Source organism: Carcharodon carcharias (assembly GCF_017639515.1).
Source record: "Carcharodon carcharias isolate sCarCar2 chromosome 36 unlocalized genomic scaffold, sCarCar2.pri SUPER_36_unloc_11, whole genome shotgun sequence".
Taxonomy (NCBI): Eukaryota; Metazoa; Chordata; class Chondrichthyes; order Lamniformes; family Lamnidae; genus Carcharodon; species Carcharodon carcharias.
The window spans coordinates 10,141-153,281 of record NW_024470728.1 but is presented as its reverse complement, the minus strand read 5'-3'; the positions used below and the strand labels follow the sequence as shown (position 1 = coordinate 153,281).

Genomic DNA, 143,141 nt, shown 5'->3' with positions numbered 1-143,141 from the left:
CTGACCCTCCGACAGTGCAGCACTCCCTCAGTACTGACCCTCCGACATTGCAGCACTCCCTCAGTACTGACCCTCCGACATTGCAGCACTCCCTCAGTGCAGTTCCTCCAACAGTGCAGCATTCCCTCTGTTTTGACCCTCCGACAGTGCAGCCCTCCCTCAGTACTGACCCTCTGACAGTGCAGCACTCCCTCAGTACTGACCCTCCGATAGTGCGGCGCTCCCTCCGTACTAAAGCACCGATAATGTGGCGTTCCCTCAGTACAGACGTTCCGACAGTGCGGCACTCCCTCAATACTGACTCGCCGACAGTGCAGCGCTCCCTCAGTAATGACCCGCCAACAGTGCAGCACTCCCTCAGTACTGACCCTCCGACAGTGCGGCGCTCCCTCAGTACTGACACTCCGACAGTTCAGCAATCCTTCAGTACTGACCCTCCAACAGTGCGGCGCTCCCTCAGTACTGACACTCCGATAGTGCAGCACCCCCTCAGTACTGACCCTCTGACAGTGCAGCACTCCCTCAGTAGTGACCCTCCGCGAGTGCGGCACTCCCTCAGTACTGACCCTCTGACAGTACAGCACTCCCTCAGTACTGACCCTCCGACAGTGCGGCTCTCCCTCAGTACTGACCCTCTGACAGTGCAGCACTCCCTCAGTACTGACCCTCCGACAGTGCAGCACTCCCTCAGTACTGACCCTCCGACATTGCAGCACTCCTTCAGTGCAGTTCCTCCAACAGTGCAGCAATCCCTCTGTTTTGACCCTCCGACAGTGCAGCACTCCCTCAGTACTGACCCTCCGATAGTGCGGCGCTCCCTCAGTACTAAAGCACCGATAATGTGGCGTTCCCTCAGTACAGACTTTCCGACAGTGCGGCACTCCATCAATACTGACTCGCCGACAGTGCAGCGCTCCCTCAGTAATGACCCGCCAACAGTGCGGCGCTCCCTCAGTACTGACACTCCGACAGTTCAGCAATCCCTCAGTACTGACCCTCCAACAGTGCGGCGCTCCCTCAGTACTGACACTCCGATAGTGCAGCACCCCCTCAGTACTGACCCTCTGACAGTGCAGCACTCCCTCAGTAGTGACCCTCCGCGAGTGCGGCACTCCCTCAGTACTGACCCTCCGACAGTGCGGCCATCCCTCAGTACTGACCCTCTGACAGTGCAGCACTCCCTCAGTACTGACCCTCCGACAGTGCAGCACTCCCTCAGTACTGACTCTTCGACAGCGCTGTGCTCCCTCAGTACTGAACCGCCGACAGTGCAGCGCTCCCTCAGTACTGACCCTCTGACAGTGCAGCACTCCCTCAGTACTGACTCTCCGACAGTGCAGCACTCCCTCAGTACTGACCCTCCGACAGTGCAGCACTCCCTCAGTACTGACCCTCCGACAGTGCAGCACTCCCTCAGTACTGACGATCCGACAGTGCCGCTCTCCCTTAGTACTGACTCTTCGACAGCGCTGTGCTCCCTCAGTACTGAACCGCCGACAGTGCAGCGCTCCCTCAGTACTGACCCACCGACAGTGCAGCACTCCCTCAGTAGTGACCCTCCGCGAGTGCGGCTCTCCCTCAGTACTGACCCTCCAACAGTGCGGCACTCCTTCAGTACTGACCGTCTGGCAGTGCGGCACTCCCTAAGTTTTGACCCTCCGACAGTGCGGCCGTCCCTCAGTACTGACCCTCCGACAGTGCAGCACTCCCTCAGTACTGACCTTCCGATAGTGCAGCACTCCCTCAGTACTGACCCTCCGACAGTGCAGCACTCCCTCAGTACTGACCATCCGACAGTGCCGCTCTCCCTCAGTACTGACTCTTCTTCAGCGCTGTGCTCCCTCAGTATTGAACCGCCGACAGTGCAGCGCTTCCTCTGCACTGACCCTCCGACAGTGCAGTACTCCCTCAGTACTGACCCTCCAACAGTGCAGCGCTCCCTCAGTACTGACGCTCCGATAGTGCAGCACTCCCTCAGTACTGACCCTCTGACAGTGCAGCACTCCCTCAGTACTGACCCTCAGAGAGTGCGGCTCTCCCTAAGTACTGACCCTCCTACGGTGCAGCACTCCCTCAGTACTGACCCTCCAACAGTGCAGCACTCCCTCAATTTTGACCCTCCGACAGTGCAGCACTCCCTCAGTACTGAACGTCTGACAGTGCAGCACTCCCTCAGTACTGACCTTCCGACAGTGTGGCACTCCCTCAGTATTGACCCTCCGACAGTGCAGCACTCCCTCAGTGCAGTTCCTCCAACAGTGCAGCACTCCCTCAATTTTGACCCTCCGACAGTGCAGCACTCCCTCAGTACTGACCGTCTGACAGTGCAGCACTCCCTCAGTACTGACCCTCAGACAGTGCGGCGCTCCCTCAGTACTAACCCACCGACAATGTGGCGTTCCCTCAGTACTGACTTTCCGACAGTGTGGCACACCCTCAGTACAGACCTGTCGACAGCGCTGTGCTCCCTCAGTACTAACCCACCGACAGTGTGACGTTCCCTGAGTACTGACTTTCCGACAGCGCTGCGCTCCCTCAGTACTGACCCTCCGACAGTGCGGCACTCCCTCAGTACTGACCCTCCGACAGTGCGGCATTCCCTGAGTACTGACCCTCCGACAGGGCGGCACACCCTCAGTACTGACCCTCCGACAGAACGGCACTCCCTGAGTACTGACCCTCCGACAGTGCAGCACTCCCTCAGTACTGACGCTCCGACAGTGCGGCACTCCCTCAGTACTGACCCTCCGACTGTTCCGCACTCCCCCAGAATGACCCTCCAACACTGCAACACTCCCTCAGTGCAGTTCCTCCGACAGTGCGGCAATCCCTCAGTGCAGTTCCTACGATAGTGTGGCACTCCCTCAGTGCAGTTCGTCCGACAGTGCATCAGTCCCTCAGTACTGACCCTCTGACAGTGCCGCATTCCCCAGAATGACCCTCCAACACTGCAGCACTCCCTCAGTGCAGTTCCTCTGACAGTGCGGCACTCCCTCAGTACTGACCCTCCAACAGTGCGACGCTCCCTCAGTACTGACCCTCCAACAGTGCAGCAGTCCCTCAGTACTGACCCTAGAACAGTGCAGCACTCCCTCAGTACTGACCCTCCGACAGTGCGGCGCTCCCTCAGTAGTGACCCTCTGCGAGTGCAGCTCTCCCTCAGTACTGACCCTCCGACAGTGCAGCACTCCCTCAGTACTGACCCTCCGAGAGTGCGGCTCTCCCTCAGTACTGACCCTCCGACTGTGCGGCGCTCCCTCAATACTGACCCTCCGACAGTGCGGCACTCCTTCAGTACTGACCCTCCGACAGTGCGGCGCTCGCTGAGTACTGACCCTCCGACAGTGCGGCACTCCCTTAGTACTGACCCTCCGACAGTGCGGCGCTCCCTCAGTACTGACCCTCCGACAGTGCGGCGCTCCCTCAGTACTGACCCTCGGACATTGCGGCGCTCCCTCAGTACTGACCCTCTGACAGTGCGGCACTCCCTCAGTATTGACCCTCCGACAGTGCGGCACTCCCTCAGTACTGACCCTCCAACAGTGCGGCACTCCCTCAGTACTGATCTTCCGATAGTGCGGCGCTCCCTTAGAACTGACCCTCTGACAGTGCTGCCCTCCCCCAGAGTGACCCTCCAACACTGCAGCACTCCCTCAGTGCAGTTCCTCCGACAGTGCGGCACTCCCTCAGTGCAGATCCTATGACAGTGCGGCACTCCCTCAGTGCAGTTCTTCCGACAGTGCGACGCTCCCTCAGTACTGACCCTCCGACAGTGCAGCAGTCCCTCAGTACTGACCCTCCAACAGTGCAGCACTCCCTCAGTACTGACCCTCCGAGAGTGCGGCTCTTCCTCAGTACTGAACCTCCGACAGTGCAGCACTCCCTCAGTACTGACCCTCCGACTGTGCGGCACTCCCTTAGTACTGTCCCTCCGACAGTGCGGCTCTCCCTCAGTACTGACCCTCCGACAGTGCAGCACCCCCTCAGTACTGACCCTCCGACAGTGCAGTACTCCCTCAGTACTGACCCTCCGACAGTGCGGCTCTCCCTCAGTACTGACCCTCCGACAGTGCAGCTCCCCCCCAGTACTGACCCTCCGACAGTGCAGTACTCCCTCAGTACTGACCCTCCACCAGTGCGGCTCTCCCTCAGTACTGACCCTCCGACAGTGTGGCGCTCCCACAGTACTGACCCTCCGACATTTTGGCGCTCCCTCAGTACTGACCCTCCAACAGTGCGGCACTCCCTCAGTACTGACCCTCCCACAGTGCGGCAATCCCTCAGTACTGACCCTCTGACAGTGCGGCACTCCCTCAGCACTGACCCTCCGACAGTGCGGCACTCCCTCAGTACTGACCCTCCGACAGTGCGGCACTCCCTCAGTACTGACCCTCCGACAGTGCGGCACTCCCTCAGTATTGACCCTCCGACAATGCTGCACTCCCTCCGTACTGACCCTCCGACAATGCAGCGCTCCCTCAGTACTGACCCTCCGACAGTGCGACGCTCCCTCAGTACTGACCCTCCGACATTGCGACGCTCCCTCAGTACTGACCCTCCGACAGTGCGGCTCTCCCTGAGTACTGACCCTCTGACAATGCGGCGCTCCCTTAGTACTGACCCTTCGACAGTGCGGCGCTCCTTCAGTACTGACCCTCCGACAGTGCTGCACTCCCTCAGTACTGACCCTCCGACAATGCAGCAATCCCTCAGTACTGACCCTCTGACAGTGCGGCACTCCCTCAGTACTGACCCTCTGACAGTGCAGCACTCCCTCTGTACTGACAGAATTCACAGAATTGTTATGGTGCAGAAGGAGGCCATTCGGCCCATCATGTCGGCACCGGCTCTCTGAGCGTTGTAATTCCACCGCCATCCATCCGCCCAGGGCTATCAGTTGCCACGGCAACTCGGGCCCCATGGACGGGCTCTGCTGGCTGGTGGGCACCGTTCGATCCCACGGATTCGGCCTGCCCCCTGGCAGAGATCAGGGCAGTGTGAGCCAGTCCCGCTTCTGGGCAGGAAAACTCAAGGAGAAATTCGTGATAGCCGCTAACACGCCAAGTCAAGGATTTCGGAGGAACTCCCCTTCGCACAGAGAGCAGCGAGAACGCAGAAATCGTGGACACGCAGGATACTTTTACTCATTCGCGGGATGTCGGAATTGTTGGCTAGTTCAGCATTTGTTGCCCATCCCTAATTGCCCCCTTCAGAAGGTGGGGGTGAGCTGCCTTCTTGAGCCGCTGCAGTCCCTGTGGTGTAGGTACACCCACCGTGCTGTTAGGGAGGGAGTTCCAGGATTTGGACCCAGCGACAGTGAAGGAACGGCCGATATATTTCCAAGTCAGGATGGAGAGTGACTCGGAGAGGAACTTCCAGGTGGTGGTGTTCCCATGTGTCTGCTGCCCTTGTCCTTCTAGATGGTAGAGGTCGTGGGTTTGGAAGGTGCTGTCGAAGGAGCCTTGGTGAGTTGCTGCAGTGCATCTTGTAGATGGTACACACACTGCTGCTACCGTGTGTCGGTGGTGGAGGGAGTGAATGTTTGTGGATGGGGTGCCGATCAAGCGGGGCTGCTTTGTCCTGGATGGTGTCGAGCTTCTTGAGTGTTGTGGGAGCTGCACTCATCCAGGCAAGTGGGGAGTATTCCATCCCACTCCTGACTTGTGCCTTGTAGATGGTGGACAGGCTTTGGGACTCATCGAGTCATTACGACACAGAAGGAGGCCATTTGACCCATTGAGTCCATTCCAGCTCCTCACAAATCAACCCAGTCAGTCCTATCCCTCCAACAAGAGAGAATCTAACCATCGCCCCTTGACATTCAGTGGCATTACCATCACTGAATCCCCCACTATCAACATCCTGGGCATTACCATTGACCAGAAACTGAACTGGACCAACCATATAAAGACTGTGGCTACAAGAGCAGGTCAGAGGCTGGGAATCCTGTGGTGAGTAACTCATCTGTGGGTGTATCTACACCACAGGGACTGCAGCGGTTCAAGGAAGCAGCTCACCACCACCTTCCCAAGGGGCAATTTAGGGTGGGCAATAAACGCTGGCCTAGCCAAAGATGCCCACATCCCATGAATGGATAAAAAAATGGTGAGGCGAGGGTTGATGAGGGCAGTGCTGTGGATGTGGTGTACGTGGACTTCCAGAAGGCATTTGATACAGTGCCACACAACAGACTTGTGCAAAGTTATAGCTCAACGAATAACATTTAGGACAGTAGCAACGTGGATATGTAATTGGCTGAGCAACAAGGGACAGAGAGTAGCGGTTAATTAAATAGTGACAGAAAATGCTGGAGAAAGGCAGGGGTGGTGGTTAATGGCTGTCTTTCGGACTGAAGGGAGGTTTGCAGGGGAGGTCACTGTTGGGTACCCCTGCCTTTCCCTGATTTATTTCAGTGACTTAGACCTTGGTGTTCAGAGCACAGTTTCAAGGTGTGCGAATGATACAAAACTTGGAAGTATTGTGAACTGTGGAGGGGATAGGACAGAACGTTATGGAATTCATTGCCACAGAAAGCTGTGGAGGCCAGGTCATTGAGTGTATTTAAGACCGAGATAGATAGGTTCTTGATGGATAAGGGGGTCAAAGGTTACGAGGAGAAGGCGGGAGAATGGGGTTGAGAAACTTATCAGCCATGATTGAATGGTGGAGCAGACTCGATGGGCCGAATGGCCTAATTTCTGCTCCTATGTCTTATGGTCTTATAACTTGGAACCCTCTCGTCTCCCTTCTGCCCCCGATCTCCTTTCAGCGTTCCCTGATGGACCCCTTCCCACAACTCCCGATCTCCTCCCGATGGCCCAGCCCCCCAACCCCTGACGACTCTCCGCTCTCCTCCTGTGCCCACACCACCCCCCCCCCCCTCCCCAAAGTACTGGGCCTCAGGCCTCGAGCCTCAGGACCCCTGCTGCTGAACTCCGGGCCCCAGCCCCCGTTAACGACCCTGCCCAGCACCCCACCCCAACCCCCGCCCCACCGCCGGCCCCCCCACCCCTCCCCTGCACCCACCCCCACTTCGCCAACCTGTATGCTACAGGCATCGCCACCCACACCGGCTCAGAAACTGCAGCAGGACAGGCCCCACCGTTACACCCAGTTCAGCCGGGCCTGTGATCTGAACTCTCTGTGGGGAGGAGGGAGGGGCCAAGAGAGAGGCCGGAAAGATGGGGATTTGAAAGAGGGGAGGGGGAAAAGTGGGGAGGGGGAAATGTGGGGAGGGGGAAAAGTGGGGAGGGGGAAATGTGGGGAGGGGGAAATGTGGGGAGGGGGAAAAGTGGGGAGGGGGAAATGTGGGGAGGGGGAAATGTGGGGAGGGGGAAAAGTGGGGAGGGGGAAATGTGGGGAGGGGGAAAAGTGGGGAGGGGGAAAAGTGGGGAGGGGGAAATGTGGGGAGGGGAAAAGTGGGGAGGGGGAAATGTGGGGAGGGGGAAATGTGGGGAGGGGGAAATGTGGGGAGGGGGAAAAGTGGGGAGGGGGAAAAGTGGGGAGGGGGAAATGTGGGGAGGGGGAAAAGTGGGGAGGGGGAAATGTGGGGAGGGGGAAAAGTGGGGAGGGGGAAATGTGGGGAGGGGGAAAAGTGGGGAGGGGGAAATGTGGGCGGGGAATGTGGTGGGGGAATGTGGGGGGGATGGGGGGGAAAGTGTGGGGGGAATGGGGGGGAAGTGGGGAGGGGGAAATGTGGGGGGAGAAATGTGGGGGGGGGAGAAATGTGGGGGGGGGGAAATGTGGGGGGGGGAATGTGGGGGGGGAATGTGGGGGGGGAAATGTGGGGGGGGGGAAATGTGGGGGGGGGGAAATGTGGGGGGGGGAAATGTGGGGGGGAAATGTGGGGGGGGGGAATGTGGGGAGGGGGAAAAAGTGGGGAGGGGGAAATGTGGGGGGGGAATGTGGGGGGGAAATGTGGGGGGGGGAATGTGGGGGGGGGGAAATGTGGGGGGGGAAATGTGGTGAGGGGGAAATGTGGGGGGGGGAAATGTGGGGGGGGAATGTGGGGTGGGAATGTGGGGGGGGAATGTGGGGGGGCGGAATGTGGGGGGGGAATGTGGGGGTGGAATGTGGGGGGGGGAAATGTGGGGGGGGAATGTGGGGGGGGAAATGTGGGGGGGGGAATGTGGGGGGGAAATGTGGGGGGGGGAATGTGGGGGGGGAAATGTGGGTGGGGAATGTGGGGGGGATGGGGGGGGAAAGTGTGAGTGGGGAGGGGGAAATGTGGGGGGAGAAATGTGGGGGGGGAAATGTGGGGGGGGGGAAATGTGGGGGGGAAATGTGGGGGGGGAATGTGGGGTGGGAATGTGGGGAGGGGGAAATGTGGGGGGGGGATGGGAGGGGATGGGGGGGAAGTGTGGGGGGAATGGGGGGGAAGTGGGGAGGGGGAAATGTGGGGGGGGAAATGTGGGGGGGGGGATGGGGGGGGGAATGTGGTGGGGGAATGTGGGTGGGGAATGTGGTGGGGGAATGTGGGGGGGGATGGGGGGGAAAGTGTGGGGGGGAAGTGGGGAGGGGGAAATGTGGGGGGGGAAATGTGGGGGGGGGGAAATGTGGGGGCGGGGAATGTGGGGGGGGGAATGTGGGGGGGGGGTGTGGGGGGGGAATGTGGGGTGGGAATGTGGGGAGGGGGAAATGTGGGGGGGGGATGTGGTGGGGGGAATGGGGGGGGAAATGTGGGGGGGGGGAATGGGGGGGGGAATGTGGAGGGGAAATGTGGGGGGGGAATGTGGGGGGGGAAATGTGGGGTGGGGAATGTGGGGGGGGGAATGTGGAGGGGAAATGTGGGGTGGGGAATGTGGGGGGGGGAATGTGGGGGGGGATGTGGGGGGGGGGAATGTGGGGGGGGGGGAATGTGGGGGGGGAATGTGGGGAGGGGGAAATGTGGGGGGGGGGATATGTGGGGGGGGGATATGTGGGGGGGGGAATGTGGGGGGGGGAATGTGGGGTGGGGGGAATGTGGGGTGGGGAATGTGGGGGGGGGAATGTGGGGGGGGGAAATGTGGGGTGGGGAATGTGGGGGTGGGGAATGTGGGGGGGGGGGGAATGGGGGGGGGGAATGTGGAGGGGGGGAATGTGGGGGGGGAATGGGGGGGGGGAATGTGGAGGGGGGGAATGTCGGGGGGGGAATGTGCGAAAGGGGCAAAGTGTGGGGATTAATGTGGGGAGGGGGAAGTGTGGGATGGGGAAAAGTGGGGACGATGAAAAGTGCAAAGGGGGAAAAGTGGGGAGGGGGCCAGAGGAGGAGAGGGATAGCGGGGGAGGGGTGATAAAGGAGGAGAGGGGAAATGGGTGTAGAGGAGGGAAGAGGGGTGTAGAGGGGGATGGAAAAAGGGGAGGGGGGAAAGAGAGAAGGGGAAAAGGGGAGTGGGAGACGGACAGAAGGGAGCGGTGATAAAGGAGGAGGAGAAAATGGGTGTATAGGGCAGAAGAGGGGGAAAGCAGGGGGAAGTGGAAAGGGGGAGGCGGAAGAGGATAGAGGGGGGATGGGGATAAAGGGGGAGGGGGAAAGAGGTTTAGAGGGGGGTAAGAGGACGATTGGAAAGAGGGGGAGGGGAAAGATGGGCGGTACCAGGGTGAGGAGTGGGAGTGGGGGGCGGTGTATGGAAGAGAAAACTGGGGCAATCTGTGTGGGGCGGGGGTGTGGGGGGCCCTGGGCTGTGATGGACTCGCTAAAGGTTTAGAGGAACAAAGTAAAAACCAGCAAAAAAACATCTCGGTTAAAACCGAGGCTGCTTCTCCTAAAGTTCCCTCAGGTTTTGGATGTCAGAAGCAATAGGAATTCAGAAAGATGGAAAACAAATTCCCTGGGCGGGATTCTTATCTTGGCGCTCAGGTGTGCGGCCAACCGGCTCTAGGGTATAACAGCGCCCGGCGGGTGGGGGGGGGTCAGAAGCGCGCTGGCCGACTGTTAAAAGGGGCAGTGACCCAAAACAAAAACAGAAATAGCTGGAAAAACTCAGCAGGTCTGGCAGCATCGGCGGAGAAGAGCACAGTTGACGTTTCGAGTCCACATGACCCTTCAACAAAACTAAGTAAAAATAGGAAAGGGGTGAAGTATAAGCTGGTTTAAGGGTTGGGGGGGGGGGCGGTGGTGGTGGGTGGTTGTAGGGACAAGCAAGCAGTGATAGGTGGAGATAACCAAAAGACGTCACAGACAAAAGAACAAAGAGGTGTTGAAGGTGGTGATATTATCTAAAGGAATGTGCTCATTAAGATTGGAGAGCAGAACAAGCAACTTAGCTCTAGTGGGGTGGGGTGAAATAAGACTAAAAGGGCATAAAAGGTATAGATTTAAAAATAATGTAAATAGGTGGGAAAAGAAAAATCTATATAAATTATTGGAATAAACCAAAAAGGAGGGGGAAGAATCGGAAAGGGGGTGGGGATGGAGGAGGGAGTTCAAGATCTAAAGTTGTTGAATTCAATATTCAGTCTGGAAGGCTGTAAAGTGCGGAAGATGAGGTGTTGTTCCTCCAGTTTGCGCATACACATGTTTGAACGCTGTTAGTTTGTGGATGTTTGGAGACTACGATCTCAGTTACAGGCGTGTGCAGTGCTGAACGGTAGTCGAATGATTGCTTTGGAGGACAATCGATGTCGACTGAACACTGTTGAACACAAATGATGTCAAAGCCTGGTGGTGTGGAAGGGGTTGGTGGAGTGGGGGGCAAGTGGCTGATGAGATTTAATGCAGGAAAAGGTGAAGTGATTCATTTTTGGCAGGAGGGATGCGGAGAGGCAAGATAAAACTTTACAGCGGGTACAGGAGCAGAGGGACCTGGGTGTCTAGGTCCATAAGTCATTGAAGGTGGCAGGACAGGTTGGGAGAGGCGTTAATAAAGCACACAGCGTCCCGGGCTTCATTAATAGGGGCATAGAGCACAAGAGCAAGGAGGTTATGTTGAATTTGTACAAAACACTGGCTCGGCCTCAGCAAGGACATACTGTCCAGTTCGGGAGGCCACACTTTAGGAAGCATGTGAATGCATTAGGGGAAGTGTCATAAAAATTCACCAGACTGATGTGGAACTTCAGTCATGAAGATAGACTGGAGAGGTTGGGACTGTTCTCCTGGGAGAAGAGGGGATTCGATCGAGGTGTTCAAAATCACGAGGGGTCTGGACAGAGTCGACGGGGAGAAACTGTTCCCATCGAGGGGAAGGATCGAGAAGCAGAGGGACCCAGATTTAAGGGGATTGGTGAAAGGAGCGATGGAGACACGAGGAGAAACTCTTTCACACAGCGAGTGGTTAGGGTCTGGAATGCGCTGCCCGAGAGTGTGGGGGAGGCGGGGTCAATCGAGGCTTTGGATAGGGAATTGGAGAATTATCGGAACAGGGAGAATGTGCAGGGTTAATGGGAGAAGGAAGAGGAGTGGGGAACTGGGTGAAATGCTCCAATGGAGCGCTGGCGCAGACTCAATGGGCCGAATGGCCTCCTTCTGTGCTGTGGTAATTCTGTGCAGACACTTTGGGATGGCCTGAGGGTGAAGGGTTGCTAAAACCCCAGGATTGGCCTGGAGTCTCCAGGAATTGAAGGTCAACCACCAGGAAGGACCCTGTTGTGTGCAAACCTGGAGATAAATTATCCGGACAGTAAAAAAGATTGGGTCTATTTTGTCATTTTCTTTCTACATTTCTCCTCACCAGATATAAAAAATATTGAAAACAGGGGAAAAAATGGGCTGTTTGGCTGCCAGCCAAGCAACATCCAATTGGATAATGAGCCTATTTGATGTTTAAATATGATCTGTTGCAATGGCAGTATAGTCTCGATGGGCTGAATGGCCTCCTCCTGCTCCTATGTCTTTGTGCTTTCCAATTGGCACAAGGATGGAAGCGTTGGCGGCTAATGGCCAGAGTGTGGGGGCAAAAGTCATGCTTTGGAACCTCCAGGAGTACATTTAATTGCACTTGGCAACCTGGCGAGGATGTGAAAGGTGCTATGGAAATGCAATTGCGTTTTTTTTATATTTCAGGGAAATAAACACCGAATTGCGTCCGGAAATATTGGACTTTAAAAACAAGGCCTGAGTTTTTAAAATGCGCAGAAGCCACTGGCAGGAACGCTGCAGGGTGACTGACTCCCTGAAAGGTCCTGGAGACCCACCCTGTCACCAGACAAGATACTCCGAAAGAGACAAGTGGAAATCCCGTCGGAAATCCTATACCCTTTGTCTCCTCTACCCTGTCCACCTTCATTGCTTTCCGTTTCCCCCCTGGTGTTTAACAAGGTGTTGACCAAAACCCGCATTCGCAGCTGTATTTCCTTCCTCAGTGACTGTCTCCGTCTCCGACTTACCCCACGTTCCATCCCTCATGTCTCGAACCCGCCCAGGCTTACAGGATTCTCCGGGACACACGACGCTCCTCGGACCGCTGTTCTCGTCGCATCCTGAGATCCACACTCAGTGCCACGCACCCCCCCCCCTCGACTGTGTACACACTCCACCTCTCCCTCCAGCAGCACCAACTCACGCTGTCTCAAAAGCTGTCCTGGTCCCCAGTTTCATTTTGTGCTTCGTCTCATCCGACGCTTTAACGATAAACCTTTTCTCTTCCTTTCAGGTGTTAAGGAACACGAAGTTCCAACAACTCATTGACACCAACGCCCATCCGGGACCCTCCATCCCTCCCCGTCCCTCTGACCCCATCCCCTCTTCCAATCCCAGCCCCGGCTGTGTATTCACCATACCCCCTGACCTTCCCCTCTCTGATGCTGAACGTTCAGTGCTCAGCAAAGGACTCAGCTTCATGCCTTTACGCCCCTTATCTCAATGAATTCTGGACTCGGCACAATGCTGAACTCTTCTTCCGCCGCCTTCGTCTCTGGGCTCACTTCTTTGGGCAGGAGTCCTCTCCCCATTCAACGGATCCTTTTACCCATCTCCAATATTCTCCCTCCACCTGGACCCCTCCTTCTGGCCTCTTGCCTGGTCCCGATCTGTTCGTTGAGAACTGTCGGCGTGACATCAGCCGCCCCAATTTCTCTGCTCCTCTCACCCACTCTTACTCTCCGACAAGATACTTCTAGAGACATCCAGCAACTAATTGCTCCCTCCAGTAGAGACAATGGGACATAATGGGAGATGAGTATCATCACACTACGAAACCCCGTCAGCAATGCCCAGACAGATTTGTGAATTCGATTCCCACTTGGAATATACAAAAGGAGGGGTTAAAAGGGAGCTGAAAGGTTGACCCAAGTGTCTGTCAGTTGGTGGATGTTCTGAGAGAGAGCAAGTGCTGGAAGTTTGACTCAGAAGTAACGGCCACACCCAGTACCCCTGCGGGTCTCTGCTGGGTCAACAACTTTGGGGAACCTCATCCAGGGGGTGGGTCGTAACAAAATTAAGGAAAAGCCAATTCAAAATTGTCAAATTCTAGTAAAAGTCAGTAACGCTGGAGTTCCGTTATACAAGACCAGTTCTGGCAAATTTTACTGGTAAACCCTTCATTTCCAAGTTGTACTGGTTTGTCTGTTTGGGGATTAGTATGTTTATTCCTCCTTGGATTTATTTTTCTTTATTCTTTCACAGGATGTGGGCCTCGCTGGCAAGACCAGCGTTTGTCGCCTGTCCCTAACTGCCCCTTGAACTGAGGGCCTCGCTCAGCCATTTCAGGGGGGCAGTTAAGAGTCGACCACGTGGCTGTGGGTCTGGAGTCACGTGTAGGCCAGACTGGGTAAGGAGGGCAGATTTCCCTCCCTAAAGGGTCATTAGGCCTTGGACGAAGAATTCCTAAAGCCTTCTGACACTTGTTGCAATTGAAAATGAGGTGGAGGGAAGTGTTTAGTGCTCTGGGCAGCCTTTAAACCCTCTGGTTTTCATGGCTATTGTCCTGCAGAGAGAGGGTTGAGAATTAGTGCATTCTCCTTTACAAAGATGGAGGAGACGGAGACCTTCACCTTGGCTCAACAGAATGGGAGCACCATCCCTAACCAAGATGGCGGTCGCAAGTCCCGCCCTACCCTTGCCAAAACGGCGACGGGAGAAACCCTACCCGTACCAAGATGGTGGTAGCAGGGCCCTAGACGCCCTTACCAAGATGACGGCCGCGGGAGTCCCGCCCTCTCCTTACCAAGATGGCGGCGATATGGCGCCCATGATTCCCTTACTAAGATGTCGGCTGCAGAGCTCTTTTTTCCATCAGTGTTGATCACTCCATTTCTTCCAAATTTAATTTTTGATCAGAAAAGTTAACAACAGAGGGGGCAGCGAAGGAAAATCGGCAGGAAGGGATTTTAAATTTTTTTCACCGGGGAGCGGCAGGAACATGGGCCGCCGTCACGTGGTGTTTAGGCCGGAAGCGGCCGGGAAGGAACTACATTTCCTGGCGTCCCCCGCACGAGCACTTCTGGTATCGGACTTCCGGTGGGTCTGAGCCCAGAGAATGTTGAGGCCCAAAGCCCTGACCCAGGTGCTGAGCCAGGCCAACACGGCCGGGGTCCAGAGCACATTGTGAGTGAGGGGAATGTGAATGGAGGGGGATGTGGAATGGAGGGGAGGGGGAGGGGAGGGGAGGGAGGGGGATGTGGAATGGAGGGGGAGGGGAGGGAGGGGGATGTGGAATGGAGGGGGAGGGGAGGGAGGGGGATGTGGAATGGAGGAGAGGGAGGGGGATGTGGAATGGAGGGGGAGGGGAGGGAGGGGGTGAGGAATGGAGGGGGAGGGGAGGGAGGGGGATGTGGAATGGAGGGGGAGGGAGGGGGTGTGGAATGGAGGGGGAGGGAGGGGGTGAGGAATGGAGGGGGAGGGGAGGGAGGGGGATGTGGAATGGAGGGGGAGGGGAGGGAGGGGGATGTGGAATGGAGGAGAGGGAGGGGGATGTGGAATGGAGGGGGAGGGGAGGGAGGGGGTGAGGAATGGAGGGGGAGGGGAGGGAGGGGGATGTGGAATGGAGGGGGAGGGGAGGGAGGAATGGAGGGGGAGGGGAGGGAGGGGGATGTGGAATGAAGGGGGAGGGGAGGGAGGGGGATGTGGAATGGAGAGGGAGGGGGTGAGGAATGGAGGGGGAGGGGAGGGAGGGGGATGTGGAATGAAGGGGGAGGGGAGGGAGGGGGTGTGGAATGGAGAGGGAGGGGGTGAGGAATGGAGGGGGAGGGGAGGGAGGGGGATGTGGAATGGAGGGGGAGGGGAGGGAGGGGGATGTGGAATGAAGGGGGAGGGGAGGGAGGGGGTGTGGAATGGAGGGGGAGGGGAGGGAGGGGGATGTGGAATGGAGAGGGAGGGGGTGAGGAATGGAGGGGGAGGGGAGGGAGGGGGATGTGGAAGGGAGGGGGAGGGGGTGAGGAATGGAGGGGGAGGGGAGGGAGGGGGATGTGGAATGGAGGAGAGGGAGGGGGTGAGGAATGGAGGGGGAGGGGAGGGAGGGGGATGTGGAATGGAGGGGGATGTGGAATGGAGAGGGAGGGGGTGAGGAATGGAGGGGGAGGGGAGGGAGGGGGATGTGGAATGGAGGAGAGGGAGGGGGTGAGGAATGGAGGGGGAGGGGAGGGAGGGGGATGTGGAATGGAGGAGAGGGAGGGGGTGAGGAATGGAGGGGGAGGGGAGGGAGGGGGATGTGGAATGGAGGGGGATGTGGAATGGAGGAGAGGGAGGGGGTGAGGAATGGAGGGGAGGAGAGGGAGGGGGTGAGGAATGGAGGGGAGGAGAGGGAGGGGGTGAGGAATGGAGGGGGAGGGGAGGGAGGGGGATGTGGAATGGAGGAGAGGGAGGGGGTGAGGAATGGAGGGGGAGGGGAGGGAGGGGGATGTGGAATGGAGGAGAGGGAGGGGGTGAGGAATGGAGGGGGAGGGGAGGGAGGGGGATGTGGAATGGAGAAGAGGGAGGGGGTGAGGAATGGAGGGGGAGGGGAGGGAGGGGGATGTGGAAGGGAGAGGGAGGGGGTGAGGAATGGAGGGGGAGGGGAGGGAGGGGGATGTGGAATGGAGAGGGAGGGGGTGAGGAATGGAGGGGGAGGGGAGGGAGGGGGATGTGGAATGGAGGGGGAGGGGAGGGAGGGGGATGTGGAATGGAGGGGGAGGGAGGTGGATGTGGAATGGAGGGGGAGGGGAGGGAGGGGGATGTGGAATGGAGGGGGAGGGGAGGGAGGGGGATGTGGAATGGAGGGGGAGGGGAGGGAGGGGGATGTGGAATGGAGGGGGAGGGGAGGGAGGGGGATGTGGAATGGAGGGGGAGGGGGTGAGGAATGGAGGGGGAGGGGAGGGAGGGGGATGTGGAATGGAGAGGGAGGGGGTGAGGAATGGAGGGGGAGGAGAGGGAGGGGGTGAGGAATGGAGGGGGAGGGGAGGGAGGGGGATGTGGAATGGAGGAGAGGGAGGGGGTGAGGAATGGAGGGGGAGGGGAGGGAGGGGGTGAGGAATGGAGGGGGAGGGGAGGGAGGGGGATGTGGAATGGAGGAGAGGGAGGGAGTGAGGAATGGAGGGGGAGGGGAGGGAGGGGGTGAGGAATGGAGGGGGAGGGGAGGGAGGGGGATGTGGAATGGAGAGGGAGGGGGTGAGGAATGGAGGGGGAGGAGAGGGAGGGGGTGAGGAATGGAGGGGGAGGGGAGGGAGGGGGATGTGGAATGGAGGAGAGGGAGGGGGTCAGGAATGGAGGGGGAGGGGAGGGAGGGGGATGTGGAATGGAGAGGGAGGGGGTGAGGAATGTAGGGGGAGGGGAGGGAGGGGGATGTGGAATGGAGAGGGAGGGGGTGAGGAATGGAGGGGGAGGGGAGGGAGGGGGATGTGGAATGGAGAGGGAGGGGGTGAGGAATGGAGGGGGAGGGGAGGGAGGGGGATGTGGAATGGAGAGGGAGGGGAGGGAGGGGGATGTGGAATGGAGGGGGAGGGGAGGGAGGGGGATGTGGAATGGAGGGGGAGGGGAGGGAGGGGGATGTGGAATGGAGGGGGGAGGGGAGGGAGGGGGATGTGGAATGGAGGGGGAGGGGAGGGAGGGGGATGTGGAATGGAGGGGGAGGGGAGGGAGGGGGATGTGGAATGGAGGGGGATGTGGAATGGAGGGGGAGGGGAGGGAGGGGGATGTGGAATGGAGGGGGAGGGGAGGGAGGGGGATGTGGAATGGAGGGGGAGGGGAGGGAGGGGGATGTGGAATGGAGGGGGATGTGGAATGGAGGGGGAGGGGAGGGAGGGGGATGTGGAATGGAGGGGGATGTGGAATGGAGGGGGAGGGGAGGGAGGGGGATGTGGAATGGAGGGGGATGTGGAATGGAGGGGGAGGGGAGGGAGGGGGATGTGGAATGGAGGGGGAGGAGAGGGAGGGGGATGTGGAATGGAGGGGGAGGGGAGGGAGGGGGATGTGGAATGGAGGGGGAGGGGAGGGAGGGGGATGTGGAATGGAGGGGGAGGGGAGGGAGGGGGATGTGGAATGGAGGGGGAGGGGAGGGAGGGGGATGTGGAATGGAGGGGGATGTGGAATGGAGGGGGAGGGGAGGGAGGGGGATGTGGAATGGAGGGGGATGTGGAATGGAGGGGGAGGGGAGGGAGGGGGATGTGGAATGGAGGGGGAGGGGAGGGAGGGGGATGTGGAATGGAGGGGGAGGGGAGGGAGGGGGATGTGGAATGGAGGGGGAGGGGAGGGAGGGGGATGTGGAATGGAGGGGGAGGGGAGGGAGGGGGATGTGGAATGGAGGGGGATGTGGAATGGAGGGGGAGGGGAGGGAGGGGGATGTGGAATGGAGGGGGAGGGGAGGGAGGGGGATGTGGAATGGAGGGGGAGGGGAGGGAGGGGGATGTGGAATGGAGGGGGATGTGGAATGGAGGGGGAGGGGAGGGAGGGGGATGTGGAATGGAGGGGGATGTGGAATGGAGGGGGAGGGGAGGGAGGGGGATGTGGAATGGAGGGGGATGTGGAATGGAGGGGGAGGGGAGGGAGGGGGATGTGGAATGGAGGGGGAGGAGAGGGAGGGGGATGTGGAATGGAGGGGGAGGGGAGGGAGGGGGATGTGGAATGGAGGGGGAGGGGAGGGAGGGGGATGTGGAATGGAGGGGGATGTGGAATGGAGGGGGATGTGGAATGGAGGGGGAGGGGAGGGAGGGGGATGTGGAATGGAGGGGGAGGAGAGGGAGGGGGATGTGGAATGGAGGGGAGGGAGGGGGATGTGGAATGGAGGGGGAGGGGAGGGAGGGGGATGTGGAATGGAGGGGGAGGAGAGGGAGGGGGATGTGGAATGGAGGGGGAGGGGAGGGAGGGGGATGTGGAATGGAGGGGGAGGAGAGGGAGGGGGATGTGGAATGGAGGGGAGGGAGGGGGATGTGGAATGGAGGGGGAGGGGAGGGAGGGGGATGTGGAATGGAGGGGGAGGGGAGGGAGGGGGATGTGGAATGGAGGGGGAGGGGAGGGAGGGGGATGTGGAATGGAGGAGAGGGAGGGGGTGAGGAATGGAGGGGGAGGGGAGGGAGGGGGATGTGGAATGGAGGGGGAGGGGAGGGAGGGGGTGAGGAATGGAGGGGGAGGGGAGGGAGTGGGATGTGGAATGGAGGGGGATGTGGAATGGAGGGGGATGTGGAATGGAGGGGGAGGGGAGGGAGGGGGATGTGGAATGGAGGGGGAGGGGAGGGAGGGGGATGTGGAATGGAGGGGGATGTGGAATGGAGGGGGAGGGGAGGGAGGGGGATGTGGAATGGAGGGGGAGGGGAGGGAGGGGTGAGGAATGGAGGGGGAGGGGAGGGAGGGGGAGGGGAGGGAGGGGGAGGGGAGGGAGGGGGATGTGGAATGGAGGGGGATGTGGAATGGAGGGGGATGTGGAATGGAGGGGGATGTGGAATGGAGGGGGAGGGGAGGGAGGGGGATGTGGAATGGAGGGGGATGTGGAATGGAGGGGGATGTGGAATGGAGGGGGATGTGGAATGGAGGGGGATGTGGAATGGAGGGGGAGGGGAGGGAGGGGGATGTGGAATGGAGGGGGATGTGGAATGGAGGGGGATGTGGAATGGAGGGGGAGGGAGGGGGATGTGGAATGGAGGGGGAGGGAGGGGGATGTGGAATGGAGGGGGAGGGGAGGGAGGGGGATGTGGAATGGAGGGGGAGGGGAGGGAGGGGGATGTGGAATGGAGGGGGAGGGGAGGGAGGGGGATGTGGAATGGAGGGGGAGGGGAGGGAGGGGGATGTGGAATGGAGGGGGAGGGGAGGGAGGGGGATGTGGAATGGAGAGGGATGTGGAATGGAGGGGGAGGGGAGGGAGGGGGATGTGGAATGGAGGGGGAGGGGAGGGAGGGGGATGTGGAATGGAGGGGGAGGGGAGGGAGGGGGATGTGGAATGGAGGGGGATGTGGAATGGAGGGGGAGGGGAGGGAGGGGGATGTGGAATGGAGGGGGATGTGGAATGGAGGGGGAGGGGAGGGGAGGGAGGGGGATGTGGAATGGAGGGGGATGTGGAATGGAGGGGGATGTGGAATGGAGGGGGAGGGGAGGGAGGGGGATGTGGAATGGAGGGGGATGTGGAATGGAGGGGGATGTGGAATGGAGGGGGATGTGGAATGGAGGGGGATGTGGAATGGAGGGGGATGTGAATGGAGGGGGATGTGGAATGGAGGGGGATGTGGAATGGAGGGGGATGTGGAATGGAGGGGGAGGGGAGGGAGGGGGATGTGGAATGGAGGGGGATGTGGAATGGAGGGGGATGTGGAATGGAGGGGGATGTGGAATGGAGGGGGAGGAGAGGGAGGGGGATGTGGAATGGAGGGGGAGGAGAGGGAGGGGGATGTGGAATGGAGGGGGAGGAGAGGGAGGGGGATGTGGAATGGAGGGGAGGGAGGGGGATGTGGAATGGAGGGGGAGGGGAGGGAGGGGGATGTGGAATGGAGGGGGATGTGGAATGGAGGGGGAGGGGAGGGAGGGGGATGTGGAATGGAGGGGGAGGGGAGGGAGGGGGATGTGGAATGGAGGGGATGTGGAATGGAGGGGGATGTGGAATGGAGGGGGAGGGGAGGGAGGGGGATGTGGAATGGAGGGGGATGTGGAATGGAGGGGGATGTGGAATGGAGGGGGATGTGGAATGGAGGGGGAGGGGAGGGAGGGGGATGTGGAATGGAGGGGGATGTGGAATGGAGGGGGAGGGGAGGGAGGGGGATGTGGAATGGAGGGGGAGGGGAGGGAGGGGGATGTGGAAGGGAGGGGGATGTGGAATGGAGGGGGATTTGGAATGGAGGGGGAGGGGAGGGAGGGGGATGTGGAATGGAGGAGAGGGAGGGGGATGTGGAATGGAGGGGGAGGGGAGGGAGGGGGATGTGGAATGGAGGGGGAGGGGAGGGAGGGGGATGTGGAATGGAGGGGGAGGGGAGGGAGGGGGATGTGGAATGGAGGGGGAGGGGAGGGAGGGGGATGTGGAATGGAGGGGGAGGGGAGGGAGGGGGATGTGGAATGGAGGGGGATGTGGAATGGAGAGGGATGTGGAATGGAGAGGGATGTGGAATGGAGGGGGATGTGGAATGGAGGGGGAGGGGAGGGAGGGGGATGTGGAATGGAGGGGGATGTGGAATGGAGGGGGAGGGGAGGGAGGGGGATGTGGAATGGAGGGGATGTGGAATGGAGGGGGAGGGGAGGGAGGGGGATGTGGAATGGAGGGGGATGTGGAATGGAGGGGGATGTGGAATGGAGGGGGAGGGGAGGGGGGGGATGTGGAATGGAGGGGGATGTGGAATGGAGGGGGAGGGGAGGGAGGGGGATGTGGAATGGAGGGGGATGTGGAATGGAGGGGGAGGGGAGGGAGGGGGATGTGGAATGGAGGGGGATGTGGAATGGAGGGGGATGTGGAATGGAGGGGGAGGGGAGGGAGGGGGATGTGGAATGGAGGGGGATGTGGAATGGAGGGGGAGGGGAGGGAGGGGGATGTGGAATGGAGGGGGATGTGGAATGGAGGGGGAGGGGAGGGAGGGGGATGTGGAATGGAGGGGGATGTGGAATGGAGGGGGATGTGGAATGGAGGGGGAGGGGAGGGAGGGGGATGTGGAATGGAGGGGGATGTGGAATGGAGGGGGAGGGGAGGGAGGGGGATGTGGAATGGAGGGGGATGTGGAATGGAGGGGGAGGGGAGGGAGGGGGATGTGGAATGGAGGGGGATGTGGAATGGAGGGGGATGTGGAATGGAGGGGGAGGGGAGGGAGGGGGATGTGGAATGGAGGGGGATGTGGAATGGAGGGGGAGGGGAGGGAGGGGGATGTGGAATGGAGGGGGATGTGGAATGGAGGGGGATGTGGAATGGAGGGGGATGTGGAATGGAGGGGGAGGGGAGGGAGGGGGATGTGGAATGGAGGGGGATGTGGAATGGAGGGGGATGTGGAATGGAGGGGGATGTGGAATGGAGGGGGATGTGGAATGGAGGGGGAGGGAGGGAGGGGGATGTGGAATGGAGGGGGATGTGGAATGGAGGGGGATGTGGAATGGAGGGGGATGTGGAATGGAGGGGGATGTGGAATGGAGGGGGAGGAGAGGGAGGGGGATGTGGAATGGAGGGGAGGGAGGGGGATGTGGAATGGAGGGGGAGGGGAGGGAGGGGGATGTGGAATGGAGGGGGAGGGGAGGGAGGGGGATGTGGAATGGAGGGGGATGTGGAATGGAGGGGGATGTGGAATGGAGGGGGAGGGGAGGGAGGGGGATGTGGAATGGAGGGGGATGTGGAATGGAGGGGGATGTGGAATGGAGGGGAGGGGAGGGAGGGGGATGTGGAATGGAGGGGGAGGGGAGGGAGGGGGATGTGGAATGGAGGGGGAGGGGAGGGAGGGGGATGTGGAATGGAGGGGGAGGGAGGGGGATGTGGAATGGAGGGGGAGGGGAGGGAGGGGGATGTGGAATGGAGGGGGAGGGGAGGGAGGGGGATGTGGAATGGAGGGGGAGGGGAGGGAGGGGGATGTGGAATGGAGGGGGATGTGGAATGGAGGGGGAGGGGAGGGAGGGGGATGTGGAATGGAGGGGGATGTGGAATGGAGGGGGAGGGGAGGGGAGGGAGGGGGATGTGGAATGGAGGGGGATGTGGAATGGAGGGGGATGTGGAATGGAGGGGGAGGGGAGGGAGGGGGATGTGGAATGGAGGGGGATGTGGAATGGAGGGGGATGTGGAATGGAGGGGGATGTGGAATGGAGGGGGATGTGGAATGGAGGGGGATGTGGAATGGAGGGGGATGTGGAATGGAGGGGGATGTGGAATGGAGGGGGAGGGGAGGGAGGGGGAGGGGAGGGAGGGGGATGTGGAATGGAGGGGGATGTGGAATGGAGGGGGATGTGGAATGGAGGGGATGTGGAATGGAGGGGGAGGGAGGGAGGGGGATGTGGAATGGAGGGGGATGTGGAATGGAGGGGGAGGGGAGGGAGGGGGATGTGGAATGGAGGGGGATGTGGAATGGAGGGGGATGTGGAATGGAGGGGGAGGGGAGGGAGGGGGATGTGGAATGGAGGGGGATGTGGAATGGAGGGGGAGGGGAGGGAGGGGGATGTGGAATGGAGGGGGATGTGGAATGGAGGGGGAGGGGAGGGAGGGGGATGTGGAATGGAGGGGGATGTGGAATGGAGGGGGAGGGGAGGGAGGGGATGTGGAATGGAAGGGGATGTGGAATGGAGGGGGAGGGGAGGGAGGGGGATGTGGAATGGAGGGGGATGTGGAATGGAGGGGGAGGGGAGGGAGGGGGATGTGGAATGGAGGGGGATGTGGAATGGAGGGGGAGGGGAGGGAGGGGGATGTGGAATGGAGGGGGAGGAGAGGGAGGGGGATGTGGAATGGAGGGGGATGTGGAAAGGAGGGGGATGTGGAATGGAGGGGGAGGAGAGGGAGGGGGATGTGGAATGGAGGGGGATGTGGAATGGAGGGGGAGGAGAGGGAGGGGCATGTGGAATGGAGGGGGATGTGGAATGGAGGGGGATGTGGAATGGAGGGGGAGGAGAGGGAGGGGGATGTGGAATGGAGGGGGATGTGGAATGGAGGGGGATGTGGAAAGGAGGGGGATGTGGAAAGGAGGGGGATGTGGAATGGAGGGGGAGGAGAGGGAGGGGGATGTGGAATGGAGGGGGATGTGGAATGGAGGGGGAGGGGAGGGAGGGGGATGTGGAATGGAGGGGGAGGAGAGGGAGGGGGATGTGGAATGGAGGGGGATGTGGAATGGAGGGGGATGTGGAAAGGAGGGGGATGTGGAATGGAGGGGAGGAGCGGGAGGGGGATGTGGAATGGAGGGGGATGTGGAATGGAGGGGGAGGGGAGGGAGGGGGATGTGGAATGGAGGGGGATGTGGAATGGAGGGGGAGGGGAGGGAGGGGGATGTGGAATGGAGGGGGATGTGGAATGGAGGGGGAGGGGAGGGAGGGGGATGTGGAATGGAGGGGGATGTGGAATGGAGGGGGATGTGGAATGGAGGGGGATGTGGAATGGAGGGGGATGTGGAATGGAGGGGGAGGGGAGGGAGGGGGATGTGGAATGGAGGGGGATGTGGAATGGACGGGGATGTGGAATGGAGGGGGAGGGGAGGGAGGGGGATGTGGAATGGAGGGGGATGTGGAATGGAGGGGGAGGGGAGGGAGGGGGATGTGGAATGGAGGGGGATGTGGAATGGAGGGGGAGGGGAGGGAGGGGGATGTGGAATGGAGGGGGATGTGGAATGGAGGGGGATGTGGAATGGAGGGGGATGTGGAATGGAGGGGGAGGGGAGGGAGGGGGATGTGGAATGGAGGGGGAGGGGAGGGAGGGGGATGTGGAATGGAGGGGGAGGAGAGGGAGGGGGATGTGGAATGGAGGGGGATGTGGAATGGAGGGGGAGGGGAGGGAGGGGGATGTGGATTGGAGGGGGAGGGAGGGGGATGTGGAATGGAGGGGGAGGGGAGGGAGGGGGATGTGGAATGGAGGGGGAGGGGAGGGAGGGGGATGTGGAATGGAGGGGGAGGAGAGGGAGGGGGATGTGGAATGGAGGGGGATGTGGAATGGAGGGGGAGGGGAGGGAGGGGGATGTGGAATGGAGGGGGATGTGGAATGGAGGGGGATGTGGAATGGAGGGGGAGGAGAGGGAGGGGGATGTGGAATGGAGGGGAGGGAGGGGGATGTGGAATGGAGGGGGAGGGGAGGGGAGGGAGGGGGATGTGGAATGGAGGGGGATGTGGAATGGAGGGGAGGGAGGGGGATGTGGAATGGAGGGGAGGGAGGGGGATGTGGAATGGAGGGGAGGGAGGGGGATGTGGAATGGAGGGGGAGGGAATGGAGGGGGAGGGGAGGGAAGGGGATGTGGAATGGAGGAGATGGAGGGGGATGTGGAATGGAGGAGAGGGAGGGGGTGAGGAATGGAGGGGGAGGGGAGGGAGGGGGATGTGGAATGGAGGGGGAGGGGAGGGAGGGGATGTGGAATGGAGGGGGAGGGGAGGGAGTGGGATGTGGAATGGAGGGGGAGGGGAGGGAGGGGGTGAGGAATGGAGGGGGATGTGGAATGGAGGGGGATGTGGAATGGAGGGGGATGTGGAATGGAGGCGGATGTGGAATGGAGGGGGAGGGGAGGGAGGGGGATGTGGAATGGAGGGGGATGTGGAATGGAGGGGGATGTGGAATGGAGGGGGATGTGGAATGGAGGGGGATGTGGAATGGAGGGGGATGTGGAATGGAGGGGGATGTGGAATGGAGGGGGAGGGGAGGGAGGGGGATGTGGAATGGAGGGGGATGTGGAATGGAGGGGGAGGGGAGGGAGGGGGATGTGGAATGGAGGGGGATGTGGAATGGAGGGGGAGGGGAGGGAGGGGGATGTGGAATGGAGGGGGATGTGGAATGGAGGGGGATGTGGAATGGAGGGGGATGTGGAATGGAGGGGGATGTGGAATGGAGGGGGAGGGGAGGGAGGGGGATGTGGAATGGAGGGGGAGGGGAGGGAGGGGGATGTGGAATGGAGGGGGAGGGGAGGGAGGGGGATGTGGAATGGAGGGGGAGGGGAGTGAGGGGTGAGGAATGGAGGGGGAGGGGAGGGAGGGGGATGTGGAATGGAGGGGGAGGGGAGGGAGGGGGATGTGGAATGGAGGAGAGGGAGGGGGTGAGGAATGGAGGGGGAGGGGAGGGAGGGGGTGAGGAATGGAGGGGGAGGGGAGGGAGGGGGATGTGGAATGGAGGAGAGGGAGGGAGTGAGGAATGGAGGGGGAGGGGAGGGAGGGGGTGAGGAATGGAGGGGGAGGGGAGGGAGGGGGATGTGGAATGGAGAGGGAGGGGGTGAGGAATGGAGGGGGAGGAGAGGGAGGGGGTGAGGAATGGAGGGGGAGGGGAGGGAGGGGGATGTGGAATGGAGGAGAGGGAGGGGGTCAGGAATGGAGGGGGAGGGGAGGGAGGGGGATGTGGAATGGAGGGGGAGGGGAGGGAGGGGGATGTGGAAGGGAGGGGGAGGGGGTGAGGAATGGAGGGGGAGGGGAGGGAGGGGGATGTGGAAGGGAGGGGGATGTGGAATGGAGGAGAGGGAGGGGGTGAGGAATGGAGGGGGAGGGGAGGGAGGGGGATGTGGAATGGAGGAGAGGGAGGGGGTGAGGAATGGAGGGGGAGGGGAGGGAGGGGGATGTGGAATGGAGGGGGAGGGGAGGGAGGGGGATGTGGAATGGAGGGGGAGGGGAGGGAGGGGGATGTGGAATGGAGGGGGAGGGGAGGGAGGGGGATGTGGAATGGAGGGGGATGTGGAATGGAGGGGGATGTGGAATGGAGGGGGAGGGGAGGGAGGGGGATGTGGAATGGAGGGGGATGTGGAATGGAGGGGGAGGGGAGGGAGGGGGATGTGGAATGGAGGGGGAGGGGAGGGAGGGGGATGTGGAATGGAGGGGGATGTGGAATGGAGGGGGATGTGGAATGGAGGGGGATGTGGAATGGAGGGGGATGTGGAATGGAGGGGGAGGGGAGGGAGGGGGATGTGGAATGGAGGGGGAGGGGAGGGAGGGGGATGTGGAATGGAGGGGGATGTGGAATGGAGGGGGATGTGGAATGGAGGGGGAGGGGAGGGAGGGGGATGTGGAATGGAGGGGGAGGGGAGGGAGGGGGATGTGGAATGGAGGGGGAGGGGAGGGAGTGGGATGTGGAATGGAGGGGTAGGGGAGGGAGGGGGATGTGGAATGGAGGGGGATGTGGAATGGAGGGGGATGTGGAATGGAGGGGGATGTGGAATGGAGGGGGAGGGGAGGGAGGGGGATGTGGAATGGAGGGGGATGTGGAATGGAGGGGGATGTGGAATGGAGGGGGATGTGGAATGGAGGGGGATGTGGAATGGAGGGGGAGGGGAGGGAGGGGGATGTGGAATGGAGGGGGATGTGGAATGGAGGGGGATGTGGAATGGAGGGGGATGTGGAATGGAGGGGGAGGGGAGGGAGGGGGATGTGGAATGGAGGGGGATGTGGAATGGAGGGGGATGTGGAATGGAGGGGGATGTGGAATGGAGGGGGATGTGGAATGGAGGGGGATGTGGAATGGAGGGGGATGTGGAATGGAGGGGGATGTGGAATGGAGGGGGATGTGGAATGGAGGGGGATGTGGAATGGAGGGGGATGTGGAATGGAGGGGGAGGAGAGGGAGGGGGATGTGGAATGGAGGGGGAGGAGAGGGAGGGGGATGTGGAATGGAGGGGAGGGAGGGGGATGTGGAATGGAGGGGGAGGGGAGGGAGGGGGATGTGGAATGGAGGGGGAGGGGAGGGAGGGGGATGTGGAATGGAGGGGGATGTGGAATGGAGGGGGAGGGGAGGGAGGGGGATGTGGAATGGAGGGGGAGGGGAGGGAGGGGGATGTGGAATGGAGGGGGATGTGGAATGGAGGGGGAGGGGAGGGAGGGGGATTTGGAATGGAGGGGGAGGAGAGGGAGGGGGATGTGGAATGGAGGGGAGGGAGGGGGATGTGGAATGGAGGGGGAGGGGAGGGAGGGGGATGTGGAATGGAGGGGGATGTGGAGGGAGGGGGATGTGGAATGGAGGGGGATGTGGAATGGAGGGGGATGTGGAATGGAGGGGGATGTGGAATGGAGGGGGAGGGGAGGGAGGGGGATGTGGAATGGAGGGGGATGTGGAATGGAGGGGGAGGGGAGGGAGGGGGATGTGGAATGGAGGGGGAGGGGAGGGGGGGGATGTGGAATGGAGGGGGATGTGGAATGGAGGGGGAGGGGAGGGAGGGGGATGTGGAATGGAGGGGGAGGGGAGGGGGGGGATGTGGAATGGAGGGGGATGTGGAATGGAGGGGGAGGGGAGGGAGGGGGATGTGGAATGGAGGGGGAGGGGAGGGGGGGGATGTGGAATGGAGGGGGATGTGGAATGGAGGGGGAGGGGAGGGAGGGGGATGTGGAATGGAGGGCGATGTGGAATGGAGGGGGAGGGGAGGGAGGGGGATGTGGAATGGAGGGGGAGGGGAGGGAGGGGGATGTGGAATGGAGGGGGAGGGGAGGGAGGGGGATGTGGAATGGAGGGGGAGGGGAGGGAGGGGGATGTGGAATGGAGGGGGAGGGGAGGGAGGGGGATGTGGAATGGAGGGGGATGTGGAATGGAGGGGGATGTGGAATGGAGGGGGAGGAGAGGGAGGGGGATGTGGAATGGAGGGGGAGGAGAGGGAGGGGGATGTGGAATGGAGGGGAGGGAGGGGGATGTGGAATGGAGGGGGAGGGGAGGGAGGGGGATGTGGAATGGAGGGGGATGTGGAATGGAGGGGGAGGGGAGGGAGGGGGATGTGGAATGGAGGGGGATGTGGAATGGAGGGGGAGGGGAGGGAGGGGGATGTGGAATGGAGGGGGATGTGGAATGGAGGGGGAGGGGAGGGAGGGGGATGTGGAATGGAGGGGGATTTGGAATGGAGGGGGAGGGGAGGGAGGGGGATGTGGAATGGAGGGGGAGGGGAGGGAGGGGGATGTGGAATGGAGGGGGAGGGGAGGGGGGGGATGTGGAATGGAGGGGGAGGAGAGGGAGGGGGATGTGGAATGGAGGGGGATGTGGAATGGAGGGGGAGGTGGAATGGAGGGGGAGGTGGAATGGAGGGGGAGGTGGAATGGAGGGGGAGGTGGAATGGAGGGGAGGGAGGGGGATGTGGAATGGAGGGGAGGGAGGGGGATGTGGAATGGAGGGGGATGTGGAATGGAGGGGAGGGAGGGGGATGTGGAATGGAGGGGGATGTGGAATGGAGGGGGAGGGGAGGGAGGGGGATGTGGAATGGAGGGGGAGGGGAGGGAGGGGGATGTGGAATGGAGGGGGAGGGGAGGGAGGGGGATGTGGAATGGAGGGGAGGGAGGGGGATGTGGAATGGAGGGGAGGGAGGGGGATGTGGAATGGAGGGGGAGGGGAGGGAGGGGGATGTGGAATGGAGGGGAGGGAGGGGGATGTGGAATGGAGGGGAGGGAGGGGGATGTGGAATGGAGGGGAGGGAGGGGGATGTGGAATGGAGGGGGATGTGGAATGGAGGGGAGGGAGGGGGATGTGGAATGGAGGGGGATGTGGAATGGAGGGGAGGGAGGGGGATGTGGAATGGAGGGGGAGGGGAGGGAGGGGGATGTGGAATGGAGGGGGATGTGGAATGGAGGGGGAGGGGAGGGAGGGGGATGTGGAATGGAGGGGGATGTGGAATGGAGGGGAGGGAGGGGGATGTGGAATGGAGGGGAGGGAGGGGGATGTGGAATGGAGGGGGAGGGGAGGGAGGGGGATGTGGAATGGAGGGGGATGTGGAATGGAGGGGAGGGAGGGGGATGTGGAATGGAGGGGGAGGGGAGGGAGGGGGATGTGGAATGGAGGGGGATGTGGAATGGAGGGGAGGGAGGGGGATGTGGAATGGAGGGTGAGGGGAGGGAGGGGGATGTGGAATGGAGGGGGATGTGGAATGGAGGGGGATGTGGAATGGAGGGGGATGTGGAATGGAGGGGGAGGGGAGGGAGGGGGATGTGGAATGGAGGGGGATGTGGAATGGAGGGGGAGGGGAGGGAGGGGGATGTGGAATGGAGGGGGATTTGGAATGGAGGGGGATGTGGAATGGAGGGGGAGGGGAGGGAGGGGGATGTGGAATGGAGGGGGATTTGGAATGGAGGGGGAGGGGAGGGGGGGGATGTGGAATGGAGGGGGAGGAGAGGGAGGGGGATGTGGAATGGAGGGGGAGGTGGAATGGAGGGGGAGGTGGAATGGAGGGGGAGGTGGAATGGAGGGGGAGGTGGAATGGAGGGGGAGGTGGAATGGAGGGGGAGGTGGAATGGAGGGGAGGGAGGGGGATGTGGAATGGAGGGGAGGGAGGGGGATGTGGAATGGAGGGGGATGTGGAATGGAGGGGAGGGAGGGGGATGTGGAATGGAGGGGAGGGAGGGGGATGTGGAATGGAGGGGGATGTGGAATGGAGGGGGAGGGGAGGGAGGGGGATGTGGAATGGAGGGGGAGGGGAGGGAGGGGGATGTGGAATGGAGGGGGAGGGGAGGGAGGGGGATGTGGAATGGAGGGGGAGGGGAGGGAGGGGGATGTGGAATGGAGGGGAGGGAGGGGGATGTGGAATGGAGGGGGAGGGGAGGGAGGGGGATGTGGAATGGAGGGGGAGGGGAGGGAGGGGGATGTGGAATGGAGGGGAGGGAGGGGGATGTGGAATGGAGGGGAGGGAGGGGGATGTGGAATGGAGGGGAGGGAGGGGGATGTGGAATGGAGGGGGATGTGGAATGGAGGGGAGGGAGGGGGATGTGGAATGGAGGGGGATGTGGAATGGAGGGGAGGGAGGGGGATGTGGAATGGAGGGGGAGGGGAGGGAGGGGGATGTGGAATGGAGGGGGATGTGGAATGGAGGGGGAGGGGAGGGAGGGGGATGTGGAATGGAGGGGGAGGGGAGGGAGGGGGATGTGGAATGGAGGGGGATGTGGAATGGAGGGGGAGGGGAGGGAGGGGGATGTGGAATGGAGGGGGAGGGGAGGGAGGGGGATGTGGAATGGAGGGGGATGTGGAATGGAGGGGGATGTGGAATGGAGGGGGATGTGGAATGGAGGGGGAGGGGAGGGAGGGGGATGTGGAATGGAGGGGGAGGGGAGGGAGGGGGATGTGGAATGGAGGGGGAGGGGAGGGAGGGGGATGTGGAATGGAGGGGGATGTGGAATGGAGGGGGAGGGGAGGGAGGGGGATGTGGAATGGAGGGGGAGGGGAGGGAGGGGGATGTGGAATGGAGGGGAGGGAGGGGGATGTGGAATGGAGGGGAATGTGGAATGGAGGGGAGGGAGGGGGATGTGGAATGGAGGGGGAGGGGAGGGAGGGGGATGTGGAATGGAGGGGGATGTGGAATGGAGGGGGAGGGGAGGGAGGGGGATGTGGAATGGAGGGGGATGTGGAATGGAGGGGGATGTGGAATGGAGGGGGAGGGGAGGGAGGGGGATGTGGAATGGAGGGGGATGTGGAATGGAGGGGGATGTGGAATGGAGGGGGATGTGGAATGGAGGGGAGGGAGGGGGATGTGGAATGGAGGGGGAGGGGAGGGAGGGGGATGTGGAATGGAGGGGGAGGGGAGGGAGGGGGATGTGGAATGGAGGGGGATGTGGAATGGAGGGGAGGGAGGGGGATGTGGAATGGAGGGGGATGTGGAATGGAGGGGGAGGGGAGGGAGGGGGATGTGGAATGGAGGGGGATGTGGAATGGAGGGGGATGTGGAATGGAGGGGGAGGGGAGGGAGGGGGATGTGGAATGGAGGGGGATGTGGAATGGAGGGGGATGTGGAATGGAGGGGGATGTGGAATGGAGGGGGAGGGGAGGGAGGGGGATGTGGAATGGAGGGGGAGGGGAGGGAGGGGGTGAGGAATGGAGGGGGAGGGGAGGGAGGGGGATGTGGAATGGAGGGGGAGGGGAGGGAGGGGGATGTGGAATGGAGGGGGAGGGGAGGGAGGGGGTGAGGAATGGAGGGGGAGGGGAGGGAGGGGGATGTGGAATGGAGGGGGAGAGGGTGAGGAATGGAGGGGGAGGGGAGGGAGGGGGATGTGGAATGGAGAGGGAGGGGGTGAGGAATGGAGGGGGAGGGGAGGGAGGGGGATGTGGAATGGAGGGGGAGGGGAGGGAGGGGGATGTGGAATGGAGGGGGATGTGGAATGGAGGGGGATGTGGAATGGAGGGGGATGTGGAATGGAGGGGGAGGGGAGGGAGGGGGATGTGGAATGGAGGGGGATGTGGAATGGAGGGGGATGTGGAATGGAGGGGGAGGGGAGGGAGGGGGATGTGGAATGGAGGGGGAGGGGAGGGAGGGGGATGTGGAATGGAGGGGGAGGGGAGGGAGGGGGATGTGGAATGGAGGGGGAGGGGAGGGAGGGGGATGTGGAATGGAGGGGGAGGGGAGGGAGGGGGATGTGGAATGGAGGGGGAGGGGAGGGAGGGGGATGTGGAATGGAGGGGGAGGGGAGGGAGGGGGATGTGGAATGGAGGGGGAGGGGAGGGAGGGGGATGTGGAATGGAGGGGGATGTGGAATGGAGGGGGAGGAGAGGGAGGGGGAGGGGAGGGAGGGGGATGTGGAATGGAGGGGGAGGGGAGGGAGGGGGATGTGGAATGGAGGGGGATGTGGAATGGAGGGGGATGTGGAATGGAGGGGGATGTGGAATGGAGGGGGAGGAGGAATGGAGGGGGAGGAGGAATGGAGGGGGAGGAGGAATGGAGGGGGAGGAGGAATGGAGGGGGAGGAGGAATGGAGGGGGAGGAGGAATGGAGGGGGATGTGGAATGGAGGGGGAGGGGGATGTGGAATGGAGGGGGAGGGGAGGGAGGGGATGTGGAATGGAGGGGGAGGGGAGGGAGGGGGATGTGGAATGGAGGGGGAGGGGAGGGAGGGGGATGTGGAATGGAGGGGGATGGGAGGGAGGGGGATGTGGAATGGAGGGGTAGGGGAGGGAGGGGGATGTGGAATGGAGGGGTAGGGGAGGGAGGGGGATGTGGAATGGAGGGGTAGGGGAGGGAGGGGGATGTGGAATGGAGGGGGAGGAGAGGGAGGGGGATGTGGAATGGAGGGGGAGGGGAGGGAGGGGGATGTGGAATGGAGGGGGAGGGGAGGGAGGGGGATGTGGAATGGAGGGGGAGCATTGGGGGTAGAGTAGGGTCAAGGGGGAGGGGGAGAGTGGGTGGAGGGGGGAGGGTGAGAGTGGGGGTAAGGGAGAGGGGACAGTTGGGGTGAGGTGGAGGATGGGGGTTGGGGGCAGGGGGAGTGTGGGGGTGGGGGGAGGGGAGGGTGGGGGCAAGGGGAGAGGGGGAGGGGAGAGTGAGGAGGATTGGAGAGTGGGGGCAGGCAGGAGGGGAGAGTAGGGACAAGAGGGAGGGGTGGGAGGAGGAAGAGGAATAGTGGGGGCAAGGAGGAGTGGGAGAGTGAGGGGGAGAGGGAGGGAGGTGTGAGATTGGGGGGGAGGGGGAGCGGGGGTTGTGTGGGGGCAAGGGGGAGGGGGAATATGGGGGAGGGGTGAGAGTGGGGTTAAGGGGAGAGTGGGTGCGGAGGGAGGGGCGAGAGTGCGGGCTGGGGGAGGGGAGGGTGGGGTGGAGGGGAGTTGGGGGCAGGGGGAGAGAGGGGAGTGGGGAGAGTGGGGGCAAGGAGGAGGGAGAGAGTGAGGGGGGAGTTTGGGGGAAGGAGGAGGGGGAGAGTGGGGGGGTAGAGTAGGTGAGGGGGAGAGTGAGGAGGGAGGTGGGAGAGTCGGGGGAGGGGGAGCCTGGGGGGTAGAGTAGGGACAAGGGGGAGGGGGAGAGTGGGGGGAGGGGGAGAGTGAGGGGCAAGGCGGTGGGGGAGAGTGAGGGGAGGGGAGAATGAGGGGCGGAGAGAGGAGGTGAGAGTAGGGGCAACGGCGAGGGGAGAGTGAGTGCAGGGGAAGGGTGGGGGAAGGGGAGGAGAAGGTGGGGGGAGGGTGGGCGTGGGTGAGAGTGGGGGTTGGGGGGAGGGGAGGGAGGAGGGGGAAGTGGGAGTGCAGGAGGAGAGTTAGTGGTGGGGGAGGGGGAGTTGGGGGAGGGAGAGAATCTGCTTCCACCGCCCTTTCAGGCAGCGCCTTCCAGATCACAACAACTCGCTGCGTAAATAAAAACAAACTCTCCTCATCTCCCCCTCTGGTTCCCTTCCCGATTCTCTTCAATCTGTGTCCCCTCTGGTTACCGACCCTCCTGCCCAGTGGAAACAGTTTCTCCTTATTTACTCTGTCCGAACCCCCCTTCCTGATTTTGAACGCCTCGATTCAATCTCCCCCTTAGCCTTCTCCGCTCTGAGGAGAACAATCCCAGCTTCTCCAGCCTCTCCACACGGACTGAAGTCTCCTCATCCCTGGTCCCATTCGGGGGTCAATCTCCCTCCGCACCCTCTCCGCGGCCCCTTGACGTCCTTCCCAAAGTGCGGGGCCTGGAGCTGGGGACGATTCTCCAGCTGGGGCCTGACCAGGAGGCAAGGCCCAGCGTTCGGTCCTCGCTTTGTGTTCCTTTGTTTACAATGAACGTGATCCTCACTTTGTAACGTCCTTGTCAAAACATCCCGGCTTCCAGCAGGATACCTCACACGCCCGGCTCTCTCTCTCTATCCTCCTGCAGCCTCCCTCAACGTCGTTCTCTGAGTTACCTCCTAACCGACTGCTGGTTTTTCTCTGCTCCCCACCGTCCCCCTCCCCACTCCCCCTCCCCCACGTTTTTAGGCTGCTGAACAATGAGGGCTCGCTCCTCGCCTACTCTGGATACGGGGACACCGATGCCCGGGTCACCGCTGCCATCGCCAGCAACATCTGGGCGGCCTACGCAAAGAACGGGCACCAGGCCTTCAACGAAGACAAGCTGAGGTTCATCCTCATGGACTGCATGGTGAGCGCCAGGCCTGGCACGGTGGGTGAGGGCCACAGGCGCGGCAGTGACGTTTCAGGCTCCATTTGTCTCTGTCGCCCCCCCCATGTGGGGGTGGTGGGTGTTGTCTCTGTCGCCCCCCTGTGGGGGTGGTGGGCATTGCTGCTGTGTGTTGTGTTTTGCTTGGGGGAGGGGGCTGCTGGCAGCCCATGTGTTTAAAACCTCTCCCACTCTGTTCACAGGAGGGCCGAGTGGCCATTACGCGCGTGGCCAACCTTCTACTTTGCATGTACGCCAAAGAAACAGTGGGGTTCGGGATGCTGCAAGCCAAGGTAAGCCTCCCTCGGCAGTGGGGTGGGTGGGGTGGGGTGGGGTGGAAGGGGGAACGAAGGAGGGGGGGTGGTCTGGGACCGGGAGTGGCCAGCCCTTGTCCCGGTGTCAGGCCGTGAGTGGGGTGGGTGGGGGGGTGGGGGTTGCGGGCGGGGAGTCATTGAGCCACAGAAGAGTTTCGGCGCAGGAGGTGGGTTTTGCCCCCATCCCCACCCCGCCGTGGGGGTGGTGAGTTTTGTCTCTGTCGCCCCCCCCCCCCCCCCCCCCCCCCCCTCCCCCCCCCCGTGGACATCGTGTCTGCGCGGGCCAAAAAAAAACGAGGGATTAAAAAGAAACCAGCCGGTCGTTTTAACCCCCCCCCGCCCCCTCTCCAGCAGCCGGTCAGGGTTTACAGCACTTCGGGTGCAAGTCCAGGTCCCTTTTCAATGACCGTTTGAGCCTCAGCTGCTGACTCAGACAGTGAATTCCAGACGCCCACCACCCTCTGGGTGAAAAAGTCTTTCCTCGCGTCCCCTCTAATCCTTCTACCGATCACCTTAAACCTGGGCCCCCTGGTGACTGACCCCTCCTCTCCAGTCTCGGCCCCTCGTAACTTTGCACACCTCAGTTAGCTCACCCCTCAGCCTCCTCTGTTCCAAGGCAAACAACCCCAGCCTGTCCAGTCCCTCCTCATGGCTGCAATTTTCAAGCCCTGGCAGCGTTCTTGCAAATCTCCTCTGTACTCCCTCCAGGGCAAACCAAGGCCCCAAGCTCCCACCGCCCGCTACTGGAAGGTGCTGGGAGGGTGGAGAGGAGTTCTCTCCGGTGTCCTGGGCCCAGCATTTATCCCTCAACCAGCGTCATTTTTAAAGCAGAACGGATGATTGGATCAGTAACCGCTGGGACAGAAAAGCTCTAATACCTGCAGAACATCTTCCCTCTTGTGTGGGGTGTGAGGGGTGGAGAGACCAGAACGAGGGGGGGGTGGGTGGGGGGGCCATCGATATCAGACAGTCGCTGATAAATCCGATGGGTAAAGAAGTTTCTCCTGAATTCCCCAGAGAGCGGGGAGAATGTGGGACCGTAAGACATAGGAGCAGAAATTAGGCCATTCGGCCCATCGAGTCTGCTCCGTCAATCACGGCCGATAAGTTTCTCGATCCCATTCTCCCGCCTTCTCCCCGTAACCTTTGATCCCCCTTACCAATCAAGAACCTATCTATCTCGGACTCGCCCCCACGGGGAGCGTTAGAGGCAAATTGTCGATGTATTTAAGGGCAAACGAGGCAAGAGCGTGAGAGACGGGAACAGAGGGTGACGATGATAGATTTAGATGGGAGGAAGCTGGGAAGAGCGTAAACACCAGCATGGACCCGTCGGGCCGAATGGCCTGTTCCAGCCCCATGCAATCCTAAGCGTTATATTAAAGGCGTGGCCGCTGTAGAGTAAAACAATCTTTGCGGTCCGACGTTTACCAGGGACTGAGTTTTGGAGCCAGATGTGGCTCACCCCATGGTTTTTGCAGCGTGCTACTGGCGAGCTGGGCGGGGTGGACGGGGGTAGGAGAGGTATATGCAATTGGGGTCAGCTGCGATGGCTGGCCTAGTTGAATATCCCCGTTGGCCCTCGTGCACCTGGGCCCAGTGGAGTCGGGGCAGCGGCTGAATTTCAGGACGTCCCTTCTCCCGACGCACAGCAGCACCTGAGTGGGCAGTTGCCGGTTAAGAGGCTGGCAATGGGGGCGATATATTAGGATTCAGGGCGGGAGGGGTGGACTGTGGGCTTAAAGGCCCCGGATTCTGGGAGTTGGGTTGATGGTGGGTGGAAAGTGGGAGCAGGAAGCGATTTCGAGGGAATTCGAGAGTACCAGTGAAAACTCCCGGAAAGCGAGACGCGTTGCTAGGGTTTTTTTTGCCTTACGCTCATTGGGACAAACACAAGAATGCCAAATTTCAAACCCTCACAACAATTTACTCTGCAGGAGAAAAGGGGTGCTGATTGGTTGGCAAGTTGACCCTTCGCCTGAGGCATTGCCACGGAGAATGCAGAATGCCTGGCTTGAGTTCATTATTCACCGTGCACCGTAACTAGAAAGTGCCTGCTCTCCCACTCAAGTTACCCTGAAAAGGCAAAGTATCTTTTGAATCACCTGGGAGCTTATAGTTCCCCGTGGCTTTCTCCATGACAACGCCTCGGCCAGTCAACTTGCCAACCGGTCATCTTTTTCTCCTGTGGTATAAATTGTTGTGAGAGTTTGAAATTTGGCATTCTTGTGTTTGTCCTGATGAGCGCAAGATGGAACAGCTTTGTCGGCGTGTCTCTCTCTTCCGCCATGTTTGGGTTCTGTGCTATCGATGTAACTCTGGTCATTAAAATTACATGTCTGGTCGAAACAGTGCCGTCACTTCTCTCTCTCTCTCTCTCTCTCTCTCTTGTTCTCCACAGGCTGAAGCCCTGGTTCAGTACCTGGAGGAACCCCTCACCCAGGTGGCTGCATCGTAGTAGTGGGGGGGGGGGGAAGTGCTGAAGTGTCGCACTCCAATGGAGGAGGTCCGAGGCCAATTGGTGTTTTGGCTTTGCAATATTTACCTCAGAAAGGGTTTAAAATGAACCTGCACTGCTTCTCAAATCACAACAGATAAAACCTTACTGCAAATTGTGTGACTAACGAGATGGGGACTGAATTTGACAGGTGGGGGGGGGTTGGGGGGGGGGGGGGGTTGGGGGGGGAGCAGGGGTTGGGGGGGGGTGGGTGGAATGCTGGACAAAATGGCTTCCTCTGTCAGCATAGTAGGAGGTCATGACCTTTTAGCCAAGTCCTAAAAGTGGACAGGGGTCAGTGATTAAATTGGGTCAATCAGCTACTGCCGATCGACTTCCGAAGAAGATTCATTCTTTTCTTTTAAAACTAAAAATCCTACGCGGAGAAACTAAAGAAAACGATGGACTCTAGCCTTGGAGATAGCGGTATCCTTTCGGAGAGGAGGGTGTCCTCGTTTTAAAGAGACGCCCCTGAAAGCTTCTGGTCTTGGCTGAATGGCAGTCCTAAACGTAGAGACTAAGGGAGTTCTTTTGTCGGTTCCTTAGCTCGATTATTTTTTTCTCCCTTTAAAAAAGACAGAACAGCGCAGCATCTTTCAGAAAACAAAGGATTCAAAACGATCTCTGCTTTTGTGCAGACTCTTGTTTCTGTCTGGTACTTTGGAAGGTTCCAGCATACGCTTTCCCTCCCCCTTCTGAATGGAAGTGGGGGAGGGTGAGTCGGCTTGCTAGGCGTGGGGTCACGGCGTGGGAGGTTATATCCTCTCGTCTGTTCTCCCCCCTCTCTCTGTGCGAAAGCAAGCTGCCTGAGGGAGAAACAGGGATTTGAGAGGGGAGGGCAGGGGTGGTGGGGGGTGGGGGGGATGTGAGATATAAGTGGGAAATGAAAAGGGCGGGTGGGGGGAGAGGGGAAGGAGGAGGCTGTACAATCCTGCGAGTTAGTGCTCCATATTCTGGCGTCTCTTGTGTTGTGACCCTGGAATAGAAGGCTTGGGGATTGAGCCGCAGAGACAACGATGGCTTTTTACTGTCTACTGAAGCTGAGCCCGTTAATAAAAGTTTTCTGCCTGTCACAGCTGTGTGGCTCAGTTTTGTGCACTCGCTGACTCGTTCGTGTGCGCTGACATTCACTTGCCCCTCTACTGCTACCCCCCACCCCCCCACCCCCTCCAGAATGCCCACGTTCCACCCCTCTGTAACAACCTCCCACCTCTGCTCATCCTCTGCCACCTACCCTTTGGCTGCCGAGTTCCCTATGTGCAGCGGAGCGGGCTGGTGACAGAGGAGGAGAGAGAAGGGAGCCAATCCCGCGCCCCGGATCCCGCTACCTCGTTCGGTGTGGGGGGGGGGGAGGTGGGCCTGTCCCCACAGTGGCCCAAAAGCCCTGCGGGTCGAGGATTGGCCTGTTCAGCCCGTGGGGACCCATGGCGTGCTATTTAAATGCAAGTTCTTTTCCTGGGCGTTCACTGGTACCTGTGGCTTCCTGGTTGCACCCCCCCCCCCCCCACCGGCACCGGCAACCCTGTGATGGGCATGGGTTGTATGTCCGTCGCCCGCTTTCACTGCCAGTGTTCCCTGTGAGTAGCCAGGCCCCAGTTCAGACGGGCTGACTGGACTAGTACCTGGAATTGGCAGGTCCTCTCATGAGGACAGGCTGGGCCTGTGTCCGCTGGAGTTCAGAAGAGTGAGAGGCAACTTGATTGAAGCATATAAGATCCTGAAGGAGTCTTGACGGGGAGGATGTGGGAGAATCTAGAACTAGGGAGTCACTGTTTAAAAACAAGGGGGTCGCTCGTTTAGGACAGAGATGAGGAGAAATGTTTTCTGAGGGTTGGAGGAATTTGGAATTCTCTTCCTCGAAAGGAGGCTGAGGCAGAGGCCTTGAATATCTTTAAGGCAGACGTAGGTAGATTCTTAACCAAAATAAAAATAGCTGGAACAACTCAGCAGCTCTGGCAGCATCTGCGGAGCGGGACACAGTTAACGTTTCGAGTCTGTATGACTCTTCAACAGAACTAAGGAAAAATAGAAAAGAGGTGAAATATAAGCTGGTTTAAGGGCGGGCTGGGACAGGTGGAGCTGGATAGAGGGCCAGTGATAGGTGGAGACAACCAAAGGATGTCACAGACAAAAGGACAAAGCTGCTAAAGGTGGTGATATTATCTAAGGAATGTGCTAATTAAGAATGGAGAGCAGGACGAGCAAGATACAGATAGCCCTAGTGGGGGTGGGGAGAAGGTACAGATAGCTCTAGTGGGGGTGGGGGTGAGGTGAAGGTACAGATAGCCCTAGTGGGGGTGGGGAGAAGGTACAGATAGCTCTAGTGGGGGTGGGGTGGGGTGAAGGTACAGATAGCCCTAGTGGGGGTGGGGAGAAGGTACAGATAGCTCTAGTGGGGGTGGGGGTGCGGTGAAGGTACAGATAGCCTTAGTGGGGGTGGGGGTGGGGTGAAGGTACAGATAGCCCTAGTGGGGGTGGGGGTGCGGTGAAGGTACAGATAGCCTTAGTGGGGGTGGGGGTGCGGTGAAGGTACAGATAGCCTTAGTGGGGGTGGGGGTGCGGTGAAGGTACAGATAGCCTTAGTGGGGGTGGGGGTGGGGTGAAGGTACAGATAGCCCTAGTGGGGGTGGGGAGGGGGGAAGGGATCGAAATAGGCTAAAAGGTAGAGATAAAACAATGGATGGAAATACATTTAAAAATAATGGAAATAGGCAGGAAAAGAAAAATCTAAAATTATTGGAAAAAAGGGGGTGGGGTTGGAGGAGAGAGTTCATGATCTAAAGTTGTTGAACTCAATATTCAGTCCGGAAGGCTGTAAAGTGCCTAGTCAGAAGATGAGGTGTTGTTCCTCCAGTTTGTGTTGGGCTTCACTGGAACAATGCAGCAAGCCAAGGACGGACATATGGGTAAGAGAGCAGGGTGGAGTGTTAAAATGGTAAGCGACAGGGAGGTCTGGGTCGTGCTTGCAGACAGACCGAAGGTGTTCCTCAAAGCGGTCACCCAGTCTGCGTTTGGTCTCTCCAATGTAGAGGAGACCGCATTGGGAGCAGCGAATACAGTAGATTAACTTGAGGGAAGTGCAAGTGAAATGCTGCTTCACTTGAAAGGAGATTCTTGATCAGCAATGGTTACCGGGGGGTAGGTAAAGACTATGAGGTCACAATCAGATCAGCCATGATCTTAGTGAATGGCGGAGCAGGCTCGAGGGGCCGAGTGGCCTCCTGGACCTAATTCACAGGTCCACCTTGCCTGGGGCCTTGGACTTTTGAGCAGGAAGTAGCCATTCAGCCCTCTGAGCCTGCCCTGCAGTTGCATCAGCTGATCTGATTGTGGCCTGGACTCCGCTTTCTTGCCTGCTTCAATCAAGCCTTGACCCCCCCCCCTTATCTACCAAGAATCAGTCTAACTCAGACCTGAATAAATTCAACGGCCTGGTGGGGAGAGACTAACCACCCTCTGAGAGAGAAAAAAAACCTCATTTCCATCTTAAAAGAGAGACCCCTTCTTCAGCCCATTGTCCTATTGCAGCTTTGCCCTCTAATCTTCGCTTCCATTTTACCTGGGCCGGATATGTTCTCACCCCATTGAAGTTGGCCCCACCCCAATTAATAATTTTCCCCCTGGCCCACCTGAACCTTAGGCTCTGAAGAAGAGCCACACGGACTCAAAACGTTAACTCTCTTTCCCTCTCCGCAGATGCTGTCAGAGTTTTTCCAGATTTTATTTCAGATTTCTAGCACCTGCAGTATTTTGCTTTTATCTTAAACCTTATGATCACTGTCCTCTAAATGCTCCCCAAGCGACATTTAGATCCAATTGTCCCACCTCAAGAATCAGATCCACCAATGTCTCCATCCTTACTGGAGTCGATCCATACTGATGTAGAAAATTCTCCTGAACACACTTTTGGAACTCTTGCCCCTCTCTGCCCTTTGCACTATTACTATTCCAGTCTATAATTAAAGTCCCCCATTAGAAATGCATAATCTTAGCACCTCCCCCTTATTCCCTTGCAAACTTATTCCTCCTCGTCCTTCCCGTGAGTTGGTATGCTATAAAAAATGCCCAGTGGTGTAACAGTGTGGCTGGTTTCTTGGGCTGCAGCCTAATAGCTTCAGTCCTTGACCCCCCCCACCGCCCCCTCTCCAGGACGTTCCCTGATTTCTCACGCCGTCACATTATCCTCAATCAATATTGCCACCTGTCCTTTTTATTCCTTCCTTATCTGGGTGTACAAGGTGTAAAGGGAGGCACCTCTCACATGTTGGCTCGCTGCACTCTTTGGGAGTGTCTGATTCATTTGAGGGAGGTGGGCTTCGCTGGCCGGGCCCAGCATTTATTGCCCATCCCTAATTGCCCCTTGAGAAGGTGGTGGGTGAGCTGCCTTCTTGAGCCGCTGCAGTCCCTGTGGTGTAGGTACACCCACCGTGCTGTTAGGGAGGGAGTTCCAGGATTTGGACCCAGCGACGGTGAAGGAACGGCCGATATATTTCCAAGTCAGGATGGGGAGTGGCTCGGAGGGGAACTTCCATGTGTCTTGGAGTGGCTCATCCTGTATTGGTCTTCACCTTCTCTCACCTGTAAGCAGCTATCAGCATGTGACAGCGGCCACGCCCTGGTAAACCATCGAGCCAACCCAGGTGAGGGTAACCACTGGGCCTCCCACCCTGAGTAGCATAGGGATTTGTTGGGTCCAGCATGCGAGGGCTGGTCCTGGCAGACTGGGTGGGTCAGACCAACCTGGGGTCCATTGGGTGGGCCACAGAGCTCGACAGGACACAGAGGACCACTGACACTCGGGTCTACCTCCGGCCTTCTAGGCTCATCGTGCTACTGGACCACGATAGGTCAGGGGTGAGAAAGCGAGGTTGGCGATGCTGCCCTCACTGTAACCCAATTCTCACCGCAGTCACGTCCATCATCTGTCATCCATTATCCATCACGAGCCCTGTGGTCGTAAGTCAACCTCAGGAAGGAAAGGGAGGGTGACACTGCCATCAACGTGTGCATCGTCATGGATAACGCCACAGCCCGACGGGCCTGAGAGAAGGGTTGTTCTTGTTGACAATTGGTTGAGTACACCATCCCGATTGCTGCCCGTTTGTACAGGTGAGGTTTGTACAGGTGAGGTTTGTACAGGTGAGGTTTGTACAGGTGAGGTTTGTACAGGTGAGATCTGTACAGGTGAGATCTGTACAGGTGAGGTCTATACAGGAGTGGTTTATACAGGTGACGTTTATCCAGGTGATGTCTGTACAGGTGTAGTTTGTACAGGTGTGTTGTGTACAGGTGAGCTTTGTACAGGTGAGGTCTGTACAGGTATGTTGTGTACAGATGAGGTTTGTACAGGAGTGGTTTATCCAGGTGGGGTTTATCCAGGTGATGTCTGTACAGGTGTAGCCTGTACAGGTGAGCTGTGTATAGGTGAGGTTTGTACAGGTGTCATTTATCTAGTTGAGGTTTGTACAGGTGAGTTGTGAACAGGTGAGCTGTGTAGATGTGAGGTTTATACAGGAGTGGTTTATACAGGTGAGATTTATCCAGGTGTGGTTTATACAGGTGAAATTTATCCAGGTGTGGTTTGTACAGGTGAGGTTTATCCAGGTGTGGTTTGTACAGGTGAAGTTTATCCAGGGGAGGTCTGTACAGGTGTGTTGTGTACAGGTGTGGTTTATACAGGTGAGGTTTATCTGGGTGTGGTTTATCCAGGTGAGATTTATCCAGGTGTGGTTTGTACAGGTGATGTCTGTACAGGTATAGTCTGTACAGGTGAGGTATGTACAGGTGTCATTTATCCAGTTGAGGTTTGTACAGGTGAGTTGTGAACAGATGAGCTGTGTAGATGTGAAGTTTGTATAGGAGTGGTTTATACAGGTGAGGTTTATCCAGGTGTGATTTGTACAGGTGAAGTTTATCCAGGGGAGGTCTGTACAGGTGTGTTGTGTACAGATGAGGTTTATACAGGTGAGGTTTCTCCGGGTGTGGTTTATCCAGGTGATGTCTGTACAGGTATAGTCTGTACAGGTGAGCTGTGTATAGGTGAAGTTTGTACAGGTGTCATTTATCCAGTTGAGGTTTGTACGGGTGAGTTGTGTACAGGTGAGCTGTGTAGATGTGAGGTTTGTATAGGAGTGGTTGATACAGGAGTGGTTTATACAGGTGAGATTTATTTAGGTGTGATTTGTACAGGTGAGGTTTATCCAGGGGAGGTCCGTACAGGTGTGTTGTGTACAGGTGTGTTGTGTACAGGTGAGGTTTGCACAGGTGTGGTTTATACAGGTGAGGTTTATCTCAGTGTGGTTTATCCAGGTGATGTCTGTACAGGTATAGTCTGTACAGGTGAGCTTTGTACAGGTGAGCTTTGTACAGGTGAGCTTTGTACAGGTGAGGTCTGTACAGGTATGTTGTGTACAGGTGAGGTTTGTACAGGAGTGGTTTATCCAGGAGGGGTTTATCCAGGTAATGTCTGTACAGGTGTAACCTGTACAGGTGAGCTGTGTATAGGTGAGGTTTGTACAGGTGTCATTTATCCAGTTGAGGTTTGTACGGGTGAGTTGTGTACAGGTGAGCTGTGTAGATGTGAGTTTTATACAGGAGTGGTTTATACAGGTGAGATTTATCTAGGTGCGGTTTGTACAGTTGAGATTTATTCAGGTGATGTTTGTACAGGTGTGGTCTGTACAGGTGAGCTGTGTATAGGTGTGGTTTATCCAGGTAAGGTTAGTACAGGTGTGCTTTGTACAGCTGAGGTTTGCACCATTGGGCTTATCCAGGTGAGGTCTGTACAGTTAAGTTGTGTACAGGTGATGTTTAGACAGATGTAGCATGTACAGGCGAGCTGTGTACAGGTATGGTTTATCCAGGTGAGGTTAGTACGTCTGTGGTTTGTACAGCTGTGGTTTATCCAGTGAAGTTAGTACAGGTGTGCCGTGTACAGCTGAGATTTGTACCATATGGTTTATCCAGGTGTGGTCTGTACAAGTGAGCTGTGTACAGGTGTGGTCTGTACATATCAGCTGTGTTCAGGTGTGGTTTATACAGGTGTGGTCTGTACAAGTGAGCTGCACACAGGTGTGGTTTATACAGGTGTGGTCTGTACAAGTGAGCTGCACACAGGTGTGGTTTATACAGGTGTGGTCTGTACAAGTGAGCTGTGTACAGGTGGCTTATACAGATGTGGACTGTAGAGGTGAGCTGTGTACAGGTGTGGTTTTTACAGGTGTGGTTTATCCAGGTGAGGTTAGTACAGATGTGCTTTGTACAGCTGAGGTTTGTACAATGTGGTCTTTCCAAGTGGAGTCTGCACAGGTGAGTTGTGTACAGGTGAGGTTTATGCAGATGTGAACTGTGTACCACTGTGGTTTATACAGCCGTGCTTTATCTGGGTGAGATCTGTGTGAATACAGGTGTGATCTGTACAGGTGAGCTGTGTACAGATGTGGTTTTTACAGGTGTTGGTTCTACAGGTGTGGTTTATCCGAGTGAGGTTTGCACAGGTGAGCTGTGTACAGGTGAGGTTACAGGTGAACTGTGTACAGGTGAGGTTACAGGCGAGCTGTGTACAGGTGAGATCTGTACAGATGAGCTGATTACAGGTACTTTCTATACAGGCGAGGTTACAGCTGAGCTGTGTACAGGTGAGGTTACAGCAGAGCTGTGTACATGTGAGGTCTGTACAGGTGAAGTTACAGTTGAGTTGTGTTCAGGTAAGGTTACAGGTGAGCTGTGTACAGGTGAGCTGTGTTCAAGTGAGCTGTCTTTGGGTGAGGTTACAGATGAGCTGTATACAGGCAAGCTCTGTACAGGCAAAGTTAGAAGTGAGGTTACAGCTGAATTGTGTACAGGTTAGTTGTGTTCAGGTGAGGTTACAAATGAGCTGTGTAGAGGTGATCTGTGTACAGGTGAACTGTGTTCAGGTCAGATGTATTGGGGTGAGGTTACAGGTGAGCTATATGCAGGCAAGATCTGTACAGGTAAAGTACAGGTGAGGTTACGGGTGAGCTGTGCACAGGTGAGCTTTGTTCGAGTGAGATTACAGGTGAGCTGTGTACAGGCAAGCTCTGTACAGGTGAGTTTATGGGTGAGCTGTGCATAGGTGAGCTGTGTACAGGTGAGGTTATGGGTGAGCTGTGTACAGGTGAGGTTACAGATGAGTTGTGTACAGGTGAGTTTGTACAGGTGAGTTTGTACAGGTGAGTTTGTACAGGTGAGGTTACAGGTGAGCTGTGTACAGGTGAGCTGTGTACAGATAAGATTATAGGTGAGTTGTGTACAGGTGAGATTACAGGTGAGCTGTGTACAGGTGAGGTTACAGGTGAGCTGTGGACAGGTGAGTTGTGTACAGGTGAGATTAAAGGTGAGTTGTGTACAGGTGAGGTTACAGGTGAGTTGTGTATAGGTGAGCTGTGTACAGGTGAGATTACAGGTGAGTTGTGTACAGGTGAGGTTACAGGTGAGCTGTGTACAGGTGAGCTGTGTACAGGTGAGGTTACAGGTGAGCTGTGTACAGGTGAGCTGTGTACAGGTGAGATTACAGGTGAGCTGTGTACAGGTGAGGTTACACGTGAGTTGTGTACAGGTTAGATTAAAGATGAGTTGTGTACAGGTGATGTTACAGGTGAGCTGTGTACAGGTGAGTTGTGTACAGGTTAGATTAAAGATGAGCTGTGTACAGGTGAGGTTACAGGTGAGCTGTGTACAGGTGAGCTGTGTACAGGTGAGGTTACAGGTGAGCTGTGTACAGGTGAGTTGTGTACAGGTGAGGTTACAGGTGTGCTGTGTACAGGTGAGCTGTGTACAGGTGAGGTTACAGGTGAGCTGTGTACAGGTGAGCTGTGTACAGGTGAGATTACAGGTGAGCTGTGTACAGGTGAGGTTACACGTGAGTTGTGTACAGGTTAGATTAAAGATGAGTTGTGTACAGGTGATGTTACAGGTGAGCTGTGTACAGGTGAGTTGTGTACAGGTTAGATTAAAGATGAGCTGTGTACAGGTGAGGTTACAGGTGAGCTGTGTACAGGTGAGCTGTGTACAGGTGAGGTTACAGGTGAGCTGTGTACAGGTGAGTTGTGTACAGGTGAGGTTACAGGTGAGTTGTGTACAGGTGAGGTTACAGGTGTGCTGTGTACAGGTGAGGTTACAGGTGAGCTGTGTACAGGTGAACTGTGTACAGGTGAGGTTACAGGTGTGCTGTGTAGAGGTGAGGTTACAGGTGAGTTGTGTACAGCTGAGTTGTGTACAGGTGAGCTGTGTACAGGTGAGATTACAGGTGAGTTGTGTACAGGTGAGCTGTGTACAGGTGTGTTGTGTACCGGTGAGCTGTGTACCGGTGAGCTGTGTACCGGTGAGCTGTGTACCGGTGAGCTGTGTACAGGTGAGCTGTGTACAGGTGAGTTGTGTACAGGTGTGCTGTGTACAGGTGAACTGTGTACAGGTGAGGTTACAGGTGAGCTGTGTACAGGTTAGATTAAAGATGAATTATGTACAGGTGATGCTACAGGTGAGCTGTGTACAGGTGAGCTGTGTACAGGTGAGGTTACAGGTGAGCTGTGTACAGGTGAGCTGTGTACAGGTGAGGTTACAGGTGAGCTATGTACAGGTGAGCTATGTACAGGTGAGCTGTGTACAGGTGAGGTTACAGGTGAGCTGTGTACAGGTGAGCTGTGTACAGGTGAGGTTACAGGTGAGCTGTGTACAGGTGAGGTTACAGGTGAGCTGTGTACAAGTGAGCTGCGTACAGGTGAGGTTACAGATGAGTTGTGTACAGGTGAGCTGTGTACAGGTGAGGTTACAGGTGAGCTGTGTACAGGTGAGCAGTGTACAGATGAGGTTACAGGTGTGTTGTGTACAGGTGAGTTGTGTACAGGTGAGATTAAAGATGAGTTGTGTACAGGTGAGTTGTGTACAGGTGAGATTAAAGGTGAGTTGTGTACAGGTTAGGTTACAGGTGAGTTGTGTACAGGTGAGCTGTGTACAGGTGAAGTTACACGTGAGTTGTGTACAGGTTAGATTAAAGATGAGTTGTGTACAGGTGAGTTGTGTACAGGTGAGGTTACAGGTGAGCTGTGTACAGGTGAGCTGTGTACAGGTGAGGTTACAGGTGAGCTGTGTACAGATGAGCTGTGTACAGGTGAGGTTACAGGTGAGCTGTGTACAGGTGAGCTGTGTACAGGTGAGGTTACAGGTGAGTTGTGTACAGGTGAGGTTACAGTTGAGGTGTGTACAGATGAGCTGTGTACAGGTGAGGTTACAGGTGAGCTGTGTACAGGTGAGGTTACAGGTGAGTTGTGTACAGGTGAGTTGTGTACAGGTTAGATTAAAGATGAGTTGTGTACAGGTGAGGTGTGTACAGATGAGCTGTGTACAGGTGAGGTTACAGGTGAGCTGTGTACAGATGAGCTGTGTACAGGTGAGGTTACAGGTGAGCTGTGTACAGGTGAGCTGTGTACAGGTGAGGTTACAGGTGAGTTTTGTACAGGTGAGTTGTGTACAGGTTAGATTAAAGATGAGTTGTGTTCAGGTGAGCTGTGTACAGGTGAGGTGTGTACAGGTGAGGTTACAGGTGAGCTGTGTACAGGTTAGATTAAAGATGAGTTGTGTACAGGTGAGCTGTGTACAGGTGAGGTGTGTACAGGTGAGGTTACAGGTGAGCTGTGTACAGGTGAGCTGGGTGTGTTCTCCGCCACTTTAAGTCCCTGCGCTGCAGGAACCGGTCAGACCTGAGCTTTTAGTCTAACCGCTCACAAACCCGCCCCCGAAACCAGGAAGACAAGGATCCGGAGGGAAGGAGGGGCAGAGGCGGCCAGATAAAGTAGCTCAAAGCCCAGCTTCCTGAACGTTGCGGAGGGTCTGGGGAACGGACCGTGTCCCGGGACATCGCTACTTTCTGGGGCTGAACTGCAGGATGGGTTCACCCGAAGACGATTACAGTTTTGTTTTTAAAGGTGAGCGGCCGCTTGCTGCGTGAGACAATATGTGATTAACTGGGACTGTTATCAGCAACATAACCTGTAACCACCTCTAATTATTAATCCCCTAACCTCCTGAACATTACCCTTAACCCTGTCCACCGTCCCTAACCTAAACCCTGTTCAGTATTAACAACCTCGAACTCTTAACTCTTTAACCTTCCAATAACCCTACCTCCTAACCACTAACCCTGTCCAACCCTTAACCACACCCCTAACCCTTAATCCTACCCCAACCCTAACCTTGCACCTAACCATTAACCCTTAACCATAACACTTAATCTTACCCCAATCCTTAACCCTTAACCCTAGCCCTTAATGCTTAAGTGTGCCTCCAACCCCTAATCCTTAGCCCTAACCCTTAATCTTAACCCTAATCCTTAACCCTACCCCTTTACCCTACCCCTTAACCCTACTCCTTAATCATTAACCCTACCCCCTAACCATTAACCCTAACCCCTAACCTTTAACCTTACCCCCAACCCTTAACCTTATCCCCAACCCTCAACCTTATCCCCTAACCATTAACCATACCCCTAACCCTTAACCTTACCCACAACCCTTAGAGCTACTCCTAACCCTTAACCTTACCCACAACCCTTAGAGCTACTCCTAACCCTTAAACTTACCCACAACCCTTAGCGCTACCTCCTAACCCTTAATCTTACCCCCTAACCCTAACCCTAACTCTTTACTTCACCCCTAACCATTAACCCTATCCCCTAACTCTTAACCTTAACCCCAAGCCTTAACCCTACCCCATGAACCTACCCCTGTCCTAACCTCTAACCCCTGAACCCTTAATCCTGCCCACCATTCCTAACCCCTAATCCCAGTGACCCTGGTTCGCTATGGTTTTGAGGTATAAAGGACAGCATTGACCAGATGGGCTGAATGGCCTGTTTCACGCGCTGTGTTCTGTAACCGACCCCCGTCCCCAAGCCTGACCGTCCCACATCCTGACCCCCAACCTCACCTCTGACGCCCCCGTGCCTGCAAGCCCAGTTCGAACACCCCCCCAGATCCCACCCCCACCCCCAACCCCGGCTTCTCAAATCCTGAACTCCACCCCCGTGCCCCCAATCCCGAGTCCTGACAGAGCCGCAAAACCCTCATTCCCGAACAATTATCTGAAACTTAGTCCGGACCTAAACCCTAACCTTAACCTTCTTCGAAGAGCCCTAGCCTGACTTACGCCGTCTACAAGCCCATCATTTTAACCCAAACCCTGACCACCACAACCTTAACCTTAACCACGCACCCCCTTCATGTTTGTCGATGACTGTGCACTAGCTACTGGTTCAGCGCTGAACGTGCAAAGTAGCGTGAACGTGTGCGCCAATGCATGCAGCAGCTTTGGCCTTATGGACAGCGGCAGGGAAACTGAGGTCAAGTCCCAGCATGCTCCAGGAAGGCCCCATCTCAAGGCCCAAGCTTTCAGTCCGTGACCCGTCAGCAGTGGATAAGCTCATTGGCCTTGGCAGCACAGCCACTCTATCTCTCTCTCTCTCTCGAGCTGTCTAGATTCACGATGAGATGCCGGCCAAGAATCGGCCTATGCAAGCTCAACCCTTGGCAGGCTTCAAGCGTCCGCCTGGAACGAGCAGGAGCGAGTCTGTCCGCTGAAAATGAAAGCCTACGGGGTAACCTCCCTGCCCGCCCTGCTCTGCGGGGGTGAGACTTGGACTGCGGACCGGGGTCCCCGCCAGGAAACTCAACCCTGGGCTGCCTGCAGAAGCTGCGGGCAGGTCAGTTGGCGGCGCTGAGACAGTCCCAGCCGAGGTGGGCTGGCTGTGGGGGTGCGCTCCCGGCGGAACCGTTACAGGGGGCGCTCTCGCAACGGCTTGGCTTAGGAGTTTTAAACTTTGACCCCGAGCCCTGGCGGAAGGGAGTGGTGGGGGGGGCGGGTGATGGTGGTGTCTGCCCAGGATCGCCATGCCCTGGTGTAACTAGATAAATAAAAAAACGGTGTGGCCTCCAGGAAAAGCCAAGCACACATCAGAGGCGGAGACCTTTAACCCTAACCATCATCACCTCATCTGAACCTTGACCCTGTCCATTCACCCCTCCTGATGACCAACCCTGGCCACCATCGTCTTACCCTCACGCCTGACTACCAACTTCAATGCTCCGTCCCCTAACCCCAACCCCAACCCCAAACCTAAGCACACGAACTCCCATCCCTAACCCTTAACCATAAACCAATAATCTTAATGTCCTCCAAATCTCTAATATTCTCAACTCCAACCTCCAACCCCCCTCATTAACCCCCAAGCCCTATGCTTAAACCTTGTGGTATCAATGGGCATTAGGTGTTTTTGTTTTTGGACGTCAATATTTGTCTTTTAGTAACTTTGCCAATAACTCGCCCGAGAGCAAGGGAGGGGGGAGGTGGAGGTGGGGCGGAAGTGGGGGGATGGGAAATGGAACCGCCTCTTGAGGACCCAAACTTCCCACCACCGACTGCCCAGTCAAGCCCCTACAAGGAAACCAGAGCCACAGGCTTCGAGCTTCAGCTGCAAGCTAGGTGGGGCAAGCAGAGGCCTAGGGTAGGCCTCAGGCCTCATCAATTGGGAGAGCAGAGTTGGGAGAGGACAATACAGGGGAGCTGAGGCCTCTCCTGCAGGTGGAAAGGAGCTGGGAGAGGCCTAGAGGGGACCTCGGCCGATCAGGAGCCGACAGGGAGAGCAGAGGTGGGGGACACTCCGAGAGGAGGGAGGCCTCACACGGAGAGACAGAGCCTGTGAGCAGGCAGGAGGCCCCAGATGGTGGAGCGATGGTCAGGGGAAGGGATGATTCATGTTCGGGTTTAAGACCGGGTTTGAATCGGGAGAGGCCATTCTAAACACGAGATTGGTAAAAGCGAGCCCTGACTTGGGTTGCCTGCCGGACGAACAACGTGCTATTGTGAGCCAGTCTCGGTGGGTGTAGCCCGGGATTGTACAGCTGGTCGTGTTTGACTGAGTCATGGGTAGTGCAGCAAAACAAGCCTGACTCAGCACCAACAAGATAAAGAGAGAGAGAGAGAAAGAGAGAGAGAGAGAGAGAGAGACTAAATCAACAGAAATGGCCCAGTCAAAAACAGTGTGGTACTGGCCTGAGCAGACCAGGAAGATTAAAGTTTAACTCCAAATTATAGTGAAAGCAACTGTCCTCCGTCACACAGCAGCGTTCAGCACAGAACAAAATCAGCGTGTCCAAACTCCATTAGATAAAAACCCAAACTCCCAGATTAGATTCTGGTCTGTAACTCACTCCTGGGTGTCTGTTATTCTATATATAAACCACCCCAAACCCCTCGATTAGATTCCAGTCTGTAATTCAGTCCCTGTTGTCTGTTATTCTGTATATAAACCACACCAAACGCCTCGATTAGATTCCAGTCTGTAACTCACTCCCGGGTATCTGTTATTCTATATATAAACCACCCGAACCCCTCGATTAGATTCCAGTCTGTAACTCACTCCCGGGTATCTGTTATTCTATATATAAACCACCCCAAACCCCTCGATTAGATTCCAGTCTGTAACTCACTCCTGGGTATCAGTTATTCTATATATAAACCACCCCAAACCCCTCGATTAGATTCCAGTCTGTAATTCAGTCCCTGTTGTCTGTTATTCTGTATATAAACCACACCAAACGCCTCGATTAGATTCCAGTTTGTAATTCACTCCCGTGTATCTGTTATTCTATATATATAAACCACCTGAATCCCTCAATTAGATTCCAGTCTGTAACTCACGCTCGGGTATCTGTTATTCTATATATAAACTATCCAAACCCCTCAATTAGATTCCAGTTTATAACTCACTCCCGGGTATCTGTTATTCTATATATAAACCACCCGAACCCCTCGATTAGATTCCAGTCTGTAACTCACTCCCGGGTATATGTTATTCTATATATAAACCAGCCGAACCCCTCGATTAGATTCCAGACTGTAACTCACTCCCGTGTATCTGTTATTCTATATATAAACCCCCTGAACCCCTCGATTAGATTCTAGTCTGTAACTCACTCCCGGGTATCTGTTATTCTATATATAGACCCCCCCGACTCCCTCGATTAGATTCCATTCTGTAACTCACTCCCGGATATCTGTTATTCTATATATAAACCACCCAAACCCCTCAATTAGATTCCAGTCTGTAACTCACTCCCAGGTATCTGTTATTCTATATTTAAACCACCCCGAACCCCTCGATTATATTCCAGTCTGTAACTCACTCCTGGGTATCAGTTATTCTATATATAAACCACCCAAAACCCCTCGATTAGATTCCAGTTACTAATTCATGCCCAGGTACCTGTTATTCTATGTATAAACCACCACGAACATCTTGATTAGATTCCAGCCTGTAACGCTCTCCCCGGGTATCTGGTATTCTATATATAAACACCCCGAACCCCTCGATTAGATTCCAGTCTGTAACTCACTTCAGGCTATCTGTTATTCTATATAAAAACCACGCTGAACCCCTCGATTAGAGTCCGGTCTGTAACTCATTCGCGGGTATCTGTTATTCTATATATAATCCAACACGAATCCCTCAAATAGATTCCAGTCTGTGACTCACTCCCGGGTATCTGTTATTCTATATATAAACCCCCCAAACCCATCGATTTGATTCCAGTCTGTAACTCACTCCCGGGTATCTGTTATTCTATATATAAACCACCCCGAATCCCTCGATTAGCTTCCAGCCTGTAACTCACTCCCAGGTATCTGTTACTCACTCCCGGGTATCTGTTATTCTATATATAAACCACCCTGAACCCCTCGATTAGATTCCAGTCTGTAACTCACTCCCGGGTATTTATTATTCTATATATAAAACACCTGAACCCCTCGATTAGATTCCAGTCTGTAACTCACTCCTGGGTATCTGTTATTCTATATATAAACCACCCAAATCCCTCGATTAGATTCCAGTCTGTAACTCACTCCCAGGTGTCTGTTATTCTATATATAAACCACCCCGAACCACTCGATTATATTCCAGTCTGTAACTCACTCCCGGGTATCTGTTATTCTATATATAAACCACCCAAATCCCTCAATTAGATTCCAGTCTGTAACTCACTCCCGGGTATCTGTTATTCTGTATATAAACCACCTGAAACCCTCGATTAGATTCTTGTTTGTAACCCACTCCCAGGTATCTGTTACTCTATATATAAACCAAGCGAACCCCTCGATTAGATTGCAGTCTGCAACTCACTCCCGGGTATCTGTTATTCCATATAAAAACCATCTCAAGCACCTCAATTAGATTCCAGTCTGTAACGCGCTTCCGGGTATCTGTTATTCTGTATGTCAACCATTCCGAGCCCCTTGATTAGATTCCAGCCTGTAACTCATTCCCTGGTAAATGTTATTCTATATATGAACCCACTGAACCCCTCGATTAGATTCCAGTCTGTAACTCACTCCCGGGTATCTGTCATTGTATATTATAAACCACCCGAACCCCTCAAATAGATTCCAGTCTGTAACTCACTCCCGGGTATCTGTTATTCTATATATAAACCACCCAAACCCATCGATTTGATTCCAGTCAGTAATTCACTAACACGCATCTGTTATTCTATATATAAACTCCCCCGAACCGCTCGATTAGATTCCAGTCTGTAACGCACTCCCAGGCATCTGTTATTCTATACATAAACCACCCAAATCCATCGATGTGATTCCAGTCTGTAACTCACACCCGGGTATCTGTTATTCTATATTATAAAGCACCCGAACCCCTTGATTGGATTCCAATCTGTGACTCACTCCCGGGTATCTGTTATTCTATATATAAACCACCCAAACCCATCGATTAGATTCCAGTCTGTAACTCACTCCCGGGTATCTGTTATTCTATATATAAACCACCCTGAACCACTTGATTTGATTCCAATCTGTAACTCACTCCCGGGTATCTGTTATTCTATACATAATCCACGCCCAAACCTCTCGATTAGATTCCAGTCTGTAACTCACTCCCGGGTATCTGTTATTCTGTATATAAACCACCTGAACCTCTCGATTAGATTCCAGTCTGTAACTCACTCCCGGGTATCTGTTATTCTGTATATAAACCACCTGAATCCCTCGATTAGATTCCAGTCTGTAACTCACTCCCGTGTATCTGTTATTCTATATTTAAACCATCCCGAACCCCTCGATTAGATTCCAGTCTGTAACTCACTCCCTGGTATCCGTTATTCTATATTTAAACCATCCCGAACCCCTCGATTAGATTCCAGTCTGTAACTCACTCCCGGGTATCTGTTATTCTATATTATAAACCACTCGATCCCCTTGATTGGATTTCAGCCTGTAACTCACTCCTGGGTATCTGTTATACTTTATATAAACCACCCTGAACCACTCGATTATATTCCAGTCTGTAACTCACTCCCCGGTATCTGTTATTCTATATATAAACCACCCCGAACACCTCAATTAGATTACAGTCTGTAACTCACTCCCGGGTATCTGTTATTCTGAATATAAACCACCCGAACCCCTTGATTAGATTCCAGTCTCTAACTCACTCCCGGGTATCTGTTAATCTATATATAAACCACGTGAAACGCTCGATTAGATTCCAGTGTGTAACTCACTCCCGTGTATCTGTTATTCTATATATAAACCACCTCGATTGGATTCCAGTCTGTAACTCACTCCCGGGTATCTGTTATTCTCTATATAAACCCCCTGAATCCCTTGATTAGATTCCAGTCTGTAACTCACTTGCGGGTATCTGTTATTCTATATATAAACCACTTGAATACCTCAATTAGATTCCAGTATGTAACTCACTCCCAGGTATCTGTTAATCTATAGATAAACCACCCCGAACACCTCGATTAGATTCCAGCCTGTAACTCACTCCCGTGTATCTGTTATTCTATATATAAATCATCCAAACCCTTCGATTGATTTCCCGTCTGTAACTCACTCCCGGGTATCTGTTATTCTGTATATAAACCACCTGAAAACCTCGATTGGATTCTTGTTTGTAACCCACTCCCGGGTATCTGTTGTTCTATATATAAACCACCTGAATCCCTCGATTAGATTCCTGTCTGTAACTCACTCCCAGGTATTTGTTACTCTATATATAAACCACCCTGAACCACTTGATTTGATTCCAATCTGTTACTCACTCCCGGGTATCTGTTATTCTATACATAAACCACCTGAATCCCTCGATTAGATTCCAGTCTGTAACTCACTCCCGTGTATCTGTTATTCTATATTTAAACCATCCCGAACCCCTCGATTAGATTCCAGTCTGTAACTCACTCCCTGGTATCTGTTATTCTATATTTAAACCATCCCGAACCCCTCGATTAGATTCCAGTCTGTAACTAACTCCCGGGTATCTGTTATTCTATATTATAAACCACTCGATCCCCTTGATTGGATTTCAGCCTGTAACTCACTCCTGGGTATCTGTTATACTTTATATAAACCACCCTGAACCACTCGATTATATTCCAGTCTGTAACTCACTCCCCGGTATCTGTTATTCTATATATAAACCACACCGAACACCTCAATTAGATTACAGTCTTTAACTCACTCCCGGGTATCTGTTAATCTATATATAAACCACGTGAAACGCTCGATTAGATTCCAGTGTGTAACTCACTCCCGGGTATCTGCTATTCTATATATAAACCACACGAAACCCTCGATTGGATTCCAGTCTGTAACTCACTCCCGGGTATCTGTTAGTCTCTATATAAACCCCCTGAATCCCTTGATTAGATTCCAGTCTGTAACTCACTTGCGGGTATCTGTTATTCTATATATAAACCACTTGAATACCTCAATTAGATTCCAGTATGTAACTCACTCCCAGGTATCTGTTATTCTATATATAAACCACCCTGAACCCCTCGATTAGATTCCAGTCTGTAACTCACTCCCGTGTATCTGTTATTCTATATATAAATCACCCAAACCCCTCGATTGATTTCCAGTCTGTAACTCACTCCCGGGTATCTGTTATTCTGTATATAAACCACCTGAAACCCTCGATTAGATTCTTGTTTGTAACCCACTCCCGGGTATCTGTTGTTCTATATATAAACCACCAGAATCCCTCGATTAGATTCCTGTCTGTAACTCACTCCCAGGTATCTGTTACTCTATATATAAACCAAGCGAACCCCTCGATTAGATTGCAGTCTGCAACTCACTCCCGGGTATCTGTTATTCCATATAAAAACCATCTCAAACACCTCAATTAGATTCCAGTCTGTAACGCGCTTCCGGGTATATGTTATTCTGTATGTCAACCACTCCGAGCCCCTTGATTAATGTAACTCATTCCCTGATAAATGTTATTCTATATATAAGCCACCCGAACCCCTCAAATAGATTCCAGTCTGTAACTCACTCCCTGGTATCTGTTATTCTATATATAAACCACCCAAACCCATCGATTTGATTCCAGTCTGTAATTCACTAACAGGCATCTGTTATTCTATATATAAACTCCCCCAAACCCCTCGACTAGATTCCAGTCTGAAACGCACTCCCAGGCATCTGTTATTCTATATATAAATCACACAAACCCATCGATGAGATTCCAGTCTGTAACTCACTCCCGGGTATCTGTCATTCCATATTATAAAGCACCCGAACCCCTCGATTGGATTCCAATCTGTAACTCACTCCCGGGTATCTGTTATTCTATACATAAACCACCCCCGAACCTCTCGATTACATTCCAGTCTGTAACTCACTCCCGGGTATCTGTTATTCTATATTATAAACCACTCAATCCCCTTGATTGGATTTCAGCCTGTAACTCACTCCTGGGTATCTGTTATACTTCATATAAACCACCCTGAACCACTCGATTAGATTCCAGTCTGTAACTCACTCCCCGGTATCTGTTATTCTATATATAAACCACCCCAAACACCTCAATTAGATTACAGTCTGTAACTCATTCCCGGGTATCTGTTATTCTGAATATAAACCACCCGAACCCCTCGATTAGATTCCAGACTCTAACTCATTCCCGGGTATCTGTTATTCTATATATAAACCCCCCGAACCCCTCGATTAGATTCCAGTCTGTAACTCACTACCGGGTATCTGTTATTCTATATTATAAACCACCCGAATCCCTCGATTGGATTCCAATCTGTAACTCACTCCCGGCTATCGTTTATTCTATATATAAAGCACCTGAACCCCTCGATTAAATTCCAGTATGTAACTCACTCCTGGGTATCTATTATTCTATATATAAATCATCACAAATCCCTCGATTAGATTCCAGTCTGTAACTCACTCCCTGGTATCTGTTATTCTATATATAAACCACCCCGACCCCCTCGATTAGATTCCAGTCTGTAACTCACTCCCGGGTATCTGTTATTCTATATATAAACCACCCGAACCCCTCGATTAGATTCCAGTCTCTAACTCACTCCCGGGTATCTGTTAATCTATATATAAACCACGTGAAACGCTCGATTAGATTCCAGTGTGTAACTCACTCCCGTGTATCTGTTATTCTATATATAAACCACAGGAAACCCTCGATTGGATTCCAGTCTGTAACTCACTCCCGGGTATCTGTTATTCTCTATATAAACCCCCTGAATCCCTTGATTAGATTCCAGTCTGTAACTCACTTGCGGGTATCTGTTATTCTATATATAAACCACTTGAATACCTCAATTAGATTCCAGTATGTAACTCACTCCCAGGTATCTGTTATTCTATAGATAAACCACCCCGAACACCTCGATTAGATTCCAGCCTGTAACTCACTCCCGTGTATCTGTTATTCTATATATAAATCATCCAAACCCTTCGATTGATTTCCCGTCTGTAACTCACTCCCGGGTATCTGTTATTCTGTATATAAACCACCTGAAAACCTCGATTGGATTCTTGTTTGTAACCCACTCCCGGGTATCTGTTGTTCTATATATAAACCACCTGAATCCCTCGATTAGATTCCTGTCTGTAACTCACTCCCAGGTATTTGTTACTCTATATATAAACCACCCTGAACCACTTGATTTGATTCCAATCTGTTACTCACTCCCGGGTATCTGTTATTCTATACATAAACCACCTGAATCCCTCGATTAGATTCCAGTCTGTAACTCACTCCCGTGTATCTGTTATTCTATATTTAAACCATCCCGAACCCCTCGATTAGATTCCAGTCTGTAACTCACTCCCTGGTATCTGTTATTCTATATTTAAACCATCCCGAACCCCTCGATTAGATTCCAGTCTGTAACTAACTCCCGGGTATCTGTTATTCTATATTATAAACCACTCGATCCCCTTGATTGGATTTCAGCCTGTAACTCACTCCTGGGTAACTGTTATACTTTATATAAACCACCCTGAACCACTCGATTAGATTCCAGTCTGTAACTCACTCCCCGGTATCTGTTATTCTATATATAAACCACACCGAACACCTCAATTAGATTACAGTCTTTAACTCACTCCCGGGTATCTGTTATTCTGAATATAAACCACCCGAACCCCTCTATTAGATTCCAGTCTCTAACTCACTCCCGGGTATCTGTTAATCTATATATAAACCACGTGAAACGCTCGATTAGATTCCAGTGTGTAACTCATTCCCGGGTATCTGTTATTCTATATATAAACCACACGAAACCCTCGATTGGATTCCAGTCTGTAACTCACTCCCGGGTATCTGTTATTCTCTATATAAACCCCCTGAATCCCTTGATTAGATTCCAGTCTGTAACTCACTTGCGGGTATCTGTTATTCTATATATAAACCACTTGAATACCTCAATTAGATTCCAGTATGTAACTCACTCCCAGGTATCTGTTATTCTATATATAAACCACCCTGAACCCCTCGATTAGATTCCAGTCTGTAACTCACTCCCGTGTATCTGTTATTCTATATATAAATCACCCAAACCCCTTGATTGATTTCCAGTCTGTAACTCACTCCCGGGTATCTGTTATTCTATATATAAACCACCTGAAACCCTCGATTAGGTTCTTGTTTGTAACCCACTCCCGGGTATCTGTTGTTCTATATATAAACCACCAGAATCCCTCGATTAGATTCCTGTCTGTAACTCACTCCCAGGTATCTGTTACTCTATATATAAACCAAGAGAACCCCTCGATTAGATTGCAGTCTGCAACTCACTCCCGGGTATCTGTTATTCCATATAAAAACCATCTCAAACACCTCAATTAGATTCCAGTCTGTAACGCGCTTCCGGGTATATGTTATTCTGTATGTCAACCACTCCGAGCCCCTTGATTAGATTCCAGCCTGTAACTCATTCCCTGATAAATTTTATTCTATATATAAACCACCCGAACCCCTCAAATAGATACCAGTCTGTAACTCACTCCCGGGTATCTGTTATTCTATATATAAACCACCCAAACCCATCGATTTGATTCCAGTCTGTAATTCACTAACAGGCATCTGTTATTCTATATATAAACTCCCCCAAACCCCTCGACTAGATTCCAGTCTGAAACGCACTCCCAGGCATCTGTTATTCTATATATAAATCACACAAACCCATCGATGAGATTCCAGTCTGTAACTCACTCCCGGGTATCTGTCATTCTATATTATAAAGCACCCGAACCCCTCGATTGGATTCCAATCTGTAACTCACTCCCGGGTATCTGTTATTCTATACATAAACCACCCCCGAACCTCTCAAATTACATTCCAGTCTGTAACTCACTCCCGGGTATCTGTTATTCTATATATAAACCACCTGAATTTGTCGATTAGATTCCAGTCTGATACTCACTCCCGTGTATCTGTTATTCTATATTTAAACCATCCCAAACCCCTCGATTAGATTCCAGTCTGTAACTCACTCCCTGGTATCTGTTATTCTATATTTAAACCATCCCGAACCCCTCGATTAGATTCCAGTCTGTAACTCACTCCCGGGGATCTGTTATTCTATATTTAAACCACCTGAATACCTCAATTAGATTCCAGTCTGTAACTCACTCCCGGGAATCTGTTATTCTATAGTTAAACCACCTGAATACCTCAATTAGATTCCAGTCTGTAACTCACTCCCGGGTATCTGTTATTCTATATATAAACCACCCCCGAACCTCTCGATTACATTCCAGTCTGTAACTCATTCCTGGGAATCTGTTATTCTATATTATAAACCACTCAATCCCCTTGATTGGATTTCAGCCTGTAACTCACTCCTGGGTGTCTGTTATACTTCATATAAACCACCCTGAACCACTCGATTAGATTCCAGTCTGTAACTCACTCCCCGGTATCTGTTATTCTATATATAAACCACCCCAAACACCTCAATTAGATTACAGTCTGTAACTCATTCCCGGGTATCTGTTATTCTGAATATAAACCACCCGAACCCCTCGATTAGATTCCAGACTCTAACTCATTCCCGGGTATCTGTTATTCTATATATAAACCCCCCGAACCCCTCGATTAGATTCCAGTCTGTAACTCACTCCCTGGTATCTGTTATTCTATATTTAAACCATCCCGAACCCCTCGATTAGATTCCAGTCTGTAACTAACTCCCGGGTATCTGTTATTCTATATTATAAACCACTCGATCCCCTTGATTGGATTTCAGCCTGTAACTCACTCCTGGGTAACTGTTATACTTTATATAAACCACCCTGAACCACTCGATTAGATTCCAGTCTGTAACTCACTCCCCGGTATCTGTTATTCTATATATAAACCACACCGAACACCTCAATTAGATTACAGTCTTTAACTCACTCCCGGGTATCTGTTATTCTGAATATAAACCACCCGAACCCCTCTATTAGATTCCAGTCTCTAACTCACTCCCGGGTATCTGTTAATCTATATATAAACCACGTGAAACGCTCGATTAGATTCCAGTGTGTAACTCATTCCCGGGTATCTGTTATTCTATATATAAACCACACGAAACCCTCGATTGGATTCCAGTCTGTAACTCACTCCCGGGTATCTGTTATTCTCTATATAAACCCCCTGAATCCCTTGATTAGATTCCAGTCTGTAACTCACTTGCGGGTATCTGTTATTCTATATATAAACCACTTGAATACCTCAATTAGATTCCAGTATGTAACTCACTCCCAGGTATCTGTTATTCTATATATAAACCACCCTGAACCCCTCGATTAGATTCCAGTCTGTAACTCACTCCCGTGTATCTGTTATTCTATATATAAATCACCCAAACCCCTTGATTGATTTCCAGTCTGTAACTCACTCCCGGGTATCTGTTATTCTATATATAAACCACCTGAAACCCTCGATTAGATTCTTGTTTGTAACCCACTCCCGGGTATCTGTTGTTCTATATATAAACCACCAGAATCCCTCGATTAGATTCCTGTCTGTAACTCACTCCCAGGTATCTGTTACTCTATATATAAACCAAGAGAACCCCTCGATTAGATTGCAGTCTGCAACTCACTCCCGGGTATCTGTTATTCCATATAAAAACCATCTCAAACACCTCAATTAGATTCCAGTCTGTAACGCGCTTCCGGGTATATGTTATTCTGTATGTCAACCACTCCGAGCCCCTTGATTAGATTCCAGCCTGTAACTCATTCCCTGATAAATTTTATTCTATATATAAACCACCCGAACCCCTCAAATAGATACCAGTCTGTAACTCACTCCCGGGTATCTGTTATTCTATATATAAACCACCCAAACCCATCGATTTGATTCCAGTCTGTAATTCACTAACAGGCATCTGTTATTCTATATATAAACTCCCCCAAACCCCTCGACTAGATTCCAGTCTGAAACGCACTCCCAGGCATCTGTTATTCTATATATAAATCACACAAACCCATCGATGAGATTCCAGTCTGTAACTCACTCCCGGGTATCTGTCATTCTATATTATAAAGCACCCGAACCCCTCGATTGGATTCCAATCTGTAACTCACTCCCGGGTATCTGTTATTCTATACATAAACCACCCCCGAACCTCTCAAATTACATTCCAGTCTGTAACTCACTCCCGGGTATCTGTTATTCTATATATAAACCACCTGAATTTGTCGATTAGATTCCAGTCTGATACTCACTCCCGTGTATCTGTTATTCTATATTTAAACCATCCCAAACCCCTCGATTAGATTCCAGTCTGTAACTCACTCCCTGGTATCTGTTATTCTATATTTAAACCATCCCGAACCCCTCGATTAGATTCCAGTCTGTAACTCACTCCCGGGGATCTGTTATTCTATATTTAAACCACCTGAATACCTCAATTAGATTCCAGTCTGTAACTCACTCCCGGGAATCTGTTATTCTATATTTAAACCACCTGAATACCTCAATTAGATTCCAGTCTGTAACTCACTCCCGGGTATCTGTTATTCTATATATAAACCACCCCCGAACCTCTCGATTACATTCCAGTCTGTAACTCATTCCTGGGTATCTGTTATTCTATATATAAACCCCCTGAACCCCTCGATTAGATTCCAGTCACTCCCGAGTATCTGTTATTCTATATATAAACAACCCAAACCCCTCAATTAGATTCCAGTGTGTAACTCACTCCCGGGTATCCGTTATTCTATATATAAACCACCCAAACCCCTTGATTAGATTCCAGTCTGTAACTCACTCCCCGGTATCTGTTATTCTATATATAAACCACCCAAACCCCTTGATTAGATTCCAGTGTGTAACTCACTCCTGGGTATCTGTTATTTTATATATTAACCACCTGAATCCGTCGATTAGATTCCAGTCTGTAACTCACTCCCGTGTATCTGTTATTCTATATTCAAACCAGCCCGAACCCCTCGATTAGATTCCAGTCTGTAACTCACTCCCTGGTATCTGTTATTCTATATTTAAACCATCCCGAACCCCTCGATTAGATTCCAGTCTGTAACTCACTCCCGGGTATCTGTTATTCGATATTTAGACCACCTGAATATCTCAATTAGACTCCAGTCTGTAACTCACTCCCGGGTATCTGTTATTCTATATATAAACCACCCCGAACCCCTCGATTAGATTCCAGTCTGTAACTCACTCCCTGGTATCTGTTATTCTGTATATAAACCACCTGAATCCCTCGATTATATTCCAGTCTGTAACTCATTCCCGGGAATCTGTTATTCTATATTATAAACCACTCGATCCCCTTGATTGGATTTCAGCCTGTAACTCACTCCTGGGTATCTGTTATACTTTATATAAACCACCCTGAACCAGTCGATTATATTCCAGTCTGTAACTCACTCCCTGGTATCTGTTATTCTATATATAAATCACCGAAACCCCTTGATTAGTTTCCAGTATGTAACTCACTCCCGGGAATCTGTTATTCTATATATAAACCACCCAAACCCCTTGATTAGATTCCAGTGTGTAACTCACTCCTGGGTATCTGTTATTGTATATATAAATCCCCTGAACCCCGCGATTAGATTCCAGTGTGTAACTCACTCCCTGGTATCTATTATTCTATATATAAACCACCCAAACCCTTGATTAGATTCCAGTCCAGAGGTCACTCCTGGGTATCAGTTATTCTATATATAAACCTCCCAAACCCCTCGATTAGATTCCAGTCTGTAACTCACTCCCGGGTATCTGTTATTCTATACATAAACCATGCCCGAACCTCTCGATTAGATTCCAGTCTGTAACTCACTCCCGGGTATCTGTTATTCTGTATATAAACCACCTGAATCCCTCGATTAGATTTCAGTCTGTAACTCACTCCCGTGTATCTGTTATTCTATATTTAAACCATCCCGAACCCTTCGATTAGATTCCAGTCTGTAACTCACTCCCTGGTATCTGTTATTCTATATTTAAACCATCCCGAACCCCTCGATTATATTCCAGTCTGTAACTAACTCCCGGGTATCTGTTATTCTCTATTATAAACCACTCGATCCTCTTGAATGGATTTCAGCCTGTAACTCACTCCTGGGTATCTGTTATACTTTATATAAACCACCCTGAACCACTCGATTAGATTCTAGTCTGTAACTCACTCCCCGGTATCTGTTATTCTATATATAAACCACCCCAAACACCTCAATTAGATTCCAGTCTGTAACTCACTCCCGGGTATCTGTTATTCTGAATATAAACCACCCGAACCCCTCTATTAGATTCCAGTCTCTAACTCACTCCCGGGTATCTGTTATTCTATATATAAACCACACGAAACCCTCGATTGGATTCCAGTCTGTAACTCACTCCCGGGTATCTGTTAGTCTCTATATAAACCCCCTGAATACCTTGATTAGATTCCAGTCTGTAACTCACTTGCGGGTATCTGTTATTCTATATATAAACCACTTGAATACCTCAATTAGATTCCAGTCTGTAACTCACTCCCGGGTATCTGTTATTCTATATATAAACCACCCAAACCCCTCGATTACATTCCAGTCTGTAACTCATTCCTGGGAATCTGTTATTCTATATTATAAACCACTCAATCCCCTTGATTGGATTTCAGCCTGTAACTCACTCCTGGGTATCTGTTATACTTCATATAAACCACCCTGAACCACTCGATTAGATTCCAGTCTGTAACTCACTCCCCGGTATCTGTTATTCTATATATAAACCACCCCAAACACCTCAATTAGATTACAGTCTGTAACTCATTCCCGGGTATCTGTTATTCTGAATATAAACCACCCGAACCCCTCGATTAGATTCCAGACTCTAACTCATTCCCGGGTATCTGTTATTCTATATATAAACCCCCCGAACCCCTCGATTAGATTCCAGTCTGTAACTCACTACCGGGTATCTGTTATTCTATATTATAAACCACCCGAATCCCTCGATTGGATTCCAATCTGTAACTCACTCCCGGCTATCTGTTATTCTATATATAAAGCACCTGAACCCCTCGATTAAATTCCAGTATGTAACTCACTCCTGGGTATCTATTATTCTATATATAAATCATCACAAATCCCTCGATTAGATTCCAGTCTGTAACTCACTCCCTGGTATCTGTTATTCTATATATAAACCACCCCGACCCCCTCGATTAGATTCCAGTCTGTAACTCACTCCCTGGTATCTGTTATTCTGTATATAAACCACCTGAATCCCTCAATTATATTCCAGTCTGTAACTCATTCCTGGGAATCTGTTATTCTATATTATAAACCACTCGATCCCCTTGATTGGATTTCAGCCTGTAACTCACTCCTGGGTATCTGTTATACTTTATATAAACCACCCTGAACCACTCGATTAGATTCCAGTCTGTAACTCACTCCCCGTTATCTGTTATTCTATATATTACCCACCCCGAACACCTCAATTAGTTTACAGTCTGTAACTCCCTCCCGGGTATCTGTTATTCTGAATATAAACCACCCGAACCCCTTGATTAGATTCCAGTCTGTAACTCATTCCCGGGTAAAGTTAATCTATACATAAACCACCTGAATACCTCGATTAGATTCCAGTATGTAACTCACTCCTGGGTATCTGTTATTCTATATATAAGCACCCCCGATCCCCTCGATTAGATTCCAGTCTGTAACTCACTCCCGGGTATCAGTTATTCTATATATAAACCACCCCGAACCCCTCGATTAGATTCCAGTCTGTAACTCACTCCCGGGTATCTGTTATTCTATATATAAACCACCCAAACCCCTTGATTAGATTCCAGTATGTAACTCACTCCCGGGTACCTGTTATTCCATATATAAACCACCCAAACCCCTTGATTAGATTCCAGTCTGTAACTCTCTCCCGGGTATCTGTTATTGTATATATAAATCCCCTGAACCCCGCGATTAGATTCCAGTGTGTAACTCACTCCCTGGTATCTATTATTCTATATATAAACAACCCAATCCCTTGATTAGATTCCAGTCCATAGGTCACTCCTGGGTATCAGTTATTCTATATATAAACTTCCCAAACCCCTCGATTAGACTCCAGTCTGTAACTCACTCCTGGGTATCTGTTATTCTATATATAATCCCCATGAACCCCTCAATTAGATTCCAGTCTGTAACTCACTCCCGGGTATCTGTTATTCTATATATAAACCCCCTGAACCCCTCGATTAGATTCCAGTCACTCCCGAGTATCTGTTATTCTATATATAAACAACCCAAACCCCTCAATTAGATTCCAGTGTGTAACTCACTCCCGGGTATCCGTTATTCTATATATAAACCACCCAAACCCCTTGATTAGATTCCAGTCTGTAACTCACTCCCCGGTATCTGTTATTCTATATATAAACCACCCAAACCCCTTGATTAGATTCCAGTGTGTAACTCACTCCTGGGTATCTGTTATTTTATATATTAACCACCTGAATCCGTCGATTAGATTCCAGTCTGTAACTCACTCCCGTGTATCTGTTATTCTATATTCAAACCAGCCCGAACCCCTCGATTAGATTCCAGTCTGTAACTCACTCCCTGGTATCTGTTATTCTATATTTAAACCATCCCGAACCCCTCGATTAGATTCCAGTCTGTAACTCACTCCCGGGTATCTGTTATTCGATATTTAGACCACCTGAATATCTCAATTAGACTCCAGTCTGTAACTCACTCCCGGGTATCTGTTATTCTATATATAAACCACCCCGAACCCCTCGATTAGATTCCAGTCTGTAACTCACTCCCTGGTATCTGTTATTCTGTATATAAACCACCTGAATCCCTCGATTATATTCCAGTCTGTAACTCATTCCCGGGAATCTGTTATTCTATATTATAAACCACTCGATCCCCTTGATTGGATTTCAGCCTGTAACTCACTCCTGGGTATCTGTTATACTTTATATAAACCACCCTGAACCAGTCGATTATATTCCAGTCTGTAACTCACTCCCTGGTATCTGTTATTCTATATATAAATCACCGAAACCCCTTGATTAGTTTCCAGTATGTAACTCACTCCCGGGAATCTGTTATTCTATATATAAACCACCCAAACCCCTTGATTAGATTCCAGTGTGTAACTCACTCCTGGGTATCTGTTATTGTATATATAAATCCCCTGAACCCCGCGATTAGATTCCAGTGTGTAACTCACTCCCTGGTATCTATTATTCTATATATAAACCACCCAAACGCTTGATTAGATTCCAGTCCAGAGGTCACTCCTGGGTATCAGTTATTCTATATATAAACCTCCCAAACCCCTCGATTAGATTCCAGTCTGTAACTCACTCCTGGGTATCTGTTATTCTATATATAAACCACCCTGAACCACTCGATTAGATTCCAGTCTGTAACTCACTCCCGGGTATCTGTTATTGTATATTATAAACCACCCGAACCCCTCGATTGGATTCCAATCTGTAACTCACTCCCGGGTATCTGTTATTCTATACATAAACCATGCCCGAAACTCTCGATTAGATTCCAGTCTGTAACTCACTCCCGGGTATCTGTTATTCTGTATATAAACCACCTGAATCCCTCGATTAGATTTCAGTCTGTAACTCACTCCCGTGTATCTATTATTCTATATTTAAACCATCCCGAACCCTTCGATTAGATTCCAGTCTGTAACTCACTCCCTGGTATCTGTTATTCTATATTTAAACCATCCCGAACCCCTCGATTATATTCCAGTCTGTAACTAACTCCCGGGTATCTGTTATTCTCTATTATAAACCACTCGATCCCCTTGATTGGATTTCAGCCTGTAACTCACTCCTGGGTATCTGTTATACTTTATATAAACCACCCTGAACCACTCGATTAGATTCTAGTCTGTAACTCACTCCCCTGTATCTGTTATTCTATATATAAACCACCCCAAACACCTCAATTAGATTCCAGTCTGTAACTCACTCCCGGGTATCTGTTATTCTGAATATAAACCACCCGAACCCCTCTATTAGATTCCAGTCTCTAACTCACTCCCGGGTATCTGTTATTCTATATATAAACCACACGAAACCCTCGATTGGATTCCAGTCTGTAACTCACTCCCGGGTATCTGTTGGTCTCTATATAAACCCCCTGAATACCTTGATTAGATTCCAGTCTGTAACTCACTTGCGGGTATCTGTTATTCTATATATAAACCACTTGAATACCTCAATTAGATTCCAGTATGTAACTCACTCCCAGGTATCTGTTATTCTATATATAAACCACCCTGAACCCCTTGATTAGATTCCAGTCTGTAACTCACTTGCGGGTATCTGTTATTCTATATATAAACCACTTGAATACCTCAATTAGATTCCAGTCTGTAACTCACTCCCGTGTATCTGTTATTCTATATATAAATCACCCAAACCCCTCGATTGATTTCCAGTCTGTAACTCACTCCCGGGTATCTGTTATTCTGTATATAAACCACCTGAAACCCTCGATTAGATTCTTGTTTGTAACCCACTCCCGGGTATCTGTTATTCTATATATAAACCACCAGAATCCCTCGATTAGATTCCAGTCTGTAACTCATTCCCGGGTAAAGTTAATCTATACATAAACCACCTGAATACCTCGATTAGATTCCAGTATGTAACTCACTCCTGGGTATCTATTATTTTATATATAAATCATCACAAATCCCTCGATTAGATTCCAGTCTGTAACTCACTCCCGGGTATCTGTTATTCTATATATAAACCACCCTGAACCCCTCGATTAGATTCCAGTCTGTAACTCACTCCCTGGTATCTGTTATTCTGTATATAAACCACCTGAATCCCTCGATTATATTCCAATCTGTAACTCATTCCCGGGAATCTGTTATTCTATATTATAAACCACTCGATCCCCTTGATTGGATTTCAGCTTGTAACTCACTCCTGGGTATCTGTTATACTTTATATAAACCACCCTGAACCACTCGATTAGATTCCAGTCTGTAACTCACTCCCGGGTATCTGTTATTCTATATTTAGACCACCTGAATACCTCAATTAGATTCCAGTCTGTAACTCATTCCCGGGTATCTGTTATTCTATATATAAACTACCCCGAACCCCTCGATTAGATTCCAGTCTGTAACTCACTCCCTGGTATCTGTTATTCTGTATATAAACCACCTGAATCCCTCGATTATATTCCAATCTGTAACTCATTCCCGGGAATCTGTTATTCTATATTATAAACCACTCGATCCCCTTGATTGGATTTCATCTTGTAACTCACTCCTGGGTATCTGTTATACTTTATATAGACCACCCTGAAACACTCGATTATATTCCAGTCTCTAAATCACTCCCCGGTATCTGTTATTCTATATATTACCCACCCCGAACACCTCAATTAGTTTACAGTCTGTAACTCACTCCCGGGCATCTGTTATTCTGAATATAAACCACCCGAACCCCTCGATTAGATTCCAGTCTGTAACTCATTCCCGGGTAAAGTTAATCTATGCATAAACCACCTGAATACCTCGATTAGATTCCAGTATGTAACTCACTCCTGGGTATCTATTATTCTATATATAAATCATCACAAATCCCTCGATTAGATTCCAGTCTGTAACTCACTACCGGGTATCAGTTATTCTATATATAAACCACCCCGAACCCCTCGATTAGATTCCAGTATGTAACTCACTCCCGGGTACCTGTTATTCCATATATAAACCACCCAAACCCCTTGATTAGATTCCAGTCTGTAACTCTCTCCCGGGTATCTGTTATTGTATATATAAATCCCCTGAACCCCGCGATTAGATTCCAGTCTGTAACTCACTCCCTGGTATCTATTATTCTATATATAAACAACCCAATCCCTTGATTAGATTCCAGTCCATAGGTCACTCCTGGGTATCAGTTATTCTATATATAAACCTCCCAAACCCCTCGATTAGATTCCAGTCTGTAACTCACTCCTGGATTTCTGTTATTCTATATATAATCCCCCTGAACCCCTCAATTAGATTCCAGTCTGTAACTCACTCCCGGGTATCTGTTATTCTATATATAAACCCCCTGAACCCCTCGATTAGATTCCAGTCACTCCCGAGTATCTGTAATTCTATATATAAACAACCCAAACCCCTCGATTAGATTCCAGTGTGTAACTCACTCCCGGGTATCCGTTATTCTATATATAAACCACCCAAACCCCTTGATTAGATTCCAGTCTGTAACTCACTCCCCGGTATCTGTTATTCTATATATAAACCACCCAAACCCCTTGATTAGATTCCAGTGTGTAACTCACTCCTGGGTATCTGTTATTCTATATATTAACCACCTGAATCCGTCGATTAGATTCCAGTCTGTAACTCACTCCCGTGTATCTGTTATTCTATATTCAAACCAGCCCGAACCCCTCGATTAGATTCCAGTCTGTAACTCACTCCCTGGTATCTGTTATTCTATATTTAAACCATCCCGAACCCCTCGATTAGATTCCAGTCTGTAACTCACTCCCGGGTATCTGTTATTCTATATTTAGACCACCTGAATACCTCAATTAGATTCCAGTCTGTAACTCATTCCCGGGTATCTGTTATTCTATATATAAACTACCCCGAACCCCTCGATTAGATTCCAGTCTGTAACTCACTCCCTGGTATCTGTTATTCTGTATATAAACCACCTGAATCCCTCGATTATATTCCAGTCTGTAACTCATTCCCGGGAATCTGTTATTCTATATTATAAACCACTCGATCCCCTTGATTGGATTTCAGCTTGTAACTCACTCCTGGGTATCTGTTATACTTTATATAAACCACCCTGAACCAGTCGATTATATTCCAGTCTGTAACTCACTCCCTGGTATCTGTTATTCTATATATAAACCACCCAAACCCCTTGATTAGTTTCCAGTATGTAACTCACTCCCGGGAATCTGTTATTCTATATTTAAACCACCCAAACCCCTTGATTAGATTCCAGTGTGTAACTCACTCCTGGGTATCTGTTATTGTATATATAAATCCCCTGAACCCCGCGATTAGATTCCAGTGTGTAACTCACTCCCTGGTATCTATTATTCTATATATAAACAACCCAAACCCTTGATTAGATTCCAGTCCAGAGGTCACTCCTGGGTATCAGTTATTCTATATATAAACCTCCCAAACCCCTCGATTAGATTCCAGTCTGTAACTCACTCCTGGGTATCTGTTATTCTATATATAAACCCCCTGAACTCTTCGATTAGATTCCAGTCTGTAACTCACTCCCGGGTATCTGTTATTCTATATATAAACCCCCTGAACCCCTCGATTAGATTCCAGTCTGTAACTCACTCCTGGGTATCTGTTATTCTATATATAAACCACCTGAATCCGTTGATTAGATTCCAGTCTGTAACTCACTCCCTGGTATCTGTTTTTCTATATTTAAACCATCCCGAACCTCTCGATTAGATTCCAGTCTGTAACTCATTCCCGTGTATCTGTTATTCTATATGTAAACCACTCCGAATCCCTCGATTAGATTCCAGTGTGTAACTCACTCCTGGATATCTGTTATTCTATATATAAACCACCTGAATCCCTCGATTATATTCCAGTCTGTAACTCATTCCCGGGAATCTGTTATTCTATATTATAAACCACTCGATCCCCTTGATTGGATTTCAGCCTGTAACTCACTCCTGGGTAACTGTTATACTTTATATAAACCACCCTGAACCACTCGATTAGATTCCAGTCTGTAACTCACTCCTGGGTATCTGTTATTCTATATATAAACCACCCTGAACCACTCGATTAGATTCCAGTCTGTAACTCACTCCCGGGTATCTGTTATTGTATATTATAAACCACCCGAACCCCTCGATTGGATTCCAATCTGTAACTCACTCCCGGGTATCTGTTATTCTATACATAAACCATGCCCGAACCTCTCGATTAGATTCCAGTCTGTAACTCACTCCCGGGTATCTGTTATTCTGTATATAAACCACCTGAATCCCTCGATTAGATTTCAGTCTGTAACTCACTCCCGTGTATCTGTTATTCTATATTTAAACCATCCCGAACCCTTCGATTAGATTCCAGTCTGTAACTCACTCCCTGGTATCTGTTATTCTATATTTAAACCATCCCGAACCCCTCGATTATATTCCAGTCTGTAACTAACTCCCGGGTATCTGTTATTCTCTATTATAAACCACTCGATCCCCTTGATTGGATTTCAGCCTGTAACTCACTCCTGGGTATCTGTTATACTTTATATAAACCACCCTGAACCACTCGATTAGATTCTAGTCTGTAACTCACTCCCCTGTATCTGTTATTCTATATATAAACCACCCCAAACACCTCAATTAGATTCCAGTCTGTAACTCACTCCCGGGTATCTGTTATTCTGAATATAAACCACCCGAACCCCTCTATTAGATTCCAGTCTCTAACTCACTCCCGGGTATCTGTTATTCTATATATAAACCACACGAAACCCTCGATTGGATTCCAGTCTGTAACTCACTCCCGGGTATCTGTTGGTCTCTATATAAACCCCCTGAATACCTTGATTAGATTCCAGTCTGTAACTCACTTGCGGGTATCTGTTATTCTATATATAAACCACTTGAATACCTCAGTTAGATTCCAGTATGTAACTCACTCCCAGGTATCTGTTATTCTATATATAAACCACCCTGAACCCCTTGATTAGATTCCAGTCTGTAACTCACTTGCGGGTATCTGTTATTCTATATATAAACCACTTGAATACCTCAATTAGATTCCAGTCTGTAACTCACTCCCGTGTATCTGTTATTCTATATATAAATCACCCAAACCCCTCGATTGATTTCCAGTCTGTAACTCACTCCCGGGTATCTGTTATTCTGTATATAAACCACCTGAAACCCTCGATTAGATTCTTGTTTGTAACCCACTCCCGGGTATCTGTTATTCTATATATAAACCACCAGAATCCCTCGATTAGATTCCAGTCTGTAACTCATTCCCGGGTAAAGTTAATCTATACATAAACCACCTGAATACCTCGATTAGATTCCAGTATGTAACTCACTCCTGGGTATCTATTATTTTATATATAAATCATCACAAATCCCTCGATTAGATTCCAGTCTGTAACTCACTCCCGGGTATCTGTTATTCTATATATAAACCACCCCGAACCCCTCGATTAGATTCCAGTCTGTAACTCACTCCCTGGTATCTGTTATTCTGTATATAAACCACCTGAATCCCTCGATTATATTCCAATCTGTAACTCATTCCCGGGAATCTGTTATTCTATATTATAAACCACTCGATCCCCTTGATTGGATTTCAGCTTGTAACTCACTCCTGGGTATCTGTTATACTTTATATAAACCACCCTGAACCACTCGATTAGATTCCAGTCTGTAACTCACTCCCGGGTATCTGTTATTCTATATTTAGACCACCTGAATACCTCAATTAGATTCCAGTCTGTAACTCATTCCCGGGTATCTGTTATTCTATATATAAACTACCCCGAACCCCTCGATTAGATTCCAGTCTGTAACTCACTCCCTGGTATCTGTTATTCTGTATATAAACCACCTGAATCCCTCGATTATATTCCAATCTGTAACTCATTCCCGGGAATCTGTTATTCTATATTATAAACCACTCGATCCCCTTGATTGGATTTCATCTTGTAACTCACTCCTGGGTATCTGTTATACTTTATATAGACCACCCTGAAACACTCGATTATATTCCAGTCTCTAAATCACTCCCCGGTATCTGTTATTCTATATATTACCCACCCCGAACACCTCAATTAGTTTACAGTCTGTAACTCACTCCCGGGCATCTGTTATTCTGAATATAAACCACCCGAACCCCTCGATTAGATTCCAGTCTGTAACTCATTCCCGGGTAAAGTTAATCTATGCATAAACCACCTGAATACCTCGATTAGATTCCAGTATGTAACTCACTCCTGGGTATCTATTATTCTATATATAAATCATCACAAATCCCTCGATTAGATTCCAGTCTGTAACTCACTACCGGGTATCAGTTATTCTATATATAAACCACCCCGAACCCCTCGATTAGATTCCAGTATGTAACTCACTCCCGGGTACCTGTTATTCCATATATAAACCACCCAAACCCCTTGATTAGATTCCAGTCTGTAACTCTCTCCCGGGTATCTGTTATTGTATATATAAATCCCCTGAACCCCGCGATTAGATTCCAGTCTGTAACTCACTCCCTGGTATCTATTATTCTATATATAAACAACCCAATCCCTTGATTAGATTCCAGTCCATAGGTCACTCCTGGGTATCAGTTATTCTATATATAAACCTCCCAAACCCCTCGATTAGATTCCAGTCTGTAACTCACTCCTGGATTTCTGTTATTCTATATATAATCCCCCTGAACCCCTCAATTAGATTCCAGTCTGTAACTCACTCCCGGGTATCTGTTATTCTATATATAAACCCCCTGAACCCCTCGATTAGATTCCAGTCACTCCCGAGTATCTGTAATTCTATATATAAACAACCCAAACCCCTCGATTAGATTCCAGTGTGTAACTCACTCCCGGGTATCCGTTATTCTATATATAAACCACCCAAACCCCTTGATTAGATTCCAGTCTGTAACTCACTCCCCGGTATCTGTTATTCTATATATAAACCACCCAAACCCCTTGATTAGATTCCAGTGTGTAACTCACTCCTGGGTATCTGTTATTCTATATATTAACCACCTGAATCCGTCGATTAGATTCCAGTCTGTAACTCACTCCCGTGTATCTGTTATTCTATATTCAAACCAGCCCGAACCCCTCGATTAGATTCCAGTCTGTAACTCACTCCCTGGTATCTGTTATTCTATATTTAAACCATCCCGAACCCCTCGATTAGATTCCAGTCTGTAACTCACTCCCGGGTATCTGTTATTCTATATTTAGACCACCTGAATACCTCAATTAGATTCCAGTCTGTAACTCATTCCCGGGTATCTGTTATTCTATATATAAACTACCCCGAACCCCTCGATTAGATTCCAGTCTGTAACTCACTCCCTGGTATCTGTTATTCTGTATATAAACCACCTGAATCCCTCGATTATATTCCAGTCTGTAACTCATTCCCGGGAATCTGTTATTCTATATTATAAACCACTCGATCCCCTTGATTGGATTTCAGCTTGTAACTCACTCCTGGGTATCTGTTATACTTTATATAAACCACCCTGAACCAGTCGATTATATTCCAGTCTGTAACTCACTCCCTGGTATCTGTTATTCTATATATAAACCACCCAAACCCCTTGATTAGTTTCCAGTATGTAACTCACTCCCGGGAATCTGTTATTCTATATTTAAACCACCCAAACCCCTTGATTAGATTCCAGTGTGTAACTCACTCCTGGGTATCTGTTATTGTATATATAAATCCCCTGAACCCCGCGATTAGATTCCAGTGTGTAACTCACTCCCTGGTATCTATTATTCTATATATAAACAACCCAAACCCTTGATTAGATTCCAGTCCAGAGGTCACTCCTGGGTATCAGTTATTCTATATATAAACCTCCCAAACCCCTCGATTAGATTCCAGTCTGTAACTCACTCCTGGGTATCTGTTATTCTATATATAAACCCCCTGAACCCCTCGATTAGATTCCAGTCTGTAACTCACTCCTGGGTATCTGTTATTCTATATATAAACCACCTGAATCCGTTGATTAGATTCCAGTCTGTAACTCACTCCCTGGTATCTGTTTTTCTATATTTAGACCATCCCGAACCTCTCGATTAGATTCCAGTCTGTAACTCATTCCCGTGTATCTGTTATTCTATATGTAAACCACTCCGAATCCCTCGATTAGATTCCAGTGTGTAACTCACTCCTGGGTATCTGTTATTCTATATATAAACCACCTGAATCCCTCGATTATATTCCAGTCTGTAACTCATTCCCGGGAATCTGTTATTCTATATTATAAACCACTCGATCCCCTTGATTGGATTTCAGCCTGTAACTCACTCCTGGGTATCTGTTATACTTTATATAAACCACCCTGAACCACTCGATTAGATTCCAGTCGGTAACTCACTCCCCGGTATCTGTTATTCTATATATAAACCTCCCCGAACACCTCAATTAGATTACAGTCTGTAACTCACTCCCGGGTATCTGTTATTCTGAATATAAACCACCCGAACCCCTCGATTAGATTCCAGTCTCTAACTCATTCCCGTGTATCTGTTATTCTATATTATAAACCACCCAAATCCCTCGATTAGATTCCAATCTGTAACTCACTCCCGGGTATCTGTTATTCGGTATATAAACCACCCCGAACACCTCGATTAGATTCCTGTCTGTAACTCACTCCCGGGTATCTGTTAATCTATATATAAACCACGTGAACCGCTCGATTAGATTCCAGTGTGTAACTCACTCCCGTGTATCTGTTATTCTATATATAAAGCCCCTGAACCCCTCGATTGGTTTCAAGTCTGTAACTCAGTCCCGGGTATCTGTTATTCTCTATATAAACCACCCAAACCCCTCGATTGGATTCCAGTCTGTAACTCGCTCCGTGTATCTGTTATTCTATATATAAATCAGCCAAACCCCTCGACTGATTTCCAGTCTGTAACTCACTCCCGGGTATCTGTTATTCTGTATATAAACCACCTGAAACCCTCGATTAGATTCTTGTTTGTAACCCAATCCCGGGTATCTGTTGTTCTATATATAAACCACCTGAATCCCTCGATTAGATTGCAGTCTGCAACCCACTCCCAGTTATCTGTTATTCCATATAAAAACCATCTCAAACACCTCAATTAGATTCCAGTCTGTAACGCGCTTCCGGGTATCTGTTATTCTGTATGTCAACCACTCCGAGCCCCTCGATTAGATTCCAGCCTGTAACTCATTCCCTGGTAAATGTTATTCTATGTATAATCCCACTGAACCCCTCGATTAAATTCCAGTCTGTAACTCACTCCCGGGTATCTGTCATTGTATATTATAAACCACCCGAACCCCTCAAGTAGATTCCAGTCTGTAACTTACTCCCGGGTATCTGTTATTCTATATATAAAACACCCAAACCCCTCGATTAGATTCCAGTCTGTAACTCACTAGCGGGTATCTGTTATTCTATATATAAACTCCCCCGAAACCCTCGATTTGATTCCAATCTGTAACTCACTCCCGGGTATCTGTTATTCAATATATAAACCACCCAAGCCCATCGATTAGATTCCAGTCTTTAACTCACTCCCGGGTATCTGTTATTCTATATTTAAACCACCCCGAACCCCTCGATTAGATTCCAGTCTGTAACTAACTCCCTGGTAATCTGTTATTCTATATATAAACCACCTGAATCCGTCGATTAGATTCCAGTCTGTAACTCACTCCCGGGTATCTGTTATTGTATATTTAAACCATCCCGAACCCCTCGATTAGATTCCAGTCTGTAACTCACTCCCGTGTATCTGTTATTCTATATCTAAACCAACCCGAACCCTTTCGATTAGATTCCAGTCTGTAACTCACTCCCGGCTATCTGTTATTCTATATTTAAACCACCTGAATACCTCAATTAGATTCCAGTCTGTAACTCACTCCCGGGTATCTGTTATTCTATATTATAAACCACTCGATCCCCTTGATTGGATTTCAGCCTGTAACTCACTCCTGGGTATCTGTTATACTTTATATAAACCACCCTGAACCACTCGATTAGATTCCAGTCTGTAACTCACTCCCCGGTATCTGTTATTCTATATATAAACCACCCCGAACACCTCAATTAGATTACAGTCTGTAACTCACTCCCGGTTATCTGTTATTCTGAATATAAACCACCCAAACCCCTCGATTAGATTCCAGTCTGTAACGCACTCCCGGGTATTTGTTATTCTACATATAAACACCCTGAACCCCTCGATTAGATTCTAGTCTGCAACTAACTCCCGGGTATCTGTTATTATATGTATAAACTCCCCGAACCCCTTGATTAGATTCCAGTCTGTAACTCACTCCCGGGTATTTGTTATTTTATATATAAACCCCCCGATCCCCTCGATTAGATTGCAGTCTGTATCTCACTCCCGGGTATCTGTATATAAACCCCTGAACCCCTCGATTAGATTCCAATCTGTAACTCACTCCCGGGAATCTGTTATTCTATATATAAACCACCCCGAACCCCTCGATTAGATTCCAGTCTGTAACTCGCTCCCGGGTATCTGTTATTCTATATATAAACCAACCCGAACCCCTCTATTAGATTCCAGTGTGTAACACTCTCCCGGGTATCTGTTATTCTATATATAAACCCACCCGAACCCCTTGATTAGATTCCAGTCTGTAACTCACTCCCGGGTATATGTTATTCTATGTATAAACATCCTGAACCCCTCGATTATATTCCAGTCTGTATCTCACTCCCGGGTATCTGTTATTCTGTATATAAACCCCTGAACCCCTCGATTAGATTCCAGTCTGTAACTCACTCCCGGGAATCTGTTATTCTATATATAAACCACCCCGAACCCCTCGATTAGATTCCAGTCTGTAACTCACTCCTGGGTATCTGTTATTCTATATATAAACACACCCGAACCCCTCGATTAGATTCCAGTCTGTAACTCATTCCGGGTTTCTGCCTGAATCAGTGTCTGTCTATCTGCTCCCAGTGGTTCTGATCGGAGAGTCCGGCGTGGGGAAGAGCAACCTTTTGTCTCGTTTCACTCGCAACGAGTTTAACCACGACAGTCGGACCACAATCGGTGTCGAGTTCTCCACGCGGACTGTGATCATTGAGGGCGTGCCTGTGAAGACCCAGATCTGGGACACGGCGGGACTGGAACGCTACCGAGCCATCACTTCCGCGTATGTACAAGTCTGCACTCCGCTCCCCCTCCCCATCCCCCTCCCCCACTCTCCTCCCCCTCCCCCTCCCCATTCCCCCCCACCCCCTCCCAGCCCCTCCCACCCGACCCCCAACCCCCCCCCGGTTCACAGAGTCTCCCGCAATTCGGATAGATGGTCTTGAGACACCAGATCAGCCACCATCTTAACGGAGTGGCAGAGATCCCCGAGGGGCTGAATGGCCTCCACTTGTCCCTGCCTTCGCCCCCACCCCACTGACAGACAGACGGGAGAGTGTGCCCCACTTGGACAGTCTCCTCCACAATTCCCTTTCACCGTCGCCCTCCCTTTGTCACTCGTGGCTCAATGTGAATCAGCCTCTCACCCCCACCCCGACCAAGTGAAATGGTTCTGGCTTCCGGACTCTTTCCCAGATTCGAGAGCGCGGATTTGGGGCTGGTTACTCCCAGGGTCAGGACTGAGGGAGTGCCGCACTGTCAGAGGGTCAGTACTGAGGGAGTGCTGCACTGTCGGAGGGTCAGTACTGAGGGAGCGCCGCACTATCGGAGGGTCAGTACTGAGGGAGTGCCGCACTGTCGGAGAGTCAGTACTGAGGGAGAGCTGCACTGTCGCAGGGTCAGGACTGAGGGAGTGCTGCACTGTCGGAGGGTCAGTACTGAGGGAGTGCCGCACTGTCGGAGGGTCAGTACTGAGGGAGTGCCGCACTGTCAGAGGGTCAGTATTGAGGGAGTGCTGCACTGTCGGAGGGTCAGTACTGAGGGAGCGCCGCACTATCGGAGGGTCAGTACTGAGGGAGTGCCGCACTGTCGGAGGGTCAGTACTGAGGGAGTGCCGCACTGTTGGAGGGTCAGTACTGAGGGAGCGCTGCTCTGTCAGAGGGTCAGTACTGAGGGAGTGCTGCACTGTCGGAGGGTCAGTACTGAGGGAGTGCTGCACTGTCGGAGGGTCAGTACTGAGGGAGCGCCGCACTGTCAGAGGGTCAGTACTGAGGGAGAGCTGCACTGTCGCAGGGTCAGGACTGAGGGAGTGCTGCACTGTCGGAGGGTCAGTACTGAGGGAGTGCCGCACTGTCGGAGGGTCAGTACTGAGGGAGTGCCGCACTGTCAGAGGGTCAGTATTGAGGGAGTGCTGCACTGTCGGAGGGTCAGTACTGAGGGAGCGCCGCACTATCGGAGGGTCAGTACTGAGGGAGTGCCGCACTGTCGGAGGGTCAGTACTGAGGGAGTGCCGCACTGTTGGAGGGTCAGTACTGAGGGAGCGCTGCTCTGTCAGAGGGTCAGTACTGAGGGAGTGCCGCACTGTCGGAGGGTCAGTACTGAGGGAGTGCTGCACTGTCGGAGGGTCAGTACTGAGGGAGCGCCGCACTGTCAGAGGGTCAGTACTGAGGGAGAGCTGCACTGTCGCAGGGTCAGGACTGAGGGAGTGCTGCACTGTCGGAGGGTCAGTACTGAGGGAGTGCCGCACTATCGGAGGGTCAGTACTGAGGGAGTGCCGCACTGTCAGAGGGTCAGTATTGAGGGAGTGCTGCACTGTCGGAGGGTCAGTACTGAGGGAGCGCCGCACTATCGGAGGGTCAGTACTGAGGGAGTGCCGCACTGTCGGAGGGTCAGTACTGAGGGAGTGCCGCACTGTTGGAGGGTCAGTACTGAGGGAGCGCTGCTCTGTCAGAGGGTCAGTACTGAGGGAGAGCCGCACTGTCGGAGGGTCAGTACTGAGGGAGAGCCGCACTGTCGGCGGGTCAGTACTGAGGGTGTGCCGCACTGTCAGAGGGTCAGTACTGAGGGAGCGCCGCACTGTCAGAGGGTCAGTACTGAGGGAGAGCTGCACTGTCGCAGGGTCAGGACTGAGGGAGAGCCGCACTGTCAGAGGGTCAGTACTGAGGGAGTGCCGCACTGTCAGAGGGTCAGTACTGAGGGAGCGCCGCAGTATCGGAGGGTCAGTACTGAGGGAGTGCTGCACTGTCGGAGGGTCAGTACTGAGGGAGTGCTGCACTGTTGGAGGCTCAGTACTGAGGGAGCGCCGCACTGTCGGAGGGTCAGTACTGAGGGAGCGCCGCACTGTCGGAAGTTCACTACTGAGGGAGCGCCACACTGTTGGATGGTCAGTACTGAGGGAGTGCCGCACTGTTGGAGGGTCAGTACTGAGGGAGCGCTGCTCTGTCAGAGGGTCAGTACTGAGGGAACTCCGCACTGTCGGAGGGTCAGTACTGAGGGAGAGCCGCACTGTCGGCGGGTCAGTACTGAGGGAATGCCGCACTGTCGGAGGGTCAGTACTGAGGGAGTGCTGCACTGTCGGAGGGTCAGTACTGAGGGAGCGCCACACTGTCGGAGGGTCAGTACTGAGGGAGTGCCGCACTGTCCGATGGTCAGTACTGAGGGAACGCCGCACTGTCGGAGGGTCAGTACTGAGGGAACGCCGCACTGTCGGAGGGTCAGTACTGAGGGAACGCCGCACTGTCGGAGGGTCAGTACTGAGGGAGTGCCGCACTGTCGGAGGGTCAGTACTGAGGGAGTGCCGCACTTTCGGAAGGTCAGTACTGAGAGAGCGCCGCACTGTCGGAGGGTCAGTACTGAGGGAGTGCCGCACTGTCGGAGGGTCAGTACTGAGGGAGTGCTGCACTGTGGGAGGGTCAGTACTGAAGGAGTGCCGCATTGTCAGAGGTGCCATCCTTCAGGATGAGACGTTAAACCTAGATCCCAGTCTGACCTCTCGGGTGGATGCAAAAGATGACATGACTGCTATTGGAAAACGTGTGGGGTGGGTGTTAGATTGTGGATGTGACAGGAGTAGGGGGAGCATAAGCCCATCACCCAATGATTGTTTATAATGTGGTGATGAAACATTTGAGGCAAGAGAATATTGAGAAGATGGAGGCCATTGTCTATGTTCCGCACCACAACCTCCGTTCCCTAGTGACCGACTCCATCCCTCTCCCCGGTAACAGGCGCAGATTAAGCCGCTCTCTTCACAGCCTCAGTGTCACGTTTGACCTCGAGATGAGCTTCCGCCCTCATATTGGCGCCATCGCTAAGACCACCTATTCCCACCCCCGTAACATCGCCCGACTCCACCCCCTGTCTCAGCTCATCCGCTGCTGAAACCCTCACCTACACCCTCGTTCCCTCCAGACTCGACTATTCCAACCCTCTCCCGGCTGCTCTCCCACATTCTACCCTTCGGAATCTTCACCTCATCCCAAACTCTGCTGTCCCCGTGTCCGAACTCACACCCAGTCCTCGTTCACCCATCACCCCCTGTGCTCGCTGACCCACACTGGCTCCCGGTCCGGCAATACCTCCATTTTCAAATTCTCACCCTCGTTTTCAAATCCCTCCTCACCCTCTCCCTATCTCTGTAACCTCCTCCAACCCCTACACCCCTCCCTGTCCCTGTAACCTCCTCCAGCCCCTACACCCCTCCCTATTTCTGTAACCCCCTCCAGCCCCTACAACCCTCCCTATCTCTGTAACCTCCTCCAGCCCCTACACCCCTCCCTATCTCTGTAACCTCCTCCAGCCCCTACACCCCTCCCTATCTCTGTAACCTCCTCCAGCCCCTACACCCCTCCCTATTTCTGTAACCCCCTCCAGCCCCTACACCCCTCCCTATCTCTGTAACCTCCTCCAGCCCCTACACCCCTCCCTATCTCTGTAACCCCCTCCAGTCCCTACACCCCTCCCTATCTCTGTAACCTCCTCCAGCTCCTACACCCCTCCCTATCTCTGTAACCTCCTCCAGCCCCTACACTCCTCCCTATCTCTGTAACCTCCTCCAGCCCCTACACCCATCCCTATCTCTGTAACCACCTCCAGCCCCTACACCCCTCCCTATCTCTGTAACCTCCTCCAGCCCCTACACCCCTCCCTATCTCTGTAACCTCCTCCAGCCCCTACACCCCTCCCTATCTCTGTAACCTCCTCCAGCCCCTACACCCCTCCCTTTCTTTGTAACCTCCTCCAGCTCCTACACCCCTCCCTATCTCTGTAACCTCCTCCAGCCCCTACACCCCTCCCTTTCTCTGTAACCTCCTCCAGCCCCTACACCCCTCCCTATCTGTGTAACCCCCTCCAACACCTACAACCCTCCGAGATCTCTGTGCTCCTCCAATTCCGGCCTCTTGACCATCCCCCGATTCCCATCGCTCCACCATTGGCGGCCGTGCCTTCAGCTGCCTGGGGGGGCCCCTAAGCTCTGGAATTCCCTCCCTAAACCTCTCCACCTCCCTCTGTCCTCACTCTCTTGCTCTCGCACTCTTTCTCTATGTCTCCCTCTCTCTCTCTCCCTCTCCCTCTCTCTCTCTCTCCTCCTTTAAGACGCTGCTTTAAACTGACCTCTCTGCCCAAGGTTTTGGTCGCTTGTCACTTGTGGTTCGGGGTTGAATTTTGTGCAATAATTTCTCCTTTTCAGCTCCTTGGGATGGCTTCTGATGTTCCAGGTGCTACATAAATGCAAGTTGTTATTGAGGAAGAAATTTCATTTCTCTAGCGCCTTCCAAAACCTCTGCCAATGAAATCCTTTCGACCGGTTGTCATTGCTGTAATGTTGGGGTGGGTGGGGGGTCTCAGCAGCCAAACTGCGCACAGCATGATCCCACAAACAGACTGAGTTACCAGACCCATCTGCTTTTTGCGATGTTGGCTATAAGGGACAAAAATGAGGCCCCCAAGATGCCGGGGGGGGAACCCGCCCCACCTCGACTGCCCCAACCCACAGGCCCCGGCCCTGACCCCCACCCATCTTCCCCCACCCCCGCACTTCTTCCAACAGTGGCCGTGGGATCTTCTACATCCACCCGAGAGGGCAGGCTCGGCTCAATGTCTCGTCCCGAATGTCCCAGCCAGGGTGATTTTACCCCATCCCAACCACCCACACACCCCGCGGCCCCCTCCCTCCCTCCCCAGTCGGATGATCAAACGCCGTGCAGGCCGGGAATCCGGAATGAGAAGAGAGTGTTCCGGAAGCACTCAGGCAGCACCCGCGGAGGGAGGGAGTGCAACAGAGTCAACCGGGTGAATTTAATGGCGGGACATATTCCTCACCCCTACCCACCCCCCACCCCCCCACCCCCCCCCCAACCAAAACCTCCCCTCCCCCCAAAACCCTGCTCGAAATGTTGGTCCTCACCCGGTGGGGGCTGGGTGGGGTGAGGGTGGGGGGTGGGTGCGGGGTCTTGGTGGGGTGTGGGGGGTGGGTGAGATTTGGGTGTGGGTGGGTGGGGGTGTTGGGTGGGGGGGTGGGTGGGGGTAGGTGGGCAGGGTTGGTGGGGCTTGGTGGGGGTTGGGTGGGGGGTTGGGTGGGGGGGTTGGGAGGGGGGCGGGTGGTGGGTGGGGGTTGGTGGGGATGGGTGGGGGGTGGGTGTGTATGGGTGGGGTTGGGTGGGGTTGGGTGGGGGTTGGGTGGGTTGGGGAGTAGGTGGGGGTGGGTGGTGGGTGGGGAGTGAGTGGGTATGGGTGGGGTAGGCTGGGGGGTGGGTGGGGGTAGGCTGGGGGGTGGGTGGGGGGTGGGTGGGTTGGGGTTGTAGGTGGGGGTGGGTTGGTGGGGTTGGGTGGGGTGTGGGTGGTTGGTGGGTGAGGTTGGGTGGGGTGTGGGTGGTTGGTGGGTGAGGTTGGGTGGGGTGTGGGTGGTTGGTGTGTGAGGTTGGGTGGGGTGTGGGTGGGTGAGGTTGGGTGGGGTGTAGGTGGTTGGTGGGTGAGGTTGGGTGGGGTGTGGGTGGTTGGTGGGTGAGGTTGGGTGGGGTGTGGGTGGTTGGTGGGTGAGGTTGGGTGGGGTGTGGGTGGTTGGTGGGTGAGGTTGGGTGGGGTGTGGGTGGGTGAGGTTGGGTGGGGTGTAGGTGGTTGGTAGGTGAGGTTGGGTGGGGTGTAGGTGGTTGGTGGGTGAGGTTGGGTGGGGTGTGGGTGGTTGGTGGGTGAGGTTGGGTGGGGTGTGGGTGGTTGGTGGGTGAGGTTGGGTGGGGTGTGGGTGGTTGGTGGGTGAGGTTGGGTGGGGTGTGGGTGGGTGAGGTTGGGTGGGGTGTAGGTGGTTGGTGGGTGAGGTTGGGTGGGGTGTAGGTGGTTGGTGGGTGAGGTTGGGTGGGGTGTGGATGGTTGGTGGGTGAGGTTGGGTGGGGTGTAGGTGGTTGGTGCGTGAGGTTGGGTGGGGTGTAGGTGGTTGGTGGGTGAGGTTGGGTGGGGTGTGGCTGGTTGGTGGGTGAGGTTGGGTGGGGTGTGGTTGGGTGGGATGTGGGTGGTTGGTGGGTGAGGTTGGGTGGGGTGTGGCTGGTTGGTGGGTGAGGTTGGGTGGGGTGTGGCTGGTTGGTGGGTGAGGTTGGGTGGGGTGTGGTTGGATGGGGTGTGGGTGGTTGGTGGGTGAGGTTGGGTGGGGTGTGGATGGTTGGTGGGTGAGGTTGGGTGGGGTGTGGGTGGTTGGTGGGTGAGGTTGGGTGGGGTGTGGGTGGTTGGTGGGTGAGGTTGGGTGGGGTGTGGGTGGTTGGTGGGTGAGGTTGGGTGGGGTGTGGGTGGTTGGTGGGTGAGGTTGGGTGGGGTGTGGGTGGTTGGTGGGTGAGGTTGGGTGGGGTGTGGGTGGTTGGTGGGTGAGGTTGGGTGGGGTGTGGGTGGTTGGTGGGTGAGGTTGGGTGGGGTGTGGGTGGTTGGTGGGTGAGGTTGGGTGGGGTGTGGGTGGTTGGTGGGTGAGGTTGGGTGGGGTGTGGGTGGTTGGTGGGTGAGGTTGGGTGGGGTGTGGGTGGTTGGTGGGTGAGGTTGGGTGGGGTGTAGGTGGTTGGTGGGTGAGGTTGGGTGGGGTGTGGGTGGTTGGTGGGTGGGGTAGGTGGGGGTTGGATGTGGGGCTTGGTGAGGGTTGGACGGGGGGTTGGTGGGGGTGGGAGGCCTGATCCACCTAAAAGCTGGACCTCGCCCCCCCCCCCACCTTAGAGACAGGAGGCCCACCTTCCAGATCTGCCGGCCAGTCTGATTGGCTGGCAGCCCAGCGGCCTCACCAGCGCCAGGACACGGTAGTGGCCACAACTGGGACTGCAAGGACACCCGGGTGGAGGAACTTTGAGGTGAGTCTGGGGACCCTAGTGGCTGTGGGGTTGGGGTTGGGGGTGCTGGTGAGGCGCTGGGCAGTAGAAGCCAGTAGTGAGGCACAGAGCGGGGTGCCCTGTTTGGGGACGGGTGCACCTGATGGCACAGGTGACCAACCCCTACCACCATCACCCCCCTACGTCCTTCCCACCTTCAGCCTGGGCAGTGACACCCCTGGTTACCTTCCCCCAGTTGGCCATTAACTGGCCACTTAAGACCTAAAGGTGAGGGGGCTTGCCTGATGCCAACCCACACACCCACCCCCACCCCCACCACCCTACCCCAGCCCCCCCCCCCCCCCCCGCCGCCCTTCAATATGGGTCAGGAGTGGACGTGAAGGCCGTGGGAAAGCCTCCTGCTTTATTTAACTTGGGCACCCACACCCTCTCGCTCTCCCCCACCCCCACCCCCGCCTTCAAGTATGCCAACGGGTTGGGGGAAGGGCCGTAAAATCCCCCACCCACCCCCACCTCCCCAGCGTTTAAGGTGGGTGACCTTTCATTGGAACAGGGAAAATGTCGTGGGGTTTGGAGCGAGTGGGGGGTGGTGGGTGAGGGGAGGTGGGAAGAAGAGCGACAGGGAGGGTCCGTGATCGGTCAAAGATGGGCGAGATTAAGCGACAGGAGCGTCGGATGGTGCCAGGCCCAAGGGAGCGGGTAAATGGGACATGTGGGGACGTGCCTAGAAGGGGTGTGAATGGCAGGGATGATGAACAGCTTCAGCACAAAACACGCGAGCGAATGCGCGAAGGAATCGGAAACAGGGTTGGAGGCAGAGCTTACAGTTGTTGAACTCCATATTGAGGCCCTAAGCAGCCTCCAGTTTGGACTCGGCGGCGTCTGAACTGACGATGGGACAGGATCCGGCCCGAAGGGCCTGCTCGTTAACCTCTGACCCTTGCCCGTGTGGGCAGGGAACAGGCCCGGTAGTGCCGATAGGCCTCTGGGAGGGGGAAGTACTGTTTTGGTTGCCGAGGGGGAGGCGAGGGGGAGACGTGCCCTTGTGGGACCCTCCTCCACAAAGGATGCAGCGCCCTGTGGACCCGCTCCCTCACACCGACCCCACCTCAGACTGCCGCCATTGGCCGCCAACTTACACCAATCGGAACGTGAAGAGACCCTCCATCATCTGATTGGACGATTCATCGCTGTGGCTCAAACTGTGCAAATATTTTTATGGATCCTGAGCAGTGGCGAATATTATTACAGGAGGGCAATTTTTTTCCCGGCCCCCAACGAATTTTCTCCCTGGGAGTTCCTCATAGTAGTGACCTGGAGATTCAGTTTTAAGAAAGACAGGATGTGGGGGTCGCTGGCCGGGCCCAGCATTTATTGCCCATCCCTAATTGCCCCCTTGAGAAGGTGGGGGTGAGCTGCCTTCTTGAGCCGCTGCAGTCCCTGTGGTGTAGGTACACCCACCGTGCTGTTAGGGAGGGAGTTCCAGGATTTTGACCCAGCGACAGTGAAGGAACGGCCGATATATTTCCAAGTCAGGATGGTGAGTGGCTTGGAGGGGAACTTCCAGTTAGTGGTGTTCCCCATGTGTCTGCTGCCCTTGTCCTTCTAGATGGTAGCGGTCGTGGGTTTGGAAGGTGCTGTCTAAGGAGCCTTGGTGAGTTGCTGCAGTGCATCTTGTAGATGGTACACTCACTGCTGCTACTGTGCGTCGGTGGTGGATGGAGTGAATATTTGTGGATGGGGTGCCGATCAAGCGGGGCTGCTTTGTCCTGGATGGTGTCGAGCTTCTTGAGTGTTGTGGGAGCTGCACTCATCCAGGCAAGTGGGGAGTGTCCCATCCCACTCCTGACTTGTGCCTTGTAGATGGTGGACAGGCTTTGGGGAGTCAGGAGGTGAGTTACTCACTGCAGGATTCCCAGCCTCTGACCTGCTCTTGTAGCCACAGTATTTATATGGCTGGTCCAGTTCAGTTTCTGGTCAATGGTAACCCCCAGGATGTTGATAGTGGGGGATTCTGTGATGGTAATGCCATTGAATGGCAAGGGGGCGATGGTTGGATTCTCTGTTGTTGGGGATGGTCATTGCCTGGCACTTGTGTGGTGTGAATGATACTTAATAAATCTCCAATTCAATTGCAAGCCAGGAGGGTTGGCACTTGCTGGAGTTGTTGGTTTGGGGTCTGTGTGACTCGGCTGCCTTTGGTTCTTGCAGGTATTACCGGGGGGCAGTGGGAGCGCTCCTGGTATACGACATCACCAAGCACTTGACCTACGAGAGTGTGGAGCGCTGGCTGAACGAGCTGCTCGACCATGCGGACAACAAGCTGGTGGTCATGCTGGTGGGGAACAAGACTGACCTCAGCGAGATCCGAGCTGTCCCCATTGAGGAGGCCAAGTCTTTTGCAGGTAACTTCAGCGCCCCCTGTAGTGGGGGAGGAGGATGTGTTGTGAGGGGGGTTGAGTTTTGAGAATGGGAGTAAGGAGTAAGAACACCTGAGAATCTAGGGTCTTGGGCTGGGATCAAGGGTGAACATGGGAGGTGAAAGGTCATGATGTCAATGACGTGACGTTACCTGTCCAATCACTGACCCATAGAGACTGTCCCGTCCAATCACTGACCCATAGAGGCTGTCCTGTCCAATAACTGACCCATAGAGACTGTCCTGTCTAATCACTGACCCATATAGACTGTCCCATCCAATCACTGACCCATAGAGACTGTCCTGTCCAATCACTGACCCAAAGAGACTGTCCTGTCCAATCACTGACCCACAGAGACTGTCCTGTCCAATAACTGACCCATAGAGGCTGTCCTGTCCAATCACTGACCCATAGAGACTGTCCTGTCCAATCACTGACCCATAGAGACTGTCCTGTCCAATCACTGACCCAAGGAGACTGTCCTGTCCAATCACTGACCCACAGAGACTGTCCTGTCCAATAACTGACCCATAGAGGCTGTCCTGTCCAATTACTGACCCATAGAGACTGTCCTGTCCAATCACTGACCCATAGAGACTGTCCTGTCCAATAACTGACCCATAGAGGCTGTCCTGTCCAGTCACTGACCCACAGAGACTGTCCTGTCCAATAACTGACCCATAGAGGCTGTCCTGTCCAATCACTGACCCATAGAGACTGTCCCATCCAATCACTGACCCATAGAGACTGTCCTGTCCAATCACTGACCCATAGAGACTGTCCCATCCAATCACTGACCCATAGAGGCTGTCCTGTCCAATAACTGACCATAGAGACTGTCCTGTCCATTAACTGACCTATAGAGACTGTCCTGTCCAATCACTGACCTATAGAGACTGTCCTGTCCAATCACTGACCCATAGAGGCTGTCCTGTCCAATAACTGACCCATAGAGACTGTCCTGTCCATTAACTGACCTATAGAGACTGTCCTGTCCAATCACTGACCCATAGAGACTGTCCTGTCCAATCACTGACCCATAGAGACTGTCCTGTCCAATCACTGACCCAAAGAGACTGTCCCATCCAATCACTGACCCACAGAGACTGTCCTGTCCAATCACTGACCCATAGAGACTGTCCCATCCAATCACTGACCCACAGAGACTGTCCCATCCAATCACTGACCCACAGAGACTGTCCCGGCCAATTGCTGAACCACAGAGACTGTCCCGTCCAATCGCTGACCCACAGTGACTGTCTCATCTAATCAATGACCAATTGAGACCATCTGGTCCAATCACTGACCCATAAAGTCTGTCCTGTCAAATCAGTGACCCATAGAGACTGTTCCGTCCAATCATTGACCCACATGGACTATCCCGTCCCATCACCAATAGTGACTGTCCCATCCAATCACTGATCCATAGATGCTGCCAGACCTGCTGAGTTTTTCCAGGTAATTCTGTTTTTGTTTTTGTACTGACCCATAGAGACTGTCCTGGCCAATCAGTGACCCATAGAGACTGTCCCATCCAATCACTGACCCATAATGACTGTCCCATCCAGTCACCGACCCATAGAAGTTGTCCCGTCCAATCACTGAGCCCCCGCTAAAGCTACCTAGTATCAAAGATTTGGGATGGTAAGACTTCACGGTGGTGAATGGAGATGGGTGAGGAGTGGAGAAGGGAGGGGGAGGGGGAGGGGTGGAGATGGGAAGGGGAGGGGGTGGAGATGGGGGAGATGGGGGAGGGGTGGAGATAGGAAGGGGAGGGGGTGGAGATGGGGAGGGATGGAGATGGGAAGGGGAGGGGGTGGAGATGGGAATGAGAGGGGGGTGGAGATGGGGAGGAGTGGAGATGGGAAGGGGAAGGGGTGGAGATGGGGAGGGGTGGAGATGAGAAGGGGAGGGGATGGAGATGGGGGAGGGGTAGAGATGGGAAGGGGAAGGGGTGGAGATGGGAAGGGGAAGGGGTGGAGATGGGGAGGGGTGGAGATGAGAAGGGGAGGGGATGGAGATGGGGGAGGGGTGGAGATGGGAAGGGGAAGGGGTGGAGATGGGGAGGAGTGGAGATGGGAAGGGGAAGGGGTGGAGATGGGGAGGGGTGGAGATGAGAAGGGGAGGGGATGGAGATGGGGGAGGGGTGGAGATGGGAAGGGGAAGGGGTGGAGATGGGAAGGGGAAGGGGTGGAGATGGGAAGGGGAAGGGGTGGAGATGGGAAGGGGAAGGGGTGGAGATGGGGAGGGGAAGGGGTGGAGGTGGGGGAGGGGTGGAGATGGGAAGGGGAGGGGGTGGAGATGGGGGAGGGGTGTGGATGGAGAAGGGGTGGGGTGGAGATGGGGAGGGAATAGGGTTGGGAATGGCGGGGAGGACTGGGCTCAGATCCCACTCGCTCCACTTGGACGGCCTGCTCGCTGCTTCCTGGAGCCACCTCACTGCTGAGGGGGGGTCACGTGATTCTGTCCCGCTCTCATTCCAGCACAAGCCCCCCCTGCCCCTCCCACCCCCGCCCCAACGCCGTGTTGGACAACTTGGGATCTCAGCCCCTCCCCCGACAATGGCCTGAGGCCTGTAAGTCAGGTCTCTTCTTGTTGGCTAAGGGCCAACTGGGCATCTCTGAGTGTTTGGGGCGGGTGGGGGGGGGAGGGGGGGGCGATGTTGGGTCGGGGGTGGGTGTTGGGGGCAGGTCGATTTCATTCTCTCATGGGAGGTGAGCAATAAATTGGTACTTTTGACGAGCATTAATGAGCATTAAACCGGTACTGCAGAGGCAATAGGCGCGATGGTTGTCAAGGGAGGCCTGGTTGGTGAAGACGCCCCCCTCATTGTCGATTTCCCAGCTTCTGCCAGGAGGGCCGGTCTCCCAGGTCACCCCAATTCTTTCGGGCTGACAGAGGAGGGGGGGTGCGAGGAAGGTGGGTGGTGGGGTTGATGAGTGAGATCGGATGCAGGGGGGAGGTACTCAGGGCGGGCAAGAAAGTGGCTAGCCATGAGAATTACAGGACACAGAGATCAAGGGGATGCCGTGGGGTGGGGGTATAATCCCCGGACGAGTAACCCAGAGGCCCAGGCCAATAGTCTGGGGACACGGGTTCAAATCCCACACCGGCAGCTGGTGGAACTTAAATTTGGTTAATAAAATCTGGCATTGAAAGCCAGTCTCAGTATTGGGGACAATAATTGTTCTCTTCAAGGAAGGAAATCTGCCCCCCCTTACACGGCCTGGCCTGCATGTGTAAGGTCTTAACTGACCTTGACCCACATCCTGGGCCAAATATAGATACATTTATGAGTGGATGGGACGGCCCGGAGGTACATGGCAAAGAGGGGGAGATACCCCGCCCCCCCGTGAAGGCACATGAGTCCCTGCCTCAGAATCACAGTGCAGAAGAGGCCCTTCGGCCCATCGAATCTGCACCGACACGTGAGAAACCCCTGACCTACCTCCCTAATCCCATTGACCAGCACTTGGCCCCATAACCTTGAATGTTATGAGATGCCAAGTGCCCATCCAGGTACTTTTTAAAGGATGTGAGGCTAACCCGCCTCCTCCTCCCTCCCAGGCAGCACATTCCAGACCCTCACCACCCTCTGGGTAAAAAAGGTTTTTCCTCACATCCCCCCTAAACCTCCTGCCCCTCACCTTGAACTTGTGTCCCCTCGTGACTGACCCTTCAACTAAGGGGAACAGCTGCTCCCTCTCCACCCTGTCCATGCCCCTCATAATCTTGTACACCTCAATCAGGTCGCCCCTCAGTCTTCTCTGTTCCAAGTCTATCCAACCTCTCCTCGTAACTTAAATGTTTCATCCCAGGAAACATCCTGGTGAATCTCCTCTGCACCCCCTCCAGTGCAATCACATCCTTCCTATAATGTGGTGACCAGAACTGCACACAGTATTCCAGCTGTGGCCTCACCAAGGTTCTATACAACTCCAACGTGACCTCCCTACTTTTGTAATCTATGCCTCGATTGATAAAGGCAAGGGTCCCATATGCCTTTTTCACCACCCCACTAACATGCCCCTCCGCCTTCAGAGATTTATGGACACACACGCCAAGGTCCCTTTGTTCCTCAGAACTTCCTAGTGCCATGCCGTTCATTGAATACTTCCTTGTCAAATTACTCCTTCCAAAGTGCATCACCTCACACTTTTCAGGGTTAAATTCCATCTGCCACTTATCTGCCCATTTGACCATCCCGTCTATATCTTCCTGTAGCCCAAGACACACAGCCTCACTGTTAACCACCCGGCCAATCTTTGTGTCATCCGCAAACTTACTAATCCTACCCCCCACCTAGTCATCTATGTCGTTTATATAAATGACGAATGATAGGGGACCGAGCACAGATCCCTGCGGTACGCCACTGGACACTGGCTTCCAGTCACTAAAGCATCCTTCTGTCATCACCCTCTGTCTCCAACAACTAAGCCAATTTTGAAACCACCTTATCAAATTACCCTGTATCCCATGTGCATTTGCCTTCTTTATAAGTCTCCCATGTGGGACCTTGTCAAAGGCTTTGCTGAAATCCATATAAACTACATCAACTGCACTACCCTCATCTACACACCTGGTCACCTCGTCAAAAAATTCAATCAAATTTGTTAGGCATGATCTCCCTCTGACAAAGCCATGCTGACTATCACTGATCAAATCTTGCCTCTCCAAGTGGAGATAGATTCTCTCCTTCAGAACTTTCTCCAATAGTTTCCCTACCACTGACGTGAGACTCACTGGCCTGTAGTTCCCTGGCTTCTCTCTACAACCCTTCTTAAATAGCGGAACCACATTAGCTGTTCTCCAGTCCTCTGGCACCTCCCCTGTGGCCAGAGAGGAATTAAAAATTCGGGTCAGAGCCCCTGTGATCTCCTCCCTTGCCTCCCTCAGCAGTCTGGGACACAAATCATCCAGACCTGGAGATTTGTCCACTTTTAAGCCTGCCAACACTTCCAATACCTTGTCACTCCCTATGTCAATTTGCTCAAGAACCTCGCAGTCTCTCTCCCCAAGTTCGATAGCTTCATCCTCATTCTCTTGGGTGAAGACGGATGTGAAGTATTCATTCAACACTCTAGCGATGTCCTCTGGCTCCACCCATAGATTGCCCCCTTGGTCCCTTATGGGCCCTACTCACCCCTCTCCTTGTAAAGAAAAATCAGTTCTGTTGAAGGGTCATGAGGACTCGAAACGTCAACTCTTTTCTTCTCCGCCAATGCTGCCATTCCTGCTGAGTTTTTCCAGCTAATTCTGTTTTTGTTTTGGATTTCCAGCATCCGCAGTTTTTTGTTTTTATCTCTGTGTTTAATTGACTGCCACTGCTCTTCAAGAAATGCCTACCTTGAAGAAGTTCTGTTCGTCTCCGTGACAAGATTTCCGTATCTCTCTTTTGCCTTGCTCACCTTCCTTGCTTTCCATTTCGCTCCTGGTGTTTGACAAGGTGTTTACTAAAACCCGCTTTCACAGCCATATCTCCTTTCTCAGTGACTGTCTCCGTCTCCGAATTACCTCACATGGATTTCAACTGAAATTCCATCCCTCGTGTTTCGAACCCGCCCAGGATTACAGGTATCTCTGGGACATAAAACGTTTCTCGGACTGCTGTTCCCGTCACATCCTGAGATCCACACTCAGTGCCATGCATCGCCATATGAACACACTCGACCTCTCCCTCCAGCAGCACCGCTGTACCCTTTTTCAAAGCTGCGCGTGCCCCCAGTTTCATTTTATTCTTCGGCTCATCCGACGCCTCAACAAGAAACTTTTTCTCTTTCTCTCAAGTGCTAAGGAACGCAAGCTCCACCAACTCATCGACACCAACACCCATCTAGGACCCTCCACCCCTGCCTGTCCCTCCGTCCCCACCCCATCTTCCAATCCCAGCCCCAGCTGTGTATTCACTATACACCCTGACCTTCCCCTCTCCGATGCTGAATGTTCAGTGCTCAGCAAAGGACTTAGTTTCATACCCTTACGCCCTCACCTCAATGAATTTCGGGCTCGGCACGATACTGAACTCTTCTTCCGCCGTCTTCATCTCCGGGCTCACTTCTTTGGGCAGGAGTCCTCTCCCAGTTCAACGGATCCTTTTACCCATCTCCAATATTCTCCCTCCACCTGGACCCCTCCCTCTGGATTCTTACCTTCTCTTGATCTTTTCATTGAGAACTGTCGGCGCGACATTAGTCGTCTCAATTTCTCTGCTCCTCTCACCCATTCTAATCTCTCTCTCTCTGAACTTACTGCACTCCATTCTCTCAGGTCCAACCCCAACATTGTCATCAAACCCGCTGACAAGGGTGGTGCTGTTGTTGTCTGGCGCACTGACCTCTACCTCGCGGAGGCTGAGCGTCAACTCGCAGACACTTCCTCCTACCTCTCCCTGGACCATGACCCCACCACTGAACATCAAGCCATTGTATCCAGGACTGTCACTGACCTCATATCCTCTGGGGATCTTCCTCCCACAGCTTCCAACCTGATAGTCGCCCAACCTCGGACGGCCCGCTTCTACCTCCTACCCAAAATCCACAAACAGAACTGCCCCGGTAGACCGATCGTCTCAGCTTGCTCCTGCCCCACAGAACTCATTTCTCGTTATCTTGACTCCCTTCTCTCTCCCCTTGTCCAGTCCCTTCCCACCTACATCCGTGATTCCTCTGACACCTTACGTCACATCAACAATTTCCAGTTCCCTGGCCCCAACCGCTTCCTCTTCACCATGGACGTCCAATCACTCTACACCTCCATCCCCCACCAGGATGGTCTGAGGGCCCTTAGCTTCTTCCTCGAACAGAGGCCCGAACAATCCCCATCCACCACTACTCTCCTCCGTCTGGCTGAACTTGTTCTCACACTGAACAATTTCTCCTTCAACTCCTCTCACTTCCTCCAAATAAAAGGTGTGGCTATGGGTACCCGCATGGGCCCCAGCTATGCCTGTCTCTTTATGGGTATGTGGAACATTCCTTGTTCCAGTCCTACTCCAGCCCCCTTCCACAACTCTTTCTCCGGTACATCGATGATTACTTTGGTGCTGCTTCATGCTCTCGTCGGGACTTGGAAAAATTTATTAATTTTGCTTCCAATCTCCACCCCTCCATCATTTTCACATGGTCCATCTCTGACACTTCCCTTCCCTTCCTTGACCTCTCTGTCTCAATCTCTGGTGATAGGCTGTCCACCAATATCCATTACAAGCCTACCAGCTCCTCACACCCCGCTTCTTGTAAGGACTCCATCCCATGCTCTCAGTTCCTTCGCCTCCGTCGCGTCTGTTCCGATGATGCTACCTTCAAAAACAGTTCCTCTGACATGTCCTCCTTCTTCCTTAACCGAGGTGTTCCACCCACGGTTGTTGACAGGGCCCTCAACCGTGTCCGGCCCATCTCCCGCGCATCCGCCCTCATGCCTTCTCCTCCCTCCCAGAAACATTATAGGGTCCCCCTTGTCCTCACTTATCACCCCACCAGCCTCCGCATTCAAAGGATCATCCTCCGCCATTTCCGCCAACTCCAGCATGATGCCACCAAACACATCTTCTCCTCACCCACCCTGTTGGCATTCTGTAGGGATCGTTCCCTCCGGGACACCCTGGTCCACTCCTCCATCACCCCCTACTCCTCAACCCCCACCTACAGCACCTTCCCATGCCCACGCAAAAGATGTAACACCTGCCCCTTCACTTCCTCTCTCCTCACCGTCCAAGGGCCCAAACACTCCTTTCAAGTGAAGCAACATTTCACTTGCATTTCCCCCAACTTAGTCTACTGCATTCGTTGCTCCCAATGTGGTCTCCTCTACATTGGAGAGACCAAACATAAACTGGGCGACCGCTTTACAGAACACCTGCGGTCTGTCCGCAAGAATGACCCAAATCTCCCTGTCGCTTGCCATTTTAACACTCCACCCTGCTCTCTTGCCCACATGTCTGTCCTTGGCTTGCTGCATTGTTCCAGTGAAGCCCAACGCAAACTGGAGGAACAACACCTCATCTTCCGACTAGGCACTTTACAGCCTTCCGGACTGAATATTGAATTCAACAACTTTAGGTCTTGAACTCCCTCCCCCATCCCCACCCCCTTTGTTTCTTCCCCCTTCCTTTTGTTTTTTCCAATAATTTATATAGATTTTTCTTTTCCCACCTATTTCCATTATTTTTCAATCTTTTATGCTCCCCCCACCCCCACTAGAGCTGTACCTTGAGTGCCCTACCATCCATTCTTAATTAGCGCATTCATTTAGATAATATCACCAACTTCAACACCTCTGTGTTCTTTTGTTCTGTTGTCTGTGACATCTTTTGATGATCTGCTTCTGTCACTGCTTGTTTGTCCCTACAACCACACCACCCCCCTACACTTCTCTCCCCCCACCCCACCTTAAACCAGCTTATATTTCACCCCTCTCCTTATATTCACTCAGTTCTGTTGAAGGGTCATGAGGACTCAAAACGTCAACTCTTTTCTTCTCCGCCGATGCTGCCAGACCTGCTGAGTTTTTCCAGGTAATTCTGTTTTTGTTTTGGATTTTCAGCATCCGCAGTTTTTTGTTCTTATTTTTTTTCTACTCTTTCCCTGGTTAACCTCCTCCCATTGATATATTTATAGAATATCTTGGGGATTTTCCCTACTTTTACCAGCCAGAGCTTTCTCATATCCCCACTTTGCTCTCCTAATTGCTTTCTTAAGCTCCACCCTGCATTGTCTGTACTCCACTAATGCCTCCGCTGATTTGCACCCCCTGTACCTGCTAAAAGCCTCTCTTCTCCTTCTTGCATAGGCCTCATGGCCCAGGGCATTATCTCATGGGGTTGCAGTTTGGCGAGAGGACTTAGCCCTCTGTTGCAGTCTGCAGGGAGCAAGATATTTAGGGGAACTGATAGGGTCGAGCGCGAGAGAGAAACTATTCCCACCGTTCAGGAAGTCAGGGAGGGGGCAGAGTCTAGAAATTCCAGCCAGACCTTTCAGGAGTGAGATTAGGAAACCCTTCCACGCACACAAAGGGTGGGAGAAGTCTGGAACTCTCTTCCGCAAACGGCAAGGATGGGTAGTTGGGGGTTAGAGCACAGATCAACCACGGTCTCTGGGCGGTGGAGACGGAACAGGTCTGAAGGGCTGAATGGCCTCCTCTAGTCCTCATGAGACTATCGCGATTTTATTCTTCCTCATTGTGCCCATAGAGAAACATGAGATGCTGTTCATGGAGACTTCTGCCCTCGACTCAACCAATGTGGAGCTCGCCTTTCAGACGGTGATCACAGGTCAGTCATTGTCATCTCCTACTTTTGGTCGTTCCATTGCTTCCACCACCCTGTCAGGCAGCGCCTTCCAGATCACAGCAAAAAAAAATTCTCCTCCTCTCCCCCTCTGGTTCCCTTCCCGATTCTCTTCAATCTGTGTCCTCTCTGGTTACCGACCCTCCTGCCCAGTGGGAAGTTTCTCCTCATTTACTCTGTCCGAACCCCCTTCCTGATTCCGAACTCCTCGATTCAATCTCCCCCCTTAACCTTCTCCGCTCTAAGGAGAACAATCCCAACTTCTCCCAGTCTCTCCACACGAACTGAAGTCCCTCATCCCTGGTCCCATTCGGTGTCAATCTCCCTCCGCTCCCTCTCCGAGGCCTTTGACATCCTCCCTAAAGTACGGGGTCTGGAAATTGGACACATTACTCCAGCTGGGGCCTAACCAGGGATTTGTAGAGGGTTTAGCCTAAACTCCTTGCTTCTGTACTCTTTCACTCTGTTCATGCAAATTAGGAGCAGAAGGAGGCCATTCAGCCCCTCGAGCCTGCTCCACCATTCTAGAGGGTCAAGGCTGATATGATTGTGGCCTTAACTCCACTTTCCTGTCTGTCCCCCTCCATAACCCTTGACCCCCTGGTCGATCAGAAATCTCTCTAACTGGGCCTTGAATATATTCAGTGACCCGGCCCCCACTGCTCTCTGTGTGGGAGGGAGAATTCCACAGACTGACCACCCTCTGAGAGAAGAAATTCCTCCTCATCTCCGTCTTCAAAGGGAGACCCCTTATTCTGAAACTGTGCCCCCCTCCTCATTCTAGATTCCCCCACGAGGTGGGGTAAACATCCTCCCAGCATCCACCTGTCAAACCCCCCCCTCAGGATCTGATATGTTTCAATAAGGTCACCTCTCATTCTTCTAAACTCCAATGGGTACAGGCCCAACCTGCTCAACCTGTCCTCATAAGACAAACCCCCTTCATCCCAGGAATCAGCCCAGTGAACCTTCTCCGAACTGTCTCCCATTGAACTACATCCTGCCAACGATTGACCTCTGACCCTTCCCAGTGATCTTCCAGTCCAGCAGCCCATCCTAGCATGACCACGTCTGTAGTGACCATGGCGATGTGGACCACCTCCGCCTTCCCCTGCCACGTTTGATCTGACCTCTTGAATTGGGCAGCAGGTCAATGAGTTGGATGAAGACAAACAGCGGCCTGATCCCACCTCCCATCATGACTGGTAGGCCCCTCTGTGTGGGATATGTAACTCCATTCTTGCCTAATGAAAAATCACAAATAACTTCCCCAAGCTTGATTGGGAAGGGAAAACCACGCTAAACATTTGTGACAGCTCATCAGACTACACCAGGGGATTGGGAGAAGTGAAAGAATGGTCTTCGATGGGAGGGTTAGGGGAGTAGAGGGATGGTCTTCGATGGGAGAGTTAGGGGATTAGAGGGATGGTCTTTGATGGGGGAGTTAGGGGATTAGAGGGATGGTCTTCGATGGGAGAGTTAGGGGATTAGAGGGATGGTCTTCGATGGGAGAGTTAGGGGATTAGAGGGATGGTCTTCGATGGGAGAGTGAGGGGACTGGAGGGATGGTCTTCGATGGGGGAGTTAGGGGATTAGAGGGATGGTCTTCGATGGAAGAGTTAGGGGATTAGAGGGATGGTCTTTGTTGGGGGAGTTAGGGGATTAGAGGGATGGTCTTTGTTGGGAGAGTGAGGGGATTAGAGGGATGGTCTTCGATGGGGGAGTTAGGGGATTAGAGGGATGGTCTTCGATGGGGGAGTTAGGGGATTAGAGGGATGGTCTTCGATGGGAGGGTGAGGGGATTAGAGGGATGGTCTTCGATGGGGGAGTTAGGGGATTAGAGGGATGGCCTTCGATGGGAGAGTTAGGGGATTAGAAGGATAGTCTTTGTTGGGAGAGTGAGGGGATTAGAGGGATGGTCTTTGTTGCAAGAGTGAGGGGATTAGAGGGATGGTCTTTCTTTGCCGTTGACCTATCAGTGATTGCTTTGCAGAAATCTTCCACCGGCGTGCCCAGAATCGAGGCAACAAGCAAGTGATCAACAGTGTTTCTATCAGCGCCAACAGCTTCTCCAACGAGGGAGCCTCAACAGAGGTCGCGACCAAGAAGCCTTGCTGTCAAAACATCTGATCTGCCGCTGGACGCCGATTCTAAGCCCTCGGGATCCTGCATTGTTTTGTATATTATCCGCTCCCAGACATCCCCCCTGAGCCCTGTCCCGCTCCAACCAGCCAACCCCTCCCTCCCGCACTCCACCGTCATGGGAGGCCCACTGGCATCGTGGTTGGGGACTATGCGGTTGGCATCAATCAGACTTGCCCAACCCAACCTTGCCTGCCCACCTTGTGAAGGCTCCGTGTGGGGCCAGCAACAGTGCCCGTGCCCACCAGTGGGCAGACCCAAATGGCTGCCCAGCCCCTGGTAGGCACATCCCTGCTTTGTAGTCTGAGACTCTGCCTCGGAAGGGGTAGGAGTGTCCCAACTTTGTCAGAGTCAATGGAGGTGGGAGCGCCACATTAACAGGATATTGGGAAAGGGGCTGCTTGGGAATTAGACTGGCGTCAATACTTGCTACCTGGATTCATTCTGAGGGTCCCTCTCACTGTTGGCCGTGAGGGTCCCAGCTCCATCGATTATTCAGCCATCTTCACCCAGTTCCTCGTTAAAATGGGCCCCAGACAACCCACTACCCCCAGCTCCCGACACAATCCCATTCAGACGGCACTTGCATGGGAGTTAGTTCATAGGGAGTGCTCTGTGATTGTTGTCAATGCACCTTACTGGGACAGTGTAGAGCGAGCTTTCCTCTGTATCTAACCCCGTGCTGTACCTGTCCTGGGAGTGTTTGATGGGGACAGTGTAGAGAGAGCTTTACTCTGTATCTAACCCCGTGCTGTACCTCTCGTGGGTGTATTTGATTGGGACAGTGTAGAGGGAGCTTTACTCTGTATCTAACCCTGTGCTGTACCTGTCCTGGGAGTGTTTGATGGGGGCGGTGTAGAGGGAGCAGACTTCCTCTGAACCGCCTGGGAGTTGGGTACGGTGATATGGGAACCGGAGACACGTCCCCCACCTGTCTTCACCAGAACTTGCCGAAACCCTTGCTGCAGTTGTGTGAGACAAAGGTGGCCCATGGAACCCTTGTTGTGCGGGGAGGCAGGATAGTGAGTGTTCGTGAGGGGAGTTCAGGGTGCCCTGGTGAGGAGTGGAGTGGGCTGGGAAGGAAAGTGATTCTTAGCTCTTCAATCGGTAGCAGGAGCTTCCACGTTGGGGTAAATACCCCAAGCGTTGCCTGTACAGTATGTGGCGGCCAATGGGAATGAAAGATATTGGTTAAGGGAGATGGTGAAGCCCTCTTGACCCCAGGTCATGTGCCACTAACCAGGTGGCTCATTGGCAAAGACTGTCAAAGTTCCTCCCAGCGCATACAATCCCAGTTCCGGGTAGCAATAATGGAATTTTGACACCTCAGCCTGGATGTCCCCATCCGGAGCTGTCCGGAATGACGACGGGGAGGATTCAAATGTTAGTGTACGTTTGGCGATGTTTCAATGGGTGGCCATTTTCAAAAAATAAATCAAATAAAGGGGATTTCTTCTCAGTTTGTGCAGGAGGTGGTTTGTCTGTCCTCAAAGCCTCTCCGCGTTTGCTCACTTTCCGACAGGCCGGGTCTGTAAATTTGCCGCTCACTTCGGCCTACTCCAGCAGGCCTCGGCGGCGGGTTCCGGGCCTGCACTGAATTAGCCCACCGGGTGCCCACGGCTTCCACGCCCTCCTGTTTGCCAGTCAACACACAGGTCTCTGGCCCGTTCGAGCTACTTGCCAGTCGGTCAGTCACCAATCCCGGGTAATATGGGGTGGGGGGGTGCGATCTGCCACACTTGGTGTCCTGACATGAAAGATAGCGAATTGTGGTTCTTGACACGCGCCTCCCGGCTGTCAGGTTTTGAAAAGAAATTTAACGCAAGAAAGCTACGCGACCTCGGTGTTCATCCGGTGGCAACAACGACTTGCATTTGTATAGCGCCCGCAACGTAGTTAACCACTGGCGGGTAAATCGGGCAAAAATTTGACCCCGGGGTCACCGGCCACCAAAAGCTGGGTCAAAGAGGAGGGGTTTTAAAGAAAGGAGAGAGAGAGAGGGAGAGAGAGAGAGAGAGAGAGGGGTGATGGGGAGGTGGGGGCAGGTGCGGAGAGGTTGAGGGAGGGGAATGCCAGAGCTCAGGGTCCCCCACCAGGCAGCTGAAGGCACGGCCGCCAATGGTGGAGCGATGGGAATTGGGGGGATGCTCGAGAGGTCGGAATTGGAGGAGAGCATCAGTTGCCTTCTCACCCACCAGCTCAATCAGGAGCGTTTGGATCCCCATCTTCATTAAAGTAACTACCATTTTCCATCCTTTAATCCCTGGTTAGGCCCCAGTGAGAGTAACGTGTCCGATTCCGGGCCCCGGACTTTAGGGAGGATGTCAAGGGCCTCGGAGAGGGTGCGGAGGGAGATTGACCCCAGAATGGGAGCAGGGATGAGGAGACTTCAGTTCATGTGGAGAGACTGGAGAAGCTGGGATTGTTCTCCTCAGAGCGGAGAAAGTTAAGGGGGAGATTGAATCGAGACGTTCAAAATCAGGAAGGGGTGTTCGGACAGAGTAAATAAGGAGAAACTGTTTCAAGTGGGAGGAAGAGGCCATTCAGCCCCTTGAACACCTTCCACAATTCAATCAGTTCATGGCTGAACGGGATTTTAAGTCCATCTGCCCGCCCTGGTTCTGCAACCCTTAACTCCCTTACCCGATCGAAATCTGTCCAGCTTGGCTTTGAACTTTTCGATTGACCCCCTCCCAGCTTCAACAGCTTATGTTTGGGGGGGGGTGTTGGGCGGTGGGCGGTGGGGGGAGTGTGGGGAGACAGTTTCAGATTTCCACCCCCACTTTGTGCTTTCTGATCCATCATCAACCTTGGGACAGGATTTTCCAAATGTGCCCCATCCTGCGTACGATGATGTCCAACGGTGTTGGGGTGGGAGTCTGGAACTCTCTCCTCTCCCACCGACAAAAGCTGTCGAGCTTGGGAGGGGGTCAACTGGAGATTCCTGAAAGGAGGTGGATCGATTTTTGTTGGGTTAAGGGGGTTAAGGGTTACGGAACTAGGGTGGGTAGATGGGGTTAACACACAGATCAGCTGTGGTCTGACTGAGTGGTGGAACAGGTTGAGGGGCTGAATGGCCTCCTCTTGTTTCGAAGTTCCTAGATGCAGACATTAAGCGAAGCGGATTTTAGAGTTAATAGACATGATGTTAGATCAATGGTAGGTCCAGTCAGGAGTGTAGATGTTACAGTAAGAGAATTTGACACACACATGGGGTGAGTTACAGATCTCCAGGCCTGAGCAACTTGGATGTGGCAAGTTATTCACTAAGGACAATACACCGACCGACTCATTAACTATCATCTCACCTTAACCAGAATCCCTTCTCTGTCAGGGGCAAGACCCTAACCCGCACTGAGACTCTTTCACCCTCCCTGTGTAGAGATAGAGTTGGAGCTGAAAGCATATGTGTAGTTGCTACTGGGTTTATAGTAAACAAACTGATTGTTTTCAGCCAAGAAGTATCCTCAGGTCATCTCTATCACTAATAGTCCAACTTGGCCACCCTACCACAATGAGGAAAGAATGGAATTGAATGGAAAGAAATCAAGTTGAAAAGAAATTGGCACAGTCCCTCGCCCAGTGATTGTGATAGCAAGCTCCGTTACAATTGAAGAAGTTGTCCTCTCACAAAATGCTCACAGATCAACACTGACTCCAGGTCCCGCAACAATTCCAATGTTAAATTCACATCCTTCTTTTCAAATCACTCCCTCTCTCTATATCTATCTCCGTAACCTCCTACACCCCTCCCTATCTCTGTAACCTCCTACACCCTCCCTATCTCTGTAACCTCCTACACCCCTCCCTATCTCTGTAACCTCCTACACCCTCCCTATCTCTGTAACCTCCTACACCCTCCCTATCTCTGTAACCTCCTACACACCTCCCTATCTCTGTAACCTCCTCCAGCCCCTCCCTATCTCTGTAACCTCTGACACCACCTCCCTATCTCTGTAACCGCCTACACCCTCCCTATCTCTGTAAACTCCGACACCCCTCACTATCTCTGTAACCTCCTCCAGCCCCTCCCTATCTCTGTAACCTCTGACACCACCTCCCTATCTCTGTAACCGCCTACACCCTCCCTATCTCTGTAACCTCCTACACCCCTCACTATCTCTGTAACCTCCTCCAGCCCCTCCCTATCGCTGTAACCTCTGACACCACCTCCCTATCTCTGTAACCTCCTACACCCTCCCTATCTCTGTAACCTCCTACACCCAACCAATCTCTGTAACCTCCTACACCCCTCCCTATCTCTGTAACCTCCTCCAGCACCTCCCTATCTCTATAACCTCTTACACCACCTCCCTATCTCTGTAACCTCCTACACCCTCCCTATCTCTGTAACCTCCTACACCCTCCCTATCTCTGTAACCTCCTACACCCTCCCTATCTCTGTAACCTCCTACACCCCTCCCTATCTCTGTAACCTCCTACACCCCTCCCTATCTCTGTAACCTCCTCCAGCCCCTACACCCCTCCCTATCTCTGTAACCTCCTACATCCCTCCCTATCTCGGTAACCTCCTACACCCATCCCTATCTCTGTAACCTCCTCCATCCCCTACACACCTCCCTATCTCTGTAACCTCCTCCAGCCCCTACACCACTCACTATCTCTGTAACCTCCTCCAGCTCCTACACCCCTCCCTATCTCTGTAACCTCCTCCAGCCCCTACACCACTCCCGATATCTGTAACCTCCTCCAGCCCCGCCCTATCTCTGTAACCTCCTCCAGCACCTCCCTATCTCTGTAACCTCCTACATCCCCTACAGCCCTCCCTATCTCTGTAACCTCCTCAAGCCCCTACACCCCTCCCTATCTCTGTAACCTCCTCCAGCCCCTACACTCCTCCCTAACACTGTCAACTCCTCCAGCCCCTACACCCCTCCCAATCTCTGTAACGTCCTCGAGCCCCTCCCTATCTCTGTAACCTCTTACACCACCTCCCTATCTCTGTAACCTCCTACATCCCCTACACCCCTCCCTATCTCTGTAACCTCCTCCAGCCCCTACACCCCTCCATATCCCTGTAACCTCCTCCAGCCCCTACACCCCTCCCTATCTCTGTAACCTCCTCCAGCCCCTACACACCTCCCTATCTCTGTAACCTCCTCCAGCCCCTACATCCCTCCCTATCTCTGTAATCTCCTTCAGCCCCTACACCCCTCCCTATCTCTGTAACCTCCTCCAGCCCCTACACCCCTCCCTATCTCTGTAACCTCCTCCAGCCTCTACACCCCTCCCTATCTCTGTAACCTCCTCCAGCCCCTACACCCCTCCATGTCCCTGTAACCTCCTCCAGCCCCTACACCCCTCCCTATCTCTGTAACCTCCTCCAGCCCCTACATCCCTCCCTATCTCTGTAATCTCCTTCAGCCCCTACACCCCTCCCTATCTCTGTAACCTCCTCCAGCCCCTACACCCCTCCCTATCTCTGTAACCTCCTCCAGCCTCTACACCCCTCCCTATCTCTGTAACCTCCTCCAGCCCCTACACCGCTCCCTATCCCTGTAACATTCTCCAGCCCCTACACCCCTCCCTATCTCTGTAACCTCCACCAGCCCCTACACCCCTCCCTATCTCTGTAACCTTCTCCAGCCCCTACACCCCTCCCTATCTCTGTAACCTCCTCCAGCCCCTACACCACTCCCTATATCTGTAACCTCCTCCAGCCCCTCCCTATCTCTGTAACCTCCTCCAGCCCCTACACTCCTCCCTAACACTGTCAACTCCTCTAGCCCCTACACCCTATCTCTGTAACCTCCTCCAGCCCTCCATATCTCTGTAACCTCTTACACCACCTCGCTATCTCTGTAACCTCCTACACCCTTCCCTATCTCTGTAACCTCCTCCAGCCCCTACATTCCTCCCTAAAACTGTCAACTCCTCCAGCCCCTACACACCTCCCTATCTCTGTAACCTCCTCCAGCCCCTACACCCCCCCATCTCTGTAACCTCCTCCAGCCCCTACACTCCTCCCTATCTCTGTAACCTCCTCCAGCCCCTACATCCCTCCCTATCTCTGTAACCTCCTTCAGCCCCTACACCCCTCCCTATCTCTGTAACCTCCTCCAGCCCCTACACCCCTCCCTATCTCTGTAAGCTCCTCTAGCCCCTACACCCCTCCCTATCTCTGTAACCTCCTCCAGCCCCTACACTGCTCCCTATCTCTGTAACCTTCTCCAGCCCCTACACCCCTCCCTATCTCTGTAACCTCCACCAGCCCCTACACCCCTCCCTACCTCTGTAACCTTCTCCAGCCCCTACACCCCTCCCTATCTCTGTAACCTCCTCCAGCCCCTACACCACTCCCTATATCTGTAACCTCCTCCAGCCCCTACACTCCTCCCTAACACTGTCAACTCCTTTAGACCCTACACCCTATCTCTGTAACCTCCTCCAGCCCCTCCCTATCTCTGTAACCTCTTACACCACCTCGCTATCTCTGTAACCTCCTACACCCTTCCCTATCTCTGTAACCTCCTCCAGCCCCTACACTCCTCCCTAAAACTGTCAACTCCTCCAGCCCCTACACCCCTCCCTATCTCTGTAACCTCCTCCAGCCCCTACACCCCTCCCTATCTCTGTAACCTCCTCCAGCCCCTACACCCCTCCCTATCTCTGTAAGCTCCTCTAGCCTCTACACCCCTCCCTATCTCTGTAACGTCCTCCAGTCCCCTACACTCCTCCCTAACTCTGTAACCTCCTCCAGCCCCTACATCCCTCCCTATCTCTGTAACCTCCTTCAGCCCCTACACCCCTCCCTATCTCTGTAACCTCCTCCAGCCCCTACACACCTCCCTATCTCTGTAACCGCCTCCAGCCCCCACAACCCTCCCTATCTCTGTGACCTCCTCCAGCCCCTACACCCCTCCCTATCTCTGTAACCTCCTCCAGCCTCTACACCCCTCCCTATCTCTGTAACCTCTTACACCACCTCCCTATCTCTGTAACCTCCTACACAACTCCCTATCTATGTAACCTCCTCCAGCCCCTACACTCCTCCCTTAAACTGTCAACTCCTCCAGCCCCTACACTCCTCCCTATCTCTGTAACCACCTCCAGCCACTACACCCCTCCCTATCTCTGTAACCTCCTCCAGCCCCTACACCCCTCCCTATCTCTGTAACCTCCTCCAGCCCCCACACCCCTCCCTATCTCTGTGACCTCCTCCAGCGCCTACACCCCTCCCTATCTCTGTAACCTCCTCCAGCCCCTACACTCCTCCCTAAAACTGTCAACTCCTCCAGCCCCTACACCCCTCCCTATCTCTGTAACCTCCTCCAGCCCCTACACCCCTCCCTATCTCTGTAACCTCCTCCAGCCCCCACATCCCTCCCTATCTCTGTAACCTCCTCCAGCCCCTACACCCCTCCCTATCTCTGTAACCTCCTCCAGCCCCTACACCCCTCCCTATCTCTGTAACCTCCTCCAGCACCTACACCCCTCCCTATCTCTGTAACCTCCTACATCCCTCCCTATCTCGGTAACCTCCTACACCCCTCCCTATCTCTGTAACCTCCTCCATCCCCTACACACCTCCCTATCTCTGTAACCTCCTCCAGCCCCTACACCACTCCCTATCTCTGTAACCTCCTCCAGCTCCTACACCCCTCCCTATCTCTGTAACCTCCTCCAGCCCCTCCCTATCTCTATAACCTCTTACACCACCTCCCTATCTCTGTAACCTCCTACACCCTCCCTATCTCTGTAACCTCCTACACCCCTCCCTATCTCTGTAACCTCCTACACCCCTCCCTATCTCTGTAACCTCCTCCAGCCCCTACACCCCTCCCTATCTCTGTAACCTCCTACATCCCTCCCTATCTCGGTAACCTCCTACACCCCTCCCTATCTCTGTAACCTCCTCCATCCCCTACACACCTCCCTATCTCTGTAACCTCCTCCAGCCCCTACACCACTCCCTATCTCTGTAACCTCCTCCAGCACCTACACCCCTCCCTATCTCTGTAACCTCCTCCAGCCCCTACACCACTTCCGATATCTGTAACCTCCTCCAGCCCCTCCCTATCTCTGTAACCTCCTCCAGCCCCTCCCTATCTCTGTAACCTCCTACATCCCCTACAGCCCTCCCTATCTCTGTAACCTCAAGCCCCTATACCCCTCCCTACCTCTGTAACCTCCTCCAGCCCCTACACTCCTCCCTAACACTGTCAACTCCTCCAGCCCCTACACCCCTCCCAATCTCTGTAACGTCCTCGAGCCCCTCCCTATCTCTGTAACCTCTTACACCACCTCCCTATCTCTGTAACCTCCTACATCCCCTACACCCCTCCCTATCTCTGTAACCTCCTCCAGCCCTTACACCCCTCCATATCCCTGTAACCTCCTCCAGCCCCTACACCCCTCCCTATCTCTGTAACCTCCTCCAGCCCCTACACCCCTCCATGTCCCTGTAACCTCCTCCAGCCCCTACACCCCTCCCTATCTCTGTAACCTCCTCCAGCCCCTACATCCCTCCCTATCTCTGTAATCTCCTTCAGCCCCTACACCCCTCCCTATCTCTGTAACCTCCTCCAGCCCCTACACCCCTCCCTATCTCTGTAACCTCCTCCAGCCTCTACACCCCTCCCTATCTCTGTAACCTCCTCCAGCCCCTACACCGCTCCCTATCTCTGTAACCTTCTCCAGCCCCTACACCCCTCCCTATCTCTGTAACCTCCACCAGCCCCTACACCCCTCCCTATCTCTGTAACCTTCTCCAGCCCCTACACCCCTCCCTATCTCTGTAACCTCCTCCAGCCCCAACACCACTCCCTATATCTGTAACCTCCTCCAGCCCCTCCCTATCTCTGTAACCTCCTCCAGCCCCTACACTCCTCCCTAACACTGTCAACTCCTCTAGCCCCTACACCCTATCTCTGTAACCTCCTCCAGCCCTCCCTATCTCTGTAACCTCTTACACCACCTCGCTATCTCTGTAACCTCCTACACCCTTCCCTATCTCTGTAACCTCCTCCAGCCCCTACACTCCTCCCTAAAACTGTCAACTCCTCCAGCCCCTACACCCCTCCCTATCTCTGTAACCTCCTCCAGCCCCTACACCCCCCCATCTCTGTAACCTCCTCCAGCCGCTACACTCCTCCCTATCTCTGTAACCTCCTCCAGCCCCTACATCCCTCCCTATCTCTGTAACCTCCTTCAGCCCCTACACCCCTCCCTATCTCTGTAACCTCCTCCAGCCCCTACACCCCTCCCTATCTCTGTAAGCTCCTCTAGCCCCTACACCCCTCCCTATCTCTGTAACCTCCTCCAGCCCCTACACTGCTCCCTATCTCTGTAACCTTCTCCAGCCCCTACACCCCTCCCTATCTCTGTAACCTCCACCAGCCCCTACACAACTCCCTATCTCTGTAACCTTCTCCAGCCCCTACACCCCTCCCTATCTGTGTAACCTCCTCCAGCCCCTACACCACTCCCTATATCTGTAACCTCCTCCAGCCCCTCCCTATCTCTGTAACCTCCTCCAGCCCCTCCCTATCTCTGTAACCTCTTACACCACCTCGCTATCTCTGTAACCTCCTACACCATTCCCTATCTCTGTAACCTCCTCCAGCCCCTACACTCCTCCCTAAAACTGTCAACTCCTCCAGCCCCTACACCCCTCCCTATCTCTGTAACCTCCTCCAGCCCCTACACCCCTCCCTATCTCTGTAACCTCCTCCAGCCCCCACATCCCTCCCTATCTCTGTAACCTCCTCCAGCCCCTACACCCCTCCCTATCTCTGTAACCTCCTCCAGCCCCTACACCCCTCCCTATCTCTGTAACCTCCTCCAGCACCTACACCCCTCCCTATCTCTGTAACCTCCTACATCCCTCCCTATCTCGGTAACCTCCTACACCCCTCCCTATCTCTGTAACCTCCTCCATCCCCTACACACCTCCCTATCTCTGTAACCTCCTCCAGCCCCTACACCACTCCCTATCTCTGTAACCTCCTCCAGCTCCTACACCCCTCCCTATCTCTGTAACCTCCTCCAGCCCCTCCCTATCTCTATAACCTCTTACACCACATCCCTATCTCTGTAACCTCCTACACCCTCCCTATCTCTGTAACCTCCTACACCCCTCCCTATCTCTGTAACCTCCTACACCCCTCCCTATCTCTGTAACCTCCTCCAGCCCCTACACCCCTCCCTATCTCTGTAACCTCCTACATCCCTCCCTATCTCGGTAACCTCCTACACCCCTCCCTATCTCTGTAACCTCCTCCATCCCCTACACACCTCCCTATCTCTGTAACCTCCTCCAGCCCCTACACCACTCCCTATCTCTGTAACCTCCTCCAGCACCTACACCCCTCCCTATCTCTGTAACCTCCTCCAGCCCCTACACCACTCCCGATATCTGTAACCTCCTCCAGCCCCTCCCTATCTCTGTAACCTCCTCCAGCCCCTCCCTATCTCTGTAACCTCCTACATCCCCTACAGCCCTCCCTATCTCTGTAACCTCCTCCAGCCCCTACACCCCTCCCTATCTCTGTAACCTCCTCCAGCCCCTACACCCCTCCCTATCTCTGTAACCTCCTCCAGCCCCTACACCCCTCCCTATCTCTGTAACCTCCTCCAGCCCCTACACCCCTCCCTATCTCTGTAACCTCCTCCAGCCCCTACACCCCTACCTATCACTGTAACCTCCTCCAGCCCCTACACCCCTCCCTATCTCTGTAACCTCCTCCAGCCCCTATACCCCTCCCTACCTCTGTAACCTCCTCCAGCCCCTACACTCCTCCCTAACACTGTCAACTCCTCCAGCCCCTACACCCCTCCCAATCTCTGTAACGTCCTCGAGCCCCTCCCTATCTCTGTAACCTCTTACACCACCTCCCTATCTCTGTAACCTCCTACATCCCCTACACCCCTCCCTATCTCTGTAACCTCCTCCAGCCCTTACACCCCTCCATATCCCTGTAACCTCCTCCAGCCCCTACACCCCTCCCTATCTCTGTAACCTCCTCCAGCCTCTACACCCCTCCATGTCCCTGTAACGTCCTCCAGCCCCTACACCCCTCCCTATCTCTGTAACCTCCTCCAGCCCCTACATCCCTCCCTATCTCTGTAATCTCCTTCAGCCCCTACACCCCTCCCTATCTCTGTAACCTCCTCCAGCCCCTACACCCCTCCCTATCTCTGTAACCTCCTCCAGCCTCTACACCCCTCCCTATCTCTGTAACCTCCTCCAGCCACTACACCCCTCCCTATCTCTGTAACCTTCTCCAGCCCCTACACCCCTCCCTATCTCGGTAACCTCCACCAGCCCCTACACCCCTCCCTATCTCTGTAACCTTCTCCAGCCCCTACACCCCTCCCTATCTCTGTAACCTCCTCCAGCCCCTACACCACTCCCTATATCTGTAACCTCCTCCAGCCCCTCCCTATCTCTGTAACCTCCTCCAGCCCCTACACTCCTCCCTAACACTGTCAACTCCTCTAGCCCCTACACCCTATCTCTGTAACCTCCTCCAGCCCTCCCTATCTCTGTAACCTCTTACACCACCTCGCTATCTCTGTAACCTCCTACACCCTTCCCTATCTCTGTAACCTCCTCCAGCCCCTACACTCCTCCCTAAAATTGTCAACTCCTCCAGCCCCTACACCCCTCCCTATCTCTGTAACCTCCTCCAGCCCCTACACCCCCCCATCTCTGTAACCTCCTCCAGCCGCTACACTCCTCCCTATCTCTGTAACCTCCTCCAGACCCTACATCCCTCCCTATCTCTGTAACCTCCTTCAGCCCCTACACCCCTCCCTATCTCTGTAACCTCCTCCAGCCCCTACACCCCTCCCTATCTCTGTAAGCTCCTCTAGCCCCTACACCCCTCCCTATCTCTGTAACCTCCTCCAGCCCCTACACTGCTCCCTATCTCTGTAACCTTCTCCAGCCCCTACACCCCTCCCTATCTCTGTAACCTCCACCAGCCCCTACACAACTCCCTATCTCTGTAACCTTCTCCAGCCCCTACACCCCTCCCTATCTGTGTAACCTCCTCCAGCCCCTACACCACTCCCTATATCTGTAACCTCCTCCAGCCCCTCCCTATCTCTGTAACCTCCTCCAGCCCTTACACCCCTCCATATCCCTGTAACCTCCTCCAGCCCCTACACCCCTCCCTATCTCTGTAACCTCCTCCAGCCTCTACACCCCTCCATGTCCCTGTAACCTCCTCCAGCCCCTACACCCCTCCCTATCTCTGTAACCTCCTCCAGCCCCTACATCCCTCCCTATCTCTGTAAACTCCTTCAGCCCCTACACCCCTCCCTATCTCTGTAACCTCCTCCAGCCCCTACACCCCTCCCTATCTCTGTAACCTCCTCCAGCCTCTACACCCCTCCCTATCTCTGTAACCTCCTCCAGCCCCTACACCGCTCCCTATCTCTGTAACCTTCTCCAGCCCCTACACCCCTCCCTATCTCTGTAACCTCCACCAGCCCCTACACCCCTCCCTATCTCTGTAACCTTCTCCAGCCCCTACACCCCTCCCTATCTCTGTAACCTCCTCCAGCCCCTACACCACTCCCTATATCTGTAACCTCCTCCAGCCCCTCCCTATCTCTGTAACCTCCTCCAGCCCCTACACTCCTCCCTAACACTGTCAACTCCTCTAGCCCCTACACCCTATCTCTGTAACCTCCTCCAGCCCTCCCTATCTCTGTAACCTCTTACACCACCTCGCCATCTCTGTAACCTCCTACACCCTTCCCTATCTCTGTAACCTCCTCCAGCCCCTACACTCCTCCCTAAAATTGTCAACTCCTCCAGCCCCTACACCCCTCCCTATCTCTGTAACCTCCTCCAGCCCCTACACCCCCCCATCTCTGTAACCTCCTCCAGCCGCTACACTCCTCCCTATCTCTGTAACCTCCTCCAGACCCTACATCCCTCCCTATCTCTGTAACCTCCTTCAGCCCCTACACCCCTCCCTATCTCTGTAACCTCCTCCAGCCCCTACACCCCTCCCTATCTCTGTAAGCTCCTCTAGCCCCTACACCCCTCCCTATCTCTGTAACCTCCTCCAGCCCCTACACTGCTCCCTATCTCTGTAACCTTCTCCAGCCCCTACACCCCTCCCTATCTCTGTAACCTCCACCAGCCCCTACACAACTCCCTATCTCTGTAACCTTCTCCAGCCCCTACACCCCTCCCTATCTGTGTAACCTCCTCCAGCCCCTACACCACTCCCTATATCTGTAACCTCCTCCAGCCCCTCCCTATCTCTGTAACCTCCTCCAGCCCCTCCCTATCTCTGTAACCTCTTACACCACCTCGCTATCTCTGTAACCTCCTACACCCTTCCCTATCTCTGTAACCTCCTCCAGCCCCTACACTCCTCCCTAAAACTGTCAACTCCTCCAGCCCCTACACCCCTCCCTATCTCTGTAACCTCCTCCAGCCCCTACACCCCTCCCTATCTCTGTAACCTCCTCCAGCCCCTACACCCCTCCCTATCTCTGTAACCTCCTCCAGCCCCTACATCCCTCCCTATCTCTGTAACCTCCTTCAGCCCCTACACCCCTCCCTATCTCTGTAACCTCCTCCAGCCCCTACACACCTCCCTATCTCTGTAACCGCCTCCAGCCCCCACAACCCTCCCTATCTCTGTGACCTCCTCCAGCCCCTACACCCCTCCCTATCTCTGTAACCTCCTCCAGCCTCTACACCCCTCCCTATCTCTGTAACCTCTTACACCACCTCCCTATCTCTGTAACCTCCTACACAACTCCCTATCTCTGTAACCTCCTCCAGCCCCTACACTCCTCCCTTAAACTGTCAACTCCTCCAGCCCCTACACTCCTCCCTATCTCTGTAACCTCCTCCAGCCCCTACACCCCTCCCTATCTCTGTAACCTCCTCCAGCCCCTACACCCCTCCCTATCTCTGTAACCTCCTCCAGCCCCCACACCCCTCCCTATCTCTGTGACCTCCTCCAGCGCCTACACCCCTCCCTATCTCTGTAACCTCCTCCAGCCCCTACACCCCTCCCTATCTCTGTAGCCTCCTACATCCCTCTCTATCTCGGTAACCTCCTACACCCCTCCCTATCTCTGTAACCTCCTCCATCCCCTACACACCTCCCTATCTCTGTAACCTCCTCCAGCCCCTACAGCACTCCCTATCTCTGTAACCTCCTCCAGCTCCTACATCCCTCCCTATCTCTGTAACCTCCTCCAGCCCCTACACCACTCCCTATATCTGTAACCTCCTCGAGCCCCTCCCTATCTCTGTAACCTCCTCCAGCCCCTCCCTATCTCTGTAACCTCCTACATCCCCTACAGCCCTCCCTATCTCTGTAACCTCCTCCAGCCCCTACACTCCTCCCTAACACTGTCAACTCCTCCAGCCCCTACACCCCTCCCTATCTCTGTAACCTCCTCGAGCCCCTCCCTATCTCTGTAACCTCTTACACCACCTCCCTATCTCTGTAACCTCCTACATCCCCTACACCCCTCCCTATCTCTGTAACCTCCTCCAGCCCCTACACCCCTCCATATCCCTGTAACCTCCTCCAGCCCCTACACCCCTCCCTATCTCTGTAACCTCCTACAGCCCCTACACCACCCCCTATCTCTGTAACCTCCTTCAGCCCCTACATCCCTCCCTATCTCTGTAACCTCCTCCAGCCCCTACACCCCTCCCTATCTCTGTAACCTCCTCCAGCCCCTACACCCCTCCCTACCTCTGTAACCTCCTCCAGCCCCTACACCCCTCCCTATCTCTGTAACTTCCTCCAGCCCCTACACCCCTCCCTATCTCTGTAACCTCCTCCAGCCCCCACATCCCTCCTTATCTCTGTAACCTCCTCCAGCCCCTACACCCCTCCCTATCTCTGTAACCTCCTCCAGCCCCTACACCCCTCCCTATCTCTGTAACCTCCTCCAGCACCTACACCCCTCCCTATCTCTGTAACCTCCTACATCCCTCCCTATCTCGGTAACCTCCTACACCCCTCCCTATCTCTGTAACCTCCTCCATCCCCTACACACCTCCCTATCTCTGTAACCTCCTCCAGCTCCTACACCCCTCCCTATCTCTGTAACCTCCTCCAGCCCCTACACCACTCCCGATATCTGTAACCTCTTCCAGCCCCTCCCTATCTCTGTAACCTCCTCCAGCCCTCCCTATCTCTGTAACCTCCTACATCCGCTACAGCCCTCCCTATCTCTGTAACCTCCTCCAGCCCCTACACTCCTCCCTAACACTGTCAACTCCTCCAGCCCCTACACCCCTCCCCATCTCTGTAACCTCCTCGAGCCCCTCCCTATCTCTGTAACCTCTTACACCACCTCCCTATCTCTGTAACCTCCTACATCCCCTACACCCCTCATATCTCTGTAACCTCCTCCAGCCCCTACACCCCTCCCTATCCCTGTAACCTCCTCCAGCCCCTACAACCCTCCCTATCTCTGTAACCTCCTCCAGCCCCTACACCCCTCCCTATCTCTGTAACCTCCTCCAGCCCCTACGTCCCTCCCTATCTCTGTAATCTCTTTCAGCCCCTACACCCCTCCCTATCTCTGTAACCTCCTCCAGCCCCTACACCCCTCCCTATCTCTGTAACCTCCTCCAGCCTCTACACCCCTCCCTATCTCTGTAACCTCCTCCAGCCCCTACACCCCTCCATGTCCCTGTAACCTCCTCCAGCCCCTACATCCCTCCCTATCTCTGTAACCTCCTCGAGCCCCTCCCTATCTCTGTAACCTCTTACACCACCTCCCTATCTCTGTAACCTCCTACATCCCCTACACCCCTCATATCTCTGTAACCTCCTCCAGCCCCTACACCCCTCCCTATCCCTGTAACCTCCTCCAGCCCCTACACCCCTCCCTATCTCTGTAACCTCCTCCAGCCCCTACACCCCTCCCTATCTCTGTAACCTCCTCCAGCCCCTACGTCCCTCCCTATCTCTGTAATCTCTTTCAGCCCCTACACCCCTCCCTATCTCTGTAACCTCCTCCAGCCCCTACACCCCTCCCTATCTCTGTAACCTCCTCCAGCCTCTACACCCCTCCCTATCTCTGTAACCTCCTCCAGCCCCTACACCCCTCCATGTCCCTGTAACCTCCTCCAGCCCCTACACCCCTCCCTATCTCTGTAACCTCCTCCAGCCCCTACATCCCTCCCTATCTCTGTAATCTCCTTCAGCCCCTACACCCCTCCCTATCTCTGTAACCTCCTCCAGCCTCTACACCCCTCCCTATCTCTGTAACCTCTTACACCACCTCCCTATCTCTGTAACCTCCTACACAACTCCCTATCTCTGTAACCTCCTCCAGCCCCTACACTCCTCCCTTAAACTGTCAACTCCTCCAGCCCCTACACTACTCCCTATCTCTGTAACCTCCTCCAGCCACTACACCCCTCCCTATCTCTGTAACCTCCTTCAGCCCCTACACCCCTCCCTATCTCTGTAACCTCCTCCAGCCCCTGCACACCTCCCTATCTCTGTAACCGCCTCCAGCCCCCACAACCCTCCCTATCTCTGTGACCTCCTCCAGCCCCTACACCCCTCCCTATCTCTGTAACCACCTCCAGCCCCTACACCCCTCCCTATCTCTGTAACCACCTCCAGCCCCTACACCCCTCCCTATCTCTGTAACCTCCTCCAGCCCCTACACCCCTCCCTATCTCTGTAACCTCCTCCAGCCCCTACGTCCCTCCCTATCTCTGTAATCTCTTTCAGCCCCTACACCCCTCCCTATCTCTGTAACCTCCTCCAGCCCCTACACCCCTCCCTATCTCTGTAACCTCCTCCAGCCTCTACACCCCTCCCTATCTCTGTAACCTCCTCCAGCCCCTACACCCCTCCATGTCCCTGTAACCTCCTCCAGCCCCTACATCCCTCCCTATCTCTGTAACCTCCTCGAGCCCCTCCCTATCTCTGTAACCTCTTACACCACCTCCCTATCTCTGTAACCTCCTACATCCCCTACACCCCTCATATCTCTGTAACCTCCTCCAGCCCCTACACCCCTCCCTATCCCTGTAACCTCCTCCAGCCCCTACACCCCTCCCTATCTCTGTAACCTCCTCCAGCCCCTACACCCCTCCCTATCTCTGTAACCTCCTCCAGCCCCTACGTCCCTCCCTATCTCTGTAATCTCTTTCAGCCCCTACACCCCTCCCTATCTCTGTAACCTCCTCCAGCCCCTACACCCCTCCCTATCTCTGTAACCTCCTCCAGCCTCTACACCCCTCCCTATCTCTGTAACCTCCTCCAGCCCCTACACCCCTCCATGTCCCTGTAACCTCCTCCAGCCCCTACACCCCTCCCTATCTCTGTAACCTCCTCCAGCCCCTACATCCCTCCCTATCTCTGTAATCTCCTTCAGCCCCTACACCCCTCCCTATCTCTGTAACCTCCTCCAGCCTCTACACCCCTCCCTATCTCTGTAACCTCTTACACCACCTCCCTATCTCTGTAACCTCCTACACAACTCCCTATCTCTGTAACCTCCTCCAGCCCCTACACTCCTCCCTTAAACTGTCAACTCCTCCAGCCCCTACACTACTCCCTATCTCTGTAACCTCCTCCAGCCACTACACCCCTCCCTATCTCTGTAACCTCCTTCAGCCCCTACACCCCTCCATATCTCTGTAACCTCCTCCAGCCCCTGCACACCTCCCTATCTCTGTAACCGCCTCCAGCCCCCACAACCCTCCCTATCTCTGTGACCTCCTCCAGCCCCTACACCCCTCCCTATCTCTAACCTCCTCCAGCCTCTACACCCCTCCCTATCTCTGTAACCTCTTACACCACCTCCCTATCTCTGTAACCTCCTCCAGCCCCTACACCCCTCCCTATCTATGTAACCTCCTCCAGCCCCTACACTCCTCCCTTAAACTGTCAACTCCTCCAGCCCCTACACTCCTCCCTATCTCTGTAACCACCTCCAGCCCCTACACCCCTCCCTATCTCTGTAACCTCCTCCAGCCCCTACACCCCTCCCTATCTCTGTAACCTCCTCCAGCCCCCACACCCCTCCCTATCTCTGTGACCTCCTCCAGCGCCTACACCCCTCCCTATCTCTGTAACCTCCTCCAGCCCCTACACCCCTCCCTATCTCTGTAACCTCCTCCAGCCCCTACACCCCTCCCTATCTCTGTAACCTCCTACATCCCTCCCTATCTCGGTAACCTTCTACACCCCTCCCTATCTCTGTAACCTCCTCCATCCCCTACACACCTCCCTATCTCTGTAACCTCCTCCAGCCCCTACACCACTCCCTATCTCTGTAACCTCCTCCAGCTCCTACATCCCTCCCTATCTCTGTAACCTCCTCCAGCCGCTACACCACTCCCTATATCTGTAAACTCCTCCAGCCCCTCCCTATCTCTGTAACCTCCTCCAGCCCCTCCCTATCTCTGTAACCTCCTACATCCCCTACAGCCCTCCCTATCTCTGTAACCTCCTCCAGCCCCTACACTCCTCCCTAACACTGTCAACTCCTCCAGCCCCTACACCCCTCCCTATCTCTGTAACCTCCTCGAGCCCCTCCCTATCTCTGTAACCTCTTACACCACCTCCCTATCTCTGTAACCTCCTACATCCCCTACACCCCTCCCTATCTCTGTAACCTCCTCCAGCCCCTACACCCCTCCATATCCCTGTAACCTCCTCCAGCCCCTACACCCCTCCCTATCTCTGTAACCTCCTCCAGCCCCTACACCACCCCCTATCTCTGTAACCTCCTTCAGCCCCTACATCCCTCCCTATCTCTGTAACCTCCTCCAGCCCCTACACCCCTCCCTATCTCTGTAACCTCCTCCAGCCCCTACACCCCTCCCTATCTCTGTAACTTCCTCCAGCCCCTACACCCCTCCCTATCTCTGTAACCTCCTCCAGCCCCCACATCCCTCCCTATCTCTGTAACCTCCTCCAGCCCCTACACCCCTCCCTATCTCTGTAACCTCCTCCAGCACCTACACCCCTCCCTATCTCTGTAACCTCCTCCAGCACCTACACCCCTCCCTATCTCTGTAACCTCCTACATCCCTCCCTATCTCGGTAACCTCCTACACCCCTCCCTATCTCTGTAACCTCCTCCATCCCCTACACACCTCCCTATCTCTGTAACCTCCTCCAGCCCCTACACCACTCCCTATCTCTGTAACCTCCTCCAGCTCCTACACCCCTCCCTATCTCTGTAACCTCCTCCAGCCCCTCCCTATCTCTATAACCTCTTACACCACCTCCCTATCTCTGTAACCTCCTACACCCTCCCTATCTCTGTAACCTCCTACACCCCACCCTATCTCTGTAACCTCCTACACCCCTCCCTATCTCTGTAACCTCCTCCAGCCCCTACACCCCTCCCTATCTCTGTAACCTCCTACATCCCTCCCTATCTCGGTAACCTCCTACACCCCTCCCTATCTCTGTAACCTCCTCCATCCCCTACACACCTCCCTATCTCTGTAACCTCCTCCAGCCCCTACACCACTCCCTATCTCTGTAACCTCCTCCAGCACCTACACCCCTCCCTATCTCTGTAACCTCCTCCAGCCCCTACACCACTCCCGATATCTGTAACCTCCTCCAGCCCCTCCCTATCTCTGTAACCTCCTCCAGCCCCTCCCTATCTCTGTAACCTCCTACATCCCCTACAGCCCTCCCTATCTCTGTAACCTCAAGCCCCTACACCCCTCCCTACCTCTGTAACCTCCTCCAGCCCCTACACTCCTCCCTAACACTGTCAACTCCTCCAGCCCCTACACCCCTCCCAATCTCTGTAACGTCCTCGAGCCCCTCCCTATCTCTGTAACCTCTTACACCACCTCCCTATCTCTGTAACCTCCTACATCCCCTACACCCCTCCCTATCTCTGTAACCTCCTCCAGCCCCTACACCCCTCCATATCCCTGTAACCTCCTCCAGCCCCTACACCCCTCCCTATCTCTGTAACCTCCTCTAGCCCCTACACCCCTCCCTATCTCTGTAACCTCCTCCAGCCTCTACACCCCTCCCTATCTCTGTAACCTCCTCCAGCCCCTACACCCCTCCCTATCTCTGTAAACTCCTCCAGCCCCTAGACCCCTCCCTATCTCTGTAAACTCCTCCAGCCCCTACACCCCTCCCTATCTCTGTAACCTCCTCCAGCCCCTATACCCCTCCATATCCCTGTAACCTCCTCCAGCCCCTACACCCCTCCCTATCTCTGTAACCTCCTCCAGCCCCAACATCCCTCCCTATCTCTGTAATCTCCTTCAGCCCCTACACCCCTCCCTATCTCTGTAACCTCCTCCAGCCCCTACACCCCTCCCTATCTCTGTAACCTCCTCCAGCCTCTACACCCCTCCCTTTCTCTGTAACCTCCTCCAGCCCCTTCACCCCTCCCTATCTCTGTAACCTCCACCAGCCCCTACACCCCTCCCTATCTCTGTAACCTTCTCCAGCCCCTACACCCCTCCCTATGTCTGTAACCTCCTCCAGCCCCTACACCCCTCCCTATATCTGTAACATCCTCCAGCCCCTCCCTATCTATTTAACATCCTCCAGCCCCTACACCCCTCCCTATCTCTGTAACCTCCTCCAGCCTCTACACCCCTCCCTATCTCTGTAACCTCCTCCAGCCCCTACACCCCTCCCTATCTCTGTAACCTCCACCAGCCCCTACACCCCTCCCTATCTCTGTAACCTTCTCCAGCCCCTACACCCCTCCCTATCTCTGTAACCTCCTCCAGCCCCTACACCACTCCCTATATCTGTAACCTCCTCCAGCCCCTCCCTATCTCTGTAACCTCCTCCAGCCCCTACACTCCTCCCTAACACTGTCAACTCCTCTAGCCCCTACACCCTATCTCTGTAACCTCCTCCAGCCCCTCCCTATCTCTGTAACCTCTTACACCACCTCGCTATCTCTGTAACCTCCTACACCCTTCCCTATCTCTGTAACCTCCTCCAGCCCCTACACTCCTCCCTAAAACTGTCAACTCCTTCAGCCCCTACACCCCTCCCTATCTCTGTAACCTCCTCCAGCCCCTACACCCCCCCATCTCTGTAACCTCCTCCAGCCCCTACACTCCTCCCTATCTCTGTAACCTCCTCCAGCCCCTACATCCCTCCCTATCTCTGTAACCTCCTTCAGCCCCTACACCCCTCCCTATCTCTTTAACCTCCTCCAGCCCCTACACCCCTCCCTATCTCTGTAAGCTCCTCTAGCCTCTACACCCCTCCCTATCTCTGTAACGTCCTCCAGTCCCCTACACTCCTCCCTAACTCTGTAACCTCCTCCAGCCCCTACATCCCTCCCTATCTCTGTAACCTCCTTCAGCCCCTACACCCCTCCCTATCTCTGTAACCTCCTCCAGCCCCTACACCCCTCCCTATCTCTGTAATTTCCTCCAGCCCCTACACCCCTCCCTATCTCTGTAACCTCCTCCAGCCCCTACACCTCTCCCTATGTCTGTAACCTCCTCCAGCCCCTACACCCCTCCCTATCTCTCTAACCTCCTCCAGCCCCTACAACCCTCCGAGATCTCTGTGCTCCTCCAATTCCAGCCTCTTGAGCATCCCCTGATTCCCATCAAAGAACAAAGAACAAAACACAAAGAAAAGTACAGCACAGGAACAGGCCCTTCGGCCTTCCAAGCATACGCCGATCATGTTGCCCGTCAACTAAAACATTTTGCACTTGCGGGGTCCGTATCCCTCTATTCCCATCCTATTCATGTATTTGTCAAGCTGCCTCTTAAACACCACTATCGTACCTGCTTCCACCACCTCCTCTGGCAGCGAATTCCAGACACTCACTACCCTCTGAGTAAAAAACTTGCCCCGCACATCTCCTCTAAAGGTTTCTCCTCTCACCTTAAATCTATGTCCCCTAGTAATTGACTCTTCCACCCTGGGAAAAAGCTTCTGACTATCTACTCTGTCAATGCCACTCATAATTTTGTAAACTTCTATCAAGTCACCCCTCAATCTCTGTCGCTCTAGTGAGAACAATCTGAGTTTCTCCAACTTCTCCTCAGAGCTAATAACCTCCAGACCAGGCAGCATCCTGGTAAACCTCCTCTGCACCCTCTCCAACACCTCCATATCCTTCTGGTAATGTGGCGACCAGAATTGCATGCAATATTCCAAGTGTGGCCTGACCGAGATACTATACAGCTGCAGCATGACTTCCCAGCTTTTATATTCAATACCCCTGCCAATGAAGGCAAGCATGCCACATGCCTTCCTGACTACCCTATCCACCTGCATTGCCACTTACAGTGACCTGTGGACCTGTGCACCCAGATCCCTCTGCCCATCGATGCACTTAAGGGTTCTGCCATTTACTGCATAATAGATGCCAGTATTAGACTTTCCAAAATGCATTACCTCACATTGGTCCGGATTAAACTCCATCTGTCATTTCTCCGCCCAAGTCTCCAACCGATCTATATCACGTTGTATCCTTTGACAATCCTCTTCACTATCTGCAACTCCTCCAACCTTAGTGTTATCTGCAAGTTGGCAGCCGTGCCTTCAGCTGCCTGGGGCCCTAAGATCTGGAATTCCTTACCTAAACCTCTCCACTTCTCACGCTCTCTCTCTCTCTCCTTTAAGACGCTGCTTAAAACCGACATCTGACCAAGATTTTAGTTGCCTGTTCCTAATCTCTCTTCATGGGACTCAGGGCCAAATGTTACTGACTGCATTAAGTATAAATGCGCGTGTTCTTGTTGAAGAGACTCCAGCCTTCTGTTGTCTTCTGACCTTTAGCAACACTGGACATGACCCTGTCTTTGAAAAAGAGATAATTCTCTATTTTTAGTGTATATGAGCTCCAGACCCTACACTGGGAGGGAGTTGGTCATTGAGAGAGTGTCCATGACTGGGAGAGTGTCTGTCACTGGGAGAGAGTGTGTCACCGGGAGAGAGCGTCTGTCACCAGGAGAGAGCTTCTGTCACCAGGAGAGAGCGTCTGTCACTGGGAGAGTGTGTGTGTCACTGGGAGAGAGTGGGTGTCATCGGGAGAGAATGTCTGTCACCGGGAGAGATTGTCCATCACTGGGAGAGAGCGTGTGTCACCGTGAGAGTGTGTGTCACCGGGAGAGAATGTGTGTCACCGGGAGAGAATGTGTGTCACCGGGAGAGAGTGCATGTCACCGGGAGAGAGTGCATGTCACTGGGAGAGAGTGCGTGTCATCGGGAGAGAGTGCGTGTCATCGGGAGAGAGTGTGTGTCACCGGGAGAGAGTCTGTGTCACCGGGAGAGAGTCTGTGTCACCGGGAGAGAGTGTGTATCATCGGGAGAGAGTGTCCGTCACCGGGAGAGAGTGTGTGTCACCGGAAGAGAGCGTGTGTCACCGGGAGAGAGTGCGTGTCACCGGGAGAGAGTGTCTGTCAATGGGAGAGAGTGTGTGTCACTGGGAGAGAGTGTGTGTCACTGGGAGAGAGTGTGTGTCACTGGGAGAGAGTGTGTGTCACCGGGAGAGAGTGTCTGTCACCGGGAGAGAGTGTCCTTCACCGGGAGAGACCGTCTGTCACCGGGAGAGAGTGTGTGTCACTGGGAGAGAGTGTCTGTCACCGGGAGAGAGTGTCCGTCACCGGTGGAGGGTGTCATTCACCGGGAGAGGGTGTCCTTCACCGGGAGAGGGTGTCCTTCACCGGGAGAGGGTGTCCTTCACCGGGAGAGAGTGTGTGTCACCGGGAGAGAGTATCTGTCACCGGGAGAGAGTATCTGTCACCGGGAGAGAGTATCTGTCACCGGGAGAGAGTGTCTGTCACCGGGAGAGAGTGTCTGTCACCGGGAGAGAGTGTCTGTCACCGGGAGAGAGTGTCTGTCACCGGGAGAGAGTGTCCGTCACCGGGAGAGGGTGTCTGTCAATGGGAGAGAGTCTGTGTCACCGGGCGAGAGTGTGTGTCACTGGGAGAGAATGTCCGTCAACGGGAGAGAGTGTATGTCACTGGGAGAGAGTCTGTGTCACTGGGAGAGAGTCTGTGTCACCGGGAGAGAGTCTGTGTCATTGGCTATGAGTGGTTTATTGGTTGGGGTTCACCACTGTCCTGCATTGTCCATCACACGAGGACATTAATAATTCCACCGACTGTCTACAACAAACTTTGTGTGGAGTCTCAGTAACACAAGTTCACAGCCGCATTCCCTAAGTTCCTGTCTGTCCATTGATCAGTACAGAGGTTCCCAGGCAGCTGAAGGAACGGCAGCCAATGGTGGAGCGATGGGAATCGGGGGATGCTCAAGAGGCAGGAATTGGAAGAGCGCAGAGATCTCGGAGGGTTGTAGGGGCTGGAGGAGTTTACAGAGATAGGGAGGGATGTAGGGGCTGAAGGAGGTTACAGAGATAGGAAGGGGTGTAGGGGCTGGAGGAGGTTACAGAGATAGGGAGGGGTGTAGGGGCTGGAGGAGGTTACAGAGATAGGGAGGGGTGTATGGACTGGGGGAGGTTATAGAGATAGCGAGGGGTGTAGGGACTGGACGAGGTTACAGAGAGAGCGAGGGGTGTAGGGGCTGGAAGAGGTTACAGAGATAGGGAGGGGTGTAGGGGCTGGAGGAGGTTACAGAGATAGGGAGGGGTGTAGGGGCTGGAGGAGGTTACAGAGATAGGGAGGGGTGTAGAGGCTGGAGGAGGTTAAAGAGATAGGGAGGGGTGTAGGGGCTGGAGGAGGTTACAGAGATAGGGAGGGGTGTAGGGGCTGGAGTGGGTTACAGAGATAGGGAGGGGTGTAGGGGCTGGAGGAGGTTACAGAGATAGGGAGGGGTGTGGGGGCTGGAGGCGGTTACAGAGATAGGGATTGGTATAAAGGCTGGAGGAGGTTACAGAGATAGGGAGGGGTGTAGGGGCTGGAGGAGAAAACAGAGATAGGGAGGGGTGTAGGCGCTGGAGGAGGTTACAGAGATAGGGAGGGGTGTAGGGGCTGGAGGAGGTTACAGAGATAGGGAGGGGTGTGGGGGCTGGAGGTGCTTACAGAGATAGGGAGGGGTGTAGGGGCTGGAGGAGCTTAAAGAGATAGGGAGGGGTGTAGGGGCTGGAGGAGGTTAAAGTGATAGGGAGGGGTGTAGGGGCTGGAGGAGGTTACAGAGATAGGGAGGGGTGTAGGGGCTGGAGGAGGTTACAGAGATAGGGAGGGGTGTAGGGGCTGGAGGAGGTTACAGAGATAGGGAGGGGTGTGGGGGCTGGAGGTGCTTACAGAGATAGGGAGGGGTGTAGGGGCTGGAGGAGCTTAAAGAGATAGGGAGGGGTGTAGGGGCTGGAGGAGGTTAAAGTGATAGGGAGGGGTGCAGGGGCTGGAGGAGGTTACAGAGATAGGGAGGGGTGTAGGGGCTGGAGGAGGTTACAGAGATAGGGAGGGGTGTAGGGGCTGGAGGAGGTTACTGAGATAGGGAGGGGTGTAGGGGCTGGAGAAGGTTACAGAGATTGGGAGGGGTGTGGGGGCTGGAGGCGGTTACAGAGATGGGGATTGGTATAGAGGCTGGAGGAGGTTACAGAGATCTCGGAGTGATGTAGGGGCTGGAGGAGGTTACAGAGATAGGGAGGGGTGTGGGGGCTGGAGGCGGTTACAGAGATAGGGAGGGGTGTAGGGACTGGAGGAGGTAACAGAGATAGGGAGGGGTGTAGGGGCAGGAGGAGGTTACAGAGATAGGGAAGGGTGTAGGGGCTGGAGGAGGTTACAGAGATAGGGAGGGGTGTAGGGACTGGAGGAGGTTACAGAGATAGGGAGGGGAGTAGGGGCTGGAGGAGGTTACAGAGATAGGGAGGGGTGTAGGGGCTGGAGGAGAAAACAGAGATTGGGAGGGGTGTAGGCGCTGGAGGAGGTTACAGAGATAGGGAGGGGTGTAGGGACTGGGGGAGGTTATAGAGATAGCGAGGGGTGTAGGGGCTGGAGGAGGTTACAGAGATAGGGAGGGGTGTAGGGTGGGAGGAGCTACAGAGATAGGGAGGGGTGTGGGGGCTGGAGGCAATTATAGAGATAGGGAGGGGTGTAGGGGCTGGAGGAGGTTAAAGAGATAGGGAGGGGTGTAGGGGCTGGAGGAGAAAACAGAGATAGGGAGGGGTGTAGGCGCTGGAGGAGGTTACAGAGATAGGGAGGGGTGTAGGGACTGGAGGAGGTTAGAGAGATAGCGATTGGTGTAGGGGCTGGAGGAGGTTACAGTGATAGGGAGGTGTGTAGGGAATGGAGGAGGTTACAGAGATAGGGAGGGGTGTAGGGGCTGGAGGAGGTTACAGAGATAGGGAGGGGTGTAGGGGCTGGAGGAGGTTACAGAGATAGGGAGGGGTGTAGGGGCTGGAGGAGGTTACAGAGATATGGAGGGGTGCAGAGGCTGGAGGAGGTTAAAGAGTTAGGGAGGGGTTTAGGGGCTGGAAGAGGTTACAGAGATAGGGAGGGGTGTAGGGGCTGGAGGAGGTTACAGAGATAGGGAGGGGTGTAGGGGCTGGAGGAGGTTACAGAGATAGGGAGGGGTGTAGAGGCTGGAGGAGGTTAAAGAGATAGGGAGGGGTGTAGGGGCTGGAGGAGGTTACAGAGATAGGGAGGGGTGTAGGGGCTGGAGTGGGTTACAGAGATAGGGAGGGGTGTAGGGGCTGGAGGAGGTTACAGAGATAGGGAGGGGTGTGGGGGCTGGAAGCGGTTACAGAGATAGGGATTGGTATAAAGGCTGGAGGAGGTTACAGAGATAGGGAGGGGTGTAGGGGCTGAAGGAGAAAACAGAGATAGGGAGGGGTGTAGGCGCTGGAGGAGGTTACAGAGATAGGGAGGGGTGTAGGGGCTGGAGGAGGTTACAGAGATAGTGAGGGGTGTGGGGGCTGGAGGAGGTTAAAGTGATAGGGAGGGGTGCAGGGGCTGGAGGAGGTTACAGAGATAGGGAGGGGTGTAGGGGCTGGAGGAGGTTACAGAGATAGGGAGGGGTGTAGGGGCTGGAGGAGGTTACAGAGATAGGGAGGGGTGTGGGGGCTGGAGGTGCTTACAGAGATAGGGACGGGTGTAGGGGCTGGAGGAGCTTAAAGAGATAGGGAGGGGTGTAGGGGCTGGAGGAGGTTAAAGTGATAGGGAGGGGTGCAGGGGCTGGAGGAGGTTACAGAGATAGGGAGGGGTGTAGGGGCTGGAAGAGGTTACAGAGATAGGGAGGGGTGTAGGGGCTGGAGGAGGTTACTGAGATAGGGAGGGGTGTAGGGGCTGGAGAAGGTTACAGAGATTGGGAGGGGTGTGGGGGCTGGAGGCGGTTACAGAGATAGGGATTGGTATAGAGGCTGGAGGAGGTTACAGAGGGAGGGGTGTAGGGGCTGGAGGAGGTTACAGAGATCTCGGAGGGATGTAGGGGCTGGAGGAGGTTACAGAGATAGGGAGGGGTGTAGGGGTTGGAGGAGGTTACAGAGGTAGGGAGTGATGTAGGGGCTGGAGGAGGTTACAGAGATAGGGAGGGGTGTGGGGGCTGGAGGCCGTTACAGAGATAGGGAGGGGTGTAGGGACTGGAGGAGGTAACAGAGATAGGGAGGGGTGTAGGGGCAGGAGGAGGTTACAGCGATAGGGAAGGGTGTAGGGGCTGGAGGAGGTTACAGAGATAGGGAGGGGTGTAGGGACTGGAGGAGGTTACAGAGATAGGGAGGGGAGTAGGGGCTGGAGGAGGTTACAGAGATAGGGAGGGGTGTAGGGGCTGGAGGAGAAAACAGAGATTGGGAGGGGTGTAGGCGCTGGAGGAGGTTACAGAGATAGGGAGGGGTGTAGGGACTGGGGGAGGTTATAGAGATAGCGAGGGGTGTAGGGGCTGGAGGAGGTTACAGAGATAGGGAGGGGTGTAGGGTGGGAGGAGCTACAGAGATAGGGAGGGGTGTGGGGGCTGGAGGCACTTATAGAGATAGGGAGGGGTGTAGGGGCTGGAGGAGGTTAAAGAGATAGGGAGGGGTGTAGGGGCTGGAGGAGAAAACAGAGATAGGGAGGGGCGTAGGCGCTGGAGGAGGTTACAAAGATAGGGAGGTGTGTAGGGACTGGGGGAAGTTAGAGAGATAGCGATTGGTGTAGGGGCTGGAGGAGGTTACAGTGATAGGGAGGTGTGTAGGGAATGGAGGAGGTTACAGAGATAGGGAGGGGTGTAGGGGCTGGAAGAGGTTACAGAGATAGGGAGGGGTGTAGGGGCTGGAGGAGGTTACAGAGATAGGGAGGGGTGTAGGGGCTGGAGGAGGTTACAGAGATATGGAGGGGTGCAGAGGCTGGAGGAGGTTAAAGAGTTAGGGAGGGGTTTAGGGGCTGGAGGAGGTTACAGAGATATGGAGGGGTGTAGGGGCTGGAGGAGGTTACAGAGATAGGGAGGGGTGTGGGTGCTGGAGGCGGTTACAGAGATAGGGATTGGTATAAAGGCTGGAGGAGGTTACAGAGATATGGAGGGGTGCAGAGGCTGGAGGAGGTTAAAGAGTTAGGGAGGGGTTTAGGGGCTGGAGGAGGTTACAGAGATAGGGAGGGGTGTAGGGGCTGGAGGAGGTTACAGAGATAGGGAGGGGTGCAGGGGCTGGAGGCGGTTACAGAGATAGGGAGGGGTGTGGGGGCTGGAGGTGCTTACAGAGATAGGGATGGGTGTAGGGGCTGGAGGATCTTAAAGAGATAGGGAGGGTTGAAGGGGCTGGAGGAGGTTAAAGTGAGAGGGAGGGGTGTAGGGGCTGGAGGAGGTTACAGAGATAGGGAGGGGTGTAGGGGCTGGAGGAGGTTACAGAGATAGGGAGCGGTGTAGGGGCTGGAGTGGGTTACAGAGATAGGGAGGGGTCTAGGGGCTGGAGAAGGTTACAGAGATAGGGAGGGGTGTTGGGGCTGGAGGAGGTTACAGAGATAGGGAGGGGTGTAGGGGCTGGAGGAGGTTACAAAGATAGGGAGGGGAGTAGGGGCTGGAGGAGGTTACAAAGATAGGGAGGGGTGTAGTGGCTGGAGGAGGTTACAGAGATAGGGATGGGTGTAGGGGCTGCAGGAGGTTACAAAGATAGGGAGGAGTGTAGGTGCTGGAGGAGGTTACAGAGATAGGGAGGGGTGTAGGGGCTTGAGGAGGTTACAGAGATAGGGAGGGGTGTAGGGGCTGGAGGAGGTTACAGAGATAGGGAGGGGTGTAGGGGCTGGAGGAGGTTACAGAGATAGGGAGGGGTGAAGGGGCTGGAGGAGGTTACATAGATAGGGAGGGGTGTAGGGGCTGGAGGAGGTTACAGAGATGGGTAGGGGGGTAGGGGCTGGAGGAGGTTACAGAGATAGGGAGGGGTGTAAGGGCTGGAGGAGGTTACAAAGATAGGGAGGGGTGTAGGGGCTGGAGGAGGTTACAGAGATAGATAGGGGTGTAGGGTCTGGAGGAGGTTACAGAGATAGGGAGGGGTGTAGGGGCTGGAGGAGGTTACAGAGATAGGGAGGGGTGTAGGGGCTGGAGGAGGTTACAGAGATAGGGAGGGGTGTAGGGGCTGGAGGAGGTTACAGAGATAGGGAGGGGTGACGGGGCTGGAGGAGGTTACATAGAGAGGGAGGGGTGTAGGGGCTGGAGTAGGTTACAGAGATAGGTAGGGAGGTAGGGGCTGGAGGAGGTTACAGAGATAGGGAGGGTTGTAGGGGCTGGAGGAGGTTACAAAGATGGGGAGGGCTGTAGTGGCTGGAGGAGGTTACAGAGATCTCGGAGGAATGTAGGGGCTGGAGGAGGTTACAGAGATAGGGAGGGGTATAGGGGTTGGAGGAGGTTACAGAGGTAGGGAGTGATGTAGGGGCTGGAGTGTGTTACAGAGATAGGGAGGGGTGTGCGGGGTGGAGGCGGTTACAGTCATAGGGAGGGGTGTAGGGACTGGAGGAGGTTACAGAGATAGGGAGGGGTGTAGGGGCAGGAGGAGGTTACAGAGATAGGGAAGGGTGTAGGGGCTGGAGGAGGTTACAGAGATAGGGAGGGGTGTAGGGACTGGAGGAGGTTACAGAGATAGGGAGGGGTGTAGGGGCTGGAGGAGGTTACAGAGATAGGGAGGGGTGTAGGGGCTGGAGGAGAAAACAGAGATAGGGAGGGGTGTAGGCGCTGGAGGAGGTTACAGAGATAGGGAGGGGTGTACGGACTGGGGGAGGTTATAGAGATAGCGAGGGGTGTAGGGGCTGGAGGAGGTTACAGAGATAGGGAGGGGTGTAGGGGCTGGAGGAGGTTACAGAGATTGGGAGGGGTGTAGGGGCTGGAGTGGGTTACAGAGATAGGGAGGGGTGTAGGGGCTGGAGAAGGTTATAGAGATAGGGAGGGGTGTTGGGGCTGAAGGAGGTTACAGAGATAGGGAGGGGTGTAGGGGCTGGAGGAGGTTACAAAGATAGGGAGGGGAGTAGGGGCTTGAGGAGGTTACAAAGATAGGGAGGGGTGTAGGGGCTGGAGGAGTTTACAGAGATAGGGATGGGTGTAGGGGCTGGAGGAGGTTACAAAGATAGGGAGGGGTGTAGGGGCTGGAGGAGGTTACAGAGATAGGGAGGGATGTAGCGGTTGGAGAAGGTTACAGAGATAGGGAGGGGTGTAGGGGCTGGAGGAGGTTACAGAGATAGGGAGGGGTGTAGGGGCTGGAGGAGGTTATTGAGATAGGGAGGGGTGTAGGGGCTGGAGGAGAAAACAGAGATAGGGAGGGGTGTAGGCGCTGGAGGAGGTTACAAAGATAGGGAGGGGTGTAGGGACTGGGGGAAGTTAGAGAGATAGCGATTGGTGTAGGGGCTGGAGGAGGTTACAGTGATAGGGAGGTGTGTAGGGAATGGAGGAGGTTACAGAGATAGGGAGGGGTGTAGGGGCTGGAGGAGGTTACAGAGATAGGGAGGGGTGTAGGGGCTGGAGGAGGTTACAGAGATAGGGAGGGGTGTAGGGGCTGGAGGAGGTTACAGAGATATGGAGGGGTGCAGAGGCTGGAGGAGGTTAAAGAGTTAGGGAGGGGTTTAGGGGCTGGAGGAGGTTACAGAGATAGGGAGGGGTGTAGGGGCTGGAGGAGGTTACAGAGATAGGGAGGGGTGTAGGGGCTGGAGGAGGTTACAGAGATAGGGAGGGGTGTAGAGGCTGGAGGAGGTTAAAGAGATAGGGAGGGGTGTAGGGGCTGGAGGAGGTTACAGAGATAGGGAGGGGTGTAGGGGCTGGAGTGGGTTACAGAGATAGGGAGGGGTGTAGGGGCTGGAGGAGGTTACAGAGATAGGGAGGGGTGTGGGGGCTGGAGGCGGTTACAGAGATAGGGATTGGTATAAAGGCTGGAGGAGGTTACAGAGATAGGGAGGGGTGTAGGGGCTGGAGGAGAAAACAGAGATAGGGAGGGGTGTAGGCGCTGGAGGAGGTTACAGAGATAGGGAGGGGTGTAGGGGCTGGAGGAGGTTATAGAGATAGGGAGGGGTGTAGGGGCTGGAGGAGGTTACAGAGATAGGGAGGTGTGTAGGGACTGGGGGAGGTTATAGAGATAGCGAGAGGTGTAGGGACTGGAGGAGGTTACTGAGATAGGGAGGGGTGTAGGGGCTGGAGGAGGTTACAGAGATAGGGAGGGGTGTGGGGGCTGGAGGTGCTTACAGAGATAGGGTTGGGTGTAGGGGCTGGAGGAGCTTAAAGAGATAGGGAGGGGTGTAGGGGCTGGAGGAGGTTAAAGTGATAGGGAGGGGTGTAGGGGCTGGAGGAGGTTACAGAGATAGGGAGGGGTGTAGGGGCTGGAGGAGGTTACAGAGATAGGGAGGGGTGTAGGGGCTGGAGGAGGTTACAGAGATAGGGAGGGGTGTAGGGGCTGGAGGAGGTTACAGAGATAGGGAGGGGTGTGGGGGCTGGAGGCGGTTACAGAGATAGGGATTGGTATAGAGGCTGGAGGAGGTTACAGAGATAGGGAGGGGTGTAGGGGCTGGAGGAGGTTACAGAGATAGCGGAGAGGTGTAGGGGCTGGAGGAGGTTACAGAGATAGGGAGGGGTGTAGGGGCTGGAGGAGGTTACAGAGATAGGGAGGGGTGTAGGGGCTGGAGGATGTTACAGAGATAAGGAGGGGTATAGCGTCTGGCGGGGTTACAGAGATAGGGAGGGGTAACGGGTCTGGAGGAGGTTACAAAGATAGGGAGGGGTGTAGGGGCTGGAGGAGGTTACAGAGATAGGGAGGGGTGTAGGGGCTGGAGGAGGTTACAGAGATAGGGAGGGGTGTAGGGACTGGAGGAGGTTACAGAGATAGGGAGGGGTGTAGGGGCTGGAGGAGGTTACAGAGATAGGGAGGGGTGTAGGGGCTGGAGGAGGTTACAGAGATAGGGAGGGGTGTTTGGGATGGAGGAGGTTACAGAGATAGGGAGTGGTGTAGGGATGGAGAAGGTTACAGAGATAGCGAGGGGTGTAGGGGCTGGAGGAGGTTACAGAGATAGGGAGGGGTGTAGGGGCTGGAGGAGGTTACAGAGATAGGGAGGGGTGTAGGGGCTGGAGGAGGTTACAGAGATAGGGAGGGGTAAAGAGTCTGGAGGATGTTACAGAGATAGGGAGGGGATGTAGGAGGCTGGAGGAGGTAACAGAGATAGGGAGGGGCGTAGGGGACTGGAGGAGGTTACAGAGATAGGGAGGGGTGTAGGGGCTGGAGGAGGTTACAGAGATAGCGATTGTTGTAGGGGCTGGAGGAGGTTACAGTGATAGGGAGGTGTGTAGGGAATGGAGGAGGTTACAGAGATAGGGAGGGGTGTAGGGGCTGGAGGAGGTTACAGAGATAGGGAGGGGTGTAGGGGCTGGAGGAGGTTACAGAGATAGGGAGGGGTGTAGGGGCTGGAGGAGGTTACAGAGATATGGAGAGGTGCAGAGGCTGGAGGAGGTTAAAGAGTTAGGGAGGGGTTTAGGGGCTGGAGGAGGTTACAGAGATAGGGAGGGGTGCAGGGGCTGGAGGAGGTTACAGAGATAGGGAGGGGTGTGGGGGCTGGAGGCGGTTACAGAGATAGGGATTGGTATAGAGGCTGGAGGAGGTTACAGAGATAGGGAGGGGTGTAGGGGCTGGAGGAGGTTAAAGAGTTAGGGAGGGGTTTAGGGGCTGGAGGAGGTTACAGAGATAGGGAGGGGTGTAGGGGCTGGAGGAGGTTACAGAGATAGGGAGGGGTGCAGGGGCTGGAGGAGGTTACAGAGATAGGGAGGGGTGTGGGGGCTGGAGGTGCTTACAGAAATAGGGATGGGTGTAGGGGCTGGAGGATCTTAAAGAGATAGGGAGGGGTGTAGGGGCTGGAGGAGGTTAAAGTGAGAGGGAGGGGTGTAGGCGCTGGAGGAGGTTACAGAGATAGGGAGGGGTGTGGGGGCTGGAGGCGGTTACAGAGATAGGGATTGGTATAGAGGCTGGAGTGGGTTACAGAGATAGGGAGGGGTCTAGGGTCTGGAGAAGGTTACAGAGATAGGGAGGGGTGTTGGGGCTGGAGGAGGTTACAGAGATAGGGAGGGGTGTAGGGGCTGGAGGAGGTTACAAAGATAGGGAGGGGAGTAGGGGCTGGAGGAGGTTACAAAGATAGGGAGGGGTGTAGGGGCTGGAGGAGGGTACAGAGATAGGGATGGGTGTAGGGGCTGCAGGAGGTTACAAAGATAGGGAGGAGTGTAGGGGCTGGAGGAGGTTACAGAGATAGGGAGGGGTGTAGGGGCTGGAGGAGGTTACAGAGATAGGGAGGGGTGTAGGGGCTGGAGGAGGTTACAGAGATAGGGAGGGGTGTAGGGGCTGGAGGAGGTTACAGAGATAGGGAGGGGTGAAGGGGCTGGAGGAGGTTACATAGATAGGGAGGGGTGTAGGGGCTGGAGGAGGTTACAGAGATAGGTAGGGGGGTAGGGGCTGGAGGAGGTTACAGAGATAGGGAGGGGTGTAGGGGCTGGAGGAGGTTACAAAGATAGGGAGGGGTGTAGGGGCTGGAGGAGGTTACAGAGATAGGGAGGGGTGTAGGGTCTGGAGGAGGTTACAGAGATAGGGAGGGGTGTAGGGGCTGGAGGAGGTTACAGAGATAGGGAGGGGTGTAGGGGCTGGAGGAGGTTACAGAGATAGGGAGGGGTGTAGGGGCTGGAGGAGGTTACAGAGATAGGGAGGGGTGACGGGGCTGGAGGAGGTTACATAGAGAGGGAGGGGTGTAGGGGCTGGAGGAGGTTACAGAGATAGGTAGGGGTGTAGGGGCTGGAGGAGGTTACAGAGATAGGGAGGGTTGTAGGGGCTGGAGGAGGTTACAAAGATGGGGAGGGCTGTAGTGGCTGGAGGAGGTTACAGAGATCTCGGAGGAATGTAGGGGCTGGAGGAGGTTACAGAGATAGGGAGGGGTATAGGGGTTGGAGGAGGTTACAGAGGTAGGGAGTGATGTAGGGGCTGGAGGGTGTTACAGAGATAGGGAGGGGTGTGCGGGGTGGAGGCGGTTACAGTCATAGGGAGGGGTGTAGGGACTGGAGGAGGTTACAGAGATAGGGAGGGGTGTAGGGGCAGGAGGAGGTTACAGAGATAGGGAAGGGTGTAGGGGCTGGAGGAGGTTACAGAGATAGGGAGGGGTGTAGGGACTGGAGGAGGTTACAGAGATAGGGAGGGGTGTAGGGGCTGGAGGAGGTTACAGAGATAGGGAGTGGTGTAGGGGCTGGAGGAGAAAACAGAGATAGGGAGGGGTGTAGGCGCTGGAGGAGGTTACAGAGATAGGGAGGGGTGTACGGACTGGGGGAGGTTATAGAGATAGCGAGGGGGGTAGGGGCTGGAGGAGGTTACAGGGATAGGGAGGGGTGTAGGGGCTGGAGGAGGTTACAGAGATTGGGAGGGGTGTAGGGGCTGGAGTGGGTTGCAGAGATAGGGAGGGGTGTAGGGGCTGGAGAAGGTTATAGAGATCGGGAGGGGTGTTGGGGCTGAAGGAGGTTACAGAGATAGGGAGGGGTGTAGGGGCTGGAGGAGGTTACAAAGATAGGGAGGGGAGTAGGGGCTTGAGGAGGTTACAAAGATAGGGAGGGGTGTAGGGGCTGGAGGAGTTTACAGAGATAGGGATGGGTGTAGGGGCTGGAGGAGGTTACAAAGATAGGGAGGGGTGTAGGGGCTGGAGGAGGTTACAGAGATAGGGAGGGGTGTAGGGGTTGGAGAAGGTTACAGAGATAGGGAGGGGTGTAGGGGCTGGAGGAGGTTACAGAGATAGGGAGGGGTGTAGGGGCTGGAGGAGGTTATTGAGATAGGGAGGGGTGTAGGGGCTGGAGGAGGTTACAGAGATAGGGAGGGGTGTAGGGGCTGGAGGAGGTTACAGAGATAGGGAGGGGTGAAGGGGCTGGAGGAGGTTACATAGATAGGGAGGGGTGTAGGGGCTGGAGGAGGATACAGAGATAGGTAGGGGGGTAGCGGCTGGAGCAGGTTACAGAGATAGGGAGGGGTGTAGGGGCTGGAGGAGGTTACAGAGATAGGGAGGGGTGTAAGGGCTGGAGGAGGTTACAGAGATAGGGAGGGGTTAGGGGCTGGAGGAGGTTACAGAGATAGGGAGGGGTGAAGGGGCTGGAGGAGGTTACAGAGATAGGGAGGGGTGTAGGGGCTGGAGGAGGTTCCAGAGATAGGGAGGGGTGAAGGGGCTGGAGGAGGTTACATAGATAGGGAGGGGTGTAGGGGCTGGAGGAGGTTACAGAGATAGGTAAGGGTCTAGGGGCTGGAGGAGGTTACAGAGATAGGGAGGGGTGTAGGGGATGGAGGAGGTTACAGAGATAGGGAGGGGTGAAGGGGCTGGAGGAGTTTACATAGATAGGGAGGGGTGTAGGGGCTGGAGGAGGTTACAGAGATAGGTAGGGGGGTAGTGGCTGGAGGAGGTTACAGAGATAGGGAGGGGTGTAGGGCTGGAGGAGGTTACAAAGATGGGGAGGGGTGTAGGGGATGGAGGAGGTTACAGAGGTAGGGAGGGATGTAGGGGCTGGAGGAGGTTACAGATATAGGGAAGGGTGTGGGGGCTGGAGGCGGTTACAGAGGTAGGGAGGGGTGTAGGGGCTGGAGGAGGTTACAAAGATGGGGAGGAGTGTAGGGGCTGGAGGAGGTTACAGAGATCTCGGAGGGATGTAGGGGCTGGAGGAGGTTACAGAGATAGGGAGGGGTATAGGGGTTCGAGGAGGTTACAGAGGTAGGGAGTGATGTAGGGTCTGGAGGGGGTTACAGAGATAGGGAGGGGTGTGCGGGCTGGAGGCGGTTACAGTGATAGGGAGGGGTGTAGGGACTGGCGGAGGTTACAGAGATAGGGAGGGGTGTAGGGGCAGTTGGAGGTTACAGAGATAGGTAAGGGTGTAGGGGCTGGAGGAGGTTACAGAGATAGGGAGGGGTGTAGGGACTGGAGGAGGTTACAGAGATAGGGAGGGGTGTAGGGGCTGGAGGAGGTTACAGAGATAGGGAGGGGTGTAGGGGCTGGAGGAGGTTACAGAGATAGGGAGGGTTGTAGGGGCTGGAGGAGGTTACAGAGATAGGGAGGGGTGTAGGGGCTGGAGGAGGTTACAGAGATAGGGAGGGGTGTAGGGGCTGGAGGAGGTTACAGAGATAGGGAGGGGTGTAGGGGCTGGAGGAGGTTACAGAGATAGGGAGGGGTGTAGGGGCTGGAGGAGGTTACAGAGATAGGGAGGGGTGTAGGGGCTGGAGGAGGTTACAGAGATAGGGAGGGGTGTAGGGGCTGGAGGAGGTTACAGAGATAGGGAGGGGTGTTAGGGCTGGAGGAGGTTACAGAGATAGGGAGGGGTGTAGGGGCTGGAGGAGGTTACAGAGATAGGGAGGGGTGTAGGGGCTGGAGGAGGTTACAGAGATAGGGAGGGGTGTAGGGGCTGGAGGAGGTTACAGAGATAGGGAGGGGTGTAGGGGCTGGAGGAGGTTACAGAGATAGGGAGGGGTGTAGGGGCTGGAGGAGGTTACAGAGATAGGGAGGGGTGTAGGGGCTGGAGGAGGTTACAGAGATAGGGAGGGGTGTAGGGGCTGGAGGAGGTTACAGAGATAGGGAGGGGTGTAGGGGCTGGAGGAGGTTACAGAGATAGGGAGGGGTGTAGGGCTGGAGGAGGTTACAGAGATAGGGAGGGTGTAGGGGCTGGAGGAGGTTACAGAGATAGGGAGGGTGTAGGGGCTGGAGGAGGTTACAGAGATAGGGAGGGGTGTAGGGGCTGGAGGAGGTTACAGAGATAGGGAGGGTGTAGGGGCTGGAGGAGGTTACAGAGATAGGGAGGGGTGTAGGGGCTGGAGGAGGTTACAGAGATAGGGAGGGGTGTAGGGGCTGGAGGAGGTTACAGAGATAGGGAGGGTGTAGGGGCTGGAGGAGGTTACAGAGATAGGGAGGGGTGTAGGGGCTGGAGGAGGTTACAGAGATAGGGAGGGTGTAGGGGCTGGAGGAGGTTACAGAGATAGGGAGGGGTGTAGGGGCTGGAGGAGGTTACAGAGATAGGGAGGGGTGTAGGGGCTGGAGGAGGTTACAGAGATAGGGAGGGGTGTAGGGGCTGGAGGAGGTTACAGAGATAGGGAGGGGTGTAGGGGCTGGAGGAGGTTACAGAGATAGGGAGGGTGTAGGGGCTGGAGGAGGTTACAGAGATAGGGAGGGGTGTAGGGGCTGGAGGAGGTTACAGAGATAGGGAGGGGTGTAGGGGCTGGAGGAGGTTACAGAGATAGGGAGGGGTGTAGGGGCTGGAGGAGGTTACAGAGATAGGGAGGGGTGTAGGGGCTGGAGGAGGTTACAGAGATAGGGAGGGGTGTAGGGGCTGGAGGAGGTTACAGAGATAGGGAGGGGTGTTGGGCTGGAGGAGGTTACAGAGATAGGGAGGGGTGTTGGGGCTGGAGGAGGTTACAGAGATAGGGAGGGGTGTAGGGGCTGGAGGAGGTTACAGAGATAGGGAGGGGTGTAGGGGCTGGAGGAGGTTACAGAGATAGGGAGGGGTGTAGGGGCTGGAGGAGGTTACAGAGATAGGGAGGGGTGTAGGGGCTGGAGGAGGTTACAGAGATAGGGAGGGGTGTAGGGGCTGGAGGAGGTTACAGAGATAGGGAGGTGTGTAGGGGCTGGAGGAGGTTACAGAGATAGGGAGGGGTGTAGGGCTGGAGGAGGTTACAGAGATAGGGAGGGGTGTAGGGGCTGGAGGAGGTTACAGAGATAGGGAGGGGTGTAGGGGCTGGAGGAGGTTACAGAGATAGGGAGGGGTGTAGGGGCTGGAGGAGGTTACAGAGATAGGGAGGGGTTAGGGGCTGGAGGAGGTTACAGAGATAGGGAGGGGTGTAGGGGCTGGAGGAGGTTACAGAGATAGGGAGGGGTGTAGGGGCTGGAGGAGGTTACAGAGATAGGGAGGGGTGTAGGGGCTGGAGGAGGTTACAGAGATAGGGAGGGGTGTAGGGGCTGGAGGAGGTTACAGAGATAGGGAGGGTTGTAGGGGCTGGAGGAGGTTACAGAGATAGGGGGGTGTAGCGGCCGGAGGAGATTACAGAGATAGGGAGTGTGGTAGGGGCTGGAGGAGATTACAGAGATAGGGAGGGGTGTAGGGGCTGGAGGAGGATACAGAGATAGGGAGGAGTATAGGGGCTGGAGGAGGTTACAGAGATAGGGAGGGTTGTAGGGGCTGGAGGAGGTTACAGAGATAGGGAGGTTTGTAGGGGCTGGAGGAGGTTACAGAGATAGGGAGGGGTGTAGGGGCTGGAGGAGGTTACAGAGATAGGGAGGGGTGTAGGGGCTGGAGGAGGTTACAGAGATAGGGAGGGGTGTAGGGGCTGGAGGAGGTTACAGAGATAGGGAGGGGTGTAGGGGCTGGAGGAGGTTACAGAGATAGGGAGGGTGTAGGGGCTGGAGGAGGTTACAGAGATAGGGAGGGGTGTAGGGGCTGGAGGAGGTTACAGAGATAGGGAGGGGTGTAGGGGCTGGAGGAGGTTACAGAGATAGGGAGGGGTGTAGGGGCTGGAGGAGGTTACAGAGATAGGGAGGGGTGTAGGGGCTGGAGGAGGTTACAGAGATAGGGAGGGGTGTAGGGGCTGGAGGAGGTTACAGAGATAGGGAGGGGTGTAGGGGCTGGAGGAGGTTACAGAGATAGGGAGGGGTGTAGGGGCTGGAGGAGGTTACAGAGATAGGGAGGGGTGTAGGGGCTGGAGGAGGTTACAGAGATAGGGAGGGGTGTAGGGGCTGGAGGAGGTTACAGAGATAGGGAGGGGTGTAGGGGCTGGAGGAGGTTACAGAGATAGGGAGGGGTGTAGGGGCTGGAGGAGGTTACAGAGATAGGGAGGGGTGTAGGGGCTGGAGGAGGTTACAGAGATAGGGAGGGGTGTAGGGGCTGGAGGAGGTTACAGAGATAGGGAGGGTGTAGGGGCTGGAGGAGGTTACAGAGATAGGGAGGGGTGTAGGGGCTGGAGGAGGTTACAGAGATAGGGAGGGGTGTAGGGGCTGGAGGAGGTTACAGAGATAGGGAGGGGTGTAGGGGCTGGAGGAGGTTACAGAGATAGCGAGGGGTGTAGGGGCTGGAGGAGGTTACAGAGATAGGGAGGGGTGTAGGGGCTGGAGGAGGTTACAGAGATAGGGAGGGTTGTAGGGGCTGGAGGAGGTTACAGAGATAGGGAGGGGTGTAGGGGCTGGAGGAGGTTACAGAGATAGGGAGGGGTGTAGGGCTGGAGGAGGTTACAGAGATAGGGAGGGGTGTAGGGGCTGGAGGAGGTTACAGAGATATGGAGGGGTGTAGGGGCTGGAGGAGGTTACAGAGATAGGGAGGGGTGTAGGGGCTGGAGGAGGTTACAGAGATAGGGAGGGGTGTAGGGGCTGGAGGAGGTTACAGAGATAGGGAGGTTGTAGGGGCTGGAGGAGGTTACAGAGATAGGGAGGGGTGTAGGGGCTGGAGGAGGTTACAGAGATAGGGAGGGGTGTAGGGCTGGAGGAGGTTACAGAGATAGGGAGGGTGTAGGGGCTGGAGGAGGTTACAGAGATAGGGAGGGTTGTAGGGGCTGGAGGAGGTTACAGAGATAGGGAGGGGTGTAGGGGCTGGAGGAGGTTACAGAGATAGGGAGGGGTGTAGGGGCTGGAGGAGGTTACAGAGATAGGGAGGGGTGTAGGGGCTGGAGGAGGTTACAGAGATAGGGAGGGTTTGTAGGGGCTGGAGGAGTTTACAGAGATAGGGATGGTTGTAAGGGCTGAAGGAGGGTTACAGAGATAGGGAGGGGTGTAGGGGCTGGAGGAGGTTACAGAGATAGGGAGGGGTTATGGAGGGGGCTGTAGGGAGGTGGAGGAGGTTACAGAGATAGGGAGGGTGTAGGGGCTGGAGGAGGTTACAGAGATAGGGAGGGGTGTAGGGGCTGGAGGAGGTTACAGAGATAGGGAGGGGTAGGGGCTGGAGGAGGTTACAGAGATAGGGAGGGGTGTAGGGGCTGGAGGAGGTTACAGAGATAGGGAGGGGTGTAGGGGCTGGAGGAGGTTACAGAGATAGGGAGGGGTGTTGTAGGGGCTGGAGGAGGTTACAGAGATAGGGAGGGGTGTAGGGGCTGGAGGAGGTTACAGAGATAGGGAGGGGTGTAGGGGCTGGAGGAGGTTACAGAGATAGGGAGGGGTGTAGGGGCTGGAGGAGGTTACAGAGATAGGGAGGGGTGTAGGGGCTGGAGGAGGTTACAGAGATAGGGAGGGTGTAGGGGCTGGAGGAGGTTACAGAGATAGGGAGGGGTGTAGGGGCTGGAGGAGGTTACAGAGATAGGGAGGGGTGTAGGGGCTGGAGGAGGTTACAGAGATAGGGAGGGGTGTAGGGGCTGGAGGAGGTTACAGAGATAGGGAGGGGTGTAGGGGCTGGAGGAGGTTACAGAGATAGGGAGGGGTGTAGGGGCTGGAGGAGGTTACAGAGATAGGGAGGGGTGTAGGGGCTGGAGGAGGTTACAGAGATAGGGAGGGGTGTAGGGGCTGGAGGAGGTTACAGAGATAGGGAGGGGTGTAGGGGCTGGAGGAGGTTACAGAGATAGGGAGGGGTGTAGGGGCTGGAGGAGGTTACAGAGATAGGGAGGGGTGTAGGGGCTGGAGGAGGTTACAGAGATAGGGAGGGGTGTAGGGGCTGGAGGAGGTTACAGAGATAGGGAGGGGTGTAGGGGCTGGAGGAGGTTACAGAGATAGGGAGGGGTGTAGGGGCTGGAGGAGGTTACAGAGATAGGGAGGGGTGTAGGGGCTGGAGGAGGTTACAGAGATAGGGAGGGGTGTAGGGGCTGGAGGAGGTTACAGAGATAGGGAGGGGTGTAGGGGCTGGAGGAGGTTACAGAGATAGGGAGGGGTGTAGGGGCTGGAGGAGGTTACAGAGATAGGGAGGGGTGTAGGGGCTGGAGGAGGTTACAGAGATAGGGAGGGGTGTAGGGGCTGGAGGAGGTTACAGAGATAGGGAGGGGTGTAGGGGCTGGAGGAGGTTACAGAGATAGGGAGGGGTGTAGGGGCTGGAGGAGGTTACAGAGATAGGGAGGGTGTAGGGGGAGGGGCTGGAGGAGGTTACAGAGATAGGGAGGGGTGTAGGGGCTGGAGGAGGTTACAGAGATAGGGAGGGGTGTAGGGGCTGGAGGAGGTTACAGAGATAGGGAGGGGTGTAGGGGCTGGAGGAGGTTACAGAGATAGGGAGGGGTGTAGGGGCTGGAGGAGGTTACAGAGATAGGGAGGGGTGTAGGGGCTGGAGGAGGTTACAGAGATAGGGAGGGGTGTAGGGGCTGGAGGAGGTTACAGAGATAGGGAGGGGTGTAGGGGCTGGAGGAGGTTACAGAGATAGGGAGGGGTGTAGGGGCTGGAGGAGGTTACAGAGATAGGGAGGGGTGTAGGGGCTGGAGGAGGTTACAGAGATAGGGAGGGGTGTAGGGGCTGGAGGAGGTTACAGAGATAGGGAGGGGTGTAGGGGCTGGAGGAGGTTACAGAGATAGGGAGGGTGTAGGGGCTGGAGGAGGTTACAGAGATAGGGAGGGGTGTAGGGGCTGGAGGAGGTTACAGAGATAGGGAGGGGTGTAGGGGCTGGAGGAGGTTACAGAGATAGGGAGGGGTGTAGGGGCTGGAGGAGGTTACAGAGATAGGGAGGGGTGTAGGGGCTGGAGGAGGTTACAGAGATAGGGAGGTGTGTAGGGGCTGGAGGAGGTTACAGAGATAGGGAGGTGTGTAGGGGCTGGAGGAGGTTACAGAGATAGGGAGGGTGTAGGGGCTGGAGGAGGTTACAGAGATAGGGAGGGTTGTAGGGGCTGGAGGAGGTTACAGAGATAGGGAGGTGTGTAGGGCTGGAGGAGGTTACAGAGATAGGGAGGGGTGTAGGGGCTGGAGGAGGTTACAGAGATAGGGAGGGGTGTAGGGGCTGGAGGAGGTTACAGAGATAGGGAGGGGTGTAGGGGCTGGTGGAGGTTACAGAGATAGGGAGGGGTGTAGGGGCTGGAGGAGGTTACAGAGATAGGGAGGGGTGTAGGGGCTGGAGGAGGTTACAGAGATAGGGAGGGTGTAGGGGCTGGAGGAGGTTACAGAGATAGGGAGGGGTGTAGGGGCTGGAGGAGGTTACAGAGATAGGGAGGGGTGTAGGGGCTGGAGGAGGTTACAGAGATAGGGAGGGGTGTAGGGGCTGGAGGATGTTACAGAGATAGGGAGGTGTGTAGCGGCTGGAGGAGGTTACAGAGATAGGGAGGGCGTAGGGGCTGGAGGAGGTTACAGAGATAGGGAGGGGTGTAGGGGCTGGAGGAGGTTACAGAGATAGGGAGGGGTGTAGGGGCTGGAGGAGGTTACAGAGATAGGGAGGGGTGTAGGGGCTGGAGGAGGTTACAGAGATAGGGAGGGGTGTAGGGGCTGGAGGAGGTTACAGAGATAGGGAGGGGTGTAGGGCTGGAGGAGGTTACAGAGATAGGGAGGGGTGTAGGGGCTGGAGGAGGTTACATAGATAGGGAGGGGTGTAGGGGCTGGAGGAGGTTACAGAGATAGGGAGGGTGTGTAACGGCTGGAGGAGGTTACAGAGATAGGGAGGGGTGTAGGGTCTGGAGGAGGTTACAGAGCTAGGGAGGGTGTGTAGGGGCTGCAGGAGGTTACAGAGATAGGGAGGGTGTAGGGGCTGGAGGTGGTTACAGAGATAGGGAGGGGTGTAGGGGCTGGAGGAGGTTACAGAGATAGGGAGGGGTGTAGGGGCTGGAGGAGGTTACAGAGATAGGGAGGGGTGTAGGGGCTGGAGGAGGTTACAGAGATAGGGAGGGGTGTAGGGGCTGGAGGAGGTTACAGAGATAGGGAGGGGTGTAGGGGCTGGAGGAGGTTACAGAGATAGGGAGGGGTGTAGGGGCTGGAGGAGGTTACAGAGATAGGGAGGGGTGTAGGGGCTGGAGGAGGTTACAGAGATAGGGAGGGGTGTAGGGGCTGGAGGAGGTTACAGAGATAGGGAGGGGTGTAGGGGCTGGAGGAGGTTACAGAGATAGGGAGGGGTGTAGGGGCTGGAGGAGGTTACAGAGATAGGGAGGGGTGTAGGGGCTGGAGGAGGTTACAGAGATAGGGAGGGTGTAGTAGGGCTGGAGGAGGTTACAGAGATAGGGAGGGGTGTAGGGGCTGGAGGAGGTTACAGAGATAGGGAGGGGTGTAGGGGCTGGAGGAGGTTACAGAGATAGGGAGGGGTGTAGGGGCTGGAGGAGGTTACAGAGATAGGGAGGGGTGTAGGGGCTGGAGGAGGTTACAGAGATAGGGAGGGGTGTAGGGGCTGGAGGAGGTTACAGAGATAGGGAGGGGTGTAGGGGCTGGAGGAGGTTACAGAGATAGGGAGGGGTGTAGGGGCTGGAGGAGGTTACAGAGATAGGGAGGGGTGTAGGGGCTGGAGGAGGTTACAGAGATAGGGAGGGGTGTAGGGGCTGGAGGAGGTTACAGAGATAGGGAGGGGTGTAGGGGCTGGAGGAGGTTACAGAGATAGGGAGGGGTGTAGGGGCTGGAGGAGGTTACAGAGATAGGGAGGGGTGTAGGGGCTGGAGGAGGTTACAGAGATAGGGAGGGGTGTAGGGGCTGGAGGAGGTTACAGAGATAGGGAGGGGTGTAGGGGCTGGAGGAGGTTACAGAGATAGGGAGGGGTGTAGGGGCTGGAGGAGGTTACAGAGATAGGGAGGGGTGTAGGGGCTGGAGGAGG

General features: G+C 53.9%; 2 protein-coding genes across 2 annotated transcripts; both read left to right on the top strand.

The window, feature by feature from the left end:
• Positions 1-14,333: 14,333 nt before the first annotated feature.
• Positions 14,334-36,654, top strand: lamtor2 (late endosomal/lysosomal adaptor, MAPK and MTOR activator 2). Its single transcript, XM_041181698.1, has 4 exons — positions 14,334-14,464; positions 33,548-33,710; positions 33,932-34,021; positions 36,444-36,654. The coding sequence occupies exons 1-4, from the start codon at positions 14,397-14,399 to the stop codon at positions 36,498-36,500; spliced, it is 378 nt and encodes a 125-aa protein (XP_041037632.1). The 5' UTR covers positions 14,334-14,396; the 3' UTR covers positions 36,501-36,654.
• Positions 36,655-47,302: 10,648 nt separating this feature from the next.
• LOC121274398 (ras-related protein Rab-25-like) lies at positions 47,303-100,648 on the top strand. The gene is made up of 5 exons (XM_041181697.1): positions 47,303-47,482; positions 78,134-78,329; positions 87,556-87,749; positions 96,952-97,032; positions 99,041-100,648. The coding sequence occupies exons 1-5, from the start codon at positions 47,443-47,445 to the stop codon at positions 99,175-99,177; spliced, it is 648 nt and encodes a 215-aa protein (XP_041037631.1). The 5' UTR covers positions 47,303-47,442; the 3' UTR covers positions 99,178-100,648.
• Positions 100,649-143,141: the final 42,493 nt, after the last annotated feature.

Excerpts from the sequence above, each read along its gene's own strand:
- lamtor2 (XM_041181698.1), top strand. The coding sequence starts at position 14,397 with ATGTTGAGGCCCAAAGCCCTGACCCAGGTGCTGAGCCAGGCCAACACG. Across the intron at positions 14,465-33,547 it reads GCCGGGGTCCAGAGCACATT|GCTGCTGAACAATGAGGGCT; the intron begins GTGAGTGAGGGG and ends CCACGTTTTTAG. Across the intron at positions 34,022-36,443 it reads TCGGGATGCTGCAAGCCAAG|GCTGAAGCCCTGGTTCAGTA; the intron begins GTAAGCCTCCCT and ends TGTTCTCCACAG.
- LOC121274398 (XM_041181697.1), top strand. The coding sequence starts at position 47,443 with ATGGGTTCACCCGAAGACGATTACAGTTTTGTTTTTAAAG. Across the intron at positions 78,330-87,555 it reads TACCGAGCCATCACTTCCGC|GTATTACCGGGGGGCAGTGG; the intron begins GTATGTACAAGT and ends TGGTTCTTGCAG. Across the intron at positions 87,750-96,951 it reads GGAGGCCAAGTCTTTTGCAG|AGAAACATGAGATGCTGTTC; the intron begins GTAACTTCAGCG and ends TTGTGCCCATAG.